The sequence below is a fragment of the Halichoerus grypus genome, chromosome 4 (assembly GCF_964656455.1).
Source record: "Halichoerus grypus chromosome 4, mHalGry1.hap1.1, whole genome shotgun sequence".
Classification (NCBI taxonomy): domain Eukaryota; kingdom Metazoa; phylum Chordata; class Mammalia; order Carnivora; family Phocidae; genus Halichoerus; species Halichoerus grypus.
The window spans coordinates 160,051,363-160,152,627 of NC_135715.1; the positions used below are offsets into that span (position 1 = coordinate 160,051,363).

General features: G+C 38.8%; 4 protein-coding genes and 1 long non-coding RNA gene across 23 annotated transcripts; 2 read left to right on the plus strand and 3 right to left on the minus strand.

Annotated features, from left to right (window-relative positions):
* Window positions 1–693: 693 nt before the first annotated feature.
* On the minus strand, window positions 694–9,536 carry CLK1 (CDC like kinase 1). 3 transcript variants are annotated; one of them, XM_036098539.2, is made up of 13 exons: window positions 9,393–9,536; window positions 7,719–7,879; window positions 7,248–7,473; window positions 6,173–6,263; window positions 5,708–5,774; window positions 4,050–4,166; window positions 3,795–3,961; window positions 2,995–3,089; window positions 2,772–2,901; window positions 2,064–2,146; window positions 1,547–1,626; window positions 1,177–1,267; window positions 694–1,054 (listed from the first exon to the last, which is right to left on the minus strand). In XM_036098539.2, exons 2-13 carry the CDS (start codon window positions 7,877–7,879, stop codon window positions 911–913), a joined length of 1,452 nt encoding a protein of 483 aa, XP_035954432.1. In that variant the 5' UTR covers window positions 9,393–9,536; the 3' UTR covers window positions 694–910. The 3 variants fall into 3 exon arrangements, with proteins under 3 accessions (XP_035954432.1, XP_077927297.1, XP_035954433.1); XM_078071171.1 differs by having other exon boundaries at window positions 9,464–9,482; XM_036098540.2 differs by lacking the exons at window positions 6,173–6,263; window positions 7,719–7,879; window positions 9,393–9,536 and having other exon boundaries at window positions 7,248–7,384.
* A 70-nt stretch (window positions 9,537–9,606) lies between these two features.
* LOC144381648 (uncharacterized) lies at window positions 9,607–19,091 on the plus strand. Its single transcript, XR_013447322.1, has 2 exons — window positions 9,607–9,739; window positions 17,999–19,091. It is a non-coding gene; the product is annotated as an uncharacterized LOC144381648 (long non-coding RNA).
* On the minus strand, window positions 15,303–25,248 carry PPIL3 (peptidylprolyl isomerase like 3). Of its 6 annotated transcripts, XM_078071175.1 has the most exons (8): window positions 24,878–25,201; window positions 24,271–24,346; window positions 23,813–24,102; window positions 23,388–23,462; window positions 22,328–22,421; window positions 21,028–21,095; window positions 17,761–17,879; window positions 15,303–15,617 (listed from the first exon to the last, which is right to left on the minus strand). In XM_078071175.1, exons 3-8 carry the CDS (start codon window positions 23,819–23,821, stop codon window positions 15,491–15,493), a joined length of 492 nt encoding a protein of 163 aa, XP_077927301.1. In that variant the 5' UTR covers window positions 23,822–24,102; window positions 24,271–24,346; window positions 24,878–25,201; the 3' UTR covers window positions 15,303–15,490. The 6 variants fall into 6 exon arrangements, 5 of the variants coding, with proteins under 5 accessions (XP_077927301.1, XP_077927300.1, XP_077927302.1 ...); XM_078071174.1 differs by lacking the exons at window positions 23,813–24,102; window positions 24,271–24,346 and having other exon boundaries at window positions 24,878–25,015; window positions 25,165–25,248; XM_078071176.1 differs by lacking the exon at window positions 24,271–24,346.
* Window positions 25,249–25,314: 66 nt separating this feature from the next.
* NIF3L1 (NGG1 interacting factor 3 like 1) lies at window positions 25,315–80,479 on the plus strand. Of its 7 annotated transcripts, XR_013447320.1 has the most exons (10): window positions 25,339–25,505; window positions 26,933–27,393; window positions 28,225–28,387; window positions 32,570–32,696; window positions 35,136–35,274; window positions 43,839–43,922; window positions 51,672–54,313; window positions 56,255–56,366; window positions 74,540–74,602; window positions 79,472–80,479. XR_013447320.1 is itself a non-coding variant. In XM_036098531.2 (7 exons), the coding sequence occupies exons 2-7, from the start codon at window positions 26,958–26,960 to the stop codon at window positions 48,931–48,933; spliced, it is 1,134 nt and encodes a 377-aa protein (XP_035954424.1). In that variant the 5' UTR covers window positions 25,315–25,458; window positions 26,933–26,957; the 3' UTR covers window positions 48,934–51,039. The 7 variants fall into 7 exon arrangements, 5 of the variants coding, with proteins under 5 accessions (XP_035954424.1, XP_035954425.1, XP_035954422.1 ...); XR_013447319.1 differs by having other exon boundaries at window positions 74,540–80,479; XM_036098531.2 differs by lacking the exons at window positions 51,672–54,313; window positions 56,255–56,366; window positions 74,540–74,602; window positions 79,472–80,479 and adding an exon at window positions 48,749–51,039 and having other exon boundaries at window positions 25,315–25,458.
* Window positions 52,521–99,539, minus strand: ORC2 (origin recognition complex subunit 2). Of its 6 annotated transcripts, none has more exons than XM_036098523.2 (18): window positions 99,228–99,539; window positions 91,516–91,564; window positions 89,787–89,890; window positions 89,185–89,328; window positions 81,154–81,243; window positions 76,569–76,661; window positions 75,996–76,027; window positions 73,259–73,319; window positions 70,970–71,163; window positions 69,631–69,729; window positions 66,977–67,086; window positions 64,563–64,695; window positions 63,655–63,751; window positions 60,522–60,668; window positions 59,806–59,977; window positions 57,203–57,264; window positions 56,407–56,525; window positions 52,521–54,262 (listed from the first exon to the last, which is right to left on the minus strand). In XM_036098523.2, exons 3-18 carry the CDS (start codon window positions 89,881–89,883, stop codon window positions 54,176–54,178), a joined length of 1,737 nt encoding a protein of 578 aa, XP_035954416.1. In that variant the 5' UTR covers window positions 89,884–89,890; window positions 91,516–91,564; window positions 99,228–99,539; the 3' UTR covers window positions 52,521–54,175. The 6 variants fall into 6 exon arrangements, with proteins under 6 accessions (XP_035954416.1, XP_035954414.1, XP_035954412.1 ...); XM_036098521.2 differs by lacking the exon at window positions 99,228–99,539 and adding an exon at window positions 95,473–95,711; XM_036098519.2 differs by lacking the exon at window positions 99,228–99,539 and adding an exon at window positions 95,412–95,711.
* Window positions 99,540–101,265: the final 1,726 nt, after the last annotated feature.

The following is a 101,265-nucleotide window of genomic DNA, read 5'->3' on the forward strand; positions in this document are numbered from 1 at the left end:
CTGGAAGCTCTTTTCTAAGACTTGTTTTTTGAGAGAGAGAGAACAAGCAGGGGGGAGAGGGGAGCAGGGTCCCGGCTGAGCTGGGAGCGTGATGTGGGGCTCGATCCCAGGACCCTGGGATCATGACCCAAGCTGACAGCAGACACTTTACTGAGCCACCCAGGTGCCCCATGGAAGCTTTTCTGTTATTTCTTACCAGTCCTGAATGAGAATAGGACCTGAAGCCATTTGCAGTATCCCACTCGGGGGGTATTTGAATGGGAATAAAGGGAGAAAAAAATTGGGGGCCAATCTCTAGTTCTTTGTATTCTGTAAAATTTGGATTCATTACATTTGTTTTCAAGAAGGCAGGCAGAAGCCCCGATGCTGGCAATCCCTAAAATGGAAACAAAGCTAAATATTTCCAAAGACTTAAAGGAAACCTCCAAAAATGGAAATATATACAGGAAGAACAACAGTGCTAAAAACAAACTGTACAGGGGCGCCTGGGTGGCTCAGATGGTTAAGCGTCTGCCTTCGACTCAGGTCATGATCCCAGGGTCCTGGGATCAAGCCCCACGTCGGGCTCCCTGCTCAGTGGGGAGTCTGCTTCTCCCTCTCCCTCTATCCCCCTGCTCATGCTGTTTCTCAAATAAGTATTAAAAAAACACACAACACTCTACCTTTAAAAAAAACTGTACAGATTCCTATAAATTTCATAAGCACAAAAAGTTTATTCTAAATAAATCATTTTATACAGTAATTACTGGAAAAAAATGTTCATTACTTTAGCAATTTACTTAAATCAAATTATCCAAGCAAAATAAACAGCAATACAAAAATGTAAGAATTTTACAAAAGCTATACAAAATAACTTATTTAAAAATTAGACTGATACAGTCCATAAAATATCTTCAAGAGAACTATAGATCTATGTAGCTTTTTTTAGGGGGTAAAAGAAGGGATGCTTTAAGGCTTCTTTGAGAGTAATCCTTTTAGCTGGATCATACTCCAACATTTTCTCAATGAGATCAAAGAGAAGCTCATGTTCAGCATCCTGAGAGAGCATAAATTCCTGAAAGGAAAAGAAAAACAGTCAACAGTCTTCAACTACCACTTATCGTAATTTTATTTCTTTACCATAAAGAGAAGGGAAACTCAAGGTTTTAATCATTTAAGTAATGGTCCCAGACTTACCTTCAGAGGTTTACAGCGCCTTGAAACATATCTGCCAGCAGAACTGTGTTCATCCCAGTCTAATCGATCATGATGGAAATATTTACGTTTCCTAAAAGTCAATATCCATTGATGTTTATAATGCTGACAATGAAAACTTAAAACCTCTAGGAAAATGATTGGTTTCATCAATTATTATGTTTTTATAGATCAAAGATTAACACTTTACTAGAGACTTGAAAACAGAGCCTAGTTATTGGCTTCCCAGCAAAGGAATCTGTTATATAAGTGAAAAAGCATTAGGACTTCATTGTTTATATTAAAAAGTTCTAATCAGAATATAATACCAAGTGGTACAAAGGATGGCACCTACTCTTAAATAAAAACATACCTGGTTTTCTGTATCATGTGTTTTGGTAAAGGTCCAAGAATCCTTTCCATCATTGCCAAATGCTCCTTACTATCATGTGTCTAAAACAATAAACAAAACTTGTTAATAAGCACATCGTGTACTTTGTTCTCACTTTGTTCTCATGTAACATAGCTGCTAAATTTCTATTCCATAGAGATCAAAAGAAAGGTGATTACTAAAAAGGGCAAACTGTTAGCAAGTTACAGCTGACAACAAATATTAAGGCCCAAAGAACAAGCTCACCAACGATATCTCCAAAGGAACAGGTAATTGTTTATAATATACGTAAAAAAATTTTTTTAAATGAATTAAGGAAATGCAAATATCCAATAGCATCAGCTACAGAATTTTTATTCCTTTATACTTAACAATTAAGTCTATTAATTAGAAAAGAAACCTAATGCCTAAATGTGCATACTTTGCTTTAAAGTGCTCATTCACATAAATAAGCACTTTTTTTTGAGCAAAACCATTGAAACAGATCACTGTCACTTACTGGAAATACTGTAAACCCAAGGTAGTATTCAATAAGAATACAACCTATACTCCAGACATCACATGGCTGGGACCATCCTAAGGCTGCAAAGCAAAATCAAACTGTTAGAAAAAAACTAGTATTTCTCAAAGACATTAAAAAACAAACATAAGTTCAAAATCCTTAATGTGTTTTTTTTTAAAGACTTTATTAGAGTGGATGCACGTGCCCATCTGTGCGCACAAGCTGGGGGGGGCAGGGGGGCAGAGGGATAAGCAGACTCCCTGCCAAGAGTGGAGCCCCCCATGTGGGCCTCCATCCCAGGACCCTGAGATCATGACCTGCACTGAAGTCAGACGCTTAACTGACTGAACCACCCAGGCGCCCCCTACCCTTATTGTGTTTTAAGTTACTAATCTCTTAAAGGGAAAAAGATTTTAGAAAATCCCCACAAAGAATAAGACTAGAACTATAAATTTTAAAGTTAGCTTCAGGGGCGCCTGGGTGGCTCAATCATTAAGCGTCTGCCTTCGGCTCAGGTCATGATCCCAGGGTCCTGGGATTGAGCCCCGCATCAGGCTCCCTGCTCAGTGGGAAGCCTGCTTCTCCCTCTCCCACTCCCCCTGCTTGTGTTCCCTCTTCTCTCTCTCTGCAAATAAATAAAATCTTTAAAAAGTTAGCTTCAGTAAATATATATACAGGTTTCCAAAGCACAATCAAGTAACTTACCTAAAATAACTTCAGGTGCCCTATAATGCCTTGTAGATACCAGTGTACTATGATGTTCATCATCATATGTTGCGCTTCCAAAGTCTACAACTTTAATATCTGGATTTATTAAAGTACGTTCATCACGTTTCTGAAATCACAAATGATGGGTTAAGGAAGCATAATATTAAGAAGACATAAGATCTTAATTTCAAACAATGAAGTAATACACCTGAAGACTTACCATTTTGGGATTATATGCTTCTGTGTAGTCAGACTGCACAAATAAGATGTTTTCAGGCTTTAAGTCTGTGTGAGTCAACTTGTTATTGTGCAGAACTGAGAATGAAACAGAAAAAGTTGTCATCTGAAAATCAAAAACCTAACCAAACTCAAAAGCCCTACAACAAAAAAACCTCTCTGATGAACATATCCAAAGTTGTCAACATGCAACCGCCTGCTAGAAAACCACCCACTACCCTCAAAGTTAGTCCACCACCAGCTAACTGCTCAAAAAGTGAAGAAGTATTTTTATTCATGAAGCCGAGTTTTGCCTGTTTCCAATGATGGCTTGTAACATTTGTAAAATTGTGTGGATTTTTTTTGGTGGGGAAAGCATAAAGTCTTAAAATCTGTTTTTTTAGCCATTACTTGGAAAGCAGATCCATAAATGAGAAAGATTATCAAAGTCGATGCTACGTTGACGAATATAGAAATGACTACAGTCAAGGACATGAACCTGGACATTGTCATAGAGACCATGAAAGCAAATACCAGAACCATAGTAGCAAGTCTTCTGGGAGAAGTGGAAGTAGTTACGAATCAAGCTAAACTAGTCTTCTATATGACATTATTATGTGATGGACAATATACTACTTAATGAAATGCAAAACTGACCAACAGCTTGTCATCAACATCTTTCATACCTACCCCTTAAGTTAGGCTTGTGTTAGATCCCATTTTTTTCTTAAAAGATCCGAATCAGTCTGGCATTAAATTAGTCTTAATAATCTCAAATTTCTGGAAGATATGCCAAGTACTTACAATTCACTGACTTGCATATCTGATATGCCATCTTCCTGATATGATCCAGATGAAATGGCAGAAAACCATTTTCCTTAATGAAGTCATAAGTACTAAGTCCTAATAGTTCAAACACAATGCAAATGTGACCATGATGCTCAAACCACTCCAACATCTGGACACAGCGGCTATAAACACATGAAAAATAACTGAGTACAGATTCTCACAATTCAAATCTACCTGAGAGCATTTTCTGAGTTCTACTTTGATACTTACAATGTACTACTGGGGTCTGTTGTATTCAGGTGTTCCAGAACTTGTATTTCTGAGCGAGCAGCTTCACAGTATCTATCCACATTTTTAACTATTTTTACTGCTACATGTCTACCTCCTCTGTTAGAGAGAATTAAGTTAAAAAAAAAATGTTAAAAATGATGTCCTCTTCCATTTCTCTATCACTCTTTTCAAAGTGTACTTCTAGTTTGATCCACTGTATTTGTTTTCTTGAATTTATGGTCTAGCATTCAGTTTTATCTGACTATACGTTAAGTACTCTCTTCTAATTGCAACTCACTGTAAGCAACGAGAATGATCTTTAGCTATATGGTGGAATCAGATAATACAAATACATGTTGAATGACACAATTTTTTTTTCATCAAACCACCACTCACATGATTTCTTTTTTTGGTCCTTCAACTAAACTATATTTAATAGCTGTAATGTAACAAGAATATTGGGATATCACCACTTCAATTTGCAGCCCAACTAAGACTCAAAACACTATGTAAAACAGTTTTCTTGTAGTACCTGTCACTGGCAAATATTAAATTCTTCGCTTTGTCTAGGTTACCAGAAAAGTTGGGATATGGGAGGGGCATAGTAAGGAGCTCTACTTCTCAGGGCCTTACTAACCAAGAATAGGAAGCCCTTCCCAATAATTCACTTAGAAAAGCTCCGCCATTCAGAAGGGGGGAAAATTCAAATAGGAAACAAAAAAGATAATGGAAAAATTTCTTACACTATCTCAAGAAATTTCAACCAGTAGGAGTGCCTGGGTGGCTCAGAGTACCGCATTGGGCTCTCTGCTCGGTGGGGAGCCTGCTTCTCCCTTTCCCTCTGCCTGCCGCTCCCCATGCTTGTGCTATCTGACAATAAATATAATCTTTAAAAAAAAAAAATTTCAACCAATAGTTTGAAAGGCACAAATAAACATGTGATACCAATTTAAAAGAGTTCTCAACCCTAGCTATTTTATCAATTATAGCATTCATTATGTTATGAATTATAGCATTTTCTAAATAGAGATTCCTAGGTAACTACCCTGAAGACTGTGTCAATATGTCTTGGGTAAGCCCAGTTCCAAATACCCCTAACATAAAACCAAGGCTGTGGCAAGTTCTGATTTGGATCACTGATATGGGGGGGGGGGGGGGGGCGGTGTGTGCACAAGACTGTCACAACAACTGTGTCCAGTGGGACAACAAAATACTTCCTAATAAAATCCGTCCTCAAAATCAAAGACTACATATAATAGCTAATGTTTAATAATCTAAAGGGCTGGTACCTTTTTCTTTTTTTAAAGATTTTATCTATCTCAGAAAGGTAAGAGAGCAAGCACACACCAGTAGGGGGGCTGTGGGCAGAGGAAGAGGGAGCAGCATACTCCCTGTGGGCAGGGAGCCCAACGCAGGGTTTGATCCCAGGACCCTGAGATCATGACCTGAGCCAAAGGCAGATGCTTAACCAACTGAGCCACCCAAGTGCCCCTAAAGGGCTGGTACCTTTAACTGGGAGTTTCCTAAATCAAAGTCAAAAAACCAAGTGAAAGTATGTAATAATATATCTAACTTATGGTCAGGCAATATTCCAAAGCTAAAAAAATTCTCTACTACTGCTGACAGCCCCAAATGCAGTCTCAGGCTAGGAAACTTACGCTTTATGATCAATGCACTCCACGACTTTTCCAAAAGCTCCTTCTCCTAAAGTATCAACAATTTCATCTAAAAGAGAGAAATAAATCTCAGTTATACCAAGAAGTGGAAATAGTTTACTTATCATAATAAATGCTATCAATGCAGATTATTCTAGTTGATGCTACAAATTTCCTTATCACTAGACATTTATTGGTCAACACTGTCAAAAAACATTTATAACTAGTTTTAGGTCTAATTTCATTCTTAAGCTCATTTTATTAACTTGATTTACTGTTCTGGAAGTTCTGCTTAACAAATATTAAATTTCTAAAGAAAGAAAAAAAAACACAGTCCCCCCCCACCAAAAGAAATGAAAAACAAACAAACAAAAAAACAGAGAAAGAAAAGATTTCCAAATCCCTGAAATCTTTATATATAGATTATGTTATCTGAAAAGTTAATAAGTGTTGAAAAATATTCTATACATCTTGCACTTAGTACGTCTCCACTCTGACAGATCAGGTGACCCTCCTCATCATCCTCTACACTCCTGGTTCTTTTCCTTCGGTGACTCTTCTGGAAACGTCAAGTGGGCGGCACCAAGATCATCCAGCCAATCAATATACCCGAGTGAATTCAGGGCAGAATACGAAATTCATTCAGCGGGGAGATATTCAGGCATTCAGATACGCGCCAGGCCACAAACGGTTGGCAGGAGCAATTTCAAATTCAGTCCCCAGAAATTCACAGGGCACATAGTTTATGTTAACAGGAGAAAAACATGGCAAGGAACAGATTTTCAGATAAGATACTCAAAGTGGCAAGGCAACAAAACATAATACAATTGTTTTTCTTAAAAAAAAAAAAAATGCTTAGTTGTAGCATTCACTGAAACATAATTTTAAGTTTCTAGTGTTCTAATTTAATGTTGCAAAATTGTAGGATGTAATCTTTACTTGGTCAAAGTAGACTGTGGCCACATTAAGATTTCCTAGCTAATCTAAGAAAACAAATATTAAAACAGTAAATAAAATTAAAGTCCTTATTTTGGGGAGGAAAAAAAAATTTGGCATACAAGAATAACACTATGTCATTTTAAATGTCATCTGAACTGATCTTCAAATTAACCCATTACCCATAATATTCAAATGTTAAGTGATTTGCTTAGTGAAAAAATTAGAGCATGCTTTGCTAGAAAAAGGCATGCCTAAACCCTCAACCATACAAAAATAAAATGCTTATTCTATTGTGACAAGACTTCAATTTATCAAATCAAATTTCCTGAAATACCATAAAAATAAACTAATCTAAGTTAATTACCTCCGCTGATTCACTGGAATGACAATTAGTTGCCAACTATTAATAAAATGTTACTATAAAACCTAGTATGTACTGTATTTCAGCAATTTTCTATTCAATGCACAAACACAGAAAGAATCCAAGTTCAATTGACATGACTTCTTTTTAAACAGAACTTTCTCAAATGATCAAACACAAATTCAAATATTACTGTTCCACGTGGGAAATAAACTTTACAAAATGTTTTAAAAGAGCTCATACCCCATGTGAACGATGATGTGAAGTACTGTGGTGAATCCTGTGTTTGCTTTTATAACTACTTCTTCCACTTCTCCCAGAAGACTTGCTACTATGGTTCTGATATCTTTCATGGTCTCTATGACGATGTCCAGGTTCACATCCTTGACTGTAGTCATTTCTGTATTCATCAATGTAGCGTCGACTATGATAATCTTTCTCATTTATGGATCTGCTTTCCAAGTAATGGCTAAAAAAAATAAATTTTAAGACTTTATGCTTTCCCCACCAAAAAAATACACACAATTTTACAAACGTTACAAGTCATCTTTGGAAACAGAAAGGAATGGGATTCATCGTTACTTAAATTTAAGTGATACTATAATTTTAATCAGGAAAATATAACCCCCTCACACACTTTTACTGAGACATAGTTGACATACTGCATTAGTGAAATGTATTTTTATATTGAGACACTGTAAGTACCATCCTTACCTATCAGATGTTTTAGAGTGATTATATTTGCAGCGCTTGTTCTCCCGGGCACTGCTATGGGATCTCTTCTTTCTTTTATGACTGCTACTGCTTCTCCATTTTCCACAGTCCCAATCTTTTTCATCCCAATCAGGACAGTAAGTTCTTTTTGAGTGCCTCATCTACATAAAAAGACAAGTTTTCCCAGTTAAGCTGTATCCCACCTGTCAACATTGAGCAGTTCAATGAAACTCTTCTTTGCAAATTCACTCTAGTTGTGACTTTTTTCTTTTGTTTTAAATTTTTTTAAAAGATTTTTAAATAATCTCCACACCCAATGTGGGGCTGGAACTCACAACAAGGAGATCAAGCGTCTCACGCTCTACTGATTCAGTCGGACCGGTGTCCCTCAAATGTTCTTTTAAATCCAAGTTCAAAAGTCATTGTCAACCAATCTAAAATCATTGATAAATCCAATGAGTGCACTGTGTGCCAAACTGTGGAGTCCAAAACTCTACTAATAGGTGTTATGCATTATCCACCTTATGCTAAGATTTACTGAAAACAGGTAGGAAAAGAAGAGGGGTGGGGGCCAGAAAATCCAATTTATCAATTCTGGTAAAAATCTTACTCCTTTCCTGTCAGCTGCACAAATTTACTATAGGTCCATATATGTAACCCTCCCCATTTAAATGTTTATCAGAAACTAGCCTCCAACTCAAATGCAATCATAAATGTTCTTTGCGACAGAACCCTCATTATTATTTCCGTAAAGCAGATAAATCGATCAAACTACCAACGTCTTTTACTATACACAGCAGTCAACGGTGGCATTAGAAAACCACGAAATACCATCTTTTGGGGTACCCAGAACATGCTATTTGTAACAAAACCTACCTTATTCTAAAAGCAATCATATTATCAATTTAGGGGACGGGAGCGCCTTCCTTCCAGTAATGTTTCGAACCAAAATCAACTACCGTTCTTACCAGTACAAACTGCTGGGACTCCACCACGTCTTAAACATAACTGAATCAAAACACTCCAACTGTTCCCTAGGGGTTTGGGGGGTAAGGGGGCGCAAAAATTCCAACGCATAAAATGTCTCAAGCCTGACTTCTCTCACACGCTCCTTCAAATACACCCTATTATTTCTGGCTTCTCCGGGTCCCTAAATGTCATTTGTTAACGCCACCGAGGGGAAAGGCACTCGCGGTTTTCACTCGAATCTTTCCAAGACTAGTCTAGACGTTCGGTGATACCGCCTCATATCAGGTCAATGTGTTCTCTCCATTTGCTACAAGAGAGTGACACGCACATTCCAGGACCCAAGTAAACACCACCCCCAGCAGGAAGCTTCGCCTCCTCCGCCCCGCCGCCATCTTACAGATCCGCCGAGGTGGCCAAGGCCGTCGCCAACAAAATGGCGCCTATGGGCGCCTGGCCCAGCCTCCCGACCTAGCAGTCGCTCACTACCCCTCGCCAGTGTCTGGGGCGTCGCGCTTCAAGGAGAAACTCGCGGCAACAGGCTCGGCAGAGAAGGGAAGACAAGCCCGCCGCCTTCGTGCAACCCGGGGGTGAGAGAAAAAAAGGGTCGTCGTGTCGGGGATTACAGGCAGCCAACAAGCGAAAAGAGAGCTCTCGAGGCACAGAAAAAGGGCCCTGACACCTAGCCCGCTTCCTCCTGCGTCTTACCGTCCAGGCCAGAGAGTCCAAGCCAAAGGAGACGAAGTTTGCAACGCGAAAACGGGAAAAGCCCAACTTACTGCGACGGGCTCCAACAACAAAATGGAGCTGACAGCCGCAGCGTCGGGACTCTACTCGAAAACAGTGGTGACGCGGCGAGCGCGTCCCCCCGCGGGGCGGGGCGGGGCGGGGCGGGGCCGGCGGCGCCTGCGCCCCGGGAGGGAGGGAGGCGAGCGGTGGCCGCCGTGTGCGCAGGCGCCGGGTCCGGAACCCGAAGACAGAAGGTGGAGGTGGGGAAGTCGGCCTTGGCTGTCGTGTCGGCCATGTTGGCGACTGTCTAGGTCTGAGGAAACAATGTAAGTAATGGGGAGAGGAGTCTCGAAGGTGCTCATTAAAAGTGGTACTTGGGAACGCTGGGTACAAGAAAAAGTGAGGGAAGCATGATACTAAATAGCCTGTCCCCTGATCACCTTCATCATGTAGCTGTAAATTAGTAATTGTCTGGATTTCGGCTTTTGCTAAGGTTCTGAGACCTATTTAAAACTAGTTAAGTCTTTAGTGGTTAGGACTCACACTGAAATTGGATTGGAAAGATTTTTCTCAAGGTTTTTTTTTTTTTTAAAGATTTTATTCATTTATTTGACAGAGAGAGACAGTGAGAGAGGGAACACAAGCAGGGGGAGTGAGAGAGAGAGAAACAGGCTTCCCGCTGAGCAGGGAGCCCGATGTGGGGCTCGATCCCAGGACCCTGGGACCATGACCTGAGCTGAAGGCAGACGCTTAACGACTGAGCCACCCAGGTGCACCTTTTCTCAAGGTTTTAAAAAGTTGAAGAAAGGAGTGGGCAAGAGGTAGGAAACAGGAAGTGGGGACCCTTCATAGTTAAACATTTTGGCATTAAGTCAGTGCTCTGCAGTAAGGCCGGATGAACTCTAAAAGGGGAAATGGAAGGTCGTGAAGAAAAAGTGTCAGGAACAACCTCTGAACAACAAAATCCTCAAACTACACTTTAATACAGCAGTGTAATTGCCAAGCCTGACCCCACGCCCTTCCTCCATTTTGTCTCATGTTTACTCATTCCAAACTTAGTGGAAAACGTATAAAATTAAACATCACAACGAAGCATAATTTTACTGTTCACACTTGCACAGGAGAGCAACATAATGTAGCCAGCCCTACACAGATGCACAATTACTGGGTAAGAAGTGATGAGGAATACGTATTTCTAAATTTCTATGGTAGTTTGCGTTTCTTAAGCCCCTTCTCTCAATGGTTTTAAAAACAATACTTATAAAACCATTAATACTTATAAAACCATTAATACTTAAATCTTTATTTTGGGGCCAGGGTCACCAAATAGAAGGTAAATATTTCAGAAGGAGAGATTCATAATATTCATAAATTCACAATAACTTGTGAAACTCAGGATGCATTTAGCACCTTTAAATGTTAAGCAAATCTAGGGAATCCCCATCTTTGGAGGATAATAGCATAGTGAGCTAGTTATTGTGCTAAGCACTGTACATACGTTCTCAATCCTAACAATCTAGGAGATGGGCATCGACTATATTCTGCTATTACAGGTAAAAGTTGCAGTGAAGGACTAGAGAGAGCAGAAATCCCCACAGTAAGATTACAAGGGTGAAAGGCAATGGACATTGGAAAAGTCTTGTATATACTACCGAAATTAGTTTACAAAATGGTTTTTAAATTTAGCAAACTCTCGGGGCCCCCGGGTGGCTCAGTCGGTTAAGCGTCTGCCTTCAGCTCAGGTCATGATCCCAGGGTCCTGGGATTGAGCCCCACATCGGCTCCTTGCTCAGCAGGGAACCTGCTTCTCCCTCTCCCTCTGCCTGCTGCTCCCCCTGCTTGTGCTGTCAACTAAATAAATAATTTTTTAAAAATTTAGCAAACCCTCCTACCTAACCAATTACTAACTTGGTATTTACCCAGTTTCATTTATGAAATTATTTTGTGTGTTCTTTAGTGCATGTTGTTGGTTGTTTTGGGGTGGCACTATGTCCCTCCAATTCATGTTTAAGTCTTAACTCTCACTACCTCAGATTGTGACTTATTTGTAGGGCCTTTACAGACGTCCTTAAGGTTAAAATGAGGTCATTAGGGTGGGTCCTAAACCCACTTTAAAAATCTTTTTAAAGAGATTAGGACACAAGCACTCAGGATTATATGAAGATAGAAGGGTCATCTGCCAGCCAAAGTGAGACCTTAGTGTACACAACCCTGCCCACACCTTGATCTAACTTCTAGTCTGTATAACAGAATTTTAAGTTACCCAATTTCTGGTACTTTGTTATGGCAACCCTAACAAACTAATATAGTGCAAAGATTTAAAAATGGTATTTTGGAGGAAACTTGCAACTTTATTCCCTAACTAGTGAAGTTGAACGTTTTCCCTTTTCTCATTACTTGCCCATTCATACCTCATGGCTTTTTTGAATATACAGTTTTCCTTTGTCCTTGAAGTTTTTTAATTGCAAGGTTTTCAGTTTTCATGTAGTTAAACTTGTTCCATCTTTACCTTTGTCATGTTTGTAAACTGAGAAATTCTTTCCTCTTCAGAGACGTTTCTTCTTTTTTTTTTTTTTTTAAAGGCATCTGGAATTTTGGTACATCATGTGAGGTGAAATTCTTTTGCTATTTTTCTCCATATAACTTACTGGTTATATTAACACAATTTATGAAATATTTTCTTTTTAATGATTTTGGATTATTTACATTGAGAGAGAGAGCAGAGAGGGAGAAGCAGACTCTCTGCTGAGCAGAGCCCGATGTGGGGCTCTGCGGGGCTCTATCCCAGTACCCCAAGATCCTGATCTGAGCCGAAGGCAGACGCTTAACCAACTGAACCACTCAGGCACCCATGATATTTTTTAAGTAGTCTTTACACCCAATGTGGGGCTTGAACCCACAACCCCGAGATGAGGAGTTTCATGCTCCACCAACTGAGCCAGTCAGGTGCCCCTCATTGTAATTTGTTTTTAAAAATTCACATTGTTTATTCTAGATTTGCTTTAGTTATTATATTGAGTTCCCATCCCTACCTCTATAGTTCGTACAAATTGAATTGAAAGGAACCATTAGTTTTCGTTTAAATTCACTAGTGAAATAGTAACTATAGTAATCTATCCAGTTTGCTAAACTGATTAAAAGTTGAGTCCTATGTATTAAAATTTATCTATTTATATATGTTAGCTTCCTAGAGTGCACTCCCATGGAATAAGCAGTGTTCTATGCACCTTTATATCCAAGCCTGGAAGAAAATAAATTACTTACTAGTTTTGAGCAAAGCAGGGGGAGCAGCAGGCAGAGGGAGAAGCAGGCTCCCCACTGAGCAGGGAGCCCGACACAGAGCTCGATCCCAGGACCCTGGGATCATGACCTGAGCTGAAGGCGGCAGACACATAACCGACTGAGCTACCCAGGCACCCCTGGTTTTAGTTTTTCAAACAAAAAGATGAGAATACGTATCTTTAGAAATACCCAACATAGCTTATATGTTGCTAAACAGATTTGGAAATACCAAGTTTAACCAAGGTATAAATTGTAACTGTTCAATTCACCATTAACCAAAGGCCTACACAGAGCTCTCTTGGGACGCCTGGGTGGCTCAGTGGGTTAAGCACCTGCCTTTGGCTAGGATCATGATCCCAGGGATCTGGGGTCGAGCCCCGCATAGGGTTCCCTGCTTAGAGGAGAGCCTGCTTCTCCCTCTCTCTCTGCTTGTGCTGTCAAATAAATAAAATCTTAAAAAAAAAAAAGCTGTCTTCAAAGAGCTCCAAACCAAGATCTAACAGGATTTAGGTATTCTAATGGATAGGTGCAGGTACATTTTTAGAGTGGTGAAGGAACTATCAAGGCATATATTGATTATATTATCCCTTAAGCTCATCAAGCTCCCTTTGCTATGAAACCATGCTTTTCTGGCAACTTCTGATATTCTAGATCAAAGATTAGCAAATTTTCTTAAAGGGCAAGATAGTAAATATTTTAGGCTCGTAGGCCTTTAGTCTCTGTCACAACCAATCAGTACTGCTGTTGTAGCACAAAGCAGTCAGAAAACATATAAACAAAATGGGCATGGTTGAATTCCATGAAGACTATTTGCAGAAACAGGTGGCCAGCCTGAGGGCTGTAGTTTGCTAACCTCTGGTCCAAATGGGGAGCCATATTACTCTCTTTTTAAAGAGAATTTGGTTGATCAACAATATTCTAGTCTTCTTAGTAGTTTATACGTACTGCCAATTAATAAATGGAACAGAACATCAATCACGCAACTGCCAATGTGATCAGTTTGAACCAGTCAACTCAGTGTGAGTGGACAGAAAACAGTGTTAGGATTTTGATCCTCCTGATGCCTCCAATAGGCCCAAGGTGGGCAGCCAGTCTCTTTATGAGATCTTTATTAACTACACAGACATTATAAGAATGAGCTCTAAAAACCAAAAAACCCACCATATTGGTAGCACTTAAAAAAACAAAAGCAGAGTTTAGAATAAAAACTGAGGGAATGCCAGTCAGTACAAAAACATCTTGACAATCAGTAAAAGCCTCTTAAGAGTAATGACAAAAAATTTCAGTGTCATTCAACTGGAAAAGAAAAATATCAGGTATAAGTGTCAAAACAAATTCTGCCCAAAAGAGGCTTTAATATTAAGTCTAGAAATCTAAATGATTAAATTAAAAGACTGAATCAAAATGTGAAGGCATTAGGGGTACCTGGCTGGCTCAGTAGGCAGAGTATGCAATTCTTGATCTTAGGGTGGTGAGTTCATGCTCCACATTGGGCACAGAGCTCATTTAAAAAAAAACAAAAGTGAGGGGGCGCCTGGGTGGCTCAGATGGTTAAGCCTCTGCCTTCGGCTCAGGTCATGAGCCCAGGGTCCTGGGATCGAGCCCCGCATCGGGCTCCCTGCTCCGCGGGGTGTCTGCTTCTCCCCCTCCTTCCTGCTCGAGCTCTCTCTCACTATCTCTGTCTCTCTCAAATAAAAAAAAAAAAAAAAGTGAGGATATTAGTATAATTGGCACATCAGTTTAGTAGAAGGTATAGATGGTAATAAGAGGATATTGCAAGCTAACATCCAAATTGTAGTTAAGAAAGAAAATATTATTTCGATCAGCTATCTACAGAAATGATACAAACCAAGAAATACCCAAAATCTAACCAAGGTGATCGAAACAGATTGAAGAATATGGTTCTTGATGAGATCAGTGGTATCGCCTGATAAATGATGAGGCCTGATTCGGTGAGAGCCCGGTGATGGAGAGAAAGGTTAGGAGAGCTACTTCCATTTACTCACTACAGAACACTTACACATGTCAGAAGCTTTACACACATTGTTTCATTTAATTCTCCTAATAGTCTTATGAGGGGGATGAGTCTTTAGGGATGAGAAAACTTGGGAGATGTTAACCTGCCTAAAGTTACTAGTAGGAGGTAGAGCTGTGATTCAAACACAGTCCAGGACTCTACAACTGGTGCTCTTAACCAACTAATTGCATTTTCCAAATGGATCACCTGTAGTATTCTGTCCTGCAATACTGTAAATGATAAGCTTTCAAAAATGTTCCATGGGCAAATGAGTTGGGAAATTCTGAGTGCTTACTGTACACTAGGACTTCTCTGAGCCTTTACTGTAAATCTAAAGACTACAGAAAACAGCAAAATGGATTGGCTGGCTTTTCTAGATCATCTCTATCTTGTCCCTACTCTTAACTGTACAAAGTGACTAATTAATGGAAAAGACTACTTCCAGGATATGGACTAGATATGGCAGGAATATGTAATTAGAGTGCTCAAAAATGCCTGGATTTGAGACAGCATTTAAAAATGAATGTTTATATGTAACAAAAAATTAGAAGAGTTTTTAAAAAATTAAACTTAAATACATTAGATTATAGTTATAGTAAAAAATATGCTTTAATAATGGGAATAAAAGCTGTTTGGGCCCCCACGGTACCACCAACTCATAGAAGATCTTAGCTATAAACAGGCAGAAGGATGATGTAATCTCAACATAGTTAAAACTGGGTAAACCACAATAGGTGTGTTCCTTGAATAGTCTGCCAAATATTTTTCCAGATTATAGCTATTGTGCAAATGGATTGGCATGAATAGTTATGTCCTTAATGTGTACATCATTAAGAGGTCGATAGGTCTTCTCATTTACTGGTAACTTCTCCAATTCATCCAGAGTCTCCAGGCCATCTATTACCCTGAAATAGAAACAATAAAAATGTATGAAAATTTCCTTAGATTGAAACATAGTATCCAAATACCTATAGCAATTACAGTTTCCTTAAGAGAAAACGACCATGTCTCATAGTTCTTTGAATTTCCTAGTTAAGTGTGCAATAAAATATTGATTTTCTACCATGGATATTAGCCAAAATTCAGAAACAAAAAATCATTTTTATGCCTTTAGATAATAGCAATGGGTAGGAATATTACCATCAAAGTACTCCCACAGCATAGCTACAAATGGGTCTAATATAACCAGTCATATGATTTTCTTTGCTATCGGAAAGCCCAGAGAAATTATGTATGGTGACACTTATTACTTAGTACTGCCCTATACTAAAGGTCCTGAAGTGAGTGGCTGCTTTACACTTCATTGTTTAAATGTGTTTTTATTTCTTGCATCTGGGCAACAACAAAAAGCAGTAATAGTAAGAGAAGGGAAGATGGGACACTTAAGCCCATTTCCAGCAAGTGTATTTCATGTTACTACAAAGAAAAAAAAATATATAGACAGCTATCCTTCGGGCAAGTTGGTCTAAAACATTTGCTAAGAAAAGGTGGCTTGCTTTATTTATATATTTATTTATTTTAGAGAGAGTGAGTGAAAGAGCATGTGAGTGGGGGGAGAGGGAGAGAGAATCTCCAGCAGACTGGGCTCCATCCCAGGAACCCGAGATCATGACCTGAGCCAAAATCAAGAGTTGGTTGCTTTATGGACTGAGCCACCCAGGCGCCCCCCACCAAAGTCTTTAAATTTTAAGTTTCAAAAACCTTCCCACCTTCTGGGTCAGTAAGAGAAACAGAGGCTATAGGAAACAGATCTCAGGCAAAAAAGGGCATGTAGAATTGAGGCAAGTCAGTCAAGTATTTGGGACACAGGCCCCTTTGAAAACAAATGGAAAGCTATGTACCATCTTCCCAGAAAAACGTGTGTATACACACAGAACACATAATTTCAAGGACTTAAGGGACCTAAGGTTAAGAATCTTTGTTCTTAACTCTCTAGTTCTGTCACAAAACTAGTAACATAAATCTTAGTAATTAATGATCGATAATTCTGAATGGTGGGTTAAAGGAGAAAATGAAAAGAAGGGAACCTGAGTGATCTATATCCAGGCAATTACTACTAGAGGCTGTAATATTTCATTAATTTCACTGAATATTAATCTATAAATTAGATAAATATATATATGGAATGAAAACTAAGAGTTGTTGAGTCTTCTATTTTTAATTAACCTAATTTGGCATCCACACTGTTAAGTGAAAGAAACTCTAGAACTGTGCCTTAGTTTATTGAGCATAGTAAGTATTTGTTAAATGAACAGACAAGCTGACCTCTTGCTGATTTATAAAAGCAATCCCCAGGCATAGTGCTAACTGGGTATTTTGGCAGGGCCTCTAAACACCTCCCTAGGATCCAGGCTCCCCTTCTTACTCATAGGGACCTGATTTTATTGAGAGCAGCAATGTGTCTAGCTGAAAAACATTTCCTACCCTCCCTTGTAGATAAGGGGAGGCCTCATTGCTAAGTTCTGGGTCTTCAGGAAAGCTCTTTAAAAAGGGGCTGACTTGTGGAGCCTACTAAATACATACATACCTACATACCTACATACATACATACATACATACATACATACATAAATAGGGCTGACTCAGCTGGCAAGCACCTCTTGCCCTTCCTCCTCCTTTCTGCCTGGAACACATGTTCTGACTGGAGCTGTGCTGCCCATATTAGGACCATGAGGTGAGCATGAGGATGGAAGATAAAGATGGTTTAGGAAGAACACTGGTGACAGAAGGGAACCACCATCTTAGCCCATCTTTTTGAAGCCACTGTTTTTCAGATCTGTCAGTTGCTGCAAAATGCTATTCATAAGAAGAAATACATTACTGTTAATTTGCGTAATAATCCTTAAAAAAAAGATTGGCTCCTATTTTACAAAATAAAGAAATTAAGGCTTGGTTATAAGTTCCCAAGGTCACAGTGCTGGTAAGTGGTGGACTTACCAGGTATATTTAGCTTTCATACTGCTCCTTCAGTATTATGCTATTATCATAGCCTCTCATATGTATCCCTTGCAATGAAATTCCAAAGAAAACAGTAACCAAAATACTCACTTTCCAAATACTGTGTATTTCATGTCCAAATGTGGCTGCTTGCCATAGGTGATGAAGAACTGAGATCCATTGGTGTTTGGCCCGTTATTAGCCATAGATACAACACCTCTAACATTGTGCTGTAAAAGGCCAAAATATTTAACTGTGTTTTTATATAAATATTCCAAATATAGGACTCAAGCCAAGACCTGTACTTTTTTTTTTTTTTTTTTAAAGATTTTACTTATTTATTTGACAGAGAGGGACACAGTGAAAGAGAGAAAACAAGCAGGGGGAGTGGAGAGGGAGAAGCAGGCTTCCTGCGGAGCAGGGAGCCCGATGCGGGGCTCGATCCCAGGACCCTGGGATCACGACCTGAGCCGAAGGCAGACGCTTAACGACTGAGCCACCCAGGTGCCCCAAGACCTGTACTTTTTAAGGGACCAAGAAAACATTTAATCAGCTTCTATTAGGGCTAACCCGAATGTTCACTTTCTGTATTATCTGTATTTCAAAAACTTGTACGTAAATTGTTTATGTATCAAATCATATGCCTCAGTTAATTTCATTTTCACTTTGGAGGAGTATAGCCACAAACATTTTTCGCAATACCAAGGTATAATAGACATCCTTACATTTATATTAAGGAACATGCTGGCATGAAACGATCAGGCAGACAACAAAACCAAAATCCCCATAAGCTCTTCACACATACACTGGACTCTGGCTAGTTTCTTTATCTGTAAAACAAGGGAGGGAGGTTGGACTAGTTCAGGGGTTTATTCGTAATTCAAATGCTCACAAGGGTCAGCAGATAATAAATTGATTAACTGGACAGAATGTACACATTAGGGAGCGATGGAGTCTGGCAAAAGGAATGGTATATCTCTTACCTAATAGCACTAAAAAATTTTTGAAACCAATGGCCATTGAGAATACATCTGTGGATCCCACCCAAGGGCAGTCAGTTCATGACCCAGGACTGGATGATCTAAGGGAAGGTCTCCTACAGCTCAAATATTCATGATACTATTTGTTATACAGGGACTGTTTAAAGAATTAAAAGGACTTTATTGATAAGACTGAAGACATGACAGAACTGTGTTATAAGGAGGTGCTGCAATAAATAATGGTCACTCTCTTTTTAGCTATTCATCAGGAAACACTAATGAGACAAGCAATAGAAATAAAGCTATATCAAGATATTAATGCTTTGATGGACATTAAGGAGGGCATGTGATGTAATGAGCACTGGGTATTATATAAGACTGATGAATCACAGGCCTGTACCTCTGGAACCAATAATACATTATATGTTAATTGAATTTAAATAAAAAATGTGAAAAAAGATATTAATGCTTTATTGTCTTCCTAAAAGGTGACTCCCAAATGTTACATTTGATACATACACAAGAATGTATGTACCACTTATAACTTAATAAAATACTCATTAACCTACTTCTAAGATAATTTACCAAACTGTTGCGTATGCCTATGTACTCATCTATTACCTCAACTTCTCCAAGAGAGAACCACTATTCTATCTTTATACATGCCTAAAAAATATATTTTTTTCTTTTGTTTCTGAGCTCTCTAAGATAGTATCATACTATCTGTAGTCTTCTGGGAAATGCTATTTATACCATCATTATGTTTCTAAGATTTACACATGAATGTGTAGCGGTAGTTGTGATTTTTACTGCTGGGTAATATTACACAACTGAATATAATTTTCATTTTATGATCAGTGGACATTTGGGTTGTTTTTAGATTTTTGCTATTAAAATAGCACTCTAGGAACACTCTTGTACTGTTTCCTGATGCACATGTACAAGAGTTTCTGGAGGGTAAACATTTGGGAATGGAATTGCTGGGTCAGAGTATGTAAATACTCAATACACACCCTCAACTCTGGTATATAAAGGTTCTTAACCCTAACTGTAGGAATCACGCAGGAACCCTGAAGTATAATTTAGGTCCTAATCGGGCCTATTCTTTTTCTATTTAGGGGGTGTAAGGCCAAAATATTTCATATTTTTAAAACTTCCACAGGTGAGTCTGTATTAACCAGTGTTGAAAACCACTGGTATACAGATTAGTGTTATGGAAGCAGTTATTAATTAATGCCTAAAAAGTTGTTTTGTTTTTAATTCAGGAAAAGGATGACTTATAAACAATTTATCACCTCCCAACCCCAACTCCTATAACAAAAGTAATGTTCCCTTATGAAAGAAAACAAAAAGAAGAAAAAATAAATTACTCCTAGTCCCACCATCCAGACATAAACACTGCAATGGAATTTTTTTCAGAATTGTCCTGGATATATTTTAATGTGACTGAAATATGATGTACTAAATTACATATTCTTATAGAGGAGAATTTCTCTCTTTTTTCTAATTTCTAAAGTTATCATTTTATACAGATACAAAGTTTAAAAGACCACATGATAACTGTCAGCAGATGTCATCTCTGGGAAGTATAACTGATTGATTTAATTTTTTAATTTTAATTTAATTAATTTAAAAAAAAAAAAAACAGGCATGCATTAGTTTCTTATTAAAAAAAAAAAAGGTTCTTGGGGTACCTGGCTAGCTCAGTTGGTGAAGCATGCGACTCTTGATTTCGGGTTTGTAAGTTTGAGCCCCACGCTGGGTGTAGAGATTACTTAAAAATAAAATCTTTTTTTTTTTTTTTTAAAGGAAATTAAAAAGAAAAGCTTCTTTAGAAAGTTTGGAAAATTGAGAAAAAATATGAAAAGAAAAAAAAAAACAGGAAAGGAAATAAAAATCTCTAATTTTACCATGCTATGCACTTCCCTTTAACCTAGTTGGGATCCACCACAGACATTAATTCAGGAATATTCAAACATCAAACAGAAGATAGTAAAAGTTCATATTGATAATGTGCAATACTGCAACCAGGAGGTCTCACAGGCTTTCCTCCCTACTCTCAAAAAAGGCTGGTGATTCATGTCATTCAACATAAATTTTATAGTGAGACATTAAGCCCTTTTGGTACATTACTGATTAAACATTTCAGGTTGGACCCAAAGATAAGCTCACTTAATATCAAGATCCATGTGATTGTGACATTCCAGAATATATTTTAGGCAAGAAATGCAATTTATATTTATATTTTCTCCCTGACATTTATCAAGTGTACTAAGACTACAAAAAAATAATGTTTGTATACTAATGACATTAACTTGTGTTACTACAATGTATGTATTAAAGTTTTCAAGTATAAACAAGGCATGAGAAAATAGATTTTGAAGCACTAGAGATATACCTTAAGATATTCACTATATTCATCCTCAAATTTCTTGCCCCAGATACTGTTACCTCCTCTTCCGGTACCTGTATTACAAGACAGACAAATCAAAAGAAGTATCTAATTTAAAAAAATAAAGTTGAAAAGGTTCATTTTCTAAAACATAAGGGCTATTTTATAACTATTTATTTATTTTTAAAGATTTTATTTATTTGTGAGAGAGAAAGAGCACACAGCTGGGGGAGAGACAGAGGAAGAGGGAGAAGCAGGCTCTGCACTGAGCAGGGAGCCCAACGTGGGGTTTGACCCTAGAATCCTGAGATCATGACCCGAGCCGAAGGCAGACGCTTAACCGACTGAGCCACCCAGGTGCCCTAATAACTTTAAATATAAATAAAATTTGTGGTGCCTAGGTGGCTCAGTCGGTTAAGCGTCTGCCTTTGGCTTTAGTCATGATCCCAGGGTCCTGGGTTCGAGTCCCACATTGGGCTCCCTGCTCAGCAGGGAGTCTGCTTTCCCCTCTGTCCCTCTTCCCGCTCATGCTTGTGCACACACGTGCACTCTCTCACAAAAATAAATAAATTAAAAAAATAAAGATAAAACTTGTTATGTCCTCTCTTCTCAAAATTTCACTTTACAGACCAGAAAAATAAAGTATCTCTACAAAAAAAAACAACTCCTCTATCAGTATTGTTCATATTTTATTTTAAGATGTTATTTATTTATTTTAAGGAGAGAGAGAGAGTGCACGAGCAGGAGGGGCAGAGGGAGAGGGAGAGAGAATCCCAAGCAAACTCTGTGCTCAGTGCAGAGTCTGATGCATGGCTTGATCTCACAATCCCAAGATCACGACCCAAGCCGAAACCAAGAGTCCAGTGTTCAACTGACTGAGCCACTCAAGCACGCCAGTCATATTTTATTTTAAAGATAGATGCCAGTAGCTTCTACTTAAAAATTTCTTGCTATGGTAAGGTAGCCGGGTTATAAAAACTCTATGGGCTTATATCTTTGGTTTTATTTTATAAAAATTAAATAAATTTTATTTACTTAAAAAAATATATTTATATATATATATTTTCTAAGTAGGCTCCAAGCCTAGTCTAGGGGCTTGAACTCACAACCCTGAGATCAAGACCTGGGCCGAAATCAAGAGTCAGATGCTCAACTGACTAAGACACCCAGGCACCTCCCCCCCCAAATATTTTTAATTTGAGTATAGTTGACACACAATGTTACGTTATATATTTTTCTATTTGTCTGCCCTCTTCTTCATACTATATACCCAATTCTCTAGATAGATATTAATGCGGTAACTTACCTGTCGGATCTCCTGTTTGAACCATGAAACCCTTGATATTTCTATGAAATATACAGCCATTGTAGTAATTACTGGCACAAAGAGCCAAAAAATTCTGAAAAGGGTAAAAATAATGATTGGGAAATGGTGTAGCAGAAACACATTTAAAGTAATGAACAAACTGTATTTACTCAAAACACCGTAACAATGCATTTATGTTTTTTAGGCATTACTTTGGATAATGTCACTTTCCTGCCTAAAACACTTGAATGGCTTCCTTCTGTTCTTGGAATAGAATACAGTCATACCTCTACATCTCATGTGTTAATAACTTCTTTCTCTTACTTACTATGTTAACCCCATCATCATTCTGAAAATTCATCCAAAAGAGGTAGGCTTTCCCATCTTGAGGCCTTTGTACTTCTATCTCTATAGCTGGAATATTCTTTTTATCTCTTTCCATGGAGATGCCTTCATTACATTCTGCACTCAGTTTAAGTATCACTTTCTTGCCTAGGCCTGCCCTCAACTTCTTTTAAATAATTCTTTTCCATTAGTCTCTATTTCAATGCTTTGTTTCCTTCAAGGCATTATCATGATCTAGAATCACTTTTTTCTAGAATGACCCTCCCACCTGCCACCAACTTCTTATCTCAGAATGTTAGCTCCATGAGGGCAAGGGATGTCTCTTGTTCATTATTGTATTCCCCTGACAAGATAGCCTTTCATAAATAATTGTTGAATGAATATAGAGAGCTCTTTCCTTCTTTCAAATTTAAATAATTAAAGTAATGTAAGAAACAGTTCTCTTATCTAATATCCTAATGATTATATTTCCTGAGGAAAATAAGTGAAAAGAAAAAGATACCAACCACTCTATGGTTAGAGAAAAATTATCTACCCTTTCTTTGATCCACCTTTAACATCAAAAGTTAAGTGGAAACTAGACCAGAAATTATGATGGCTAGTTTTTCCTGACACTGGTTTTATATACAAGTGTTTATTGTTTTTTAGGTTAGATATTTCAAAATGGTTATCCTGCGGCATTAACTCATTTTTTATATGTACATAATGTACTCACCTCACAAGTTTTGGGTGTTCTCTCACAGAAAACTTCTATTTTAATATCACCTACATCTGTATGCAGTGTCACTGACTAAAAAGGAGAAAAAAATGTAAGAACAAATGAGATTTCTCCATGACTTTATGCACTGTATTATTTCCCCAACTAGATTAAAGATGAGAATCTGAATGAAAACACAAAAAGAAATACCATTTCAGGGATGAACTGTCCACATAGCTGAGAGTAAGCTGTACTTCTTCAAAATTTATTTCAACAGTAGGAAAAAACTCCAGAAGATAAATATGTTAATGTAAAATGCTGTCTACCCTAAACATTTAACAGTAAATATTGTGATGAAAATACTTCTTTTAAGTATGAATTTTTCATCAATAAAAATGAAAACAATGGTTATGTTAGTATTACTGATTTAAATGGCAACTCACCAACATCATTTATATTGAAAAATAGTAAGAAAACAACTTTTCAAAACAAAGTCTCCACCAGTTCCCTTATGTAATTTAATTATGAGAGTGTTAAAAACAATTCCTTTCTTCACTAAAGACAACAATCTTCTGTGTTTCTAGATCCTAAATGTGCAGAGGTAGCCATATTACTCCTTGCTTGCGTTTTGTTTATCTGATGTTCCAGTAACTTGCATTCTTTTTGTTATTCCATTGTGGGGTGGGGGGTTACTCTGAGGCTTCCTTTCTCACTTCTCTTCTTCCAGGAGTATCTAGCAGTCAGAAAGTATGGTGGGGTTGATAGAGGGTAGGAGTGTGTGAGTTGGAGGTAGGGTGAGAGGGAGACAGAGCATTATTCTCATTGCTTTTCTTCTATTTCAAGCTGCTCGTGCTCTCTCTGACAAATAAAATCTTAAAAAAAAAAATTGTACAAAACTTACCATTTTTCTTCTTGATCGTTTCAGAAAGTACTATTGCTTAATTTCTCAGTCTTACCAGAAGTTAGAAAACGTGTCTCTATTCCCAAAAGAGAAAATTAAGTTCATTTTCCTCTCTTAACTCACACATGCTCATTTTTACTGCATATTTAAAAGAAAGAGTCTCGAATAGCATCCCCAAGTAATAAAAATCTGGTTATGGAAACGATGAGAACCTACCCGACTCAAGCCCCTCAATCTCCTACTTCCCCTGTTCACTCTTCTTCAAAAGCCTCCCTGCAACTCTTCCAAGTCAGGTACATTTCCGCCTTGGGGTCTAGACACTGGGTGTTCTCTCTTTGTCTGGAGCACTTAGACTCAGACGTCTGGACAGTTATATTCCTCACGTCCAAGTCTCTGATAACTCTATTTAAAACTGCCTTCACTCTAGTACCTGCCCAATTATCTTTTCCTATAGCACTTATCAATAATACGCTATATATTTTTCTAATTAAGTCTGTTCCAATATCACCCTCCTCGCCCAGTATGCTCACTCGAAGCCCAAGAATTAAAACACAGAGCTTAGCAAGAGTCTCGATAAGTGAATGAAAGAATGAGTGATGTTACTTACCACCTTAGCACAGCTGTTGCTGAAACAGAAAAGATGCCCTTGCATAACACGTTTCGAAATTAGGGTCTTCGGGCTACCGGAAGTCGAGCGCGGGACCCATTAGAGAGAACGCCCCTCACCTGCTCGCCTCCTTCCTTCCTATTTCAAACCAAAATGACTAGAACTAGGAAGACAATGTAATTTGTCCTCACCTGGTACGCTTTTGACAGTGAAAGGGAGCTCTTTTAATAATTATACAAGGACACGAAACGTAAACCGGAACCATTCCGGGCAACCTCTAGCAGTACCTTGGGCTCAGACGTAAAATGGGAAGGACCACTTCCGCCCGGCTCCTCTCTATCCCATCCTGCAAAGCCAGGAGGCCCTGCGCAGGACCGGAAGTGGTGAGTCCAGTTCTCCCGTGGCGGGCCATGGTTAGTGCACGCCCTGGAAGTTGTGAGGGTGCTTCTGGGAAAGGAGGCGGAGGAGGAGACAGGGGCAGGAAATTAGTTTGTGGCGTGATAGCGTAGGGCGCCAGTGGGGAAGAAGTGCCGGCTCAGGAGCTTATTGCCGTGTTTGGCCTCTTCGTTGTCCTGGAAAAGGTCGGAAGTGAGAATGAAATGAGAGGTAGATGAAGCAACGTAACAAGGTGCAGTTTGCAGGCTGTAAAGTGGGGTCATACTAATGTCGTTTAAAAACAGTGCTGGGGCGCCTGGGTGGCTCAGTGGTTAAGCGTCTGCCTTCGGCTCAGGTCATGGTCCCAGGGTCCTGGGATCGAGCCCCACATCGGGCTCCCTGCTTCGCGGGAAGCCTGCTTCTCCCCCTCCCACTCCCCCTGCTTGTGCTCCCTCTCTCACTGGGTCTCTCTCTGTCAAAATAGAATAAAAAATAAAAATCTTAAAAAAAAAAAAAAACAGTGCTGACAGGCATTGTTCCCAGCTGTACGGTTAAATCTTGCGACCACACCGTAAGCGGGGCACTATTTTCATTCTTCGGAGGACAGCAGAGGTTAGATAATTTGTTACACAGCTGTGGCTCTGGGAGTCAGTCTGGTTTCAGAGTCGGTGCTCTACCACCACGTGTGCCGCCTCCCGTTGTTAATTGCGGCGTGAAGCCACGCAGCCTCTCAGTTTCCTGATCTGTGAAATGGAGGGTGTTCTGTGTTATTTTCAAGGGCTCTTTCAAATTTAGCAGTAAATAACTCAAAGCTGTGGTGGCCCACTAGGGCTTCACTTTCACGCCTGCCAGATTTAGAAGAGTCTGGAGAGCGGGGCGGTATCAGTACTTGGAATCGGAGAGGGAAAGTGGTATAAGAACCTTTAGAAGATCTTCCAAGACCCCAGGGTCCAGTGCATTTTGGAGGCTCCGCAGCATTTCCAGTCAGATTCTGAAAAAGTACACACATGTAGTAGTAAATATTTTTGCTGAAAAAATACTTTTTTCAACAAATTTGTTAAATATTTTTGTTGAAAAACTTGTTTTTTAAATTACTGGGTTACGAATACTTGATTAAATTTACGATTGGCTATGCTTATCTTGTTAATTATTATGCATACTATGAATGCTGTTCTTCAAAAATAGAAATGTTCCTGGATTCTTAATGGAGTTGATAGTGTTAGTTTTGTATAGGGTCTGGGCACTGAAAAGGTTTGTCGAGAAAAGCTTTAGGAAGTTGAAGGAGACTTGGAAGGGTAGTATTTAGAGAACTGGAGAAGGGAGGAGAGTGGTTGAAGCAAGGATGGGAAGAACAAGAATCAGGGTGTGTGTGAGGTCGAGGAGGTGGGGATGAACATTTGTGTATTATGTACCAGGCTCATGCTAGATGACTTACACATATTAATTGATTTGTTCCTGTGAATGACCTCTGATGTAGGTTATAGTGTCTCCCATTTTGTAAATGAGAAAATAACCTCAGGTTAAATGACTTATCTAATATACTGTGTCCTGGTAAGTGGCAGAATCAGTATTTGAACCCAGGAATATGTGACTACAGCTCTTTTACTCGTATGGTTTGCTCCCTCCAAGGTCCAGGCCTAACGTGTATCTGTGTACCCTTTTTCTGTGTTTTGACTTCAGACACTCAGTTTTGCCTGATTTCTGTATGTTGTCCTCTCCTGTACGCCTCATTCCCAGAACAATCCGGCTTGTTCATTCCCCGATCTGCAATTTTTCCCGTTCCTTCATGGATTTGAAGGTGCTCCTTTCCTCCTTGAATGACTTTGCATCCCTCTCATTTGCTGAGAGTTGGGACAATGTTGGATTACTGGTGGAACCAAGCCCACCACACACTGTACACACACTCTTCCTTACCAATGACTTGACCGAGGAAGTAATGGAGGAGGCGCTGCAAAAGAAGGTGGATCTCATTCTCTCCTACCATCCACCTATTTTCCGACCCTTAAAGCACATTACCTGGAAAACCTGGAAGGAACGCCTGGTGATCCGGGCTCTGGAAAACAGAGTCGGTATTTACTCTCCTCACACAGCCTATGATGCTGCACCCCAGGGAGTCAACAGCTGGTTGGCTAAAGGACTTGGTGAGAAGCTCTTATTCTTTCATGTTTAATATTTTCCCTACAAATGCTTTGAAATTTTAGAATGTCTTTCCAACAGAATTTTAACTGCTTTAGATGTGGGTACCGTTATTTTATTTTTATATATTTAAAAATAATGTTGTGAAATCTAGCAATTGTATTTGAGAAACTTAATTTTTATCCTTAATGAGTAAGGAGAGCATAGGAAATCTTCATTGCTGTACTGAGCTTTGTGAGTCCTCACTCATGTGGCACAGTGCCTAGCACCCAGAAATTGGAGAAGTGCTTGTTAAATTGAGTCGAGAGCTCAGACCTCTCCAGAATATACTTCATGTGTCAGTTAAATAGACATCAGAGTTTTATTGAATGCTTGCTCAAGCCCAGTACAATGAAGGACTTCAGCCTATGTGTTTTAGTTTTGTGTTTAGTAAGTTATTTTAGTTTACTCATTGGGGCTGAAGCTTTTATGATGACATCTGGATTAATGTGGTCAAGTAGATTATGAGCATTTGCAACCTGAATGATGGTTTACATGAATAAATTTAGGAAGCAGTCACAATTCTGTATATCCTCTAAGAATTCATGAGTCAAGTTTTTGTGATATTTAAGAGTCTTCTGGAAAATAATTCTGAAAATAAATTTGATTTTGTATGTACTAAATCCCTAGATTATGGGGATTTAGGTATATATGTAAGGGGTATGTGTGTATGTGTGTGTGTGTGTATTACATAAGTATCTGAGAATTGATCTTTAAAAACTCATTTCCTTAAAATTTTGCCCATAATAGTTCATCTTTTTAATTAAAAAAAAAAAAACCCACCATTTTTTTCCTAGGAGTTTGCACCTCCAGACCCATACATCCTTCCAAAGCTCCCAACTACCCCACAGCAGGGACGCATAGAGTAGAATTCAGTGTTAACTGCACCGAAGACCTGGACAAAGTCATTTCTGCAGTGAAAGAAATTGCAGATGTTTCTGTCACTTCTTTTTCTACTAGGTACGATATATTTTCCTCCTTTTTTGTGTATATTTATCTGTATGGATCTTCCTTATAAATTCTATAACCGTGGTATTTAGGTCTGAAACTGTTTTCCCCCAGGATGGGTTTCTAAGGCAGCATGTGGGTGTTCCATGGGGTCTTTTCGAAACAATAAAAATGACAAGTAACATTTATGTGGGAGGGACTGCGCTACACCTTTTACTTAAAATATTTCTAGTTTTCCTGGTAACATTGAAAGGTGGTTTTTACTTGAGAGTAATAGATAAATCCTACCGATAACACATGATTACATGGGTTTACTTTTAGGTTCCAGCAAATCAGTGATTCCCAAGCACCTTTTATTTTTTTTTTTTATTTTTTTTTTTTTAAGATTTTATTTATTTGACAGAGATAGCGAAAGAGGGAACACAAGCAGGAGGAGCGGAAAAGGGAGAAGCAGGCTTCCCGCTGAGCAGGGAGACCGATGCGGGGCTCGATCCCAGGACCCTGGGATCCTGACCTGAGCCGAAGGCAGATGCTTAACGACTGAGCCACCCAGGTGCCCCTCCCAAGCACTTTCTAAATTTTATTTATTTTTGGGCACCTGGGTGGCTGAGTTGGTTAAGCATATGCCTTTGGCTCAGGTCATGATTACAGGGTCCTAGGATCGAGCCCCAGGTCAGGCTCCCTGCTCAGTGGGGAGCCTGCTTCTCCCTATCCCGCTCCCCCTGCTTGTGCTCTCTCTCTGTCAAATAAATAAAATCTTTAAAAATAAATAAAATTTATTTTTTATTTAAATTCAATTTAGTTAACATATACTGTATTATTGGTTTCAGGGGTAGAATTTAGTGATTCATCAGTTGTATTTAACACTCAGTGCTCATTACATCAAGCGCCCTCCTTAATGCCCATCCCCCCACCGAACTCCCCTCCAGCAACACGCAGTTTGTTCCCTAGAATTAAGAGTCTCTTATGGTTTGCCTCCTTCTCTGTTTTCATCCTATTTTATTTTTCCTTCCCTTCCCCTTTGTTCATCTGTTTTGTTTCTAAAATCCCACATGTGAGTGAAATCATAACAGTATTTGTCTTTCTCTGACTTATTTCGCTTAGCATAATGCTCTAGTTCCATCTACATCGTTGCAAATGGCAAGAGTTCATTGTTTTTGATGGCTGAGTAATATTCCATTGTATATGCATAGCATGTTTTCTTTATCCATCTATCTGTTGATGGACATTTAGGCTCTTTCCATAGTTTGGCTATTGTGGACATTGCTGCTATAAACATTGGGTGCATGTGCCCCTTCCAATCACTATGTTTGTTTGTTTTTTTTTTTTTTTTTTTTTTTAAGATTTTATTTATTTGACAGAGAGCACAAGCAGAGGGAGAGAGAGAGAGGGAGAAGCAGGCTCCCTGCTGAGCAAGGAGCCCAATGCGGGACTCGATCCCAGGGCCCTGGGACCATGACCCGGGCCGAAGGCAGCCGCTTAACCGACTGAGCCACCCAGGCGTCCCCAATCACTATGTTTGTATCCTTTGGATAAATACCTAGTAGTGTAATTGCTGGGTCATAGGGGAGTTCTATTTTTAAAATTTTGAGGAACCTCCATACTATTTTCCAGAGTGGCTGTACCGTTTGCATTCCCAACAACAGTGTAAGAGGGTTCCCCCTTTTCTCCACATCCTCCCAAGTACTTTAAAGGGAAAAAAAAAAACATTCAGGTGCCTCTTATAAGGCCAATCATTTATTAGGGCAGAGATACCAAAATGGTATCTCATAGATGATTTCCTTTGAAGCTAATTTATCCTAATGCCTTTTGAAACATGTTAAAAGACAAGTTACACAAAGCTGTAACTTAGTAATTGTTTAAAAAACAAAGATAAATATAATGATTTTAATAAAGTGGAAATCTGTATCAGGCTACAACAAAAAGTGATTCTTTCATGAGTGGTTTTTTTTTTAAAGATTTAATTTCTTTATTTGAGAGAGAGCGTGCACGCACACACACAAGCAGGGAGAGTGGCAGAGCGAGAGGGAGAAGCAGATTCCTTGCTGAGCAGGGAGCCCAACGTGGGGCTCGATCCCAGGACCATGAGATCATGACCTGAGCCGAATGCAGACGCTTAAACAACTGAGCCACCCAGGTGCCCCTTATGAGAGGTTTTTAAGTGTAGACACCTTATAATTAAATTGCAAATGTTTTCTAATAGTGTTGAGGAATTTAAAGAATCTCAAGAGAAATTATAGGACTTTATAGATTCCAGTCATGGCGGTCTTTTATCATATTGAAATACTGTGTAAATACTGAAATTAAAAGAAAATGATAGAAATAAAGCATGAAAATTTCAAACAATATGAAAGTCCTCCTTGTTCCTTTTACTCAGTTCCAGTATCTTCAATGCAAATCATCTTTTCCCTGTTTTTGGAGAAGTGGGTATCTTTTCATAGGTATACAGGGATATGAAGAAATGCAGTTTTTTTTTTCCCCTTAATTAAATGGTATGCTGCATTTGCCTTTTTTTATTTACCAGGGTGTCTTAGAGATCATCCCATATAGTTATAGAAGATCTCTTTACCTGCTTTGTAGTGTTTCTTATTTTAGATGTACTGGGTTTCTTTAAGCATTCTTCTTCCTAACTGATGAGCTTTTTTTTTTTTTTTTTTTTAACTGATGCACATTTGGTTTTAGTTTTTCCCTATTACAGGTAATATCTGGGCTTTACCATTAGATTGGGGTCCAGGCAGTTTTTCTTTTCAAAGCTCCACAGATGATTCCAGGGTTGACAACTACTCCTCCAGATTCTTTCAAGGTGTCTTTTAGTTCTAGAATTCTATGATTATATTTAGAGTTTATGGTTAAATACAAAACTTTCCTGATGGCCAATCTTTCTGGAGAGGCTCTAGGGCATTGCTTTTCAGAGGGTGACTCAAGGACCCCCTAAATCATTGTTAATGGGATGCTTATGAAAAATGCACATTTTTGGCTTTTCATCCTAGATCTATGTAATTAGAATTGGGTTTGCCTGAAAATCTGTCCCAGAGATCCTTGTATTCAGTGATATTTGAAAGTTAACTTCTGTAGGGCCTTAAAAAATTCAGTTTGCCCTACTCCCATTCGCAGAAGTTCTGTTTCACTGGATCTGTAGAAGGGTCCAGCGGCTATCATTTTAAGAAGCTAGCAGATTGCTGATGCACACCTGGGATTTAGAATAGTTCTATAACAGGGCCCCTGGGTTAGCTCAGTAGGTTAAGCATCTGCCTTTGGCTCAGGTCGTGATTCCAGGGTCCTAGGATTGAGCCCCGCATCGGCCTCCCTGCTCAGCGGAGAGTCTGCTTCTCCCTCTCCCTCTGCTGTTTCCCCTGCTCTGTGCTCTCTCTCTCTGTCCAAAAAAAAAAAAAAAAGAATAGTTCTATAACAGTGGTTTCAAAGTGAGGTCCCTGCATCAGCAACCTCAGCATCACCTGCAGCTTGTTAGAAAGGTAAATTCTCAGATCCCCGCCTAGACCTACTGAATCTGAAACTCTGGGGGTAAAGCTCAGCAATCTGTGTTTTAATAAGTCTACAAGGAGATTTTGTGGTGCCTGGGTTGTGCAGTGGGGTTAAGCATCTGACTCTTGGTTTCCGTTCAGGTTGTGATATCAGGGTCATGAGATCAAGCCCTGTGTTGGGATCTACACTGAACGCAGAGCCTGCTTGACATTCTCTTTCTCTCTTCCTCTGCCCCTCCCGCTCATGCTCTCTCTCCCTCAAATAAATCTTTTTAAAAAAAATCTATAAGGAGATTTTGATGCATGCTGAAGTTTGAGGAATATTATTCTAGAGAATAATTTGGTTTGGGATTGAATCCTAAATTTCATGTAATCTAATCTCTATTTCAGGAGGTTGTAAACTGGATTGTTTAAAATACGATTCAAAGGGCACCTGGGTGGCTCAATCAGTTAAGTGTCTGGTTAAGCATCTGACTCTTGGTTTCAGCTCAGGTCAAGATCTTAGGGTTGTCAGATTGAGCCTCACAGCAGTGAGGTCCAAACTCAGCACAAAGTCTGCTTGGGATTCTCTCTCCCTCCCCCTCTGCCCCTTCTCTTGTGAGCGCATGCTCGCTTTCTCTCTTTCAAATAAATAAAATCTTTACGAAAAATAAAATACATTTCGCTTACATTTATCCTAAAGGAGCAAGTGATTTTTTTTTTCTTTTAATAGGACTGATGATGAGGAACAAACACGGATTAGTCTGAATTGTAGTCAGGAGGCTTTGATAGAGGTGGTGGCTTTTCTTTCCCAGAGCAGACAGTTCTATCAGAAGACCGAAATTCTCTCACTGGAGAAGGTAATCAAAATATATTACTGTGCATTTTTGTTTGACAGATTCATTTGTAAATTGTTAGATTGACAGGCTATTAACTTTACTTAAAGAAGTACAAGGTGGTGTTGAGTGCATAAAATACCCTGAAAAATATATTGAGAAAGGGAGACATTCCAGGAGTGGAAAAGTGCTGATAGATGTTTAGTCTGTTCGGGCTGCTATAACACATCTGGGCTCTATGTGGATAGCTTTTGAAGAACAGAAATGTATTTCTCACAGTTCGGGAGGCTGGGAAGTCCAAGGTAATGGTACCAACAGATTGGGAGTGGTATCTGGTGAGGGCCCACTTCCTGGTTTAGCAGTGGCGCCTTCTCTCTGTGTCCTCACATAAAAAGAAGTACTAGCGATATCTCTCGGAGCCTATTTTATAAGCGAATCCCAGTCATGTGGGCTCCCCACTCATGACTTAAGTACCCCCCAAGGGCTCCACCTCCTAATACCATCAGCTTTGGGGGTTGGGATTTCAACATATCAGTTTGTGTGGGGCAGACATATTCAGGTCATAGCGCTGCCGTACTTTAAAAAAAAAAAAGTTCTGGTTTTGGGGTACCTGGGTGGCTCAGTCCATTAAGTGTCCGTCTCTTGATTTTGGTTCAGGTTATGATCTCATGAGGTGGGTCATGAAGTGGGCCTCCACACTGGGTGTGGATCCTGCTCAAGACTCCGCTTCCCCCCAAGCTCACATGTGTTCTCTCTCTCAAAAAAAATAAAAATAAAAAATAATTTTAAAGATTCTTTTTGGTTTTTTTTTTTTTTAAGATTTAAAAAAATATTTATTTAGTTGAGAGAGAGAAAACAAGCAGGGTGAGGGGCAGAGAGAGAAGCACACTGAGCAGGGAGCCGGATGCAGGGCTCAATCCCAAGACTCCAGGATCATGACCTGAGCTGAAGGCAGATGCTTAACCAACTGAGCCACCCAGGCGCCCCTAAAGATTCTGTTTTTATTGAAGTGTAGTTGACACCTAGTATTACATAGCAGTTCTTTTTAGGGTTAGAGACTCCATTACAAGTTATAGATTCTATCTCTTTTATACTCTCTGTCTGGACCATTTTATTTGCTCCTTTAACAATTGGCCACCATTTGTATAATGATTCCTATATCTTGACTTTTCTGGCTCAGAATGCTTTCTTAAGGTAAAAAGTTAAACCCGTATTTCCAGGGACTCTGTGGACATTTTCCTGCTAATGGATCCCACAAGTACTTCAATATTTACAAATACTGACCTTATACCCTATATCACCCCTTTATTTTTATTTATTTATTTTTAGAGAGAACATGCACACCCGTGAGAGCAGGGGTTGGGGGGAGGGGCAGAGAGAGTGGGAGAGAGAGAATCTTAAGCAAGCTCCACCCTGAGATCATGACCTGAGCTGAAGTCAAGAGTTAGATACTTAACCGACGGAGCCACCCAGGCGCCCCTACATCACCCCTTTAAATATTTTTTCTGTTTCATTGGTGGCATCATCATCTACCTTATTTTCCAAGTTTCTAAAACTCTGCCTTGCCTCTCATAAATCCAAGCCCTGCTGATCTGTCCCCAAATCGAAACTGTCTCTTCTCTATTTGCTTTGTCATCGTAGTAGTTGAAACGCTCATCTTTCGTCACCTGGGAGATGAGTAGTCTCCTTAGTGGGCACCTAAAAGAGACAGTCCATGCTTTCTGGCACAGTGTACAAAGCCCTGCATGACTGGCCATGCCTTCTGTCCCTCGCCCTTGCTCTGCACACCAGCTAGAGTGTCTGTTCTTGGATCCACCCTGAGCTCATGCCTTTCCACATTTCACCCTATCCCTTTCCCACTACACTGCACTTACCATCACTCCTTTTTTTTTTTAACCTTTTTTCTGATCTGGGAGACCCGTCTCTGTAAAACCTTTGATTCCAGGAGCCTGGGTGGCTCAGTCAGTTAAGCATCTGCCCTCGGCTTAGGTCATGATCCCAGGGTGCTGGGATCGAGCCCCACATCGGGCTCCTTGCTCAGCGGGGAGCCTGCTTCTCCCTCTGCCTGCCGCTCCCCCTGCTTGTGTTCTCTCTCTCTCTTTCTGACAAATAAATCTTAAAAAACAACAACAACAACAACAAAAAGAACCCCTTTGATTGCACTTCCTCCAAGTACCCCCACGCCAAGTACCAGCTCATTTATTTTGTGGTTTCCTTGTGCTTCCATAAAATAGCACCTCTCTTGTATTTAAACACTTTTATTATGATTAGTTATCTAAAGATTTGCCTTTCCAGAAGACTGAGCTCGTAGAAGTCAGAGAATGTTTTTGTCAGGTTTGCATCCCGAGACTTTAGCCTGGTGCTGGCTATAGTAAGCTCAGTGTGCATGTTTTATTCTCATCATTTGCTGTTTGTTTTCTAGGACGAAGATGGATAGTTTTTCTAACTTCTGTTTCTCCTCAGCCTCTGCTTCTACATACTGGAATGGGACGGTTATGCACACTGGATGAATCTGTTTCCTTGGCAACCATGATTGAGCGAATCAAAAGGCACCTTAAACTATCTCATGTTCGCCTTGCTCTTGGGGTAGGAAGGACCTTAGGTAAATATGTACCGTTTATTTGTCTGGTGTATCTACTAACGTAGTATTATGTAGTGTTTGGGCAAAAGTTGAAGCTCTTGGTTATATATTCATATAAGTGACAGGAAACATGTTAGCTCATGGGAGATGACTGGTTTATTTTATCAATCAGGGTGGGCTAGGTTATGCTGTGGTATACATCTTATTGGCTCAAACAAGATTTATATCTCTCTCATATTTGGTGTTCATTTCAAGTCAGCAGCAGAAGTCTCCTCACTGTAGACTGATTTCTGTTGCAGAGGGAGAGTTTGGAGGGTCTTAAAGCATTAATTAAGTATTCTAGCCTGGAAATGATACATTTTCTGTTCAGCTCATGTCCAGAATTAATCACATTGCCAATACAAGTCAGGGCATGAAATGCAGTCTTACCATGGGCCAAGAAGAGAGCTGGAAATTGTTATTGCTCCAATTAACAATGCAAATGTTATATTTTACAATACTGGTGATATTTTATAATGAGGTGCAAAGTGACCCACTGCAGTTTGAGTCTTATAGCCACTGCCTTGTCCTTTGGCTTTTCCCAGTATTTGGGGGAACAAAGGAAGTGAACAGACCATTTGTCCTGCAGTGAAACTAGCAGCGTACTGAATTTCTTAAGTATGTGAATTCCCGCTGCAAAGGCAGTGAGTGGGGCATACTTGTTCTGAGTGTGGATTCTGAATGCCTTGGGTTCAAATTTGTCTGTCCTATTTGCTGCATGACTTTGACGAGTCAGTGAACACCTCTGTGTCATGGTAGTCTCATCTGTAAAAACTGCAGTAACAATAAGAAAACCTTACTCATCAAGTTAGTCTAATCCGTGTGACAGGGCACAGTGACTGGCATACATTGAATATAGTACATGCTAGCTGTTAATTATGTGGGAGGTATTATTATTCCCATTATATTACAGGTTCAGACAAATAGGTAACTTAGTCCCCAAACAACTCATGGAAGCTAGTTTCCAAAGAAAATGGGTGGCAGAGATGGGATTTGACTTCTGATCCAACCCCAAAGCTGCTTTTTTGATTTTTTCTTTCAAACAACATTTTTATGTTATTTATTGATTGATTGATTTAATTTTTTAAAGATTTCTTTCTTTATTTTGGAGAGAGAGCAAGCACGCACGTGGGTGTGTGTGTGGCGGGGGGGTCGGGAGGGGCAGAGGGAGAGGGAGAGACAATCCCAAGCAGACGCTGCGCTGAGCGCGGAGCCTGACGTAGGGCTTGATCTCATGACCCTAAGATCACAACCTGAGTTGAAACCAAGAGTCGGATGCTTAACCACCTGTGCCACCCTGGTGCCCCTGTTTCATTTATTTTTTAATTGAAGTATACTTAACATACAATGTCATATTAGTTTCAGGTGTTCAACAAGTCTGTAGATGCTGCTATGCTCACTAAGTGTGCCTACCAATCTGTCACCATACAACACCATTACAATACCATTAACCATTTTCCCTGTGCTGTGCCTTTTGTCCCCATGACTTACTCATTCTGTAACTGGACGTGTCTCCTACTCCCCTTCACATATTTGGCCCATTCCCCCTCTCCTCTGGCAGCCATCTGTTCTCCTTTTTATTTATTTCTTTTGTTTTTTTAGATTCCATGTATGATTCCTCATTATGGTATCTGTCTTTCTCTGTGACTTATTTCACCTAGCATAATACCCTCTAGGTCCATCCATGTTGTTGCAAATGGCAAGATCTCCTTTTTTGTGGCAGAGTAAATGCTTCATTATGTATACTTACCACATCTTTCTCCATTTATCTATTGATGAGCATTTATGTTGCTTCCTTAGCTTGGCTGTTGTAAATAATGCTGCAGTAAACATAGGGGTGTATATGTCTTTTCAAATTTGTGTGTTTCTTCTTTGTGTAAATAGTAATAGGGTTACTGGGTCATATGGTATTCTATTTTTAATTTATTGAGGAACCTCCATACTGTTTTCCACAGTGGCTGCACCAGTTTGCATTCCCACCAACAGTACGTGAAGGTTCCTTTTTCTCCACACCCTTGCCAACATTTGTTACTTCTTGTCTTTTTGATTTCATCCTTTCTGACAGCTGTGAATGATACTTCCTTGTGGTTTTTGATTTGCATTTCTCTGATGATGAGTGATGTTGAGTATCTCTTCACATGTCTTTTGGCCATCTGTATGTCTTTGAAAAAATGTTCAGGTTTTCTGCCCATTTAAATCGGATTATTTGTTTTTTGTTTTTAGTGTTGAGTTGTATAAGTTCTTAATATATTTTGGATGTTGGGCGCCTGGGTGGCTCAGATGGTTAAATGTCTGCCTTCGGCTCAGGTCATGATCCCAGGGTCCTGGGATCGAGTCCCGCATCGGGCTCCCTGCTCAGCGGGGAGCCTGCTTCTCCCTCTGCCTCTCTCTCTCTGTCTCTCATGAATAAATAAATAAAATCAAATCTTTAAAAAAAAAAAAAAAATATATATTTTGGATGTTAACCTGTTTTTGGATTTATCATTGCAAATATCTATTCCCCTTCCAGTAAATTGCCTCTTCATTTTGTCGATGGTTTCCTTTGCTGTGCAAAAGCTTTTTGTTTTTTGTTTTTAATTAAGATTTTATATTTTTGAGAGAGAGAGAGAGCAAGAGAGCGAGCACAGTCGGGGTGAGGGGCAAAGGGAGAGTCAGACTCCCTGCTGAGCAGGGAGCCCAATGTGGGGCTCAACCCAGGACTCCAGGATCATGACTTGAGCCAAAGGCAGACGCCTAACTCACTGAGCCACCCAGATGTCCCTGTGCAAAAGCTTTTTATTTTGGTGTCGTTCCAGTAGTTTATTTTTGCTTGTGTTTACCTGGCCTCAGGAGACCTATCTAGAAAAGTATTGTTAAGGTCAGTGTAAGAGAAATTATTGCCTATGTTTTCTTTTAGGAGTTTTATGGTTTCAGGTCTCACATTTAAGTTTTTAATCCATCTTGAGTTTATTTTTGTGTGTGGTGGTAGGATAGGGGTCCAGTTTCATTCTTTTGCATGTAGCTGTCCAGTTTTCCCAGCATCATTTGTTGAGCAGACTTCTTCCCATTGCATATTCTTGCTTCCTTTGTTGAAGATTAATTGACCATATATAAATGTGGGTTTATTTCGGGGCTCTATTCGGTTCCATTGATCTATGTGTCTCTTTTTGTGCCAGTACCGTGCTGTTTTGATTATTAAACCTTTGTGGTATATCTTGAAATCAAGAAGTGTGATGCCTCCAGCTTTGTTCTTTCTCAAGATTGCTTTGGCTTTTCAGAGTCTTTTATGATTCCATACAAATTTGAGTATTATTTGTTCTAGTATCATGAAAAATGCTGTTGGTATTTTGATAGGGATTGCATTGAATCTGTAGATTGCTTTTGGTAGTATGGACATTTTAACATTCCATTATCAAATCCATGATAATGGATTATCTTTCCATTTGTGTCATCTTCAATTTCTTGTATCGGTGTTTTATAGTTTTCAGAGTACAGGACTTTCACCTCCTTGATTAAGTTTATTGCTATTTTATTATTTTTGGTGCAATTGTAAATGGAATTGTTTCCTTAATTTCTCTTTCTGCTACTTCATTATTAGTGTATAAAAATGTAACAGATTTCTATATATTAATTTTGTATTTTGCAACATTATTGAATTTATTACTTTTAATGGTTTTTTGATGGAGTCTTGGGGTTTTTTATGTATACTATTATGTCACCTACAAATAGTTTTATGTCTTCCTTATCAATTTGGATATCTATTTCTTGTTTGATTGCTATGACTAGGACTTCTGGTGGCAAGAGTGGGCATTCTTATCTTATTCCTGAGCTTAGAGGAAAAGCTCTCAGTTTTTCACCATTGAGTATGATGTTTGTTAGCTGTGAGTTTTTCCATATATAGCCTTTATTATGTTGAGGAATGTTTCCTCTAAACCCACTTTGTTGAACAGATGTTGAATTTTGTCCAGTGCTTTTTCTGCACCTATTGAGATGATTGTATGATTTTTATCCTTCGCTTTGTTAACGTGGTGTATTACATTGATTTTATGACTATCAAAGCATCCTTGCATCCCTGGAATAAATGCTACTTGATCGTGGTGAATGTATTGTTGAATGTGGTTGGCTAATATTTTGTGGAGGATTTTTGCATCTATGTTCACTGGGGATATTGGCCTGTAGTTTGGGAGTGTCTTTGTCTGATTTTGGAATTGGGGTAATGCTGGCCTTGTAGAATGTATTTGGAAGATTTCCTTCTCTTCTATTTTTTGGAATAGTTTGAGGAGAATAAATATTAACTCTTGTAGAATTCACCCGTAAATTCATCTAGACTTGTATTTGTTGGGAGTTTTTTGATTATTAATTCAGTTTTATTACTAGTAATCAGTCTGTTCAGATTTTCTATTTATTCCTGATTCAGTTTTGGAAGATTGTGTATTTCCAGGAGTTTATCCATTTCTTCTGCGTTGTTCAGTTTGTGGGCATGTAATTTTTCGAAGTAGTCTCTCATCCTTTGTATTTCTGTTGTGTCAGTAGTTACTTCTCTTTCATTTCTGATTTTTTAAATTTGGGTCCTCTCTGTTTTTCTTGAGTCTGGCCAAAGGTTTATCAATTTTGTTTATCTTTTCAAAGAAATGACTCTTGGTTTCACTGATATTTTTTATTGTTGGGTTTTTGGGGTTTTTTTTAGTCTTTTTCATTTATTTCTGCTCTGCTCTTTTGTTTCCTTCCTTCTACTGACCTTGGGTTTTGTTCTTTTTCTAATTCCTTTAAGTGTAAGGTTAGATTGTTTACTTCAGATGTTCCTTGTTTCTTGAGGTAGGCCTGTATCACTGTAAATTTTCCGTAGAACTGCTTTTGCTGAGTCTCAGATTTTGGACCATTGTGTCTTCATTTCCTTTTGTCTCTCTGTTATTTTTTTATTTCTACTTTGATTTCTTTGTTGACCCATTGTTTTTTCAGCTTTCACATATTTGTGGTTTCTTCCAGTTTTTTTCTTGTGATTGATTACTAGTTTCATGCGTTGTGGTCTGAAAAGATGCATGATTCAATTTCATTCTTAAATTTAGAGACTTCGGGGCAGCTGGGTGGCTCAGATGGTTAAGCATCTGCCTTTAGCTTACGTCATGATCCCAGGGTCCTGGGATTGAGCCCCACATTGGGCTCCCTGCTTGGCGAGGAGTCTGTTTCTCCCTCTCCTTCTACTGCTCTCCCTGCTTGTGCTCTCTCGCTCTCTCTGTCAAATAAATAAAATCTTTAAAAAAAATATTGAGACTTGTTTTGGGGCCTAACGTGATTTATCCTGGATAATCTTCCATGTACACTTGAAAAGAAGGTGTATTTTGGTTTTTTTGGGATGGAATGTTCAATGTATATCTGTTAGGCCCATCTGGACTAATGTGTCATGCAAAGACACTGTTTCATTATGGATTTTCTGCCTGGATGATTTATCCATTGATGTAAGTGGGTGTTAGTTCCCTACTATAATGGTATTACTGTCAAATTTTCCCTTTATGTCTGTTAATATTTGCTTTATGTATTTAGATGCTCTGATGTTGGGTGCATAGATATTTATAATTGGTATATCTTCTTTTTGCACTGATCCTTTATCATTATGTAATGCCCTTCTTTGTCCCTTGTTAGTCTTTGTTTTAAAGTCTGTTTTGTCTGATGTAAGTGTTGCTACCTTGGCTTTTTTTTTTTTGCTTCCATTTGCATGGAATATCTTTTTTCATTTCTGCTCCTTCATTTTGTATGTGTCTTTAGGTGTGAAGTGAGTCTCTTGTAGGCAGCATATAGTTGGGGTCTTGTGTTTTATCTGTTCCGCCACCCTAAGTTTATTGATTGGTGCATTTAGACCATTTACATTTAAAATAATTACTGATAGGTACGTACTCACTGTTATTTAGTTTCTGGTTGTTTATGTAGTTCTTCTCTGTTCCTTTCTTCTCTTTCTCCCTTTCCTTGTAATTGATGATTTTCTTTAGTGTTATGCTTGGCTTTCTTTCTCTTCACTTTTTGTGTCTCTTACAGGTTTTGTGTTTGTGGTTACCAGGAAGTTTATCTATAGAATCCTAAGTATATAGCCATAATAATAATGTGATGGTCACTTAAGTTGGAACACGTTTTTATTTTTTTTTAATTTATTTATTTTAGAAAGAGAAAGTGAGCAAGTGGGGGGAGGGGCAGAGGGAGAGAGAATCCTGAAGCAGGCTCCCCACTGAGCACGGAGCCCACGTGGGGCTCAATCCCAGGACCCCGAGATCCTGACCCAAGCCAAAATCAAGAATTGGCTGCCCAGGTGACTGAGACACCCAGGTGCCCCAGTTGGAACTCATTTTAAAAGAACTTCTTTTTTACTCCCTCCTCTATGTTTTTTGTATACATCATCTTATTTTACTTCTTATTCATAACTTTCTTCTAATTACGGCTTTTTCTTTTCCACTTAAAGAAGTTCTTTAACATGTAAGTCTGGTTTAATGGTGATGAGCTCCTTCAACTTTTGTTTGTCTGGGAAACTCATTTTATCTTTCCTTCAAATCTGAATGATAATCTTGCTGGGTAGATTATTTTTGGTGGTAGGTTTTTTTTCCATTTAGCACTTTAAATATATCATGAACATTCCCTTTTGGCCTGTGAAATTTCTGCTGAAAATCAGCTGATAAAATTCTCTTTTAGTCTTTGACATTTCAGTTATTATGTGTCATGGTATGGACCTCTTGGCATTTTGTTTGAACTCTCTGTGCTTCCTGAACTTGAATGTCTGTTTCCTTCTGATCAGGGAAGTTTTTAGCTATTATTTCTTCAAATAAGTTTTCTGCCTCTTTCTTTCTCTCTTCTCCTTCTTGGACCCATGTAATGCTAATGTTTGTTAGCTTGATGTTGTTGAAGAGATCCCTTACTGTATCCTCGTTAAAAAAATGTTTTTCTTTTTGCTGTTCAGGTTGGGTGTGTTCCATCACCTTGTTTTTCAGATCACTGATCCATTCTTCTGCATCCACTAATCTGTTGATTTCCTCTAGTGTATTTTTCATTTCAGTAATATTCTTCAACTCAGATAGGTTCTTTATGTTTTCTGTCTCTGTGTTGAAGTTCTCACTGAGTTCTTCCACTCTTCTCCCCAGTCTGGTGAGCATCGTTATGACCATTTCTTTAAACTCTGCCTGGCATATTGCTTATCTCTGTTTCATTTAGTTCTTTTTCTGAGGTTTCGTCTTTCATTGGGAATTTATTCCTCAGTCTCCTTGTTTTGCTTGGCTTTCTGTGTTCATTTCTATGAATTAGGCAGAACAGCTACTTCTCCTAAACTTGAAGGGATGGTCTTGTGTATGTATGATCATCCCTGTGTAGGCTGTATGTGCCCAGTGACTTTGGCTGGCTGGCTGATCTTGGAGTCCCAGGGCACTCTGTGCTGGGGCTATCCTAGTGGGATGGCAGGGCTGAAGTGGGCATGGACCAGGATGGTCCTGAGGCTCTCAGAGAATGCCCTGGTAGGACAGCTGAAGCTGAAGTGCGTGCACACTGGGGTGTCCCTCGGCTCTCAGTGTAGAGGGCATCCTGGCAAGATAACTGAAGCTGAAGTGGGTGTAAGCCGAGTGTCCCAGGGTGCTCTGTGCAGGGGGGGCCTCAGTGGGGCAGCTGGAGCAGAGGGGGAGTGGGCTGGGGAGGTCCCAAGGTGCTTTATGCAGGGGCACCCTGGCAGGACAGCTGTAGCTGAAGTGGGTACACGGCTGGGGATCCCGGGGCTCCCCATGCAGAGAACCCCTCTTTTAAAATACCCCAGGGGGTGCCCGGGTGGCTCAGTCGGTTAAGCGTCTGACTCTAGATTTCAGCTCAGGTCATGATCTCAGGGTCCTGGGATCAAGCCGTGCATCAGGCTCCACGCTCAGTGGGGAGTCTGCTTGAGGATTCTCTCTCCCTCCGCCCCTAACCCTGGTCACTTGTGCACACACACACTCTCTCCCTCTCAAATGAATAAATCTTTAAAATACCTCTAATGTAGTGACCACTAATGAAGTGTCCATTCTAGAAGCCTTAAGGGCTAAATACTTGTTGGATTTGGGCTTCAAAGTTTCTGTTATTTTATTCTTCAACTCTTCAGAGGTTGTTCTCTTAGAGTAAATATATTTAAAAATGTATGTCAAATCAACTTGTAGCATTCCTTTAACTAGCTGTTTTGGTTCCTCACCTGAGAACAGAGATAGTACCTGCCTACCTCTCACTGTTGCATGGAAACCCAGGAGAGGTCACTGCACCTTGCAGCAGGGATAAAGCCTAGAGCTGCGCAGTGAGCACTGTTCAGTGCTACCTGACGTGGGCTTGTGCAGCACGTACATCTGAGGAAAGAACAGCCCTGTGTTGGGTTATTTATGCAATACCAAAGAATAATCTGCTTGTTTCTATGAAGACATGTTTTGTTACTTTTTAAAATTCAGTGAGCAAAGTTGATGTACTGGTGATGAGACCAGGACTGAAATCTGTATTACGTGAAGGATTCTTGATACAAATTATAATGCTAAAATGAAGGGGAATTGTAAAATATTGGTCTTCTTGTTTCCTTTATCCTGAAGAGTCTCCAGTCAAAGTTGTGGCCCTGTGCGCTGGTTCTGGGAGCACGGTGCTGCAGGGGATGGAGGCCGACCTTTACCTCACAGGTAGGACAGCCTTTGGGTCTCCTTTTCTTTTTTTGTGTGTATCCTTTCCCAACCTTGGTTTATGTTTTACAAGATAAAAAATAGATTTTAGGACAGCGCTTGGTATATAAATGGATCTGATAACTGTTGTTTGAACCCGAACTAAACAGGAACCACACTGAAATTGGAGACAGATTATATTCTTTGTAGAGGGAAAAAAAAAAATCATTTCGCAGTTTATTATTAGATTATCTAAAAGACTGATGTTGAGCATTTATTTAACCCGTCTTCTTCCTACACATGATTTCTTTTAATGGGACACTTTCTACCCTTCCACCTTAGCCAGAAAATCGTTCTTACTCAGCCCTAGAGCCAATCATTAGTTCCTGTCAGTTCTAGCTCCAGAATCTTCATAGAGCCTTTCCTCTTATCTCTACTCAGGCATCATCTCCTACCTGATTTACTTTGGTAAGTCCCTAATCTTAGTCTTCCACATACGCCCCCCAAATTAACTGTTGTTCACAAGTACAAATTTGCTGGGGTATAATATGATCTTAGCTGCAAAGCCTTCAGTGATTTCCTTTATGTGTCTTGGTCAAGCCTGAACGTTCATCCTCTTCCATGCAGCCTTTGCTTACACTGTTTTCTCCGGCTGGAATGCCTTTCTTGCCCCTTTCTTTATACTTCTAGTGATAAGCTCAGGTACCTCCTCGGAGAAGCTTTTCCCGTCACTGTCTGGCTTCTGCCCTGATGGGCATGCCTTCCTCTCCAATCCCTGTCGCTTTGTCCTTCACCTCTAGGATGCATTTCTATTGGACAGTAATTGTTTGGCACCCAGGCTTGACATTCTGTCCTAGAGGATAACATCTAATAGGTAACATGGCCTCTTGTTCAAAGGATTTGGAGGCACTTGATATACTTGCTGATACCACCTGCATTTCCAACTCTGTTCCGCCTTAGGGTTAGGAGAGAGGGAGTTAATTACTTTTTCCAGGGTACCTGGCTGGCTCAGTAGAGTAGGTAACTCTTGGTCTTGGGGTTGTAAGTTCGAGCCCCACATTGGGTAGAGAGATTACTTAAAAATAAAATCTTTAAAAAAAAAAAATTAAAAATTAAATAAAATCTTTAAAAAAAAAAATTACTTTTTTGACTTCTAGGACCAGAATCCAGGGTCTTAACCCCCTGGCCATTCCCATAGCTACTTCCTAAGCCTCTGCATTATTACTCCTCTCCTGCCTCCCATGTCCATGCCCCTTATTATCTAGCACACCCTCCTTCAGAGGCTGCTGAACCTTAACATTGTCACATCCAGAAGTATAGAGGTGCAGCATCTGAGCAAGCCTGATGTAATTGCTCTGAACTTACTAAAAATGTACACGACCATTACCCGTTTTCTGTTCTTCTAAAGATGGAAAATTTTTATAAGCCCTCCAACTTGTACCAGATTGAAGTAAACTTTCAGGGGAGCCTGAGTGGCTTAGTCGTTAAGTGTCTGCCTTCGGCTCGGGTCATGGTCTCGGGGTCCTGGGATTGAGCCCCGCATCGGGTTCCTTGCTCAGCGGGAAGCCTGCTTCTCCCTCTCCCGCTCCCTCTGCTTGTGTTCCCTCTCTCGCTGTGTCTCTCTGTCAAATAAATAAATAAAATCTTTTTAAAAAAAAAAGAAAAAAAAAACTTTCAATGGATAAGCAATTTGGCAGAATATCTTATAGCATTATATGATTATTTAATTTTAGTATTTATTTATTGTTTTAATTCTTTAAATATTTATTTTAGAGAGCAAAAGCGAGCAGGGGAGGGGTAGAGGAGAGAATCTTCAAGCCGACTCCCTGCTGAGCATAGAGACTGACCTGGGGCCCGATCCCATAATCCTAAGATCATGACCTGAGCTGAAACCAAGAGTCGGATGCTCAACCAGCTGAGCCACCCAGGCTCCCCATGAGTATTTTAAAATTAACTGTAGGGGCACCTGGGTGGCTCAGTTGGTTAAGCGTCTGACTCTTGGTTTCAGCTTGGGTCATGATCTCAGGGTCGTGGGATCAGGTCCCTCATCAGGCTCCTTACTTAGCAGGGAGTCTGCTTGTCTCCCTCTCCCTCTGCTCTTCTCCCTGCTCTCTCCTTCTCTCTCTCTGTTAAATAAATAAATCTTAAAAAAAATATAAGGGGTGCCTGGGTGGCTCAGTCGTTAAGCGTCTGCCTTCGGCTCAGGTCATGATCCCAGGGTCCTGGGATCGAGCCCCGCATCGGGCTCCCTGCTCTGCGGGAAGCCTGCTTCTCCCTCTCCCATTCCCCCTGCTTGTGTTCCCTCTCTTGCTGTTTCTCTCTCTGTCAAATAAATAAAATCTTTAAAAATACATATATATATAATTATAACATTTTACTTTGAAGAAATTTCAGACCTGTAGAAAAGTTGCAAGGATAGTACAGTGAACTTTTGTATGCCCTTCACTTAAGATTACTAATAGTTATAGGGGCACCTGGGTGGCTTAGTCAGTTAAATGTCTGACTCTTGATCTCAGCTCAGGTCTTAATCTCAGGGTCGTGAGTTCAAGCCCTAGGTTGGGTTCCACACTGGGCATGGAGCTACTTAAAAAAATAAATGAATAATAAAGATTACTGATGGTTATATTTTGCTACCTTTGCACATTCTGTGTCACATACATATATATCTGTGTATGTATATATGTGTGTGTATAAGTATCTATGGGTGTGTGTATAAATATATTTCTGTTTGTGTTTCCCCCAAAACCATTTTGTAATAAATTGTATACATGACCTTTTATCTTATCCCTAAATACATCAGCATATGTCTCCTAAGGATGAAGACATTATATGACCATGCACAGTGATGAAATACAGGAATTTAATATTGTTAAAACACCTATTTAATATGTAGTCTGTATTTAAATTTTGCCAATTGATCAGAATTGTAGCATTTCTTTTTCTGATTGGTATCTAGTCCCTCCCTGATCACTGCATCTAGAATGCATCTTTGTCCAGAGCACTGTTATTTTTGAAGAGTATAGACCATTTGTTTTGTGGCATATCTCTCAGTTTGGGGCATGTGATTGTTTTCTCATAAATAATGACTTTCTTAAAACTAGTTTTTTTTAACTATTAAGCAATATGTGCAAAGATTAATTAATGCAATTCAAAATTGTTAAAATAGCCTTCCTATCTGGTTACTTGGGGAAATACAAAGTGTCTTATCTGGCTGACCTTGGTCGTCTGTGATCTGTGAGGTATCACTTTGAGTATAACTTTAGGGATGAAAAGTACCCAGCTCAGAGACCACACACAGGCCTCTGCTGATGTCCATCACCCTTCCCTTGAGCGGAAATGGTAGTATCAGGTCATTAAGGGCAATATTGTGGAAGGACCAGCAGTTGGGGTGCTCGCTCCTTGCAAATATAAATTCTCTCTCATTTGCTCTTTCTTTCCCACAGCTACCATCCCGAGCTAGGCCTCACTTCCCTTTTAGCTTTTATTCAACTGTTATTCAGCTGTTATTGCAGAGTCTTTGCAGACTCCTCCACTTTCACACCTTCTCCTTAGAGCATTTCTAACTGTCTAGGCCACCAGACTTGTCTCTCCTGAAGCATGCCTTCTAACTGGGCCCGTTAGGGTCTTTTTTTCTATTACAGATTAAAATATTTCACTATTACAGATTAAGATATTTTGGGCGCGCCTGGGTGGCTCAGTCGGTCAAGCATCTGACTCTCAGTTTCAGCTCTGGTCATGATCTAGGGTTGGGAGGCTGGGCACCGCGCTCCGCAGGCAGTCTGCTTGAGAGACTCTCTCCCCCTCTGCCCCTCTGCTCACGCGTTCTCTAAAATAAATAAGTAAATAAAGTCTTAAAAAAAAAAGACATTTTAAAAGGTGCTTGAATAAAAACTATCCCATATTATGAAATTTCATATATTGGGGAGCAGGGGGAAGCATGGGGGATTGAAAATTTCTCAGGGAGAAAAAACCTTTTTTTCTTATTTTTTTAATGCTAAATTTTAGGGCTCTAAACGTATTTCAAAATTATGCTTATTATGAACAAGCCAAATTGTGCAGTGTCTTTTTGCTGTTAAATTTGAAGTCATCAGATTCACAAATGGGGTGTTTTAAAAATTCAAAACACTTGAGTTTTCCTAAAATCTTTTTATAAAAGATGAAATCCTCTTCTGCCAGTAACTTCAGAATTTCTAGAAATTTTGCCTAAGTCAAAGGAAAATAAATGCCGTTTTTATTTTTTTACCTTGTCTTTAATTTAGAAATAATCTTAAACTCATTTCATCTCTATGAATTAGACTAGAGTTTATACTGAAAATTTTGGTGTTCACAAAGCATAAAGGAGTCTTTGGAAAGTATACCTAGGATTTTCTGGAGGTATTTGTTATGTAATATTTATACGAGAGAGAAGTTTTCTGAAAGCCCCAGTTTACTTAACAGTGGTCACTTATTTTATAATGGAAACATTTTTTGTTTTTTGTTTTTTTTTTAAAGTAGGCTCCAGGCCCAGCCTGGAGCCCAATGCAGGGCTCAAATTCATAACCCTGAGATCAAGAGCTGAGCTGAGATTAAGAGAGAAGTTTAACCAGTGAGCCCCCCAGGCACCACTAATGGAAACATTTGGAATGGGTGTCCTTATGGGTCTGGTTCTGACAGTGTTAGAAACTGTTGCATATGGGGCTTTAGAAACTTGTCTTGAGCAGGCCAAGGAGGAAGAATTTGGAATTCTCAGTGGGATGGTCTCTTTCTAAATTGGAGGACATGTAAGAAAACCTGTACCTGACTTATGGTTCAGCATTCTACAGATTCCATGTCTAATATTTAAGTATTTGCTCTTCCTTTGTTGGCAGGTGAGATGTCCCATCATGATGTTCTGGATGCTGCGTCCCAAGGAATAAATGTCATCCTCTGTGAACATAGCAACACTGAACGAGGCTTTCTTTCTGATCTTCGAGATATGCTGGGTGCTCACTTGGAGAATAAGATTAATATTATCCTGTCAGAGACAGACAGGGACCCTCTTCATGTGGTATAAAGCATACAGGAATAACAGGATGACAGTCTGCAAATCGATTGCCTCCCAACTTGAATGCATAACATGAATCAGTGGAGTTAGAATCCTCCTGGAAGAATGTCTTAGAATGTACATTATTTCTGGTTTGTAAATCTGCTTCACCAAATGTTCTGTAGCTCATATGGTAAAAACCATAACATAACTACCATTCAAGAACAAGTATTCATTATAAGATGAATTAAGATGATTATACAATGTAAAGCATATATTCATTATAAACTCCAGGAGAGATCCACTGAAATCTGTTTACTTAACATTCTGGGTGAGTTGTTCAAGCAGTCTTCTCCTTAGCTTACTTATAGATGGGATGTGTCATTCTAGATCTCTCTGCCCTCGGTTAGTTTAACTTGAGATTGGAACACTTATTTCTAGGTAGTAGCCTCTAGGGGGTGATAACGTCTATCTCTATGTTCCCATTCTCAGATCACTAATCTTTCACCTAAATTTCAGAATCAGGATGAGGTTTTATGTTTTTTTTGTTTTTTAATATAGATCATTATTCATGACTATTGTTTTATTGCTTTTTAGGTAACTCACCTGGAATTTTATTAGTAATATTTTATTATCATGTTATGTTAATCACCATACGTTACATCATTAGTTTTTGATGTAGTGTTCCATGATTCATTGTTTACGTATAACACCCATGGAATTTTATTAGTAATATAAAAAGATGGTTAGCTTTTAGAATAATCCCAGTTATCATACAATATTAACTTTGTGCTAGGCATTCTCAGGTATGTTATAAACACTTTCAATCTTGAGAAACAAGAATATAGGTATTATGATTTCCATTTTACAGATGAGTAAACAAACAGGTTAAGGAGTTTGCCCAAGGCCACATGGCTAGGAAATGACGGGAGTTTGGACACAAACTCAGGTAGTCTGGCTCCAGAGTCTGTGTTCTTAACTACTTCTTAATGAACATTGACGAGAAACCTGATACAGGAGGTATGTAAGAAATCCTGAAGGAAAAAGAAATCCATTTTAGGTGGGATTTTCTCTGGGTGGTATGGGAGTTTTTTCTTTCGAATTCTTCTATATATATTTCCAGTTTTTCTGCTGAGATTTTTCCTTTGGTAATGACAAAAGCCAGTCTTTTAAAATACTGTCTAAGATGAGAAAGGAAAGAATTTTACTTCTTTTGTAGGACCCTTATCCTACCAGTCGTCTCCTGGAGGATTTGGGATCCTAACTTACAAATTATTCTTGGTGGTTCACCTGTAATATTGTGGATTCACCACAGAAATAACCAATAGGACCGAGCCTTAAGAAATGCCCCCAATTCGAGGGTTGGAGGAGGAGCCAGGAGAGGAGGTGGGAGAATCAGCAAAGCATCAGAAGCCAAGGAGAAAACTTTGATGAGGGATGGTCGACATCAAAGTCGAGCCAATGGGAGAGCAGACAGCTTTGAGAGACTCTTAGTGGCATTTGCCTCAGTCATTGCTTGTGTTCTATGTGCCGGGCCCATGGAGATGTGGGGAGAATAGGACAGAAGTTTGGATGATATTTAAGGGTTTATTGTAATTACCTATGCTAAAGATACGCAGAGGGCTTACAGGGAAGGTTTCCTGGGGCAAGGGGGTAGAATTCAGTCAAGAGGCACAGCTTGAACAAACGCTAAGTATAGAGAAACAGCACTTTTTCAGTGCATTGAAAAAGCCCAAGTAAGTCATCCATTATTGTCAGGGCAGAAAGCGGGAAGCAGGAATGATAATGGTCAGAGATGATGCTTAAGAAATAGCTTGGGGGCAGTGATGCTTAAACCTTTTTTTCCTTTGTGGCACACTGAAGTTAGCACATGATTTCACCTTTAACAGTTACTCATCCTGAAGGTTGTGGATTAAATTCCTTTTGTTAGAGTTTCGAAGGGATTTAATGGATCAAAGAATTTGTTTATGATTGGACATGCTTATTGCCAAATTGGTTTGTTGTTGTTAAAGAATGCCATTGTTACTACAATTTTTAAAGTTTTTTTACTGGCATGCTAGTGTTTCTAAATAACTAAAAATACCCCCAAATATGTCCTCTGTAGTTTTTTAAAAATAAAGTATCACCAAAGATGAATTCTTTATTTTCACTTGTCAAATTTTCTGAACTGATAACTTTAAGGTGTTGATTGTTTAGTTGTATATCATTGCTTTTCAAACTCAATGTGCAGAAGAATGTATGGAGATGTAGTTTAAAAAATGCAGACCGATTCAGATGCCCGAGTAGGGCCCCAGCACTTGTGTGTTCCCGAGGGAAAGCTGCTGCGGCTGCTGCCATTTCAAGGACCGCATGTTAGGCAGCAGAAGTGAAGGCGGTGACCTGAGTGTGCGGGCGGGCGCAAGGCCGAAGTGTGCTGCTGTGTCCCAAACTGTTAGAGCGTGTGCTGAGGAGCTTTCTGTTAACCTCACATTTAAAGTTCCCTTTTCCATAGCATCAGTTATTTCACACTTCTTTTCAGCATATTAAGAATACTGGAACTTTTAATGCTATTAACACCCCATAATATTTCTTCCTTCATATTCCTTACAACTCCTCTATCTAGCACAGAGCCGTCTGTGTAGGAAGTGTTCAACACACATGAATGAAAATGTTCTAACAGCAATTTGAAATACCAAAATGTAGGAGACTCTCCTAAGGGAGAAGTCAAGTAATTACAGAAAGCCCAAGAACAAAGTCATTTGCATAACACTTCTTTTTTTATTCCTCAGTTTTAGGAGCCACACAGTCTGGTAAGGCAGACCCTCCTGACTGTCATCTCTGATGGTTACTCAGGACTAAGCTGGAAGAGTCTTCCACCTCCTAGAATAAACATTCTGAACAATGCTACTGGCTCCACATTGAATTAGAGGGGAAAAAAGTAGACTTCTAAAGTAAGTTTTTTAAAAAAAGAGAGATAAGCAAAATCTATTAACCATTCCCTAAACTCACTCATCTTTTATATGAATGTTCATGTATTAAAATGACAAACATGCTAAGAAAGTCCGTTTCTACAGTATTACAAGAACTGATTTAGCACTCTCTGCATCAGGAATGCAGTGTTATGTCAACTTTTATAGGGTGCAAGAATGCCTGTTCGACATTCCCTGTGCCTTTTTTGGGCCATTTTATTTTTAAGATTTTATTTATTCATTTGTCAGAGAGAGCACAAGCAGGGGGAACAGCAGTCAGAGGGAGAAGCAGGCTCCCCGTGGAGCAGGGGCCCAATGCGGGGCTCGATCCCAGGACACCGAGATCATGACCTGAGCCGAAGGCAGACGCTTAACGACTCAGCCACCCAGGTCCCCCGATTTGGCCATTTTATTAAGAGCAGTCAGAAAAATCTTTCAAGGTTTTCAGTCTGTTCACTCTTGTCAGAAGCAAGTAACAGAAGTTGGGAGCCTTAGCAGTCAAGCTCTTTAACCGGTAAGAGTATAAGGAACATTGATACTGAAACAAGTTAATGAAGAATGTAGAATAATTAGCAGAATTACAGATCTTCAGATCTGTAAGATGCACTTATAAATTTTTGAAGGACTTAAAAATATTTTTAGTAAAAAACCAGTACTATAAAAAAGTGGTTCTATCCAAATTGGCTTTTTATTTATTAATAGACTGTTGACACATACTGCTTATTAGTAGTATGGACACAAAAATTATAAAAATAAACCAGTAGATATTTAAGGGCAAATGCAAAATTTGCATATTAGGTCATTAAAGATTTTATATACTTTTTTATACTACAAGTTATAAACTAGATATATTAAGCAAAAAAAGCAAGGTGCAAACGAGCACATATCATATGCTACCATTTGTGTTTTTAAAAGGAGATACAGACACATACCCTTCCGTGTGCATAGAATACCTCTGGAGGAATAAACTATCACTGGTTGCGTAAGGGACTGGATCGGTGAAGGGGAAGGAAACTCACTTTTTATTGAATATCCTTTGGTAACAAAAATTTTTAGAATCAAATTCATGTACTAGTTTTTTAAAGTATTTTGATTATATATGACTAAACCCTTATCCATGGATTTAACAAATTATATGCCACAAAGAGAAAAGACTTAAATTCTGAGCATTTTGGGAAACAGTTTCATGAAAGGGCTTTACAAGATAAAGTATGTACCGCATCAGCAGTTTCACTTATTACAGTGATATTTTATTGAAAAATTTCATTTCCAAGTATGAAATATTTTAGAGAGTATGTGAAGACTATAAGCTGACCAGTGGCCAAAGTTAGCCTTTTTCTCTTTCCTAAGGAAAAAGGCTCGTGTAAATATTTAGAGGGCTTGAAATTGTTACTTTAAGAAAAAAACTGAAAAAAACTCTCTTACAGTGAGTTTTGGGTCTACTTGATAGAGAAGTCAAGATTAAAATCAGCCATTAATATGCTACTCATAAGTAATTGAAGAAAAATGTCAATGCAAGAATAATTACATTTTTTTTTCCTGTTGTCTTGAAAACAATGCCTAAAATGTAATTCAGGACTGTGTTTCTGTAGCCTGGCTTCTTACTTGTGTCATGAAGGTGATGGCGCAGATGTTGGCTGTTCCAAGTGTCATGATTATTGTTCATGTGCTTTCTAAGGTGGGTATACACCCGATATGCTCATTATGCTTTTCCCACTATCCCAACTGAAGAGGGTCATTCCCTCTTCCCCCACCCCACCAGCATGGAGTCTAAATCCAAAAGGAGAAAGCTAGATACCCTACTCTTCCCCAGTCTTACACACCATTTTTAAGCCTTTTAAGAACAGGAAGATGATCTGCCTTCTTTACACTCGTCAGCTCTGACAGAACAGCAAATAGATTTATGTGATGTCACTGTTTTTGTACTTCCATGCTCTGGAACAAACACATTTGCAATCAGCTCTGGGAGTGTTTAAAAGGCCCTCAAAAAATTAGGAATATCATCATCTCCAGTATAAAAGAATTCAAAAACATCCAGCTCCAAATAGTCCCTGAGCACACTGTTCATTCCAGCAAGAAGTCTCCAGAGAGGTAATGAATGAAAGGCACGTTTTCTCCAACTTGAGGACCGCTGCATAGTATAGAGATGGTACACCAGCCAGGCTAATCAAGGTTCTAACTGATGACATTCCTCCCCTCCCATCTTTAGTCTTATACACTGGAAGAGTCTAATGTTAGATGTAAACACAACACTTTAGACTAGAGGAGTGGCAGCTGGGGTACAACCCCTCCTTCCACAAAAGATTCAAGAGTAAAGGACAACTTCAAGACTCCTCTTCTTCCTTTTCCAGGAAATCACTCAGTGTTCCATTGTCCACAGGAATTAATAGATATTCCACTCCATCAGTTCCCTAAAAGAAGTGAGAATACCCTGGATGTTAGTCATTTGTAAAGCGATATAGGTGAGCCATTTATTATTTTATATAAATATAGAAATGTAAAGATTAAGGCAAAAGGGTACGTAGCGTTATCTATTTAAATACACTGAGTTTATAGTTAAATCACTTCATAGTAGAAAAGAAGACTAGAGGGTGAGTAGATCTCTCTACCCTCCTGCTCTTTCTAGAATCTTACCCTACTGATTTCTCTGTTCTTTTATCCAGGTATCTCCACCCCCCATACACCCCCCCCCTTTAAAAAAGTAATCTCTAGGTGCCTGGGTGGCTCAGTTAAGCATCTGCCTTCTGCTCAGGTTGTGATCCCAGGGTCCTGAGCTCCCCGCTCAGTGGGAAGTCTGCTTGTCCCTCTGCCTCTGTCCTTCCCCCTGCTCATGCTCTCTCTCAAATAAAATCTTTCTTTAAAAAAAAAATTTAAAAAAAGTAATCTCTACACCCAACGTGGGCTGGAATTCACGACCCTGAGATCAACAGTCACATGCTCTACTGACTGAGCCAGCCAGGTGCTGCCCTTTTTAAATAACCCTCGCTAAACTCTCATTTCTATCACCCAACCTCTGTACCTTTCCAGAAGAGTTGTCAATAATTACTGGTGTCCGTTTCCTCACCTTTCACTCAACCCAGTCCAACCTAGCTACTACCACCATTATCATATCATTAAAAGACCTTCTGTTTGGACCACCAAGGAATTCCTTACTCCTGAATCCAATACATATTTTCAGTTTTCATCTTTTTGGCCTCTTAGCAGAACCTGACACAGCTGACTGTTCTTTCTTAAAACATGCTTCTCTTAGCTTCTATGACATCATATTCTGGTTTTCTTTCTGGCTGTCTGGCTATTTCTCCTGCCTCTACACGTTTATCTTCTACTTGGCCATTAATGTCACACTTCTAGGCTTAGTTCCTGGCCTTCTAATCTCTATCCCACCAATGCGTGGTTTTCGTTACAACCTAAATACACAGGGATTAATCTAGCTCTAGCTCAGATCTTTCCTCTGGTTTCTTTTCTTAGGAAACCTAGTTGCCTAGTTGACATCTCCATTTGGAAATCTCAAAAGAACCTCAAACAGAGTAAGTCCAAACACTACAATCAGGAACTCATGATCTGTCTCCCCAAAAATGTTTCTCATCCAGTGAGCTCACCATTTCTCTGGTTATGCAAGCCAGACACCAGAAATCATTCTTGACACTTTCCCTTGGTGCTCATATCCAATCTATCAATTCTTGTCAGTTTTGCCTCTCAAGTGTATCTGATCTCCAACCACTTTTCTGTCTTCATCCTAGTCAAGTTACCATCAGCTCTAACTACTACTCCTACTAACTATGACTACTAACACACCTCCCTAGCTGGTCTCTGTGCGTTGACATTTAGCAATCCCTACCCCACTCTGCTCCATTCCATTCTCCATACCAGAGTCAGAACAATTTTTTTTAATGACTTCCCTTAATTTTCAAATGAAGATTAAAATCCTTTCCTTGGCCTAAAAGTAGCGTGTGAGCTAGCCTTTACGTCATTGTCTTTTCAGCCTCGTCTTGGGGCACACTGGCCTTTCAGTTTTTCTCTTTGACCAGTTATCATCTCCCAGTTTCCCTCTAGATCTCAGCTCAGTGGTCTGATGTGACTCTGACGTCTTTCAGAACCATGTGTCTTTCTGCTCATAGGACACCACAGTGTTAAAGCTTTACGTGTGTGTGATTATTTGACAAATGTCCATCTCCTCCATTAGACTTTAAGCTCTATCAGAAAGGAGTTAGGCTTTTGCTTACTACTATATCCTAATACTTAGTGCTCCATATAGACCCAATTAACGAATGTGATAGAAGGAAGAGGGGGAAAAAGGAATAGAATTATTTGACTCCTATTTCTAATGGCCTATTACCTTGAACTAGAACTCTTTAAGTTTTCTGCTTTGAAGCTGAGTACTTCTACTTTATCTCTTTCTACAGAACTCAAATGGCACACCGCCTAAATGGATCCTTGTGGCCCATCATGGAACCTGCATTTTATTATCAAAGTTGAGTCAAAGGCATACGTGTCCTTAAGTAAACAAGAGATAAGGTAATCCTAGCATATAATGCTGTAATAGCAAAACTCTCACCTTCTTTGTCCTTATAAGCTTGTGATCCCTAAATTCCGTTAACTGGGCCCGAAGTGTCAGATCACTATTGACCAGGAATGCCTCTCGACACTGTTGGTAAAAATCTTGAAAAGAAAATCCTAGAGAGTTCAAAAGGAGATGTGAACATAAGTCAGCATTTAAGACATGACCCCACATATGGGTACCCATACCAAAGAACATAAGCTGTTGCCATAGTAAGTCAAAGCAGTCAGTCAGTATTGATTAAAAAAAAAAAGAAGGCACCTCTGGAAGAAGCAAAACTAGAGAACACTTAAGTATTATATGCTGTGGCTTACATCTTAAAGGGAACTGACTGGTTGAAAGCAGTCATCTGTGACCAAGTAAAACAAATCTTGTGGACAGCTTTAAACAGCATGAATAAAGTTGACTTTTAAAGAAGGAACTAGTAAGTCAAGAGAGCTGCACGATTATTAAAATCTTTGTCTAAATTAACACATTTTTACCTAAGGGGAAGAAAATCTGCTAAGATGCCCAGCATATGAAATATATGTAATTGGTAGACACATATCCACATTCCATTACCATAGGAAATGTAAAAACAGGCCAGATGTGTCTTTGGGCGTGCACTGGCAAACGGCCTGTTAAGCAGTGTCTCTGGGGGGCTTCTTGAAAATGTGTCATGTGGCAGACAAACTGATCCCAGAGCAAACCATGTATCTGCTCCTGTGAAACACTGCAGTGCTATTCCTAGATTCCAGAAAAAGGAATTTATGGGGGGAAACAAAAGTCACACACGATTTAATATCATAAATACCAATGTAAGAAGGGTTATCCTGGTTATCCAGCTGATACTTTATTAGTAGCCTGAAAATCCCCCTAAGGAAAAAAACAAAACAGGAATTCAAATCCAGAACGTTAACATCAAAAGACAACAGTAAAATAGACAAAGATAATGTGAAATACTTGGTTTAAACCATATGTATTTTCTTCTGTTCCTTTCTCCAGGGAACATCCTATCCTGGCCTACTTAAAAAGAAGCTTTTTAAAATTTCCTTTTAAGGAAAATCTAGTTTTTTTTTTTTTAAGGCTACAGGTTGTTCAAGTTAGAAAATATGGAATATATAATAAAATGTACAGAGGAAAATATTAATGTCATAACCCTAAAATAACAGCCACTAACATTTGATGTGGAAATATTTGTGTGCTGCCTTTGCAAATCTTTGTCAATGAAGCAAGGTGGAAACACATAAATTCATGCATTTATATATAGTATACACTATTTTACATCTCACCTTTCACTTATTTTCCTATATCATTAAAAAGTCTTCCTAAATTTTTAATGGCTGCCCACCTATCATGTACCACAAACTTACCATTGCCCTACTCATTTTGGATGTTTATATTACTTCCAATTTTAATTGTTAAAAATCCCTCCACACTAAATTGTACATAAATATTCTTACATATCAATTTTGACAGAAGTGTACAAAGTGGATTAGGGCTGAAAGCATCTCACCCACACTAAGATTTCCAGAAGTCCTTTGGTGTGGCAAAAACTTTAAACCTTTACATTTACATTTTTAAGATAATCTAGAAAATAAGCACTATAAGCATATTTGGATCATCTGAATGGCCACATTATAACTAGATACTGCCAGTGACTCCACAGCTAAAGGTTGGTTAAAGTTTTTGATCACATTCATACCAAATAAAGACTAAATGATGTTGGCGTTTGCAGAATGAAACAAAATTGCAGTTAAAAAAAAAAAAAAAGCAGTGGAGGCTAGTACACAGACATTTAGGGTATGCCAAACTAAAAACTACTTGCTTTAGAGCACTGCGAGTCATCTTTAATGTTGAGAGTACTTATGTTGCATAGATTCCCAACGCTATACACAGCAACTTGCACTAGTCCATTAACAGTAAGCACAGAAAGACTGAATGAGACTTTTTCAGTTGCAATTCCATAGAAACTTTGATTAGTCATTTAATGCACATTTCAATATTAATGCAATGCTAATCTTCAGGTATACAAAGCAGCTTTATAGAGTAACAAAATTCATCATTAAAATGTGAAAAGTATTGTACCATCTTAACTAGAAGTGCCATTGCTCTTGGGAGAAAAAGACTTTGCTAGTCTCACCTCCTTCTTTAAGAAACTGCATTTTGTGTCAAATTTAAAACACAAGAAAAATCATCTGTTTGGATTAATTTATAGGTCTAATACATCCTAATTTGGGAGGAGTTGCTACCTTTATAATATTCAGTCCACTCATCCAAGAACACAGTATTTTTCTTCATCTTTTCAAATTTTAATTATTCTCAACAGGGCTTGTTGTTGTTAAACGCTTCATCTTGTTAAAAATTGTTCTAGAGGGGCGCCTGGGTGGCTCAGTCGTTAAGCATCTGCCTTCGGCTCAGGTCATGATCCCAGGGTCATGGGATCGAGCCCCACATCGGGCTCCCTGCTCTGCGGGAAGCCTGCTTCTCCCTCTCCTGCTCCCCCTGCTTGTGTTCCCTCTCTCGCTGTGTCTCTGTCAAATAAATAAATAAAATCTTTTTTTTTTTTTTTTTTTTTTAAGATTTTTATTTATTTGCGGGAGAGAGAATGAGAGACAGAGAGCATGAGAGGGAGGAGGGTCAGAGGGAGAAGCAGACTCCCTGCCGAGCAGGGAGCCCGATGTGGGACTCGATCCCAGGACTCCAGGATCATGACCTGAGCCGAAGGCAGTCGCTTAACCAACCGAGCCACCCAGGCGCCCAAATAAATAAAATCTTAAAAAAAAAAAAATTGTTCTAGAATTCTGTGCTTTGGCAGGGGGAATCTGCTACTCAAAGCCTTTTTCAACAGGTTAATTAATTGTACCCTTTATGTTTTGCCAGTTTATGCTGTATCCAGCTTTTCTTAGCTTTTATTAATTCAGATATGCCTCTTGGTGAGGCTGCTGAAAGGCTTCACTGGAGAGATTACACAGAGATGTTTAAAAGCAAGAGCTTGGGAGCCAGGCAGATTTGGATCAAAATCTCTGTGCCCTTTGCTATCTACCTTAGAGTGGTTGTGAGGATGAAAGGAGTTATTTCATGTAAAGGGTCCCATGTTTATATGACAGTGTTCAATATATAATTAAAAATAACCATCAGATTTAAGTAAAATTCATCAAAATTATTTTTCCTCCACAATGACCACTATCTTGAGATGCTCTTATTTAGAAATATAAAAATTAAGGAAAAAAAAAATGCTGACACTATTGTTAAGGAGTCTGGCTATTGCATAACCCAGTACCGGCAACTCTTTTTTACTCTTTCTCTTAATCCTGCAAACTAAGTAGAGACTTTAGAATTGCCATTAAAAGCTACTCACGAATATCATAAAATGTAGAGTTTTTTAAAAAAAGAAACTATAGTTTTCATTCTTACCTTGCATTAGGGGTAAGGCTTCGTAAGACATGAGTTAGGGAACTAAGTGGTAATGATCCAGATTGTTTAACCAGAAGAGAATTCTCATAGGAGGTTTCTTCAGTATAAGGACTATATGTAGTAGTTTCATACCAGAGCCAGTTATAAAGACTCTGCTTTGCATGATCCCACACTATAGCATATGATTAAAGAAAACAGGAGTTACTAATTAGTCATATTGTGGTGTTACTAGATTCCACTCTAGGAAAGAAAGTGTTAAAAAATGAATCCTGAAAATTTTTCATTTTTGCCATTTCCCCATCCATATCAGTACCTCACAATCTAATTGTCAATCAACATCTGAATCTTTATTTGTATATTAAATACAATTTAAAATAAGTAAGTGCTACCAAGGCATAGGGATTATCACAAAGTCTCAGAATTAAATGCATAAAATAAATGTTGCAATACCACAAAGAGTGGAAAGAGACCAAAATAATAGTTGTGTTTATTCTCCTTCATGAAACTTCAGGTGTAAAACACCCCCTTTACAATATGAATTTTTATTTCCAAGAAATGTTCTGAATCAGATTGAGGACACTTTTATTTTTAGCAATCTGTGACTTTATGCATGCAACAAAAAAAGTGTACTGAGAAACAATAAAAATGTTGCGATTTACAACATTAAGACATTTTTAAAAACTGGTATCCTGAGAAAGAAAAATGGTAATACTTACTGAGAGGAGCATTGAGGTGATCGATAGATGCTATAAGATATATGTTACGTAAAGATGACAATTGTCCAATAATTTGCTGACTTTTGTCTCCTCTCAACATTTGGCTATCCAAATTGTGGATGAGAAGGAAGAGTTCTAAAGAAGAATCTAAAAGGAAAGACAATTCAATTATTATTTACAGGGAATATTTGTAAAGTCCTTACCACACACAATACCTGTGTATTAAAAGATGTGTCAAAGAATAGTATGGGACAAAGTAACTATTGCATAGAGGTATGTAATTTATTTGAGAAGATATCAGCCTCTCAGAAGAGGCAAAAGATTATTAAAGTCTTAAGGAAATTCACTGAAAATCAGTAAGGACTGGATGTTGAATGGTTAGCACGTGAATCATATCATAAAGCAGTTTCTTTTTTTTTTTTTTTTTTTTAAGATTTTATTTATTTATTTGACAGAGAGAGACACAGTGAGAGAGGGAACACAAGCAGGGGGAGTGGGAGAGGGAGAAGCAGGCTTCCCGCTGAGCAGGGAGCCCAATGCGGGGCCCGATCCCAGAACCCTGGGATCGTGACCTGAGCCGAAGGCAGACGCTTAACGACTGAGCCACCCAGGCGCCCCAGCAGTTTCAATAAGGCACAGGAAATAAGGGAAGATGCATTTTGGGTTGGAAGTAAATCTAGACATGTTGCATTGCAGCGCAGGAGTGGAGAGGGGACACATACCCCAAAAGTTCTCACTAGGCATTAAGAGAGAAAACCCTGATTATCACAAAAGCCAAAGAAAACAAAAGAAGGGAGGGGTGGAATTTAGGATATTGCTCAAGGCATCAGGAAACTCAGAGAAGTAAAAAATGTCTTAAAGGTCAATGAAGGCAGAATTTGGAGGATGGGGCTGTCAAAACCATTAAATACTTGCAGAGATCAAGATAAACAAAGGATGAGTCAAGGCCACCTGTGTTTAGTAAGAAAATTACAGGTGATCTTCAAGCATATAGTTCAGGTAGCACAGAAGTAAGAAATTAAGGAAATAGGTAAAAAGTAGAAAGCAGGATATGTCTTCAAAAACTCTGAAATCACTGAACTAGGAAAATAGAAGTACAGAAGAGCAGTAGAATCAGGTAAACCTTTTTTTATGATGGAAGAAGTCCTATACATGTTCAAAAGCCATTGATAAGTCTCTCTCGAGTTGTTAAGAAATAGGACATAATGGAGGATGAGCCTTTTAGACTAAATTTCTCTACCACTGGGGTTAGAGGGACAAGAGAGACAACACAGCAACAAAGATTCTGACAACATTTTGAAAGTCTAGAAGCCACCATAATCATCAGTATTTAAATTATATATAAACATTTCTATTTTATAGTTGAATTATACTTAAATGTTGACATATTTACATCATGTGCATTATACTATGTATTTAATTATGAATTGTGTAGTTATATTCAAATTATATACCCATATGCAAATGTATATAATTACAATTTATATAATTACAAGTATGTTTTATATAAATATATAAAATAGGCATTATATATGAATATATACATATAAAATGACTTAGGCACCTATTTTCATGAGCATATAAACAATATCAAAATTCTCCATCAGATTATTACTGTAGGTTCCATGCCCAGCGTGGAGCCTCAGATAGGGCTTGAACTCACCACCCTGAGATCAAGACCTGAGCTGATACCAAGAGTCAGACACTTAACTGTCTGAGCCACCCAGGCATCCCACTCCTTTTAATTCTTAAGTGACTAGGGGCGCCTGGGTGGCTCAGTCGGTTAAGCATCTGCCTTCAGCTCAGGTCATGATCCTGGGGTCCTGGGATGGAGTCCTGCATCGGGCTCCTTGCTCAGCAGGGAGTCTGTTTCTCCCTTTCACTCGCCCCTGTGCTCGCTCGCTCTCAAATAAACAAAATCTTAAAAAAAAAAAACTCTTCAGTGACTGTCAACTGTTGGACCCTAAATAATCTTATTTTTAATTTTCTGAAATGCTCACATAGCTAAAACATTCACACCAAAAGAGTAACAAAAATGGGGCGCCTGGGTGGCTCGGTTGGTTAAGTTGACTGCCTTTGGCTCAGGTCATGATCCCAGGGTCCTGGGATCGAGTCCCACATCGGGCTCCCCCTGCTCTGTGGGGAGCCTGGTTCTCCCTCTCCCTCTGCCTGCCACTCCCCCAGCTCTCTCTGTCAAATGAATAAATAAAATCTTTAAATGTTTTTTTCCATTCCACAGATTTTAGTGTATGAAACTATTCAAATGCAATGATACTCCAATTAGAGAGATAAAAATGTTTTATAAAAATATTAAACAATATAAAAATACCAGAGATGCACCTATCACCTGGGGGCATTTCACATGGGCCAAGTAAAACCTGAAAACTATTCTGAAATAATAGGCTTTTGGTTATACAAATTCAAGGTAGTATGAGCAATTCTTTCCTGTTAGGTGTAAGTGAAGTTCACAGAAAAACTTCATGGAAAAAGAAAGGACAAATTATTTCAGAGAAATCTAAATCAGCTTTTAGATAAGTGTTACTGAAATAATCCACATTTTTGTATACAATAATACAGATCTTCCTTGGTTTTAGATGGGGATATGTCCCAATAAACCCATCCTAACTTGAAAATATAAGTCGAAAATGCATTTAATACATTCAACCTACCAAACATCATAGCTTAGCCTAGCCCACCTTAAATGTACTCAGAATGCTTATGTTAGCCAACAGTTGGGCAAAAACACAAAGCCTATTTTAGAATAGTGTTGAATGTCCCATGTAATTTATTGAATACTGAAATTTAAAAAGAATGGTTGTATGGGTACAGAACAGTTGTAAGTTTATTGGTTATTTACTTTCATGCTCATGAGGCTGACCGGGAGCCGTGGCTCTCTGTCACTGCCCCACTGCCCAGCATCACAAGAAGAGCATGGTACCACATATCACTAGCCCAGGAAAAGATCAAAATTCGAAGTATGATTTCTAGTGAATGCATATTGCTTTTGCACCATCATAAAGTCAAAAAATGGTAAGTCAATCCATTTTAAGTTGGGGACCATCTACCTGTACATGAATAAGCAGAAGTGCACGCTTAGCTTCACCCTAAAACTAGAGCATCTACTTCATGTTACCTTCTTTAAATTTGTTTACTATCCAGTCTAGCTGATCCAATACACTGCGGAAAGTACCCATATGATCGAGGACTTCTTCTGTTATAGAATTCAGGATCTATATCATAAAAGTGCAAGAGGTACATCAATTACTACTTATTCTGTCATATAGGATAAATACAACTAACAAATCAATCCTTTTTTATAAGTTAAAAATGCATTTAGATTTCCCATCAAGTCTGAAAAACCACTTAAAAAATTCTACTGGTACTTAAGTATATCTAATTCATTTTTTGGCATAAGTTATAGCTAAAATGAAACATGGAAGAACAGCAAAGATGTATAGATAAGAGGGTAGCAAAATACCACCCCCCACCAATATGGGAAACATGAGAAAACCATAGATCTATCAAAGGAAACAGGATACAAACACTTTTCAAAAGGAATTAAAGACACTTTTAAAAAGGAATACTGCAGTGGTTAATATCCAGCACCAAAAGGTTTAGTTTTCAAATGATGAAAAGACATGAGCATTTGCACTGAAATGATCTATAATAAATGCATTATAAAACTACAAACTATTACTTATATTATTACTTTTAGAGTACCAAAGTGACATAAAAGCATAATAAAACTGAGTTTTCCATAATCCTGTCTTTCAGAGAAGTACTGTTGGTATTTGGGATAGTAAACAAAACTAACATTTCTCTAAGATTTAATACATTTATCAGTTACAAAGTAGGAAATTCAGAGATGAAGATTCAAAGCTAGAACGCTGAGTCCAAACATATGTTCTTAAGCACTATGCAATCCTACTAAAGGCTAAAAAAATTTGAATGTTCCAGAATGAGAAGTAGCATCCTCATTAATGTAGGGGTATGGATTGGCAGGGATATAATGTTGCTCCTTTTAACGTTTTTGAAACTTACTGATTTCACACTTATTCCAGGAAAGAAGCCGTTGATGACAATGTGAATGGAATCTTGCAGCACAGTGGTTCGAAACCTTTCTAGTAAATCTCTCTTAGAACCCAAACCATAAAGCACAATGTTGAACCCCAGGCTGTTAGGAAAGATAGCATTCATGAAGTTAAAGTTTGGTACCTCTTACTTTTTTATAATCAACTAGTTTCTTTAAGTTGATAAAGAATATGGAAAGGACTAAGATGACCAAGTAACTACATTGATTCCCAGCTTATACACAGTAGAAGCACAGTTTTATTATCTGTACACCAAACTTCAGTTCCAACTTCAGTAGCTTTCTTTCCAGCTCTTTATTACCTTTCAAGTGATGGCTGGCTGGAGGCAAGGGAGAACAGCAGGGACAAGGCACTAACAGTTCCACAGGCTGAATGAAGCAGAGTTTTAATTGATAGATTAAACAGGAAACGTTAGCAGAGGCCAGGTCACAAAAGTCTTAAGTCAACTAAGACATTAATTAAATTTTATTTCAAGGACAATGACCATTTAAAAGTAATTACTCACGTGTTAACTGAAATGTTTTAAGTAGAAAAGTAGCATGATATTTTCAGGAAGCTAGTACTGGCTGAACAGGGGGAACGGACAAAAGGAGAGACAAAACTGCCAAAAACTGTGGACCTGAATTAGGTGTTATGGAGAAAAATAGTAGTTGTCAAGAGCTTTACATGTCCAATCAATAGGATTTGGAGAGTGGTTAGATGTGGAAGGTGAGGGAAAGAGAGTATTTCAGAATAACTTGTTTTATTGGCATGGGCAACTACATGAATGGGGTGACATTCATTGTGCCAGGGTGCAGGGGCAGATGGGAATGATGGATTTAAGAGCAGTTAAGTTTTTTTTTTTTTTTTTTTTTTTTTTTAAAGATTTTATTTATTTATTTGACAGACAGAGACACAGCGAGAGAGGGAACACAAGCAGGGGGAGTGGGAGAGGGAGCAGCAGGCTTCCCGCGGAGCAGGGAGCCCGATGCGGGGCTCGATCCCAGGACTCTGGGATCATGACCTGAGCCGAAGGCAGACGCTTAACGACTGAGCCACCCAGGCGCCCCAAGAGCAGTTAAGTTTTATGTATATTGAATTATTTACAGGACATCCACATGGAAACCTCCAACATACATTGAGATACCCATATCTGCTGCCAAGGAGTGATACCTGGGCTGGGCCAGAGATACAATTATGGGAGTTTTTCACATGCAAAAAGCAACAAAAGCCAAGAGAGTAAGAAGATCCAGAACACCAAGCACTACGGGTCAAACTAAAGCTTGACTCCATGATTGTTCATAGAGGTCAATCAGAAACAGTATTTACGTGATGCTCTGTAGCATTGCAGGGGAGCCTAGAAATAGAAGAAAAGCAATAACCCCCAAGTAGAGATTAGCAAGGTAGCAGCAGCAGAAAAAAAGGGAATTCAGAGAGTTGGCAATTCTATTGAAGTAGTTGACTGAGGTCTAGGCTGCGAAGCAAAGCTGAACAAGTTATCAGAGTTGACATACTGAAAGGAGGAATTGGTCTCTGGGGGATGGGATCAGAGTGAAGAGCTACTTTACAAATTTATAATGAACAGATCTATAAATAGTTATTGAGAGAAGCTGAGGTCCTAGCAGGGAAGGTAAGCATAACACTTTGATGTATTATTGGCAAAAGAAAACCAGGATCAATGGGGAAAATTGTGTCAATTTCTGTTTTTATTCCTTGGTGGACCTGCCTTCTTACTTATTCCAGTGACTATGTAACTGTGAGTATACATTTACAGTAGCATACTTTTTGAGCACTTCCTTATACTAAGATCCTTTTTAATAAAAGTATAAAAGTGATTATAGTAAAGTTTTAATAATTCTAGTTATTTTAATGAAGTATCTGAAAAATGGTAAAATTGAAAAAGTATTCTAAGAAATAATTTTAAAATGGTAGAATAATGTTATAGGACAGATATCACAAAATTCTGAAGATCTACAGTACATGAAAATAGAATGAGATTAAAATAAACATTTCTTTTTAGGAACTTTGCTGTGGAAAACTGGACTTAAATGTCACTGATATTATCAATCTTGACAAATTAGATTTTCAAATACTTTTATAAGTAGTAACTTAGAATTCTAAGAAATTCTAAGTTATTTTACCAGTGGCTTTCACATCTGATAAATTTAGACACATTTCTTGAAAACTAGAATTTAAGATGAGTCATACAATATGAAATTTCTACATGTGAATCATACAATTAGGAAAATACCTACTTTTTTCAAATTTTTATATATAAAAAATATTATCAAGTTGATTGTAAAAAGAAAACTCAATGTTAAATTGCTTTAACACATATAAATATGTTGTTATTTTACAAGGGTATGAAATAATAATAGTACATACCGTAACTGCAACATCCATTTATAAAATAATTGTTCATATTGTTGATTTAGTTGTTTAAGTTCAGCAGAAAAGGAAGGAGAAACTTTGCTCAATAAGTTACGCAAAGTTTGCTTTAAAAAAAAAAGAAGGGAAGAAAATCATTCTCAAACCATTTACATCAAAATCAATCCAAACTAAAAATATTTCACTAGAGGTAGAGGTTAAAAAGGGGCCATTAGTGGAAATATTACTGTAATCAGGTTTGGTAATGAGTGCATCAACTGAATACACATCATATTTCAAGTATGATTTAAGTATTTGTTTTCTTTAAAAAAATTTTTCTTAGCGCGAGATCAAGAGCAAGAGAGAGAGAGCATGTGCGTGAGTGCAGGGGGAGGGGCAGAGGGAGAGGGAAAGAGAGAATCCCAAGCAGGCTCCACGCCTAGTGTGGAGCCTAACACGGGACTCAATCCCACAACCCTGAAATCATGACCCCAGCCAAAACCAAGAGCCAGATGCCCAACCAAATGAGCTACCCCAGGCACCCGTTTTCTTAAAAATTTTTAAGTACTGTTTTCAGTACAAATATATAACAGTAAAGAATTGCCCAAGTTTTATCTAGAACCATTTCTATGATTATAAATTCCAAACATAAGGCTTTAATTTCTAAAAAGATCATTACCATAAGGAGATGATTAAACCCACCTCCTGGCTTTTACAACAAATCCAGACAGATTTTTAAAAACCTATGAATTTGATGAAATGTGAAAGCTTATGGTAACAGTGAAATATGAATTCCCAGAAAACATTAAAAGTTCTTTATAATTTACCATTATCACTAGTAAAATAAACTTGTATCATTGTTTCTCTTCCAAAAGCTTTTTTTTTTTTTTTAAGTAGGCTCCATGCCCACCACAGGGCTTGAACTCATAACCCTGAGATCAAGCAAGACCTGATGTCAAATCAGACTCTCTTCTGACTGAACCACCCAGATGCCCCATTAACGTTTGATTTTTTTTTTAACTTTTATTTATTAAGTGATCTCTATCCTCAACGTGGGGCTCAAACCAATGACCCCAAGATCAAGGGTCACAGATGCCAACCAGGTACTCCCTAAAGGCTTCTTCTAACAAATCCATCTTTGATAAGTACAGCAGTTTTTTGTTTTTTTCTTTTAGATTTTATTTTTAAGAGGCACCTGGGTGGCTCAGTTGGATAAGCATCCAACTCTTGATCTCAGCCCAGTTCTTGATCTCAGGGTCGTGAAAGTGTGAAGAGGACTTAAAATTAAATAAATAAGTAAGTAAGTAAGTAAGTAAATAAGATTTTATTTTTAAGTAATCTCCACACCCAGCGTGGGACTCAAACTCACAATCCCGAGATCAAGAGTCACATGCTCTACTGACTGAGCCAGCCAGACACCCCAATATGGTAAAGTTTTTTAAAGGATAACGTAAATAAACTGAGGAAGGTACATTGCCCTGTACCCAAAACTTAGAAATTCATGCTGGTGAATCAAACACAGCTCACTTTCTGAAATGAAAACTCTAGCAAAAAGCTGTATATGCACTTTACTTTGGCGCTACCATGTTTCCATGATTCTATCCCTTAAGTAAAATATTTTTTTAATACTAAACGGTCGAGTTGGTTAGCTATGTCCACAGTCAATGAAAGACCTTCCCTTCCCTCATTATTGGTAACAGGTGTTCCTTTCATTTTAGGTCTTTCTGCATCTCAGTCCTATGAAATCCTGCTTTGACTCTAGACCCATGTATCCTTCTCCCATGTTGCTTATATAGAAATACATGCACTAAGCAGATGTTAGTTCCGTCTGCTCCCTGGAACAATTTGGCTTCTTGACATGTCTTCAGCTAGTCTCTGATCTGAATCTGATTACCAATAAGCCAGGTAACAAAAACAACCATATAGCACCAGGTCTTCTAGGTCATAGCAGCTTACCCTATATTCTCCTCTTTTCTGTATCTGTGAAAAGCCCTGTATACCTTAGAAAATTGCAAAAATTCTAGTTTACAAGTAATAAGTCTCAATACACTTTGAGCCAATAACAATTTCTTCTTGACTCAGATTATCAACCTCACTTTCTACTCAAAGATTTTCTCACTCAAATGAGTTCTGTCTTCTCTCTCAGGGAGGTATCAGTCAAAACCCTGAGTATAACTGGTATTTTTATAAAATAAGATACCAGAACCATAGTATATAGTAACCTTGTTACCTTACAGTACTGAGCAGGTTTTTCCATAATATCAAGAAGCAGATCTGCTCTGCTCTTTGCAAGGTTTGTAACTAAAAGAGTCAGGTCACAATCTATTTTACAACCAGTGTGCAGTTCAATGAATATGTGGGTTAAAGAATAACAGATTAATGCTACATGGATATCAAAGAAACTACGGCCTGATGATTATCATAAATCCTGAAGAAATGATAAAGTAATTAGAGAAAAAAAATTTAATTATAGTATGTCAAACAGAATTGAAGTGAACCATTTACCATTTTATATAATAAAATATGTAATAGGTCACATTAATTTGTGTTTCATTTTATCAGGACAATAATTCTGTTTGTGTAAACTTACCCTTCAAATTTGTTGTTTATGCAGTGTACTTTTTAGCTCACAATAAAAAAAAAAATGTAGAAGTAACTTCCTTACAACATACCTGATCCAGTTTAGCTCGCTTTAGTTTCTGCAGTGTTCTGTCAGAGGTTAAAACTTTTGAACTGCTATGAGCTTCAAAATATTCTTCTACCAAATCACTCTGAGAGTGGATAGAGCAAAATCAATTCTTAGTTTCAGATATTTTTAAAAATTTTTTTAAATTATTTTTTTTTAAGATTTTATTTATTTGAGAGGGGGAGGGAGAGAGGAGGAGAGAGAGAGAGAGAGTGCATGCAAGGAAGAGCACAAGAGGTGGGGGAGGGACAAGCAGACTCCCCACTGAGTAGGGAGCCCGATGCAGGGCTCAATCCCAGGATCCTGGGATCATGACCTGAGCCCGAAGGCAGCCACTTAACCAGCTGAGCCACCCAGGCATCCCTAGATGTTTGTTTTATATCAAAACTAGACAGTAACATTAGCATAAAATAGGATATGTGAAATTCTTTATTTGGCACCACTTTCTTTTTGAAGCAACAATACAGATTAAGGATCAAGGACATCTAATTCTAGTAGGAAAACTGAGTAACTCTTAGGGGTCATAAAAGTTAAAGAAATGACTAGATTGAAGTAGTCTGAAACGATTCCTAAGTTCCGACATAAAAACTCCAACATAAAATTTCCATTCGGACTTAAAGAAAAGGGAGTTTTACCTATCGGGACGTTCATTTTGCCTCACACAGTTCTAACAAATCCTTTAACATCAGGACAGTCAAAGAACTGAAAATGAGGAAGATATCAACAGTAAAGTAAAAGACCTGCCTACTGTTCCAGTAAAATGGCTCACTACTTGTTCTGCGGACTTGGGGCAGGACTAACCTCCATGGTGGTAAGAAGGGATGGAAAACCTTTCAAGCAGTAGGCTTCCTAGACTGCTCTGAATCTTTATACAGAACACCAGATAATTAGTCTTTTCTCAGGCCATGGTGCATACAATGTTCTTCCAAACAACTCAACATGGATCCACAGCCACTTCACTTACTATTTATATTGACTTGAATATATCAACAATGTTACAAAAACAAAACTATACAAAAAGGTATTCACTGAGAAGTTTTGCTTCCAATTATCCAATCAAAATTTATATAAAAGCTCATTTTTATACAACTGAATTGAGATGTCACCTTTAGCATACGGCACTGATACATGAACATGAATGCAGACAGGCCAAAATAGAAAGTTCAGAAATAGATGCAAATATAGATAGGCATTTATGCAAAAGGCTGAGAAAATATAGAAGTAAAGAAAAATTATGTTGATCCCCCATCTGAATCTCTTCTTTTAGGGTAGCTTAGCTTTAAGATATTATATAATTTTTCTTTAAGGTTAAAGACTCCACTTACTGTTTTATCTCTTTTCATTTTCTTAGAAGGTGTTTCTTTGCAAATAGGAGCTGAAAGGGCTCTATTCTGAGATGGAATCTTTTGGCTCAATATGACTTCATTAGTGTCCTCTTCATATTCTTGTGCAACCCCGTCATCATCTTCTGAGTTGGAAGCAGAATATTCACTTTCACTGTCAGAATGAGACCTTGGAACTGTGGGGGGGAAAGCAATTGGGAAAATTTGACAGTTTGACAAGAAAGGCACTGAAGGGTAATGGAAAGAGCGTGGACTTTGAAATAAGAGAATTTCATTCCTGGTTTTGTCATTACTTGCTGATGATTTCACCAGAGCTAGTTATTACGTAAAGTTTTCTGAGCACCAGTTTCCTCATTTATCAAATGAGGCTCATAGTGCCTAATTTAATGAACCATTGGGAAGATCACACTGAAAGGTATGTAAAGCAACCAACAATGCCTCACACCCAGGAACTGTGGCCGAAACTGTCAATCATACCTAGTATCATTTCTTTTCTTCTTCCTTGCTAACAAACTCCAATTTTGTAAAATGTGGCAATGTGTCTCACCCTAAGGAATAAATAATCATGGTAATTATCTTTTCCTCTGCCAGATACTTGTTTTCCCAGCCTCTTTTGCAACCAGGATTGGCTATGTAACCCTCCGATCAATGAAACTTGAGGGGAAATTAGAAGTTTCTGGGAAAGATTTCTCTCACTTATAGAGAGAAAGCCCCTTATTTATACCAATAGCTTAGAGGTAAAGAAGCCATTTGCAATATGAAGCATCAAACCTAAAGATGAAAAATGCTGATGGGAGAACAAGAAGATTGGAAGAACGTGGGTCCTTTCTGACACTGCTGACTTACCTCAACCATGGAACGCTGTATCCCTAGACTTTTCGTATCCCTAGACTTTTCATGATGTGAGATAATTAAGTGTCTAAGGCTTAAGCCATTATTGTAGAATTTTCTGTTGCTGCCTATACAGAAAATGCCATCCTAACTGACTCAATAAATGGTAGCTACTGTTATAAGTATTACTAATACATAGGCACATTCCATCCCAGAGCTGATACAAGAATTTTATTTTTAAACAAACCATAGCAACCTCCCCTACTCCCCAGAAATAATAAAGCTAGTTTTATACTCATAAAGTAAGGATAAAACTAGTTTTATACTCAACAAATAAGTATAAAACTTTTATAAAAAGTTAACTTCCAAAATATGAGTGAAAGAACTTTAACCAAATCAGTGTAGCAATTTTGAACAGATATATTTCAGAATATCTAGAGTCAGCATATAATAAATATAGATCTAAAGGAAGAAAAAAAAAAGGACTTGATTTTGTGGGCATATACTTCAGCAGATTCATATTTGCACTGACTGCTGCCCATGGTAGATGCATGGGTTAGAAGTAGCAGGAGGAACCAGAAAATGCTTCCACCTCATTTACATGTATACCTCCTACATGTTTGGTGGTGACTGAGAAGGAAGAGGAAATTTACCTACTCTCTAAAAAGGATGATTCTTGATCTCAGGGTCATGAGTTCAAGCCCCATGGTGGGCCTAGAGCTTACTTAAAAAAAAAAGATAGGGGCACCTGGGTGGCTCAGTCAGTTGGGCATCCGACTCACTCTTGATTTTGGCTCAGGTCCTCATCTCAGGATGGTGAGATGGAGCCCCACATAGAGCTCTGGAGCTCCACGCTCCACAGGGAGTCAGCTTCCCCCACCCCCCCAGCTCCATGCACTCTCTCAAATGAATAAATCTTTATTTATTTTTTTTAAAGATTTTATTTATTTATTTGACAGAGAGACAGCGAGTGCAGGAACACAAGCAGGGGGAGTGGGAGAGGGAGAAGCAGGCTTCCTGCTGAGCAGGGAACCCGATGCGGGGCTCGATCCCAGGACTCTGGGATCATGACCTGAGCCAAAGGCAGACACTTAACCAACTGAGCCACCCAGGCGCCCCTCAAATGAATAAATCTTTAAAAAAATAATAAATTTTAAAAAAAGATAACAGCTAACACCTGTGAAACACATATCAAGGTCAAGCACTATACTAAGCACTTCTGACATCTTTTATTTCCATTACTCTCAGAACAACTCCAGGGCTAGTACAATTATTATCCCTATTTTGTAAATGAAAAACCTGAGCCACAGAGAGGTCTCTGTAAGTGGCAGGCCAAAGACAAAAAACAAGCAGTCTAAGACTAGAACCTATACACTAAACCATTACTGCCCCCTTTTTAGGTGCTTTTTATAAAAACTCAGTTTAAAAAGAAATACATACCTATTAATCTTTTCCTTAGACCACTAGGTGCTGTTGACAGAAATTCACTTTTATCGCTGTTCTGTTTAAAAATAAAGCAAAACAGTTTCAATAATCAAATGATAATGATGACATGTAAATTAACGATGGATGAGTGGAAGAGGCTAGACAAGAAAAATATTTTGTTTTCATTAGACTACCTTGGAATTAGAAGACAATGACAAATGACTCTGTTAGGAAAAAATAGCAGAGAGCAACAAAAACAATACAACAAATTCCAAAGGATTCCTAGAGTGATTGTAGAAGTTGTATTCCAGACATCTATAAAGTACTTTTTATTATGTAAAGAAAAAAACATAAGTATATGAAGAATTAGCCTTTTGAACCACTTTCACCCATCAGACTAGCAGAATATTTCTTTTTTAAAAATTGATAATATCCAAAAAAAAAAAAAGAATTCTCGAAAAAATTGATAATATCCAGTGATAATGAGTAAGTGAAGAAATGGGCACTCCTATGCATATGGCAGTGGGCCTTTTAATGTGCTTGAAATTTACTTGTGTTAAAGTATTACCTTCTGTGAGGAGGAGAGAAAGAGATCTATACATTTTACTCCATTATGTTAAAATTTTTTAAACACTACAGACATATAAAGTCTGTTTTTCTTTTCCTCACAGAATATAATACTCTAACACCAAGAAATTTCTGGCACATTAAAATGCCCACTGTTGTATACATGTTAATTTTTAACAGTATTGATAAAAAGATAAATTCCCTGTGTTATTTTGGCAATATGAAATTATGACGAAAAACTGAAGTCTATTGTCTTGTGATAGGTTGTTGGTGCTAGTTTCAAATGTTAATACATTCTGATTTGGGATATTAAGAATAGTACTATAGGGGCGCCTGGGTGGCTCAGTCGTTAAGTGTCTTGCCTTCGGCTCAGGTCATGATCCCAGGGTCCTGGGATCGAGCCCCGCATCGGGCTCCCTGCTCAGCGGGAAGCCTGCTTCTCCCTCTCCCACTCCCCCTGCTCGTGTTCCCTCTCTCGCTGTCTATCTGTCAGATAAATAAATAAAATCTTAAAAAAAAAAAAAAATAGTACTATAATAAATGAACTGAGCCCAATGGGTTTATAAAGTATACAAACTGTCTTGATCCAGATCCTTAAAAAATGTTTTTATATTTTGCACATCTTGATCCACATGTGCACACAGTATACAACTGAAACAATTTATTATGAAATAATACTTACAAAATAGACATTTTCAATTTTATTCTATCTCATTTTTTAAACTGCAGGTCACAAACTCATCTCAAGACTGAAAGTTGAGACAGCCTGCCTCCATACAGATTAATTATCAGGTATGAGAACACCTGTGTCAAAATAACCATTTTGGAAAATTCTTGCTCAAAAAGGTAAGGCTATAAACTAATAAATAACTTCAGTGTTTGCTACAGAAAGTTTTGCAAACTAACTTATCTAGGCAGTTTGCTCATTTTGGCAACCTGTTTTCCCATCAGGATAATAGATGACTCAGCAGGGCAACCAGTTTATCAAACAATAGTTCATTCATCAGGACTCAGTTTAAGACCCTCTCTTTTCTGTGTCCACCAATCCTCAAATATCTTGTAATGAGTTTTGTCTTATATCAGTTTCCCATCTTGATAGCTGTGCCTGAAGCCTTTTGAGTCCAGATCCCCAAGCCCTATACATATTCTCTCCTGAACCCCCTCCCTTCTAAGTGCACTAAGACTGCCACTGGGATGTTGTCTCTTATTGTGGTAGGTTTTCTGATGGTTTCTTGGGGTAATTGACAAGATCCACTTATGTGTTGTGATCCACACCTTGAAAAAGAATGTGCTAATATATCTATATTCTTGACTGGATTATGGGAATGAGTTTTATTCTTTCATAGTGATACAGTATACAAGATATAATACAGGAAAAAAGCATTATCAAAGACAAAAGAGGCTCTAACACGTCTAATCGCACATCTAGACTTGCCTAAATAGGACATTTGCACACAGGCCATAACCATGGCCCTGAATGTCTATACTCATTCTTATAAGGGGTTCCCCAAACTTAGCCTATGCACAATTCCAGGCATGTCTAAATTTATAGCCATCCAAGCCTGGACACACTCACCACTCACATACTCATTGTACTGGATTTGTCCATGCCCATCTGGGCTTGCTCATATCCAGACAGGGCCACTTGACAAGGCATAATGAAAAAACAAAATCGCAAAAACACAAAGGAGAGGATAAAAATTGTCAATTCTTTTCAGCTACCCTAGAACAAATTTACCAAAACCAACTTTGTTTTCAAATGTAAATTATGAAAGGATGTATTAATGGATTTAATGGATCTTGGCATTAGTCCCTCAAGAAACAAAAGAACACTATGTATAAAAGCAAAGCAAAGCAAAGCAAAACAAAACAAAACAAAACCCATAAAATTTCCAGGCCAGCTCTACTAAGATGAAAATACCCAGGGATAGTTCTGACATAGAAACGGCACAGCAGTTGGGTGTAGAAGACCTGGCTTCATTTTTCATCTTTTCTCCTTCCCAGTTAGATGAACTTAAGACAAGTCACTTCACCTCTCTGAACCTCAGATGCTTCATCTAATATAAGGTGTCTAATTGGCAAATACCCGTAACTTGTAAAGCACTATATAAATTAAGAGATGAAGTGGCTATTTTTCATGTCCTTGTAACACTAAAGTTTTTGCTTGTTTTCAGTCATTGCTTACCTTCAACTGAACTTTGTCTGAAGCAGAATGCCCTAAAGAATAAAACAAAAAGGCATTACTTACCATAAGTACTTCAATTTTCATCATAGTCTAGTTTCATTAAACTGCTCCACAATTCTCCACCGTGACTTCCAAACCCCCAAAGCCTTATTTCAAATAGAATGTGGCTAAAGCAAATCCTCCATGAACACTTGGCTTACTCAAGCAAATGATAATAGGGTTTTTTTTTTTTAATTAACATATAATGTATTGTTTCAGGGGTACAGGTCTGTGATTCGACAGTCTTACACAACACACAGCGCTCACCACAACACATAGCCTCTGATAATAGGGTTTTAAGAGTGTTTCTAATTGGCCCTGTCAATTTGCACAACTTCAATCAGCAGTTATTTCCCCCTTTTATTGATAGCTAAATATGGGCATACTAAGGCACAAACTGGGTATTAACTGCATTTTGTTGAAGGAATTTTCAGAACAGAAAAGAATATATAACAATGCATTTAGACAAGGAATTCAAGCATAACTTGAAGCAACTATGAAAACTCTATTCAAAGAACTGAGGTAAAATCTTACCCTTACTACACTGAGGAATGTTTATCATAATTTCAGGATCATTCTTCAAACTGAATGAAACATTTTTTCTTGGTGTTTTTGCTAGTTCTGAAGCTGTAAACAGACAAAAGAAATATATAAAACAATCTTTAATGGATGACAGCAGATGAAGGGGGAAAGAGCTTTATTTCACTTATAAAGCTCTTTTTTTTAAAAAAGATTCATTTATTTTAGATGGAGAGAGAGAGAGAGCGCACATGTGCTCAAGAGTACGGGGAGGGATGGAGGGAGAGAATCTTCAAGCAGACTCCCACTGAGTGCGGCGCCTGACGTGGGACTCAATCCCATGACCCATGAGACCTGAGCCAAGATCAAGAGTTGGTTGCTTAACCAACTGAGCCACCCAGGTGCCCTTCACTTACATAAATTCTTAGGGGAAAAAAAAAGAAACCTGCCTGCTACTATTACCAGGAAGATAAATAAACCTACCCATATTAAGAGTACTGCCTCTTACCTTTATTTGCTATGTTCCAAGCATCTTAAGTCTTCTTTCAAATATCTACAGGTGTCTCAAGAAAATACAAATAAACAGTTTTGACCCTACTGCTTTCTATAATTGTCATTCTCTCTCCCTCTCCTCTCCATAGACAATTTTACACTCTTTCCATTTCTTTAACATATATATTTGAAGCATATTTTTGCTAGGGGTAAGAATGGCCAGAAAATAGGATCTAAAATCAAATGGAAGCTGTGTATATTTAAAATTTTATGCTTTAAAAACTCTTAAATCTCCCATCACATGTGGTATATTTTATTTTGTGTCTAAAACTCTATAATACATGTGAATAACATATAAAATTTAATATAGCATTGAACAGATGGCTGTTTCTTCAATTGAACATCAGATTAAATAGTTGGCTTCTAAAATATAGGGCCATTTTAAAGGAAAACTAAAATCTTTACCTTTAAAGATACTTACTTTCTCAGTAGCGTGAGAGGCATGTGGAATGAAGCCTAACTAAGGAATAGATTTATATTTCCCAATTTAACACACACTGGCACGTTGTTTACTGAGAAGAAAGTGAACATTATATCCCCATTTTTTTTAAAGGAGAAAGTACACTTGAATTTGTGTAAGTTAAACCCACTTTACTCAAACTCTTCCTGTTTCACAGTTTTATCCTCCAAACTTGAAATTGATCCAAAATACTCATGACAGTCCCCACAAATGTACTGCCTTCTTTTTTAACTAACCTCCTCAGTCTTCTGTATCATTCACTAGAGGTTTTTTTTTTTTTCTTTCTTTGAAATTATTCCTCCGTTTGGGTTCTATGACATTATTCCGGCCCCCAGCTATTGCTGGTAGCTATTCCGTCTCTTCCCTGCTGTCTCCTCTGCACATTCTCTAAGTATGCCTAAAAATCAGCCCTTTGCTTTCTCTTTACACCAGAATAATGTACTATGTTTGGATTAAAGGCTGTTGACCCAAAGGATAGGAAAAAAAAAACTTCACATCAACAAAAAGCGACATAAGCACAAAGTAATTTAGCTGGGATCATTTTGGTTATATGTTGCAACATGGAAAAATTCTGTTTTTAAGTAACTATTAAACTACAAAAGGGAAGGAAAAGGAAGAATTGAAGAGGAAAAAGAATAAAAGACAGTTAATCACATATGGCTATTGACTCTACTAATAAAAAATTGGGGCATATATTCTGTATCTTTTTCATTTTTCTAATAATTCATTTGTATTGTATTTTACACAACTGGTCTGCAACATATTGGAAATTTTATTTTATTTATTTATTTTTAAAGATTTTTTTTTTTTTTTTTTTTTTTTTAAAGATTTTATTTATTTATTTGACAGAGAGAGAGATAGCGAGAGCAGGAACGCAAGCAAGGGGAGTGGGGGAGGGAGAAGCAGGCTTCCCGCCGAGCAGGGAGCCCGATGTGGGACTCGATCCCAGGACCCTGGGATCATGACCTGAGCCGAAGGCAGACGCTTAACGACTGAGCCACCCAGGGGCCCCATATTGGAAATTTTAAAATAAAATTTTAAAATCTTTGCCTTCTCATTAGGCTATTATTTATCCTATCATCCAATCTATTTTTAATTTCCTAAAGTCATCCCTTTCTACAAGCTCATTGAACTCCTTACTGTCCTCTACTTGGTATTTCTACCTTTGCTCTTTTGTTTGCATTAATTTACTCATCCCAAACATGTATTTTAAAAAGCCTCCCTGTCTAACTCCTATATCTAGTCCTATATCTTCATTAGCCCAATTATATTTAATCATTCATACACAGTAATATATGATTTTATGGCAGGTTAGAGTTATTCAAAAAATACTAAGGCTGGGGCGCCTGGGTGGTTTAGTTGGTTAAGTGTCTGACTTTGGCTCAGGTCGTGATATCAGCGTCCTGATACCAAGCCCTGCATCGGGCTCTGTGCTTCTCCCTTTCCCTCTCCCTCGGCCCCTGCCCCTGCTCGCACTCTCTCTCAAATAAATAAAATCTTTTTTTTTTTTTAAAGATTTTATTTATTTATTTGTCAGAGAGAGCGAGCGCATGCACAAGCAGGGGGAGCGGGCAGAAGGAGAAGCAGGCTCCCCGTGGAGCAAGGAGCCCGATGTGGGACTCAATCCCAGGACCCCGGGATCATGACCTGAGCCAAAGGCAGACACTTAACCAACTGAGCCACCCAGGCGTCCTTCAAATAAATAAAACCTTTAAAGAAAAAAAATACTAAGGCCTTCTACTTCACTGATATAATCAGATGTAAACACAATTAGCAACAATACAGAGCATTACAACTAAACATGAGTCCTAACTAAATAGATTTTAGAAAGTATGATCAATCTCAAATTATCCAGAAAACCATCTTTTCATGACTGTATATATTTTTTCTTTTTTAAATTTCACAGAGAGAGAGAGAGCACAAGCAGGGGGAGCGGGAGGAGAAGCAGGCTCCCCGCTGGGTAGGGAGCCCAATGTGGGGCTCTATCCCAGGACCCTGGCATCATGACCTGAGCTGAAGGCAGACGCCCAACTGACTGAGCCACCCAGGAGCCCCCATGACTATATATTTCTTTCATTTATGATGACAGAAATGTACAACATAACAATGCTTAAGTTTCTTGCAGCCCATATAATGTAAGACATACATCATGGTTATTATATGCATGTTGATTATCTACTTGGAGAACTTCTACTTGATTACTCTTCTGGGGCTCCTCTCCACTATTAGTTCTCTTTCTCCAATGTTCTTTGTCCTATTTCATGGTTCTGGGGTTTCAGGTTAGTCTTGGTGTCTATCTGATCCTTTCTCTAATAATTGTTTTAACACTTATTCTCTGGTTTCCCAGAGATCCTACTCAGAATGCAGTCATTTTTTACAGGTTGAAAAACTTTCAATTTCTTGATGTGGATTATAAACACTAAGAAACAGATCAGTTAATGTAAATTATTGTACATACCATGCTAGCTTCAAAATTAATAATGAATTTCATATTATACCTTTTGGAAAAACTGAATTTTCCAAGTGATTAAATATTATTATGTTCTATAACATAGGTCTTATAATTACTTATATGTCCCTGATCAGTGTCAACACTTAAGTTTTTCACTTGATCTTGAATGTTTACCTGGTTACTGGCCAGAATGATTGCATAAAAATACACCACTTCAGAAATATATATTGGTGTTCTGTAATTATACATTATAAGCCCTATTAAACAACTATTATATTTTACCGGGTAGTTAATTATTATTCCCTTACTCTTGACTTCTTGGTGTTCCCAAACCTTCATATACTTATGGACCTCCTTAATTTTCAAACTGCTTTCACATGTTATTTCCCTTCCTCAAAGCTTTCAAATCTGACCCCTCATACCACAGAACCCAAATAAAGTGCCATCTGAATTTTAACTGGATTGACAGTTTAATTTTAATGTTAAATGTAATTTATTTTAGTCTGGTTTTTCTAAAAATCAGTAATTCATTTGTAATTAGTATAAGTGGCAAATTGAGTAAGAAAATGTCACAATAGCCCATTTGTAACAATTTTATAGTTTTCCACAATATATTTTTCTTTTCTTTTCTTTTAAAGATTTTATTTATTTATTTGACAGAGAGAGACACAGCAAGAGAGGGAACACAAGCAGGGGGAGTGGGAGAGGGAGAAGCAGGCTTCCCGCCAAGCAGGGAGCCCGATGCGGGGCTCAATCCCAGGACCCCGGAATCATGACCTGAGCCGAAGGCAGACGCTTAACGACTGAGCCACCCAGGGGCCCCTACAATACATTTTTCTATACATAGCATAAAATTCTTATTTAATAAATTCAGAATATCTGTGACTTAAGTCACTCACAAACTTAAAAATTTCTTCAGAACCTATGCTACATGTGGGAAGAAGATGAAGACAGGATTCCTACTATGAGACGCTTAAAACCTATCTGAGAACAGAAGACACATATGAGCATGAAAAACTGACTATGTATGCTTGAAAAAGTGATATAAAATGACATCCCTCATTCTTCTAGGGAATGCAATAAGATGATAACTGTGGAGAATGTGGTTAAATACACCTTTTAGAAAAGCAACATACCTAATTTGGCCATCTTTTCAGAGTGTTTTCTATTCTGAAAAGAATAAACTTTATTCCCACCATCTGCAGCAGAGCCATTTTTCAAGGATTCTGAAAGAGAAAATGCAGTATGTTTTGGAAAAATAAGCAAAATTAACAGAAAAAAAGATAAAACCTTAAGATTTGCACCCCCCCCAGTCTTGCATAAAGGTTTAATACATTATTTATACATAAAATATTTTAAAACACAAGAGAACTGTTTATATAAATTTGAAACACAGAAAACATATTATTCTTCACAAGTACACACAAATTAGATATATAAACACACACACAGAGCCCCCCCGCCAATAAACCCCTCCAGACTAGAGGGATATCCATTCAATTCATGATAGTGTTGCCCGAGGAGGGAAAACTGAAGGGACTCAAATAGGTTTCTTCTTGAAGCAAACACGCAAAGTACAATTGAGCTAATTGAGGTTGAGATTTAAATCACTGTTACATGGTGGAAGCTCTCTTACTCCCTATCAAGATAGTGACTTAATTTCACTCTTCAATCATCCCTTTAAATAACAGCTGCTACCTAGAACATACCAGATACTCTAGTAGCCTACTCTCTGGCACAGCAATTCTCCAAGTGTGGTGGCGTCAGGTCTCTCAGGTCCCCGAGGCCAAAACGATTTCATAACACTAAGACATTATTTGACTTTTTCTCCATCAAGAGTGGAGAGTGAGGTATTCCAGAGACTATATTATGTGTGATGACAGCACCATCCTGTGGGTTAATGGAATGTGTGAGGCAGATATGAAAATTCAGCTGTCTTCTATTAAGCCAGACATTTGCAAAAATGTAAAACAGTGACTTCTTATTTTCTTTTTGGAAATAGTTGTTTTCCGTCTAAATATATATATGTCAATATGTATTGGGTTTATTATTGTTATTACAAAACAGTGCCAGACTTTTCCAAAGTCAGTGTTCACTATCCTTACTGTTTAAGAGTCCCCATTTTATATGCACTAATACTTGGCATTATCCAAACTCCTTAATCTTTGCCAGTCGAGTGGGTGTAAAATGAATCTTATGGGGAGAATTGTTTTAATTTCCCTTTTCCTAATCGCTAATGAGGTTGAACATCTTTTCACAACTTTCTTATTTCCAAGGAAGAAATATCTTCTTTATCCTGACTTGTCTTCTCACCTCTTTATGATGACATTTGATGAAGAGAAGTCCTAAATTTTTTTTCAAAGACTGTTTTAAAAGCAGTTTTAGGTTCAGAGCCAATTTGGATAGAAGGTACAGGGATTTCCTATATACTTCCTGCCCTCACAAATGTACAGCCTCCTCCAGCTACCAACATCCCACACCAGAGTGGTAGATTTGTTACAATCATGAACCTACACTGACACCTCATTAACATCCCAAGTCCATAGCTTATATTAAGGTTCACTCTTTTTTTTTTTTTTTAAGATTTATTTATTTGAGAGAGCGAGTGAGCGAGAAGAGAGCATAAGCAGGAAGGAGAGAGAGAAGCAAGCTCCCACTGGGCAGGGAGCCCCGACGTGGGGCTTGATCCCAGGACTCTGGGATCATGACCCGAGCTGAAGGCAGACACCCAACCGACTGAGCCACCCAGGTGCCCAAGGTTCACTCTTGGTGTGGTATATTCTATAGGTTTTATTTTTTTTAAGTTTTTATTTAAATTCTAGTTAGTTAACAGTTAACCAATATAGTTAATATTGGTTTCAGAGGTCGAATTTAGTGATTCAGTGCTTATATATAATGCCCAGTGCTCATCATAACAAGTGCCTTCCTTAACACCCATCAACCATTTAGCCCATTCCCCACCCACCTCCCCTCCAGCAACCCTCAGTTTGTTCTCTAGCGTTAAGAGAGTTAAGAGTCTCTTACGGTTTGCCTCCCTCTTTTTTTTCCCCTTCTTCTATGTTCATCTGTTTTGTTTCTTAAATCCCACATGAGTGAAATCATATGGTGTTTGTCTCTGACTTATTTCACTTAGCATAATACATTCTAGCTCCATCCATGTGGTTGCAGATGGCAAGATTTCATTCTTTTTGATGGCATTCTATAGCTTGTGACAAAAGTACGATGATATGTATCCACCACTGTAGTATAATACAGAACAGTTTCAATGCCCTAAGAATTCTCTGTACTCTACCTACTCATACCTCCCACCCCCGACGCCTGGCAACCACTGATCTCCTCATGGTCTCTGCAGTTTTGCCCTTCCTACAATGTCACATAGCTGGTATCACAGCCAGTAGCCTTTTCAGATTGGCTTCTCTCACTCAGTAATAAGCGTTTAAGGTTCTGCCACATCTTTTCATGTCTTGATAGCTTTTTTTTAAAAATGCTGAATAATATCCCACTGTATGGATATATCAGTTTATTTATTCTTTGTTAACTTTTTGGTTGCTTCCAAGCCATGGCAATTATGAACAAAGGTTCTATAAACATGTGTGTGCAGGTTTTTGAGTGGAGGTAAGTTTTCAACTCATATGAGTAAATACGAAGAAGCACAACTGCTAGATCATATGGTAAGAATATGTTTACTTTGTAAGAAACTGCCAAACTGTCATCCAGTTGTTCCATTTTGCATTCCCACCAGCAATAAATGAGAATTCCGGTTGCTCCACAGATTTGCCAGCATTTGGTGCTGTCAATGTTTTGCACTTGGGCCATTCTAATAGGCGTGTAAGTGGTATCTCATTGTTGTTTTAATTTGCAATTTCCTAATGACGTATAATGCTTTTAGTATATTTTCATGTGATTATTTGCCATCTATAGATCTTCTTCAGTGAGATGTCCTGTTTCTCTGCTCATTTTTATTTTTTAAAAGATTTTATTTATTCATTTGCCAGAGAGAGAGAGCACAAGCAGGGGGGAACAGTAAGCAGAGGGAGAAGCAGGCTCCCCGCTGAGTCCTCTGCTCATTTTTAAATCAGGTTATTCATTATCTCATTGTTGAGTTTTAAGAGGTCTTTGTATATTTTGAGTAACATTTCTTTTAAGATTTTATTTATTTATTTGAGAGAGAGCGAGAGAGATCACAGAGGGAGAGGGAGAAGCAGACCCCCCCCCCTCCTCAGCAGAGAGCCTGATGCGGGGCTCAATCCCAGGACCCGGAGATCATGACCTTCGCCAACAGAGCTACCCAGGCGCCCCATGAGTAACATTTCTTTAATAGATGTGTTTTGCAAATATTTTCTCCTAATCTGTGGTTTGTCTTCTTGAGAAGCGCTGAATTTTAATTAGAATATGTCAATCTTTTCTTTTGATTACATTAAACTAAAAAAAATTCTTCTATAATAAAGTCAAAACCATATTCTCTTGTATTTTCTTTCTTTCTTTTTTTTTTTTTTTTTAAAGATTTTATTTATTTATTTGACAGAGAGAGACACAACGAGAGAGGGACACAAGTAAGGGGAGTGGGAGAGGGAGAAGCAGGCTCCCGGCTGAGCAGGGAGCCCGATGCAGAACTCGATCCCAGGACCCTGGGACCATGACCTGAGCCGAAGGCAGACGCTTAACGACTGAGCCACCCAGGTGCCCCTCTCTCGTATTTTCTTATGAAAGCATTTACATTTGCTTTTTTTAATGTAAATCTTAAATTAAGGTAATTAACTTGTTTATGATGGGAGGTAGAGATCCAGTTTCTTTTATTCATAAGGATACCCAGTTGGCTCAACGCTGTTTACTGACCAGTTCATCCTTAGCTGAGTGATCTTCAATGCTACCTCTCTCATATATCTGATTTATGCATGAGTCTGTTTATGGTAAACCTGTCTTTATGTAACTTACATGTCTGGCACAGAGACAAAATATTTAAAGATACTGAGTGGTTTCTCCGTAAACTAAATTAAATGCTTTAGAAATATTTGATAAAAGTTATTAACTAAAACAAATGGTTTCAAATTAGGTATGGATGAGAAGCCATAAAAGATTTAAGAAAAAATTTGAAAAAATATAAAAGTATACTATACCAAGACTGCATTAAAAGTGTCTTTAAATGTACAATCTAATGAAGGGAAAGGAAACCTGAAATCCCAGATGATGCATGCATTATGGATATACTGTCTAAAAAAAAATCAAACACCAAAATCAAAAGGTAATGCTGTTCTTCAACCAGCTGACCTCTAGCAAACTTCTAATTAAAGAAAAGACTGTGGGGGGCCGCCTGAGTGGCTCAGTGGTTTAAGCATCTGCCTTTGGCTCAGGTCATGATCTCAGGATCCTGAGATCACTGGCATGGGGCTCCCTGCTCCGTGGGGAACCTGGTTCTCCCTCTGCCTGCCACTCCCTCTGCTTCTGCGCTTGCTTACTCTCTCAAATAAATAAATAAAATCTTTAAAAAAAGAAAAAAAGACAAGACTGGGGTTTGTGTGTGTGTATGCTTATATATATATACTTATATATAAAAATGTTTAGAGTACAGTAGTACAGTAGTTATTTTTGTGATTTTCTGGTTCTGACATTTTGATTGACTAATTAACAGTGGTCTAATCACACTGGCCAAGATTTTACTATAATACATATAAAACTTTTTAACAGGTTTTAAATTATTCAAAATGCACAAAACCAAAAAACTGTGAATATAAAAACCATGGAAAAATTAAAATGGGTAATAAATGTAAGAAAAAATGTTTAATGCCAATGAGGGGTCTTAATATTAGTTGATATAATCTTTCTAGAAAGCAATTTGGCAATATGTATGCCTTATAAAGTTGATACACCTTCACCAATAATTCTACTGCTAGGAGTCTCTTATGAAGAAATAAAAGATCTAAACAAAGATTTATATCCAAGGATAATCACTACTGCATTTGTTACAATAAAAATTTAGAAACAATCCAAACGTCTAATAGAGGCCAACTATGTTATTTATAAATCTGAATGCAATATTACAGAAATAACACTCCCATTTCACACCCATTAGGAAGGCTATTAAAAAAAAAGACAAGTGTTGGTAAGCATACAGAGTAACTGGAATGCTTGTGCATTGTTGGTGGAAATGTAATTTGGTGTAGCTGCTGTGGAAAACATTATGGCAGTTCTTTAAAAAATTAAAAATAGAATTACCATATGATCCAGCAATTCCACTTCTGGGAATATACCCCAAAGAATTCAAATCAGGGTCTCAAAAAGATACTTGTACACCCATGTTCATAAAAGCATTATTCACAGTAGCCAAAAGGCTGAAGCCACCCAATGTCCATTGACAGATAAATGGATAAACAAAATGTATATACATACATTGCAGTAGTATTCAGCCTCAAAAAGGAAGGAAATTCTGACACATGCCACAACATGGATGAACCTTGAGAACACTATGCTAAGTGAAATAAACCAGTCACACACAAAAATACTGAATGATTCCACTTATATGAGGTACCTCAAATAGTCAAATTCAGAGGAAAGTAAAATGGTGGTTGTTGGGCTGTGGGGAGGAGGGACTGGGGAGTTTTTTAATGGGTAGAATTTCAGTTTTGTAAAATGAAAAGAGTTCTGGAGATTGCAAAACAATGTGAATGTACTTAATACTGAAGTACACACTTTAAGATGGGAAATTTTATGTTACATATATTTTACCACAAGTTTTATTTATTTATTATTTATTTATTTTCTCCCAATTTTTTAAATCTTTTTTTTTTTTTTTTACGATTTATTTAGTTGACAGAGAGAGAGAGCACAAGCAGATGGAATAGCAGGCAGAGGGAGAAAGAGAAGCAGGCTCCCTGCCGAGCAAGGAGCCCGATGTGGGGCTCGATCCCAGGACCCTGGGATCATGACCTGAGCCGAAGGCAGCTGCTTAACCAACTGAGCCACCCAGGCGCCCCAATTTTTTAAAAAAGATTTATTTTAGAGAGAGCGTGAGAGTGGGGGGAGGGACAAAGGGAGAAGGAGAGAGAGAATCCCAAGCAGACTCCACACTGAGCCCAATGCAAGGCTCGATCCCACAACCCTGAGATCATGACCTAAGTCAAAACCAAGAGTTGAATACTTAGATGACTGAGCCACCCAGATGCCCCTCTCATAATTTTTAAAAAGAGATTTTATTTAACCACAATTAAAAACGTGACATAATCCTTAAGTTCAAAAATAGAACTGTGAATAAGGCAAAATTAATTATAATATGAATGGGGTGCCTGGGTGGCTTAGTCAGTTAAGTGGCTGACTTCAGCTCAGGTCATGATCTCAGGCTCTGCACTTGGTGGGGAATCTGCTTCTCCCTCTCCCTTCCCCAACTCGTGCATGCACACTCTCTTTCTCTCTCTCAAAAAAATAAATAAAATCTTTAAATAAAGAAAGAATGGACCACATATTGGTCACGGAATTTTCTAGCAGCTAACTTATAAGAATCAAGTATCCAAAAAAACCACTTTAAAGACAAATATATTGTTTTCAATCTCTTCTTAGGTCTACCATAACAGGAATCAAGAATCCAAAGTTCTGGGGCACCTGAATGGCTCAGTCGGTTAAGCATCTGACTTTGGCTCAGGTCATGATTTCAGGGTCTTGGGATCAAGCCCCACGTAGGGCTCCTCACTCAGCGGGAAGTCTGCTTGTCCCTCTGCACCCCCCCCCCCCCCCGCTCATGCTCACTCTTGCTCTCTCTTAAATAAATAAAAATCTTAAAAAGAAAAGAAGAAGAAGAATCCAAAGTTCTATTCAGAACATGCCCTAAAAAATGTTAACTCTCTAGTTGGGGACACTTTTAAAAGAATCCACTCTGCCCACTTAGTCTAGTGAGGGATAGTCGTCATTTTTTTGTATTATGCCATTTAACATCAGGAACTAAACCAGAAGCATTATGACTCAAGAAGTGACAAAAAGGTCAGGAGTAGTGATGATGGCCATTTATAAGTCAAATATGAGAGTAAAAAGCACGTACATGAGAGAGATTGGCAACACAGAAAGAGAATGGATGCACAGAGATGACCTGAAGGAGACTAGGAGATCCATAAAAGCAAAGTCCCTAGGTTTTTAATGTGGTCTCAGTTCCAATGTCCCTACTGCCCAACAATACTGATTTTGTTCCTTGGTCTTTATTTTTTTAAGCCAACTTAAGTAAATCTGTGTTCCTTGAGCCCTAACTAAAACATAATAAGCCTAAAAATTTTTAAATATAATCTGGCAGGAATCTGGCTTAGGTGTAAAAAAAAAAAAAAAACAAAAAACCCATAACATTAGCATGCCTAGGTTGAAGCAATATTACTTCTTGGAATGTTCCTTCTATCTATCTATCTCCCACCCTCCCACCCACCCCTTCCCCCTCCCTCCCTCCTTCCTTCCTTCCCCTCCTTCCCTTCCTTCCTTCCTTAAGAGACAGAGAGAGTAGGTGTGCGGGAGTCAAGGTGGGGAGAGGGGCAGAAGGAGAGGGAGAGAATCTCAAGCAGGCTCCACACCTAGCACGGAGCCTGACATGGGGCCGATCCCAGAACCCTGAAGTCATGACCCTAGCTGAAATCAAGTCAGATGCCTAACCGACAGAGCCACCCAGGTGCCCCCTTTCTAACTATTTCTGTAAAGAAGACCAAAGTAATAATGAAGTGACTTGCTTTATGAAATTATTTCAAATTAGTTAAAAATACAAATATCTTAACAAATAACTTTAGATTGGTCTGTGGAATCTAAAAATAATTAAGTGCACCACTGGTTGCTTGTGGGGAAAAAAAAAAACTAAAGAAAATAACTATAGTGGAAATTCAGTGCTTCCAACCTTCCAACTATACATAAAAACCTGAAGCAAATGCTTTTCTGATGAGAAATATAATGTAGCATGCCTGATGAAAAGAGTTCTGGAGATGGATGGTGATAATAGCACAGCATCATCATGAATATATTTAATACAACTGAAGTATACACTTAATAATGTTAAAGATGGTGAAGTTTATATGTAGTTTACAATAAAAAAAAAAATATATAGCTTGCCACTGCCTAACCTACCAGACTACTGTTATGTATCCTGCAAAGCAGTTTCAGCTACTAGCAGAAATTTGAGTGTACTTTCCCCACCCCAGCTACCAAAATACCTTGAATATCTCGTCCTAAAACTTCCACATAGTTCTGATCTTTTAAGACTTCCTGGTCATCTTCTTCCAAATCATATTCTGGCTTTTTTATAATTTTTTTTGTGTTGACCAAAAGCTGAGCTCGTTCCTTTTTTAATTTAGCTCCTATAAGAACATCCAAAGAATTAGAACAGGTATAAATTCTTTCCAAACATTACATTTAAATAAGTAACAAACTGTAATACTTATATTGTCATTATTTAAAATCTGGAAAAAAATTCAGTGTTTTCTCTTTGATGAATGTATGTACCACTCTTCACCACAGTTTATATAATTTAAGGAAAAACCTTGAAAGTTTATTATTTTGGGGGGTCACATTTTAATTACAATGGGTAGTTATCACTTACCCCTAATATTAAGTATTTCATATCAGATAAAGCTTTATTATTTTTAATTTTCAAAAGTTTGAATGGAATAAACTACAAAAGTAGTTTTTATTTAGTCTTACTAGATCAAATACTTTGTGCTCTATTTTTAAAATAGAAGGTTAAAATATTTTAAAAAAGTGAGATAATCCATAACCATCACATAAGCATCTCTTCAATTGTATAATCACTCAGTACCTCCTTCTCTATCAAGAATGTGATTAAGGACATCATCATCTCCCACAAACTGAACCTCCAGCATCTTGTCTTCCTTTAATTCCAGTTTACTCATCATTGCCAACCTAAACAAAAGCAATAAAGCACTCAAGAGTGATGAAAAATTCATTTCAACAACCAAATAAATTAAACATTCACATAATACATGTATTTATATTACATTTTAAAGAGTCTCAAGTATGAAAAATATATTATGCATTATCGTATTAATATTATGCTTTTGATAAAAGGTAAATTAACTCTTTATCTGAAAAATGGAAAGGACAGGAAGTGGTGTCTGAGAGTTGGAAAAAGCCAAATTCAATCAAGGCAACTAAAATATAATAATGGGAAAGCAATTCTTCCTATAAAGAAAGCCTTAACCAATCTACAGAATGATTAACAGTACCAGAAAGGAAGTGTTTAATACATGAGAGTTTAGAGAAGGGGCAGACAAGCAAAGAATAATGGTTTGGTAGACTTTAGTGTCTATTCACTAGAAACAGTCCATTGGGGGAAGTCCATGCATTTCACCGGTATACCAAACCTGGATCAAATAATCCTCAAGTACCTCCCTTTACTATTATTCCATGTTTACCAAACAACTTTACAGTTAGAAAATGGCTTTCTGGGTATCCTGGTATCTAAACAGTAAACATGCAACTTTCCAATACTTTATAGTCAGTTCTTCACTGAACAGACTTCAGAATTTGGCAAAAACTTGATCAACTCTCCCTACTCTGAAAAAATTTCATTTCAGAACTTGTAATACCAATGGCCTGAAACTAAATAATGATGATCCCAACTGGCTCCCAGCTAATCAGTTTACCCAAAAAATGAATTTTTTCTCTCCTCTCTCTCTCCTAAAATCCTATTTTTGTTTTTTCTATCAATAACAGGAACTACGGACTACGTCACTCATAAGTCAGTTATTTGCATGCAGATAACTTACTAAATGCTGTCAAGTTTCCTTTTGTAACTAGCACACTTTTTTTTTTTAAGTTTATTTATTGGGGCGCCTGGGTGGCTCAGTTGTTAAGCGTCTGCCTTCGGCTCAGGTCATGATCCCAGGGTCCTGGGATCGAGCCCCGCATCAGGCTCCCTGCTCCGCAGGAAGCCTGCTTCTCCTTCTCTCACTCCCCCTGCTTGTGTTCCCTCTCTCGCTGTCTCTCTCTCTGTCAAATAAATAAATAAAATCTTTAAAAAAAAAAAAAAGTTTATTTATTTATAATCTCTATACCCAACGTTGGGTTGAACTCACAACCAAGAGTCGTATGCTCTACCAACTGAGCCAGCCAGGCACCTCCCTCACACTTTAAAAAAAAAAAAAAAATGACAGCTTTACTTTTTTTTAAGTTTTATTTATTTAAGTAATCTCTACACCCAACGTAGGGCTCAAACTCACGACCTCGAGATTAAGAGTCATACACTCTTCCAACTGAGCCAGCCAGGTGCCCCCGAAACTAGCACACTTAAATGACTTGTCTTTTTTTTTTTTTTTTTTTAAAGATTTTATTTATTTATTTGAGAGAGAGAGAGAGAGCACATGAGAGGGGGGAGGGTCAGAGGGAGAAGCAGACTCCCTGCTGAGCAGGGAGCCCGATGCAGGACTCAATCCCGGGACTCCAGGATCATGACCTGAGCCGAAGGCAGTCGCTTAACCAACTGAGCCACCCAGGCGCCCAAATGACTTGTCTTTATTTTCATTTACCTTTAAAAGTACTACACATTCTGCAGCTGGAAAATTCAGGTAGAGTCACCTACAATTATAAAAAGAACTTGGTCAAGGTCAGCTAATAGGATATGAAAGCAACCAAAGAAGTTCACGAGTTTTAATAAAGAAGACGAGTAGATAAATGCAGTTTTTACAAAGTTATTATGATGCCACAGTAAAGGACAAAACAACCATCAGTATTTTGGCCAGGAAGTACTAGAGACTGAGAAGATCTGGACTGCGGGGGCAAGTGGCTGGAATGAGGAGGCCAACATTTGAGCACTTACCATATGCTGGACACAGTTTTGAATATTCTATACGTATTTTCATTTAACCCTCATAACAACTCTATTACGGCCTATGTTTTGTGTATAAAGATAATACTTCATCTATAATTTATATAACCATTGCCAGCAACATATCCTTTTGGGCCATCTTTCTAGTCATGATACTGCTTTCAATAATGGGGAATTTGGATGTATTAGAGAAAAAGTTTAATGCATCTACATGATATTTGTATATAATAAAGAAACTTATGATTTCTTAACCAACTGAGCCACCCAGGCGCCCGAAACTTATGATTTCTTTATATCTGTATAAAATAAAAGTTTTTCTGAGGGGCTGTTTGTCAGGCACTCTATTAGGTACTTTCATGCATAGTAGATCATTAAATCCTCAGATTCTCTGAGGTAGTAAAAATATATAATTCCCCAATAAACAGATGAGTAAACTGAGATTAACTATTAAATTACTCATCCAGATTTATACAACTAGAAAGTGTGTTAGGGCTAAAACCCAAGTCTGACTGATTCCAAAGTCCCTAATCATTCTATTACACACTTCTCCTGCCATTAAATACAAATTTGTTATCCTTTCTTTTCTTTAAAAAAAAAAGATTTACTTATTTATTTTAGAGAGTGAGAGATAAAGAGTGAGGGGAGGGGCAGAAGGAGAGGGAGAGAGAGAGAATCTCCACTAGACTCCCCAATGAGTGCAGAACTGGATATGGGCTAGATCCCGCAATCCGGAGACCAGGACCTGAGCCAAAACCAAGAGTCGGACACTTAACCTACTAGCCACCCAGGCACCCCAAATCTGTTATCCTAAATGCTTGTTCTGACCTCTGGATACTATTCATAATATATCTAATCATTTTCCCACCTGCCAGTTCAAACATCCAAAGATTTCTATATTTCCAGTTCCTCTATGTTTCCAGTTCATTAAGTTAAACATGCCTAGTTCTATCAATCATACTTTTAAGAGCATGGCCAGATTCAGTCTAATCTATATTGTTTTATTATTTTCTTATTTATTTTTTACTTTTTTTAAAGATTGTATTTATTTATTTGACAGAGAGAGACACAGCGAGCGAGGGAACACAAGCAGGGAGAGTGGGAGAGGGAGAAGCAGGCTTCCTGCGGAGCAGGGAGCCCGATACGGGGCTCGATCCCAGGATCATGACCTGAGCAGAAGGCAGACACTTAATGACTGAGCCACCCAGGCGCCCCTAATCTATACTGTTTTAAAATACAAACAGCTAGGGGCGCCTGGGTGGCTCAGTTGGTTAAGCGACTGCCTTCGGCTTCGGTCATGATCCTGGAGTCCCAAGATCGAGTCCCGCATCAGTCCCGCATCAGTCCCGCATCCGGCCCCCGCGACTCCCTCTGACCCTCCCCCTCTCATGCTCTCTCTCCCTCTCATTCTCTCTCAAATAAATAAATAAAATCTTAAAAAAATAAAATATAAACAGCTATGTTCTACAAAGGATATGAAGTAGTGACAATAAGCAAATGCAATAAAACAAAAAACTAATAATAATAGGCAGTCTGGATCCAGGAAAATAAAAGAAAGCAGAAAATAGGGGCGCCTGGGTGGCTCAGTCGGTTAAGTGACTGCCTTCAGCTCAGGTCATGATCCTGGAGTCGCGGGATCAAGTCCCACATCCGGCTCCCTGCTCAGCAGGGAGTCTGCTTCTCCCTCTGGCCCTTCCCCCTCTCATGTGCGTTCTCTCTCTCTCATTCTCGCTCTCGCAAATAAATAAAATCTTAAAAAAAAAAAAGAAAAGAAAGCAGAAAATACATCAGACAAAGAATCTGGGCTTGGGGCGCCTGGGTGGCTCAGTCGTTAAGTGTCTGCCTTTGGCTCAGGTCATGATCCCAGGGTCCTGAGATTGAGCCCCACATCAGGCTCCCTGCTTGGCAGGAAGCTTGCTTCTCCCTCTCCCAGTCCCCCTGCTTGTGTTCCCTCTCTCGCTCTCTCTTTGTCAAATAAATAAATAAGATCTTTTAAAAAAAAACCAAACAATTTTGGCTCTGAGCTAACCGGCAATCAAAGCGAAAAAGGAGTAAAGCTCAGTTACATGATTCTCATGAGCAAAAGTTCAGTGGTTCCTTCAGGGAAAGATTTTCCAGAAAAATTTAAAAACAGAAATTCCAGACAACTGAATATTGTCCAATTTCCTTAGGGTATTTTACAGAAGAATTGCCTGGACAGAGGCACCCTAACTTAATCTTGTTTGTAGTTGAATACATTTATATGTAATTTCTTTTTCTAGATATTAAGGCATCTTATTACACAGTAGAGAACCACCAAACTGAAGAAACTTCTACAAAGACCTTGAAAGAAACCTTTCCTTCCTTCTCCAACAATTTCTGGAAAACAAAACAAAACACACAAAAAACCACTACTTAACAACCACACAATAAAATGCGAATTTTTAGCGACCATCTACTCTTCAAGGCACTGTCTCTGGGTGCTTATTTTTAAGTGGGACTCCTTTCAAGGAGTTAACAAGGCAGGTAATACAGCAGCACCAAAAGAGTATTAACAGCAACACACCCTCCTTTGAGAGCAAATAAAGGATTGCTACAATTTTTAAAAACATAATCCTTTAAAAAAAAAGGTTAAACACCAATTTTAATATCAGATAAACATGGGTTCTGATCTTAACTCCACACTCATACCTGTGTGACTTCGGACAGAATTGTGATGATTAAATGAGATCATGCGCTTGGCATATGAAAATGCTAATTAAATGTTTCCTATCATCAGCTTCTTTAAGCTTCAACTTAACCACGTAGATCTCATGAAGCTGCAAAGCCTCAATTTTATCAATGCCACCCATTTCCTCTGTCAGAAGACTCTACATCTCCTCTAACAGAAAAGGTGCTCAGTAAATGATGAATGAATATGTGCAGTGCCAATACACAAAGGTGTAGGGCCCGGCTATTTTTCTTCAGATTGCACCTGAACTAGGTCCCCTAGTATAATGGTTTTATTAGGATTTTAGTTCTAAGACGAAAAGTAATGTATCCACATCCTTTTAATTTAAAAAGCTCTACCAGAAGAGCCTGGTTCATCCACGTTTTACAACCAAGCATTGTCCCAGGGTGACTGTTCAGTGAGCAGGATTCATTTGGGGCTTCCAGACAGGGATGACATCTAAGGTTCTCACTGCTGTGGTAGTTCTGGGAAGAAATCTCCTCCTCCTCAGCCCTCACTGTGCCCGCTCCTGTCAGGTCACTCTACACTTTGGTTACAGATTTTCACAGTTTTCTCTTTACAAGCACAAGGCTCTTTAAGCCGAGAAACTGATAGGTTGGTAACGCGTCCCTTGCACAGAAGGCCTATCAGTGCTGGAGAGACCGACCAACGGTGCTTCCAGAGGGAGCCTCTCACCCCAACAAGGATTTATGGACTTTGGCCGGTGCCTCGCGCCGCTTACCAGTTGGCCGCGCTCCGCCAGCCGAGGGTCCTCGGGCCCGCGGGGACCGGGGGCAGCCTGGGGAGGGCACAGAGGGGGGCGCAGCGACCCAGCCCGGGGCGCCGAGGAGAAGCCCTCTCCGAGACGCGGGCCCCAGCTCGGCTGCGGGGCTGGGCGCCACCGGACTCACCTCACAAACCCCTCGCTAAGCGAGAGAGGGAAGCGGGCTGCCGCGTTGTCCCACCACGCACCTCTAGGTCGCCGCCAGGCGCCGCTCCGGCCTCCCCGCGCCTACCGGACGACACCCCGCTGACTGGGAGCCGCAGGGAAGGCGGCGTGGGCCCCAGCAGGAAAGGCCAAATTCCGGTTAAGCACAGCCGGAGAGGGTCGCAGGGTATCAGAGTCCCGTCGGGCAGCCCGGAGGCCGGCTGGGGGATGGGAGGCCTGCCTGCTGCACACCGAATCTCCCGCCCTGCTCAGGGGGCGGAGTCCAGAAAAGCCAATAGAAAGCGGAGTCAGCCGAGAGCGACGTCGCTGCCCGCCAGTCGGTCTCGGGCTGTCGGCCCCGCCCATCAAGAAACCTGAGGAAAACGAATCCCTAAACCCTGAGTTCTGGGCCTTTCCTGTCCTCTTTCCGTTTCCGGGGAAGGGCGAAGGAAGTGTTGGTTACACCTGGGGAAATTTGCAGAAGTGTAGCGGGTGTGTGTTAAGGTAATCTTAAAAGTCTTAATTAGTTTCTCCAGACACCTTCTTTTGAGGAAAAAGATAATGGGAATGAATCTGCGTTTGTGTTTTGTTTTTTTATTTATTTCACAGAGAGCACAAGCAGGGGGAGTGAAAGAGGGAGAAGCAGGCTCCCCGCTAAGCGGGGAGCCCCATGCGGGACTTGATCCCAGGACCCCGAGAGCGTGACCTGAGCCGAAGCAGACGCTTAACTAACTGAGCCACCCAGGCGCCCCTGTGTTTTGCTTTTTAAACTTTATTTCACCTATTTGGGGTGAAAGGTAGGATTCTATACATCTCAAGGGTTTGGAGTAGGGAGAAGGGAGACATTCCTCTCTGGAAACAAGAGAATATGGAAATGGGATCAGACTGCTAAGGGGATGGAGAGATTAAGATAGAATGAATAGATGTACAAAGCTAATGAAGAAAAGGATTGAACCTACTAGGATACAGTATTACCCACTAACAGAATACTATTTCATTTGGATTCATTTATTCAAAACAACACTACAGAATCCCCTGCATACCAGATAATGATAAACCATTGAGTGAGACAAACACGATCTCTGCTGTCACAGTAGATGGTATAGGGGAAGATATTGAACAGACAAGACTGAGAAAAATCCTACCCTATGAGAAGTTCAGCATTTATTGGACCACGTGGCAGAAGTATCTAACTAAAGGACAGAAGTCAGGAACAATTTCCTTGGAGGAAGAGATGTTTTATTAAACTGAGAGTTGAGTAGATTTAAGCCAGGCAAAAAGGGTAAAATTTTCCAGGTGGAAAGCCCAAATCAATATAGCAGGTGCATAAAGGGCCAAGAGGCAAGTGCCAACGTTGGGTCTGTTGTTTTGAGGGCTAGTTTGGCTCTTGGTGCACTAGTCAGAGTTACTAAAAGATCACTCTGGATAAAGGAGGTAAGAGTGGGAGCATAAGGAAGGAAGAGATGGAATCACCATTTTGGAAGATGTTTAGGAAATCCACTTGAGAAAGAGAAATGATGATAGCCTGGATACCTCAATATTCCATTTTGGTTGGCAGAATTTAAGAAAACAAAGGATAAAGGTAATTTTCTCTACACTGGAAATAAAGAATTTGGGGAAGGGTGAGTAGAAAAAAGAAGAGGAACGAACGTAGTCAACAGTTAACAATGAAGTGCTTGAAAAGTTCTTAAAAATGTGAAGATCTAGGAATACTTAATAGATATTTAACTAATATATTATGTTTCTATGATGTAAACTCTTCCATCTCCTCTTCAGATCTACACAAAAGTCCATAGACTCAGAGGCTTTGGTTTGAGTGGTGGGTTTTGATTGTTTTTATGGTATATTTGTGGAAAATAGAGGGAAGGAGCTGGGGGGTCCCATTTCTCTTAGTCTTTTTCTTTGTTCTTTTTTTGTTTTTTGTTTTGAAGATTTATTTATTTGACAGAGAAAGAGAGAGAGAGAACAAGCAGGGGGAGCATCAGGCAGAGGGAGAGGGAGAAGCAGTCTCCCCACAGAGCAGGGCTCTATCCCAGGACTCCAGGATCATGACCTGAGCTGAAGACAGATGCTTAAGCGACCGAGCCACCCAGGCGCCCCTCAGTCTTTTTCTTTGGATAGTTTAATTTATTCAGTTAACTCTGAGCACCTACCTGTATCAGGAACATAGTGCCCAGATATGTCCCTTACCATTAAGGGACTTTTTTTTTTTTTAAGATTTTATTTATTTATTTGACACAGAGAGACAGCGAGTGCAGGAACACAAGCAGGGGGAGTGGGAGAGGGAGAAGCAGGCCTCCCGCGGAGCAGGGAGCCCGATGTGGGGCTCGATGTGGGGCTCGATCCCAGGACCCTGGGATCATGACCTGAGCCGAAGGCAGACGCTTAACGACTGAGCCACCCAGGCGCCCCAGGAACTTAGATTCTTGTTGGGTAGAAAGAATCAGGTAAGTTCATTACAATAAGGTTTAAGTGCAAGGATAGAATTTGCAGAGATCTACTAGGACAATGACCACTTAGTTCAGCTTAGCTAAGCAGAGGAAGGGCAGCAGAGGAAAAGCTTATCCAACTACAGATGACAGAGAATAGGGGTGGAAAAGGGATTTCAGGAAGAGAGTATGGTATTACAAATGGTGTGATAGTACAAAGCAGTTTGGTGTTCATTTAAACCTTAAGTAAAAGTTAAAAATGATAGGAGATGGAATGGGAGGAGTCTGAGGCTAAAGAACAGAATTTATCCTCTGTGATGGAACCACTGAATAATTGTAACCAGGGACTGATGGGTGTTTTATATTAATCACCAATGACGGTAAATTTGAGAGGAGCAGGGGTCTAGTTAGGAAGCTATCAAAGCAGTATGGATATGAAGATGAAGACAGGAGTTTGAACTGTAGTAATAAAACTGGAAAGGAAAGGATGAATTTGAAAAAAAAAAAAAAAAAGGCAAAGTCAGTAGGATTTGGTAACTGGATATAGAGGTAAGGAAGAAGGAAAATATAAGTCCCAGGTTTCTGGCAAGGTTGTCTGGGTATCAGCTCCCCAGTGTGCTGTGAAAGATTACAGATAGAGGGAAAGAGTTTAGCTTGAGGCATCTTGACTTTGAAATCCCTTTGAAAGAGAGACATCAAATTATCCTGCAAACAGTGGATATACGAGTTTGCAATTCATTCAAGAGATCGATAGAGATCCAGGGGTCATCAGTGTAGAGATTAAAGCCAAAGGGAGAAAAAAAGAATTTGCCTTAGGATGATGAATAAAATAAGAAATGAAGTGAGGTACCTCATCTTCTGAGACAGGCAGCAAGTAGATGCGCATAGTTGTAGATATAGTTGTTCTTTGAAGTGGGAGAAAACAGGAAATTAAAACCTTCTAGCATTATGGCCTGCGTTTGATGAAGTAAGAGCTGAGGCTCCTGAGAAAGTGGTACTTAAAGTAATGAAGCTTTGGAACAGAAACTGAAGGGAATGAGAAAGCAAGCAGGCCAAGAAGTAGAAGGACCTCAAAGTGTTGGAGGCTTAAGGTTGGGGCTAGTGAAGTTGTATTGATGCCTACAGTGTTCAGTGAACTGAGTAAGGGAATAGAAAAGGTGGAGTATAGCATTGATATGGACAAGTCATACACACACACACACACACACACTGGATTAATCTCTTATATTGGCATTTACTGTTTTATATATTTCTTTGGGGAAAAAATTGAGTCAGTGGTTCTGGGTGGAAGAGGAAAGCTTAACTATGAATGCAAATGATTGTTACAGGATTAAAGAGAGTTTTCAGTACTGATTGCACATGAAAATTACCTGGGGAGGTGATAAAACTACTACTGCTAGATCCCAATCCCAGACAGCGTGAATGTGGCCTGTGAATGTGGTCATCAGCAATGTCCCAGATGATTTTAACGTGCAACTAGGGTTGAGAACCATCGAGCTAGGGAGAATGAAAATTTTTGTCAAACGTGAAATCACCTAGATGCTATGCATAAAACACATACTTGCTAAGGGTATGATAGGTCTAGAATGGCAGTGGCAAATACCTCAGCAAATAATATCTAGCCAGAGTTTTTAAGATACCAATTTGATTTCAATCCTGCTCAGGAGAAAGCGATTACTTCTATCCGAACACTTAGGAATAAAAGAGAATACAGTAGTGAAATCCTATTTTATCTCCAGGATTTTCTCATACCAGGGATGATGAGGCCTTCATAAGGCACAAAGTAGGGGTGCCTGGGTGGCTCAGTCGTTGGGTGTCTGCCTTCTACTCAGGTCATGATCCCAGGGTCCTGGGATAGAGCCCTGCATCGGGCTATCTGCTCAGCAGGAAGCCTGCTTCTCCCTCTCCCACTCCCCCTGCTTGTGATCCCTCTCTCGCTGTCTCTCTGTCAAAATAAATAATTAAATCTTTAAAAAAAAAATAAGGCACAAATTAGTAATGAAAGATTTGGCAGATTCTCCTTAAAAAATATACACATAATAATTCAAACTCTCAGAAATGAGCCTTAGAATATAATCGTCAATACAGAAAGTTTTGCTGTGTACATAAAGCCATTATTTATAATAGTTGTTAGTAAATTTCTATAGATTTTTTTATTAGATTTTATTTATTTGAGAGAGAGAGAGAGAGCACAAGCTGGGGGGCAGAGGGAGAGGGAGAAGCAGGATCCCCACTGAGCAGGGAGCCCGACGTGGGCCTTGATCCCAGGACCCTGGGACCACAACCCAAGCCAAAGGCAGACGCTCAACCGACTGAGCCACCCAGGTGCCCCAAATTTCTATAGATTTCTTAAAATTCTGATTTTCTTTGAGGAAATGGGGATATTTCCTAATGAATATTGATTGGAGAGAATAAAAAATATTTTTGAATTGCTTTTTAGTTAAATTATACAATGATTCAGAACTTAAGCTTGTATTGGGTAGCATGACCTGGCCATAAAATAATTGTTTTCATTCCTAATGTGTATTAAAAAAGCATTGTTAAAGTGCCAAAAGTGATTGGTCCTTCAAGAGTTATAGAAGTGGGCGCCTGGGTGGCTCAGTTGGTTAAGCGACTGCCTTCGGCTCAGGTCATGATCCTGGAGTCCCTGGATCGAGTCCCGCATCGGGCTCCCTGCTCGGCAGGGAGTCTGCTTCTCCCTCTGACCCTCCCCCCCTCTCATGTGCTCTCATTCTCTCTCTCTCAAATAAATAAATAAAAAAATCTTTAAAAAAAAAAAAAAAGAGTTATAGAAGTGAGCCCCACCCCCCCTTTTTTTAAAGAATTTATTTATTTGACAGAGAGACACAGCGAGAGAGGGAACACAAGCAGGGGGAGTGGGAAAGGGAGAAGCAGGCTTCCCGCGGAGTAGGGAGCCCGATGCGGGGCTCGATCCCAGGACTCTGGGATCATGACTTGAGCCGAAGGCAGATGCTTAATGACTGAGCCACCCTGGCGCCCCAAGCCCCACCCCTTTATGATGTAACATTTGAAGAAAACTAGGGCTTTAAGTTCGGACTATTATCCATCTTATTTGGATTAGGACCCAGGGCCAGATTTAGACCTTTAGAAACCCTAAACACAGACGACTGTATTTGTACCCTCTCCTGTGTTGTTCAAAACAATATTAAATCATAATTATAAGTTAGTCCAACAAAATACTGATTTCCTCCCAAGCTACCTGGCAACATTTTTTTGCAGGGGAGGGATGGGGGTGAGGGCCAGTAAAATATTTTTAAGTTTTCTGAGAGCTTTCTCTGCTTTATTATACTCTAAACCAGGTTTTCTCAACTTAGGTTCCTCATATAAACCACAGAAAGACTATGTTTTTCCTCTTGAGAATGGTACACAATTAAGGATAGTACACAA

Excerpts from the sequence above, each read along its gene's own strand:
- PPIL3 (XM_078071174.1), bottom strand. The coding sequence starts at position 24,922 with ATGCAAGGGCATCTTTTCTGTTTCAGCAACAGCTGTGCTAAGGTG. Across the intron at positions 23,463-24,877 it reads GCAACAGCTGTGCTAAGGTG|TCAGTGACACTGCATACAGA; the intron begins GTAAGTAACATC and ends TCTCCTTTTTAG. Across the intron at positions 17,880-21,027 it reads AATATAGTGAATATCTTAAG|CACAATGTTAGAGGTGTTGT; the intron begins GTATATCTCTAG and ends GGCCTTTTACAG.
- NIF3L1 (XM_036098531.2), top strand. The coding sequence starts at position 26,958 with ATGTTGTCCTCTCCTGTACGCCTCATTCCCAGAACAATCCGGCTTGTT. Across the intron at positions 35,275-43,838 it reads TGGGGTAGGAAGGACCTTAG|AGTCTCCAGTCAAAGTTGTG; the intron begins GTAAATATGTAC and ends TTTATCCTGAAG. Across the intron at positions 43,923-48,748 it reads GGCCGACCTTTACCTCACAG|GTGAGATGTCCCATCATGAT; the intron begins GTAGGACAGCCT and ends CTTTGTTGGCAG.
- CLK1 (XM_036098539.2), bottom strand. The coding sequence starts at position 7,879 with ATGAGGCACTCAAAAAGAACTTACTGTCCTGATTGGGATGAAAAAGAT. Across the intron at positions 7,474-7,718 it reads CACTCTAAAACATCTGATAG|CCATTACTTGGAAAGCAGAT; the intron begins GTAAGGATGGTA and ends TATTTTTTTTAG. Across the intron at positions 2,902-2,994 it reads AAGCATATAATCCCAAAATG|AAACGTGATGAACGTACTTT; the intron begins GTAAGTCTTCAG and ends TTGTGATTTCAG.
- ORC2 (XM_036098523.2), bottom strand. The coding sequence starts at position 89,883 with ATGATGAGTAAACTGGAATTAAAGGAAGACAAGATGCTGGAGGTTCAG. Across the intron at positions 64,696-66,976 it reads AAATGGATGTTGCAGTTACG|CCTGGGGTTCAACATTGTGC; the intron begins GTATGTACTATT and ends CTTTCCTAACAG. Across the intron at positions 57,265-59,805 it reads AGCCTTACCCCTAATGCAAG|GGGGATTTTCAGGCTACTAA; the intron begins GTAAGAATGAAA and ends TTTTTTCCTTAG.